The sequence below is a fragment of the Aristolochia californica genome, unplaced genomic scaffold (genome assembly GCF_029961685.1).
Source record: "Aristolochia californica isolate CCGP_79_NKW_82.1479 unplaced genomic scaffold, dmAriCali1.0.hap1 SCAF_11, whole genome shotgun sequence".
NCBI lineage: Eukaryota > Viridiplantae > Streptophyta > Magnoliopsida > Piperales > Aristolochiaceae > Aristolochia > Aristolochia californica.
The window spans coordinates 32,698,100-32,810,164 of NW_027181782.1; the positions used below are offsets into that span (position 1 = coordinate 32,698,100).

A 112,065-nucleotide genomic window follows, 5' to 3' on the forward strand; every position below is an offset into this window, starting at 1 on the left:
CGAGAAAGGTTAGAGAAAAAAAATTCCTATAAGTATGTGCGATCTCTCTTGTAAACTATTCCATCTTCATAGTAAATAACTACAATGGCAAAAGACAGGACATAGTCTCACCTTGAGATAAACTTGTACAATTTTTTTTTGTTCTCACGCTTGCTTTTCCTTTCTTTTGCGATTATTATTATTGTTCTCGTTAGTTTAGAATTAGGCGTCTAATTCCTAATAAGCGGTATGATAGTTTTTATTCGTGATTGAGAGCAATGGCTAGCGGAGAAGGATCGACACTGGGAATCAACAAGTTCGATGGTATGGATTTTGAGTTTTGGAGGATGCAGATCAAAGACTATATGTACAATAAAAAACTGCATGCACCACTTCTTGATATGAAACCAGAAAATATGAAAGATGATAGGTGGAATATCCTTAATAGACAGGTGTTGGGAGTGGTCCGGTTAACACTATCGAAGAACGTTTCTCACAACGTGGCGTCGGAGAAAACTACAACGGGGATAATGAAAATTATGTCTAACATCTATGAGAAACCTTCCACAAATAATAAGGTACATCTCATGAAAAAACTCTTGAATTTAAAGATGATAGAAAATATATCAGTGGCATCGTATTTGAATGAGTTTATCATGATTGTCAATCAATTGACCTTCGTTCAAATTAAATTTGATGATGAGGTTTGTGCTTAAATTCTTTTGGCGTCTCTACCAAATTGTTGGGAGCCTATGAGGATTGCGGTCAACAACTCTATAGGCAACAAGAAGTTGATATTTAATGATGTTTGGGATATCATTCTCGCAGATGAAGTTCGTAGAAAAGAATCTAGAGAATTGTTGGCATCTAATTCTGTCCTAAATGTCGATACTAGGGCAGGAACTTTGAGATGAATTCCAACAAGGGCAATAGTAGAGGGAAGTCAAAGAATGATAGAAGCAAGTCCAAATTTGGAAGGAATTTAGAATGCTGGAATTATGCAAGTCTGGTCACATAAAGAAGAACAACAACCCATCGAAGAAGGATGAAAAGAAAAATGATGCAACAAATACAATGATTGAAGAGGTACAAGATGTTTTACTCTTATCGGTTGATAGCCCTATTGACTCTTGGTTGTTAGATTCAGGGGCTTCTTTTCACACCACTATGCACCGTGAGATCATGGAGAATTATATTGTTGGAGATCATGAGAAGGTGTATCTTGCTAATGGAGAACCTTTAAATATTGTCGGTATTGTTAATGTCAGTTTGAGGATGTAAAACGAGACAATGTGAAAAATTCACAAGGTGAGACATGTGTCAAAATCGATGCGTAATCTGATCTCAGTAGGGCAGCTTAATGATAAAGGTCATAATGTGACTTTTAATGGTGCTGCCTGGAAAGTCACTAACGGAACCATAGTTGTTGCATGAGTTAAAACTGGAACTCTATACATCACTTCTAGTAGCAAAGACACGGTTGCAGTTACTAAGGATGTTAATGATTCTGATTTTTGGCATTATAGGCTCGGTCACATGAGTGAGAAGGGAATGAAAGTGCTTCTATCCAAAGGGAAACTACCAAGGTTGAAAACTGTAAACAAAAGTTTGTGTGAAGGCTATATTTTCGGCAAGTAGAAAATGGTTAGCTTTTCTAAGAATGGAAATGAGCAAAAGACAGCAAAGTTAGAGTTGGCTCACGCAGATGTGTGAAGTCCTTCAACTGTTACCTCCCTTGGTAGTTCTAACTATTATGTGATATTTATTGATGATGCAAGCAGAAAGGTATGAGTTTATTACCTGAAAAAAGAATGTCTTTTGATACATTCAAGAGATAGAGAGCAATGGTTTAGAATAAAACATATTTGAAAGTGAAGAGTTTGTAGTCAAATAATGGGGGATAATACATATATGATGATTTCAAGTAATACTGTAATGATAATGAAATCAAGATGAAGAAGACTATTCCTAGAAAACCTCAACAAAATGGTGTGGCTGAGAGGATGAATAGAACCTTGAACGAGCATGCTAGGAGCATGAGATTACATGCGAAATTACCAAAGATATTCTGGTTTGAGGTTATTAGCACCGTTGCCTATTTGATCAACAAAAGTCCCTCAACACCATTGGATTGCAAAATACCAGTAGAGCTCTAGAGCAACAAAGAGGTAAACCTTTCTTTTTTGAAAGTTTTTGTTGTGTTTTTTATATTCATATTGATTCTACTGTTAGAAATAAACTTGATGTTAAATCTAAGATATGTTTCTTTATTGGCTATGGTGGTACCGAGTTTGGTTATCGCTTCTTGGATGACCAAAGTCGTAAGGTTATCAGGAGCAAGGACGTGATCTTCAATGAAGGTACCCTGTATAAAGACATGTTGAGAACAAAGTCTGAGAGCACAAGTGATGAAGCCAAAAAGCATGAGGTGATTCAATTAAGAGATCTTCCTGTTATTGAAATGGAGAATATTGTTCAAGAAGAATAGGAAAATATACCCCCAGAAGTAAATCAGAACATTCATGTGAGTGAACTCAGGAGATCTACCAGAACTAGCAGACTACCACAAAGGTACTCCCCTGCACTGAATTATATTTTGTTGACTGATAAGGGTGAACCATAGAGTTATAAGAAAATAGTGCAAGTAGATGAATCAACCAAGTGGGAGTTGACCATATAGGATGAGATGGATTCATTGTTATCCAATCAGACATGATAGTTGACCGAGCTACCAAAAGGAAAAAAAGGCCTTGCAGAACCAAATAAAATACGAACATGATGGCAGGTGGTAAAGAGTTTTCAACAAAAAGAAGGCATTGACTACATTGACATTTTCTCCCTAGTAGTGATATTGACTAATATTAGAACAGTGCTTGGACTAGTGGTAAATGAAGACTTGCTTGCACTTAGAGCAGTTGGATGTACAAATATCCTTTCTTCATGGTGATTTTAGAGGAAAAAATTTACATGATGCAGCCACATGGTTTCAAAGCACAGAGAAAGGAGAAAATGGTGTGCAAACTTTAAAAGAAGATGTATGGTCTTAAACAGACTTCAAGACAATGATATAAGAAGTTTGACACCTTTATGAGTAGTAATGGTTTCTTGACGTGCTAGGCGGATCATTAATGTTATGTGAAGAACTTTGATAACTCTTAGATCATTCTACTGCTGTATGTTAGCGACATGTTGATAGCAAGTACTTGCAAATAGGAAATAGATAAGTTGAAAAATGAGTTGTCCAAAAAGTTTACAATGAAGGATTTGGATACTGCAAAACAAATCCTAGGGATGAGGATTATTAGGGACATTGATATCTTGAAATTGTGACAAGAAGAATATGTAAAGAAGGTGTTGAGCATATTTAACATGAATGATGCAAAACCAGTGAGTACTCCTTTGGCTAGTCACTTTAGGCTATCAAAGGAGCAGTCACCTTTTGCAATGCAGGAGCGAGCCTACATGGTCAATGTGCCTTATGCTTCTGCTATTGGCAGTCTCATGTATGCCATGGTGTGCACTAGATCAGACATTGCTCATGCAGTGGGAATTGTGAACAGATATATGAGTAATCTAGGTAAACAACATTGGGAAGCAGTGAAAAGGTTTCTCAAGTATTTGAGAGGCACTACAGACCCACATACCCTATCTTATGTTTAAGAAAGTCAAACTTGGGATTACTGGGTTATGTAGATGCTAATGCAGCTGGAGACAATGATGACAAGAAGAGTACCACTGGATATGTATACACATTGGGTGGTACAACAGTTAGTTGAGTCTCTAAGTTGCAAAAGATAGTTGCTCTTTCCACTACTGAAGCAGAATATGTTGTCGTGACCGAAACCAACAAAGAGATGTATGGTTGCAGTCATTCTAGGAAGAATTAGGTCTCAAGCATGGGAAGAATGTGTTGTATTGTGACAATCAAAGAGTTATTCATTTAGCAAAAAATTTTGTTTAACATGCCAAAACAAAGCACATATAGTTGTTAAGAAGAAACAATAATTGCACTCTAATGAGCTTAATTTTGTCATTGTGACATTCCTTTTCCCACCCTATTCCTATGTAGGGTGAAACATTTACATTTAAATTGTAGAAAAGAAGAAATTTTGTTCATGAGTATGAAAGATCAATTACTCTATTGAAGAATTAATTTTCCAGTGGATGATTGGCATCATCTTGACACTATATTCTAACTTCATGCTTACCCATTTTCAGCTTGGGGACCCTCTTGATATAAAATCTAAGGTCATATCTAATTGACTTGTGAACATACTTTGTCTTAATCTCCCAAAAATTGTATAATTTAATCTTGAATCTTTTTGTGTTAAGATTCAAGGGGAAAAAATAATGTCACTTTCGACTTCTAACCTATATTTACACACAAGAAAAATAATTAAAAATAATTAAAAATATTATAAAAACCTTTTTTATTTAGTACATGACCCATTTAATATTTCTATGCACTCAACTTAAAACATTGTCACGTTTTTAATATTATTTAATTTTAATAACATGCATGAACAAGAGCATAGCTATAATTTTATTTGGGGTGGAATGTGGCTATGTCATTCTCACAATTTCTAAATTTGTGTCTATATATGTGTGTATGTGTGTACGTGTTTGGTTGAAGTAGAAGGTTGGTTGGCTGGTTGGCTTGACCCTCACTTGTATTAACAAAGCTATGCCCTTAGAATAGGAATAATAAAGCACAAAACAATATTATGACAATAATAATTTTTTTAATGTCTTTTATCGATGCAAAAGAAACCAAACTCAAATCTAGGGCCACGTAAGCGCCCGCCACGCAAGCCTCACTTACGTTTTCTGTTCTAATCTGTTCCTCGATCAGTCTCTCGCCTCTCGTCTCTCGTCTCGGCCCCTCCTCTCGCCGCTCCCCTGCTGCCGCCGTAGGCCTCGGCCGCTCCCCTACTGCCGCTGCTCGGCCTCGGCGTCGCCCTCGACGTCCCCCCCTCTCAACCGCTCTCTCTTCGTCTCAACCCAGACTTCCTCTCAGCCTCATCTCCCATTCTTCTTCTCCGTTCCCCTCTGTTCATCCTGACGCCGCCCCTTTCTCAAAACCGAAAACTATCATTTCATCTCTTTGTCGCCCCCTCTCTCAAAACCGAAAACTATCATTTCATCTCTTCGTCGCCCTCCCTATAATTTCCTCTCAGTGCCCCCTCTCTTAATACCCTATTATTTCACTCTCTCGCCGCCCCTTCTCTCAAAACCGAAGCCCTACTCACCCTCCAAACCCGAATTTGAATTTCTGAAGCCGATTTAGCAAGGTGATTTTTTAGGGCGTTTGTTAATTGAATCTAATTACTGTATTTAATTATAATGCTGATTTGAATTTAGGTGTTTAATTACTGTATTTTTTGTGATTTACTATTTAATTTCTGATTTTATGTTAATGAAATTTCTGTCAATTGCAGATAAATTAAAATTATTGTAAAGTTTAATTTTAGTTTATGGATTTTCTGTATAATTTTCTGTATTTTAGTTTATGGATTCCTATGCCATTGAATGTTGTATTTTCTGAAGTCGCTAGTTTAATTTTAGTTAATTTCGTTTAATTTTCTGATTTATGAAGTTGCATTTTACTCTATTGAGTTAAGATTTGCAGGATTTTTAGTTGCTAGTTGTTGTTAAATAAATTTGAAGTGTCATGGAATGATCATTCCATGTGGTAAGGAACTTTGGGTGTTATAAATATCCACCACATGTTTTTTTTTGTTTTTTTTATGTTTTCTTATGTTTGCCCTAGTTACTAGGATGGGTACAAATTCTGATTAAGAGTAGGTTGGGTAATGCAAAGTGGGTTGAGTCCAGTTCACACTAGGCTGAGTTGCTTGCACGGACGTCCACTAGCCAACGAAATCCGACCCCCATCACTGACGAGGTACGGTTCGTAGTGACTGCGAAGTCATATGGGGCTCTATTAGGGGTGTTCGGTGAATTTGGACTTAGGTGTGTTTTTGCATTGTTAGGACTAGTCATCTGTCATAGAATTAGTTCGATTAATTTTTAAATGATGTATAATGTTGTTGAATAATTTTGAAGTGTTTTTGAATGATTGTGCTATGTGGTGAGGAGATTCGGGTGTTATACATAACCACCACATGGTATTTTTTTTGTCTAAGTTTTATTGAGTTTCCATGTGTCCCTAGGGATGGGTAGAGAATCTGATTAAGAGTAGGTTGGGTCCAGTTCAAACTAGGCTGAGTCGCCTGCATGGGAGAAGGCTCTCTTCGTCATTTTTTTTTTCGTAGTAGATTGTTATATCGTTTTTTTTTAAATCAACTTGCATTATTTATTCTTTTTCTACATTTCAGGAACTGTATGAATTAATCCTAAACAGAAACATGTCTTGTATTATTCGAAATTTTGCACCTCACATCTGTCACACATTCCTGATATATCCATTTTTTTGTGTGAAGATGAGAAAGAAGAGTAGTTTGTGAAACTTGTTTATTTGTTTCCTGTCTTCCATAAAAGGATTATAAAAGATGAGCATATAAGGATATTAGACCCAGGCGATTAATTGACTTGGCAGAAAATCCTTAGTCATTGATTCATTTCCCTTGGGTTGCAGGTTACTTGCAAGAGCTTTGATTTCTGGTGAATGGCAGCTGCTGTTTATAGACGGTTGGTGCTCACACACAACTTGGGGGTGCTTTGAGAGTGAACAAGTTGACAGACAATAACTTCTTCTGGTCTTCAATTTGTTTGTCACATTTGAATCCCCCATATAAAAGATCTGAGTTCAGAACCAAACATGATCTTGTTAAAACCAATGAAAAACGAGCCTTTCTTGTTGATACTTCAGCTCTGGTAATTTAACCAGTAGAATGTTCATAGTTATCGTTTTATTTTACTAATGTAGCTCAGGCCTCGTTTCTGAATTACTACTGAACTTTAGGTTAGGATATTGGAAGCCCAGGGTGTACCATCAAAACAAGCTGAGACAATTACTGGAGCTATAACTGAGGTCTTGAATGATAGTTTGGAAAATGTGGCTCAATCATTTGTTTCATAGGGGCAAATGCAGAAGGTATACCTATGTCAGTCATTGGATTTTTTATTTTTTATTTTCTTGTTATATACTTAAAAGTGCAAGTCATTTTTAAAATATTTTTATTTAAACAAGGTAACAATAAAAACCTTATTTAATTTATTAAGTTATGTAGTTATCTATGAATGTTGCTGTCTAAATCTTGCCATATTAGATGTGAAGTTTTGTTTTTTTCTTCTTTTTTTTAAAATTGAAATTATCTGCTGGTGCAGAGTGAAATGATTCAAGATGCCAACCTTTCCAAGTTTAAATCTGAAGCAAAAATTTTTGAGGTATATTACTCTTAATGCCAGTTCCATACTTTGCAATTTTGGCTGTTTGCAAGAATGGTATTGATATGTATCTAATTATATTTTCAATTTAGGGTGAAAGACTATAGGCTAAGTGGCATGTGTGTGATTTCTATTACTTCTATAATGCTGTAGAGCCAACTATAGTAGATTAAAAATTCACAACTAGTAATCCTCTAAATACTTGCTGAAATCTATAATAAAGTCTCATCCATATTAGGAAACGTGGAAATAACTTAAATAGCAACTTTCTTTTGCTAGTGGGATATCTTATAGGTGCTTTCTTATGCTAAGTGCTATTGCAATTTCTTTGGAATTCTTTCAAGTGGTTTAATTACTTTGAAGTCTAGTATTATATTTTCTTTTGCTTTTTAAAGTTTTTGTTTGCCTGAAAGATAAATAACCCTACATTTAACATTATAGTTTTTTATATCATTTAGAATGGAAGAAGAAGCTTATCCTTTCACACCTGACAGCTAAGATTTCTTGTGAGGCTTTTGTTTGTTAGGAGGTTTATATTAGACTTGTTATATATGTTGAGTTTTAAAGGTACTTGTATGAACTGAGTTATTACCTTTTGTCTTATAACTTGCAAATTTGTTTATAAAGATGTCGTGGTTTGGCCATCCAAATTAAGGTATCATACTTCTTTACTTTTGAACTAGGTAATATTAGGAAAACGAATATGCAGTTGCTGCTCTTTTGGTTGATATCAACATGTTATTGGCACTCTCTCAGATTAATACTTCCATAACTGTCATTTTGGCTGCCTTCTTTACAGCTTTCCAGTTTCTCAATCTAGACTAACAAGCTGTTGGCAACAGTTCATTTTTGCACCTTGTTCCCACATGTTCGTTTCAATATGCTCATATCTACTATGCTTGTTTTTCATGGATGTTGCTTTTTTCTCTTGAGTCCATGCCAAAATACATGGATGGTCCGATGTTGTTTTTGTGTGTTTTGCCCTCACTACAATTGGCCTCACTTTAACCATCCAATAACGGACCATGAGTGACATGCTCCATCCCTGATTGTGTAAAAGAGACTCTTTGAAGGAGAATAATTTGGCTTTGAATCGAATGACATTCTTCCAAATTTTATGTAAAAAACTTTCAGCTTATGCAATTTTACTAGCTTCTTTTCATATTATTGTTAGATATGTTATTATTATAATTAGTTTGTAATTGTCATTCTAAAGATGCACACACTCCTACCTTCCCCCTTGGTGGGACTTGAATCCACTACCTCATTTTAGAAACTCCCAATATGTCTCTATTGATCCCAAGGCCCAAGCCGCCCTTAAATTCAGAAGAATGGCTGAAAACTTTGGACAATTCAGAAGAATGGCTGAAAACTTCTGACAATTCCATAAGCACATCTAGAAATCCTAGAAAAGTCTCAAATGTCCTAACAAATCCAAATTTATGCCACCTAATTCTCTTGATAGCCCCAAAAAATGTCAGAGTTTCTCCAGAAGTTTCAAAATTTTAGGAAATTATTAAGTTTAAGAAAGATCCAGAAGATTCCTTGGATATTTTAGAAAGTTGTTTTGAGCGTCTTACTTATCTCCTCCATCAGGTCATTCCCTTGTTTCACTATGTGGTCTTTCCTTCATTGGAGTGAACTTGTGAAGTTCCACACTTTAAAAGAAAATGTATGATGGAAAGAGGGCACTTTGCGTTGCTTGGTATGTCACAAACTCTTGTATTTTGTTTTGGAATTCATTGATAGTTTTATATTCAAAACACTTCTACGTTCTTATGAAACATTTTATTACTTTGTTTGGTTTGGTCTTATATAGTTGCAATATAAATTTCTTTTTCGTTATGGGATTTTAATAAATTCCTTTTAGGTTGGTCTCCTCCTTGTGGGGTATATGGGTATTCTTTTTGTCCTTGATAAACTATGAGCGGGATAAAACTGTTCCCATATTGATTCCCACAATAGTTTTTGAAGTTAATATACTAGTTGAGACAAACCAATGTCAATGAAAGAACATAGATCATTTCAATCAATGATACTAATAGACCAGCAAATTTGTAACTTTTTGCTCTTGGATCCATTTGATGGTGGTGGGATAGTGCAATTGGTTGGCTACAGAGACTTGGGAGTATATCTCTTTATGTCTTCTGATACATAAGATGACTTTATTTTGAAATATTTTTGGACAGAAGCTAGCGAATAAATTTGATTGGGCCTTTACCTCGATGGCTACTAGAGGATTATGCTAATGTGAGGGTTCCGGTTTAAGTCTCACAGTGGGCGTGTGTATACCAAATATTCAAACAAAAAGGAAAACTCTTGACACATAAGTTTTAATCACTAATAAACCTTGATAGACAGTCTTTCTTTCCCCCTTTTTTAGGCTCTCTTTCTTTTCTTTTTGTTGAGTATAATCAGTTGTTTGGACGTTCTTTTACATTCAACAACAACACACACTTCCACTCGTACTCAAGAGTTTATTTTGTTGTTATTAACCAGACCTTGAATCTTTTATATGAGAAATTTATCATGGTAGGAGTTTTGGTTCAAGTCTGACTAGGGGATTTGGGTTTAGTTTGTGTGTAATTTATGTTTTGGAGAAAAAAAAAAAAAGAGGAGTTCCGACCTAATTTTGTAGGTACATTATTCCCTTATCTTTTTGAAGATTTCCATTTATCTTTTATAAGCAGTCGTCAACTTGCTGGATCAACAGTTTATGAACAACCGTCAAAAGATTTACCATTCGTGTTCTAGACATGAGATGTTTATATGGTGGGGAAAGAAAATAAACAAACATTGTACCTTCCTCATCTCTATGACTGCCAAATGATGCGTATGGTTTTATCTCTTGTGAATATAAAAGAGGAAAAAAAAACAGTTAGTTGTTCAGTTTCCTTTCGGGCTTCAATTAAATGTTGGCGATGCACAAATTTCTTCGTGGGGGCTACACTACCTTCACTAACAAGTGCATGTTACTATATTGCTTGGTTTGGATTATTACATCTTCAGTAACTACCTTGTTGAGTGAGTGGCCGGAATTACTTAATTGAATAATGTTGTTAATATTTAACATGACCGCAAACAAGTTCTTTACTTTTCGCTTTAAATATTATTTTTTTCTCTGCCATTTTGTGTCTGTATGATGATTGATCCCATCTTAGTTATATTCAAGAATAATGACTTTTTGTTGGTGTTTATTTAATTGTTCTTTTGTTATTGTCTAAAAAAACCCTCTGTTTGTTTATATTATACAATTCTTTGAAATAATAACATTTTTTAACTTCTATGTGATGTTTGCAACACTAACATTTTTGAAGGGTTTGTCTGTTGATTTTTTTTTTGTTTTTTTTGTAGGAGAACCCTTTTTCATCGGTGCATGACAATATTAAAAAGATGCGCAGTGAATGGCTTGATGCAATTGATAAGAGGCACCGTGATTTTAAGTATATCATTACATTTTTCTCAATATCTGCTTTTGGGCTTGCCTGGTTTATGGGAGATATCTAAAGCAGCCAGTAGAAATCCGAAATAACTAAGTTATAGTAGGCATGAAAGAGCTAAATGAGACACGTTCTCTGTGTTTTTTTTACATATGTTTATAAAGCACTTACCTAAGTTTCCATGTTTGTGAGAAATGATGATAAAAAAAGACAGAATCGGTTCCAATTGAACACCAAGGAAGCAATCTTTCATCTAACCTTATCTAAGGTCGAGAAGCAACAAAATCCAAGCTACGTCCAACCAACTCAAGTGGGTATAATCTTGGTAAATAAGTTTATTTTTATTATTCATAATCTGAGTCTTCTGACACTAGATTTTGTAGGAAATCAAATCAGACGCGAAAATAAAGGAACGCTTATGGTAATTATCTCTCTTACTTAACTGGGTTTCTACTGAAACTTTGAATTCGAATCCTCTCGGCCCAGAAACAGTGGACTCTATTTCTCTGGTTTTACTGTACACATGCAGCTTCCAATTAGACGACGTCCCAATAAATTTTAATTAATAGTGTTACCTTTAAAAAAATAAAATAGCTATAAATATACGGTATAAATCCTCTCACCTCCTTTCCTCGACAGAAAATTATCCAACTATTTCCCAAGTAATGACGTTTGTGTAAACCTTCCAATGGCGAGCAACCAACTTATAATCCTCTTTGCAGATGGTTTGGTGGGCAGTGCGGGCCTCTGGAAGAGCAAGATTGATTACTACGAAAGCTGAAAGCTGTCCCTGATGCTATTGTTTTCAGTTGTCGTTTGGGTGAGAATTTAGGTGGAGTTTGGTTTTCTTAAATCCGGAAGCATTTTCCGTTTAATTATTGTGATTCATATCGCCGCCCCCCTTCAGTTATTTCCTTTCAAAATTGGTTCATCAAACATTCAGATCGATTCGTCGTCCGTAGTTGGATCATTGTACCTGTACATGAAAGATTTTGATGCCACTACAAGTAACGACAGCTCAGGTAATCATATAATTCAACCAAGGGGATTGAGATCGTTGTTTTCGATTTTGCATTTCAATGAAGAATTGCAAATATTATAGCTTTTCGTCTCTGTAATAAACCGTGTCCAAATTGATTAAGTTAGCTGGGTTTTGACCTGAACTATATCTATCTGATCCATGTTTTTTTTTGTATAGGTTGGTTTTACTAGAAAATATTTTCCTTGAAGAAGTTGCCTCAGCCCTTCCCTTCACCAGCATCCACAATAAAGGGAAGTCCCACTTAATCTAATTTATGCTTACCATAAGGAGAGGAAGGGTCCTACCTGTTGTGTTTTTCTCAATGAAAAATTAAATAGAACTGTTAGTGCTTTTTTTTTTAGTGAAAAAAATAAAAATTAATAATCAATCTCGAACATTACCGTACTTATCCAATAAATTTTTAGTAAAATAAAATGTCAAATATAAAATGATCATGAAAAGTTGCGAAAAGTTGTCAAATACTTATTCAAAAATTTTCCATATGGTTTTCTGACCCATCTTGGCTGAAAAATCTTACCTGGAAAATTATATGATTTTTCTGGTAAAAATTTCTAACTAAAAAAGTGTTTCTAAGAAACATGAGGCACTAATAATCATTTAAAATGTATTTTACTAGAAATGTCTTTCCAACGTTTCATAGAAAAGGCACTAACAATGCATTAAATTTTTAAAAACTCATAGAACATACCTTCCATTTAGCTTTCTTCCAACTAACTTTTTGATTGACAATGAAAGAAGAAAATTGAGAAAGAAAAGAAATCAATATTTGCTTTTAGATGAAAAAGTCTTCAGACATATCGTTGTTAAAAAGAAACAATAAATGCACTCTAATAAGCTTAATATTGTCACTGTGACATTCCTTTTCCCACCCTATTCTGATGTAGGGTGAAACATTTACATTTAAAGTGTAGAAAAGAAGAAATTTTGTTCATGACTCTAAAAGATCAATTACTCTAAATATTGAAGAATTAATTTTCCAGTGGATGATTGGCATCACATTGACACTATATTCTAACTTCATGCTTACCCATTTTCAGCTTGGGGACCCTCTTGATATAAAATCTAAGGTCATATCTAATTGACTTGTGAAAATACTTTATAATTTAATCTTGAATCTTTTAGTAAAATATTTTTGTAGAATATTTTTGTAGAATATTCTCTTTCTGTAAAAATCTTAGCTGATTCTTTCTTACAACTGTGAAAGATTTAAGCTTCTTTATATTAGTTTTAGGAGATTCACACCGGTTGAATTTGTTATGCTTGATTCCCTTTTTTCCTAATCGGGTAGAGGTTACTGAAATTACATTGAGCAGCGAGAAACGTACTTCTAAATCCAACTTCAAGTCTGAACAGAACCAAAGCCTATACTAACGGCAGTACCCACCATGGCGACAATAACACAGGCAGTTATGGGTTGGTGGGACGAGAAAGAAGTATAAACAAGAACAGGGAAGAAGCCAAATCAGTCCCTCGAGGCCTCTCGAAGTCGCCATCAAATGCTGTCCATTTTTATATGGTGAAAAGTTGAAACCGCGAATAAGGGAGAAAATTTGTTGAAATCTGCAATTCTCTATCCTACTGTTTTGATTCCGACCCATCCAGTGCGTAAATTCTTCCGCTGAAAGATTTGATAATTATGCACATTGACTTTCATTCGAAGCATGAGCCTGACCAGTCAGATGCGTGGCCGTGGACAGATGAGGTGGAGTTTCATAGTCCTCTCTTACCTCCTGTTGTTTTGGGAGGTGGGAGTTCTTCCGGCAGCCATGAAAGGCGGATATTTGTGAAAGCTCTTTGCCGTCGTTGACGAAGTAGTGGCTTGTGTAAATTTTTCGTGTCCAGGAAGCCTGGGGAAGGAAGCAATCTTCAGTGGATCTTCCTGCTTCGAGACATTGATGGCATCTGGTCCTGTTTTCTTGTTGTTTAGAACGGTGCTGCTGATGGGTGGTTTGTCCCACTTTGCTATGTGTTCTGTGAGTTAAAAAAGCTCTTTGTGAACAGGTTTTTGACCTAGTACTAAGTGAAGTTTGAGTAACATTGTTCTTGGTTTGTTTTGTTTTTTCTTGATTTTTGTGGGTTTGGATGGCACAGCCAAACTGCTTTAAACAACACATTTGTTTAATTTTTGAAAACAAATGTAAACACACGTGTTTATTCAAACAGGGAAAAGCAATATGGCTTCTGGTTGTCTCCACCAAAAGGTAAAAGAACCGGAAAATCAGAAGAAATGGAGACACAAGGATGGGACAAACAGAAATCATAATAAAAGCCTGAAAATAGTGTTAGGAATTATACAATTTAATTCTAAACTAACGAGAGTAATAATAATCGTAGAAGAAGAAAAATCAAACATGAAGAAAAACACAAGATTTATATAGGTTCACCTCAAGGTGAGACTATGTCCTGTCTTTGCCATTGCAGTAATTCATTATAAAGATGAAATAGTTTATAAGAGAAATCGTTTTTCTAACCTCTCTCAGTCATAACTGATGATTCTTTTCAGTGATGAATAATAACCCTAATAACTACACTTCAAAATACAAAGATAAAACTAGGGGCAATCGAAATACAAGAGTGAAATCCCCAAATTGTCCTTAACAAAATAATAGTCAAAATATCGTGGACCTGACGGGGGCTCCCCGCACCCCTTCCAACTACCAAAGCAACCTTATCGTGAAGGTTGATCCGCGTATCGACTCAATGTAAGGTGTTTATTAGACTGAATAACTTAACAAGTAGAACAAAATGACTCCTTAATTTCTGCCTTCATTTTCCTCACAATAGTTCACATTTGTGCTACTTATCTACTAATAATCCATAAAACTAAGTCATTCACCTTAGTCTCTTTTCCATATCGCAAAAATGTTAGTTTTAAAACTCCCTTAGTCACTGCTGATTTAATAGGAATTCCGCATTATAATTCAAACTGGTGTTTGATCATATTTGGTTTAAAAAATATTATATATAATGTAATACGAAAGGGTCTGGAAGCAGGACTTCATTTCTCCCATTTGGAGCTATAGAGACGGCTGCTTTCCTGTTGCATGGAGACGATCTCTCAGAGACAAAACGTCAAACAGGTACGAGTTGACGAGTTTGTTCTTGGTGGAGAGTGGTTCGGTAACATATCAGTTGTTGACGATGCACTAAAGATGGTTGATAGCGAAATTACATTGTGGAAAGTGTAAAATGCGAATTCTTTCATGGGTGATCTTTCATTGCCGGCCACATTGAAATGAGACTGAGACTGAACTGTGCCTTAGCAACATTTAGACCTCTTAGTATACTTATTGGAAATGCAAAAAATAACCTCACGAGAAGATTTTTAGATTGTGATAATGAAGTTATATCCACTGATTATGGTCTTGTAAAAATCAATTATATATATTAAGGTTTTCTATAACTTAGAAATATCACTTGGAGATGGACTTAGACCTAACTTTAATATGGTATCTAAATTAATATAGTGGTTGTTACATTTAAGATGTAATAGTTTCAATCTCTCTAGCAAAATGATAAGAGAACACCCAACACTCTTTTGTTTCTTTGTTGCTTATACAATTGTAAAGGGTGAGGTGGGTCCTCGACAGAATAGCTAGGTTGTTACCTATAGGGGAGGGAGGAAGGGCCCCCTCTTCCCCAACCTTTCTCTCTATAAAGAAAAAGGGAAGGCAGGGCCTCTTCCCCTCTCCCCCGCCACCGGCGAAGAGGGAAGAGAGAGGTATGCTTTTCTCTCCACCATCAGACAAGACGGGAGAGAGATGTATGCTATTCTCCCCACCATCACACAAGAGGGAAGAGAGATGTATGCTATTCTCCCCACCATCACACAAGAGGGAAGAGAGATGTATGCTATTCTCCCCACCCCCTCTCCCATCACCCCTTATAATAACAAAAATGAGAACACTTATTGTTAGGACCACCTTTTTACTCTGGGAAGCTAAAGCCCTTCCTTTTTATCCCTTAGGGTCTATTTGGAACCCTTGGAAAAGAAATAAGAATTTGATCATTATTATTCCAAAAAATAGTTAGTGAAAATGAGAACATTTATTGTTAGGATTGTCTTTTTACCCTCGGGAAGCTAAGGTCCTTTTTTATCCCTAAGGGGTCTATTTGGGACCCTTAGAAAAGAAAACGAGAATTTGATCATTACTATTCCAAAAAATAGTTAGTGAAAATATGAACACTTAATGTTAGGACCACCTTTTTACCCGGGAAGCTAAGGTTCTTCCTTTTTATCCCTTAGTTTGTTTGGAACCCTTATAAAAGAAAATGAGAATTTGACCATTATTATTCCAAAAAATAGTTAGTGAGAATAAGAACACTTATTGTTAGGACCACCTTTTTACTCTAGGAAGCTAAGGTTCTTCCTTTTTATCCCTTAGGGGGTTAATCAACAAACTAGAAATTTGATCTTCATCTTATGCATCTACATGATCTTCATCTTTGAAATGGGTGTTAGTGTGGACACGTTCATGTTCGAAAATGGTGTTAGTGTGGACAAGTTCATCTTCATCTTCGAAATTTAAAATATTTATTTTATTAATTATAAAAATGAGTTAATTAAACCAAATGTTTGAATTAACAATATTTTAATTACCACTATTAAATCATTAATACAATAGAGTAAATAAAAATAAATATGATTAATAAATAAAAAATTATTATATTAATAACATAAGATAAATTTTTTACATGGTATTAATTACTAATATATTTTGACAATTATATTAATTAATTAATATATTTTGACAATTATATTTTATTTCCCGGATCAATAAATATGAAGTTTAATATAGTGATAAAATTGAACAAAAATAATAAATAAATACATATACAACTTTATTAATAACCTAAAAGAAAGATTAACAGTTGATTCATCATGTAAACTTTCTGAAATTTAACTAGTAATTTGTCTAGTACCTTTTGCAAATACAATGGACCATTCATCCCACAAGAACGTAGTACACGTCTGTTGTAATGGTCCAGATAGTATCTTCCCATGGCGAAAAACAAAGTTGTGAATGCAACCATAGTTGCAACCTTTTTTTCGTCTGTCATAGTATCCATGGAAATCTACAAATTCAATCGCCTAAAAGTCATAAACACAAGTAAACATCAATCTTCAATCATAACTTTTTGCAATCACACTTATACACAACCATATTCACCCACATTCAATCACATCCCTACGCAACCATATTCATTTAATTGTCCACATCTATATTCATCCATGCAATATATTAACACAACAACATATCAAATTTAAATATTAACCATACTAATAAGTCTTGCAACGTCATAATTCAAACAGCATACCTAATACATAACAATATTCCAAAAGAAGATAGTGTATTTAAAATGTATTATAAATAGTTTGTTGCACAATATGTAAGCTACTCGACCCGCTCTTCTACTGTCATCTTCGTAAAATACTTCTTCTTACTTGGCATGTCCAACCATAAAGGAGCACGCATCTTGAAGTCTACAGACAGGTCTAGGATTTCCCTGATGGCTTCGACCCAATCTACCTCTTTAGGTTTGATGACTTCCTTTAATGTCTGAGCGGTTTCCCTCATTGCATCAATGAATTGACTACTATCATCACCGGACATTTCGGTTCTCTTTCTACGATGACTTGAAGATATCTGCTTACTTCTTTCAGATTGATTACCTAGAGACTCAATCACGCTTAATAATGGCGATGGAGTATCCCTAACTATATCATCTTCCTCGGGCTCATCCATTAGGACATGTTCCGATTCACAGATCACTTCATCGCCCTGATCTACAAAGGTTGTACTTCCTGACCCTATAGCTATTGCGTTTCCCACCATCACAACTTATTTGTCGTATAGGGGGCAACCTTCACGTCTGTACTTCTCAGCATCTTTATGCTCCTACAAGAATAAAACATCCTTCAAACGTCTTGGAATAGAGTTATACTAACGCGGAAAACATAAAAATTATTTTATAGTACATCGTGATTTACTGACCTTTCTGTAGTCAAGCCATACAGAATTACATGCAGTAACTCGTTGTGTGGTTACATCCCAACCGAACCCACTAGTGTTGATACAGCTCGTTATTGTTTGGTATGTTCTCTTCCATACTTTTGTTTGATTCTTCACCTGCTCAACAGTTTTTTCATTGATTGTGTCTTCATTGAACTTATTAACACAGTCCATATATACCTCATGCTTCCACACACCGTTAGGCAACTTGTTCCCTAACCTGCTCGACCAAAAGATCGAGCATTTTGTTATCATCATCGAAGGTCCAAATGTCATATGGTCGACCAGTTGGTTGTCTTCTTGCACCCATGTATAATCTAAATTGGAGACGGTCCTCATGAAAAAAACTTTATCAGACAACCTTTACCCGTCATAGAAACACAAACCATAAAAAATAGAATACCATGAGGTGGATATGTATAACACCCGAATCTCCTCACCACATGGCAAAAACATTCCATAGCACTTTCAATAACATTCTAAAATAGAATACCATGTGGTGGGTATGTATAACACCCGAATCTCCTCACCACATGGCAAAAACATTCCATAGCACTTTAAAAATTTTCAACAACATTCACTACTGCATATGTACTAAACAATGAGAAAACACACACATCAAGTCCAAATTCACCGAATACCCCTATTAGAGCCCCATATAACTTTGCAGTCACTACGAACTGTACCTCGTCAGTGATGGGGGTCGGGTTTTGTTGGGTAATCGATGCCCGTGTAGGTGACTCAACCTTATTAGAATTGGACTAAAAAAACCCTAATAAAACATAAACCCTAAACCATCAAACCCTATCACCTACTAAACTCTAAACCCTAAACACTAATTCCATAACATAATACCCTAAACCCCATACCCCCTAATCCTTAAAATCCCTAAACCCTACACCATAATTCCAGACCCTAAACCCAAAAAACCCTAGAGCTTAAAAACACAAAACCCCCAAAACCTTAAAAACCCTAAACCCCATCACCTACTAAACTCTAAACCCTAAACACTAATTCCATAACTTAATACCTTAAAATCCCTAAACCCTAAACCCTACACCCTAATTACAGACCCTCACAAAAAATCCTAGAGCTTAAAAACACAAAACCCCCTAAACCTTAAAAACCCTAATCCCTAAAATACCCTAAATCCTTAACCATAAACCCTAAACCCTAATTCCATGTCCCTTTTACCGAGCACCAAACCCTAAAAATAATCCCTAACACGAATCAAGAATTTAGACCCTAAACCGTAACCCTAAATCCCATAATTATGCACAAATAACCACCCCCAATTAGGCACTGAAAATAAAATAAAATAAAATAAAACACTAATTTAATGAAAAAATTAGGGTTTAGTCATACCTTCTGAAATTTAGGGAAAATTGAAGTCGAAGGGTGAAATCGATGCCAAATGGAGAAATCGATGCCTAATCGAAGTAGAAATTAAGCAATCGATACCCAAATGTCAAAATCGAAGAAAATTGAAATCGAAATGGGAAATCGAACGAAATCGGAAGGTATTTTGCGGGAAAGGAGAATAGCCAGAGAGAGAAGGGAGTGGGAGGCTAAAAGGGAGAAGAGAGGGAGAAGAGAGAGAAGAAAGGGAGGTCGAGAGGGATAAGAGAGAGAGAGAGAACAATGGAGAGCGAGTCCAAGAGAAGAGAGGGAGGCATAGAAACAAGAGAGGGGGTGCGAGAGAGAGGGTGAATCCGAGAGAAGACCGAGAGACGGAGGCCAGAGATGAGAGGGAGCAGAGACGGAAGCCGGAGACGAGAATCCGAGAGAAGAGAGGTAGCAGCAACGTCGAGGTTGCAGGGAGATGAGAGAGGGAGTGCAGGAAAGAGGGAGGAAAAAAGAGAAATGAGGTCGCGCGAGAGAGGGAAAAAAAAACAAGGAAGCCCGCGTGCGTCCTTCATCTCATTGAAGACCAGTGCAGATGACATTTCATTGAGATGCAGGGGATGAAGCAGTCCTTCATTTCCACGGTTTAAAATCCTTCATCTCGTTGAAGACCATTTAATGAAATGTCATTTGCGCTCCACTAACGACTTCATCTATTGAAAGGCGACATGCGGTTGAAGGTCATCTCGGACTTCAAGTTGACTAAAGGTGAGTTATCACTTCATTAGATCAACTTTGGAGGATGGAGTTTTAGCACTTGGGAAGATTCAAGAAAGTCATATTTCAGTTGATATGTTGACAAAGAATGTCACTATTGATAAACTAAAGTTGTGGGCAACTTCAGTTAGACTTCTCTCTGAGGATTGAGAAGTCATTGCCACTGTAAAGGAGATATTGATGATGAATTAGTCTCCAAGTGGGAGATTGTTAAATTGTGGAGCCTCCCTCCCTGGGGTGTGGGAAAGAGCCCTTGCTCTGTCCATGATATATTAACTGTTATTTCATTGAGGGCAGTTTGAGAATTTACTCTTATATCACTATTGCTCTAGTTTCCTCTTTATATTTGAAGTGCCACTATTAGAGTTTGATTATCCAAAGAGCATCACTTGTGACCGAGAGAGGTTAGAAAAAAATAACACTTGTAAGTGTGTGCAATCTCTCTTGTAAACTATTTTATTTTCATAGTGGATTACTGCAGCGACAAAAGACAGAACGTAGTCTCACCTTGAGAGAAACCTGTATACATTTTGTTTGTTCTTGTGTTTGTTTTTTTTTTCTTTCGCGATTATTATCATTGATTTCGTTTATTTTAAATTAAGACGTCTAATTCCTAACAATGATAACTCTCACCCGCTTACCTCATTGGTAAAAAAATCTATGATTCTGCTCCAAGGCTAGGTAAAGGTAGGTAAATGCATTTCTCCACTACTCCTCAGGGAAGCAAAGCGGCGGGTAGAACTTCAGAAGGGTCGGTGGACTAAACTTGGTGAAATAATGCAGTAATAAGGCACTATGCATTGTGAAAAGCACAACAAAGTTTGAGAAAAAAAATATCCATACTTCTTACAAAATCTTCAAAGAGCTTTCCAGAAACCGAAGAGTGGATGAAAGATTATCCTATTATTTTCAGAAAGATAAATAACATCCACAGAAAAAGGGTTGCGATTAGCGGCGAAATTCCAAGCTCCAAACTATTCAAAGAGAAGCAGTTTGTTTTTGCTACGCAAAACGAGAAGTAGTGAATCCACCTAATAAATTACAGAGTTGAGACTGGTCTAAACGCATCCATGAAGCAGTAATATGCAGATCGCAACGAACAAATAAGTAAGCCAGGACTCAAACTACAGTGCTTGACAAAGCTGATATGCAGTTCTAATCAAAGAGAGAAAACGATAAAAAAAAAAAAAGCATCCGGGAAACAATATTATTTACTAGGGATCAAAATATCATCAGAGGAAGCCCAAAGTTTGGAAATATGTGAAGGAGCTTTAATATAAATAAATATTATACAAATACTGTACCCTTGCATTGGAATATGTTTCGAAACGGAACTGGCACTCCGTAGAACGCCCTCCGTAGAACAGGGGAGCAAGCGTCAAGTCGAGGCGACGAAGAGCTGCAAACTCGAGCAGTCCCCCAAGATGGCATTTCGTCGCGCTCAACGCGCTTTGATTGTTTTGAAAACTGTAAGGGTGGGGAAGATGGTTTAATTAAAACAATAAAAAAATAAAAAAATAAAAAAGCGAAAAATACAAAACTGATTTGAAAAAGGGAATTTCACTTAAATACTCATTTAAAATAAAATATTTTTAAAAAAACCAATATCATCAAAATATTTCTAAAACTATCTAATCTGCTACTGACACGTCATTAAATAAAAATTAAATAATCCTCACTGTATTCCACCGCATTGTATTTCAAAATAAGTTATTTTTAAATGCCTTATGTGTCCTTTCCCATCTGTCTCTCCTCTCGCCCTCTCGCCGCCCCGCTCGGCCTCCTCTCCTCTCTTCTCCTCTCGCCCTCTCGCCGCCCCGCTCGGCCTCCTCTCCTCTCTACTCCTCTCACCCCCTCTCCTCTCACCCTCTCGCCGCCGCTGCTCGGCCTCGCCCCCTCTCCTCTCGCATTCTTGTCGCCGCTCGGCCTCCTCTTCTCTCCTCTCACACCCTCTCCTCTTGCCCTCTCACCGCCGCTTTGCCTCGGCCTCCTCTGGCCTTGTCGTCTCTCCTCTCGCTGTCGTCGCGTGGCCTCGACCTCCTCTCCTCTCCTCTCGCCCTCTCTCCTCTCGCTGCCGTCGCTCAGCCTCGGCCTCCTCTCCTCTCCTCTCTTCTCCCCCCCCCCCTCCCCTCTCCTCTCCTCTCCTCTCCTCTCCCCCCTCTCCTCTCCCCTCTCGCAGTGCCTGCTACGCCGCTCGGCCTCAAACTTCGCCCTCGACGCCTCTCTCAAAAAATTAAAAAATTAAAAAATTAAAAAATATTTTAAATCGATAATAAAATATGTTAAATTAGTAAGAGTAAATTTTTTAATTAATTATATATTTATTTTATTTTTAATTATTTTAAATATAAGGTAAAAATAATTTGAAAAAATATGTATTGATAAATTTGATTTTTAAACTCAAAACTAAAATTTTCAAAAAAAATTATTAAAATAAATTTTAATCGATAATAAAATGGTAAGAGTAAGATTTTTTATAACTTATTATTTTAAATATAAGGTAATAAAAAGTATACCGGTACATTTATTTTTTAAACTCAAGTAAATTTTTTATATTTTTTCAGTTAATAAATATTTTTAATTGATAATAAAAGGTGTTGTAAGATTTTTAATTAACTAATGTATATTTTAAATAATTTATTATTTTTTAAATAATATGATAAAAATTATACAAATAAATTGTATTTTTAAACTCTAAAATAATTTTTAGGCTTCGAGACATAACATTTATTACTTTTCCCAAAGATGAATGTCCAATATTGTAGATATTAGGTAATAAAAAATGTATCTGATTTTTTTATTTTAAAAAAATATATTTAATTTTTATTTAATGACGTGTCAGCTTATATGGCAGATGACATAGTAAAATAATGACGTGGCAGACGACGTGTCGATCTATGTTTACTGCATAGATGACATGGTGACATATAAGCAATCAAAGCTTATGTGTCGCTTTTGACTGCACACATAGGCATTTGACCGGTCAAAGTTGGGTAGTTTTAGAAATATTTTAAAGACATCGGTATTTTTAAAAATATTTTATTTTAAATGGGTATTTAAGTGAAATTTTAAAAATATTTTATTTTAAATGGGTATTTAAGTGAAATTTTAAAAATATTTTATTTTAAATGGGTATTTAAGTGAAATTCCCTTTGAAAAAAGAAAAAAATTCCGTTGCCGGGACTTGAACCCGGGTCTCTCGGGTGAGAGCCGAGTATCCTAACCAACTAGACTACAACGGACTTGGTATGTTTGGCTTCACCTCTTTTATTAAGTCTAAAGAACCAGCCCGACCCTTCTCTCTATTAATTCTGGAAGGGTGAGGGAACTCAAGGCCAAAGCGAGGACTGCTCGCTCATCTTTCCCGAAAGACTGAGAAAGGCCTGTGCTTTCCACACAAATAGGAGGGCAAGCAATCCATAAGTGTATTGGGAGTAGCTTTCCCTAAACAGTTTTTTTATATTTTTTTAGGTGAAACCTGTTTGGATTCGATTAAATTTTATAAAGTTTATAAAATTTGGATTAGATTTTCTGCAAATTTCTGCCTCGTTATCCCAGTGTCGAACTTGATTTTTTTTTTTCCTCGCTTTGATTTCTCGTAAAATTCCTGCAGGTAATCTTCATCAACTTTTCCTTCTTCTTTTCAGAATTCTGATTTTGCTTTCTTTATATTTTGTCGTTTCAACGTCTCCGCATCGTCTCCTTGGAATCGGTGGAATTGACCACCTTACTCTCTAAATTTGTTTTAAGGGATGGAGTGAAGTTGAGCGTCTTATTCACTGAATTGAGCACTACTTCCTGAAATCTGGTGTGTATCTGTCAGCATCAGCTTCCATACCGATGTTACCTCTCGGAACATGTTGAGCACTACTTCCTTTCTCTCTCTCTTTCTTCTTGCCACATTCTCTCCACTCGCCGAGTGATCGAGTGATTAGCTTTCTACAAGAGATGACAAACGGTGGCTCAAATTTCGAATCAGAAATATATGTAGATGATAGCCTTTGCAATTCTATCCTTTCCGACACAAGAGACACCCTCTGCAAATCTCAGCTGCCCATCTCGTGTTCATGAAGCTTCTCGTCACCGGACAGTCCTCAACTTGCACTAGAATCTGTCCGAACAGTGCAGAACAAACAAAAGAGTTTGATTCCAGGTAAAAAAAGGTACTCATTTTTACATTCTTTAATTAAACAAGAGACTGCGAAGAGTTGTTGAAGGTTAGAGATCATACCATAGGCACTCTTTGCTTTCCTTAATGAATCCTTCCACTTACACCATCCCAGAACTAACGAACAAAAAGAAAAACAGAACTGGGTTAAGCGGATTGAGACTGTACAATGAGATACTGCTATCCTGCCAGATTCCTCTGGCTTACTGTCCTTTTTGTTGTTCTTGTGGTATACTTTTTCGTCCCAACTGTGGTGGTAGCCTTAGAGCTCTCTTTTTTAAGCGTTTTCAGATTTCACTACCTCTAACATCTTATCGCAAGATCTTCCTCTCTTTTCTTGTACTTTCGTCTTTCCTTCTACTTTCATCTTTCTTTCTACTTCCTCTTCTGTTACCAGTTCGTTGATATATTGCTTATTGCAATGTCATGGAACCTGATCTTATTGCTGTTGAATGCCTTATCTTGTTCACAGGGCTCAAATTTGTCGAGTGAATTAGTTGTAAAGGAGGCGTTCTCAAAATGGGTTAAACGGATGGATTATTTCAGTCACTCAGCATTCGAGAAAGCTGACAATGTGCACAAACCTTGTTTAAGGATAACAGTGGAGGCAGATCCTCTGGCAGGGGAATTTGTGTCTATTCAGGAAGCCGTTAACTCTGTTCCCGATTTTAGAAAATGTAGGGTGGTCATCTCTATTGGTGCAGGAATCTACACGTAAGACAACATTACTACTCATCTTTTGGTGTTATTTTTTTCCTATTACTTGATCTTACTGATAAAATGACAGAGAGAAGGTCATCATTCATTCATCGAAGCCTTACATTACCCTGGAGGGAGCAGGAGCTCACAAGACCATCCTTCAGTGGGCTGATAAAGCCAAGCAAGTGGGAAGCAATGGAAAGCCAATAAGCACTTTCAACACTTCAACTATCGCCATTGATGCTGACTACTTCATTGCCAAGAAGATATCCTTCAAAGTATGTAAATGATCCTTGGTTTCTTTTCACAAGACATCCATGATCCATACAATTGTCTTTTAAAAGCTCATAATCAAGCTTGACCAATCAATCTTTGCATTCGAAATGAGTGAGACTAGAACTAGAATTGCATATTTCCTTCTGGGGCTTTTAATGTGGTGGAAAATGAAAATGCAGAACACTGCACCACGGCGACGCTCAGGGGAAGAAGGGACGCAAGGAGTCGCTGTAAGGATTTCTGGTGATGCTGCAATGTTCACAAACTGCAAGTTTCATGGGGCTCAAGACACACTGTATGACCACATGGGCAGGCACTACTTCAAAAACTGTTACATAGAAGGCACAGTCGACTTCATCTTTGGAAATGGCCTCTCTATTTATGATAATTGTGAAATCCATGCCATTGGCAACAGATATGGAGCACTTACTGCACAGAGGAGAGACAATATGTTGGATGACACAGGATTCTCCTTCATCCATTGCAAGGTGACTGGCTCAGGTGCATTCTACCTTGGGAGGGCATGGGGAACATTTTCCAGGGTAGTTTTTGCATACACATACATGGACAAGATAATCACTTCTAGAGGCTGGGAAAATTGGGGTGACAAAAACAGAGAAATGTGAGTACTGAAGACAGATCCTTCATTTATTTTTTTGCTGTTCCTTTCTAAACTATTGACAAAAATACATGCAAAATTTTTTGTTCAAGGCTCATGATTTATGCCATTATCATTTATGCTCTTCTCTGTGGTGACAAAAGAACTTAGATATCTGGGTCTGTGCAGGACTGTATTTTATGGACAATACAGATGCACTGGTCCAGGAGCTGATTTTACTGGCAGAGTGTCATGGTCAAGAGAGCTAACATCAGAAGAGGCCAGACCATTCCTTTCCTTGAATTTTATTGATGGTTACGAGTGGCTAGAGTTACAATAAGTTCATAACCTGCTCATCTTTCACCAGGCTCAATTAACCTGGCCAAAAACCTTACCTCCCAAAATATGGTAAAGGCAATTTCTTGAATCCATGATTCATCTCACTAACTATATTTAAACTGGATATAAGTTTCTGGGAGAAGTTTTGGACGAAAAATATGATCTTTCTTTCATATTGGTCAATTATTATTGTTGGATTTTCCCATCATTCTACAAAAATTTAAAAAACAAGGCTGATTTAGTTGAAGTTACATCACATGTAGAGTTATTTACAACTGAAGAGGTAACTGATACTTAATTGTACTTCGAGTCTATATTTCTTGATCTATGCTATACAAGATTCCTTACTCCTCTGTCATTAGATTTAATTTTCATAACTGACAATGCAGATGTTGTTACAGGGCAGTTAACAATCAAAATAAAAAACAAGCACAAGACTTATCCAGATAGACCACACCTTGCTTTATCACAATATCATTGTCATTCTGAATGCAAAAACCATTTGATGGATTGATTATTATCCATTTGACATTACAGTTTCACAATCCAAACTTTCCTATGAACCAAGGGTGCTGTTGTTTTGCAACGGCTACACCACTATTGATCCATATTCAATTTACAAGTCGTCCACTCCACAATCTCCAAACACTCCTATGAACCAAGGGTGCTGTTGTCATGCAACTGCTACACCACTATAGGTCCATATTCAATTTACAAACCCTCACCTCAAAAATCATGTCTTAACAACTGCCTAACTGTATGGATTAATGAAAACTATATTCCTTCTATTTCCTTTGTATCACCTATTCTTATTGTCTATGTACATGTTTATTCTAGCTTGGGTTAGCAACAAAATAAGCCAAGGCACCCACTAATGGTGCATTGATGTAAGTGGTGGGTTCTGACTTGCGAAAATCGGCACGGTCATCCTCATAAACATCATCCTCCCCTGGACCTCCTACTACTGCACCAACTAGAATGTTGGGGTTGGGAGCAGAGGAGTTAAAATAGGCTGATCCTTCCTTGCAAGCAATAAACTGGGGATGGTCACCTACAGAGGGCAGTGAGGAAGCCCGGTGGTGGATACGTAGTGGGTACTTGCTTCCATAACCCACCATATAGGACATTTGATTAGGGTTATCCCCCAAGATGTAATCAACCTGCAATGTCAAACTAGTTAAAACTCTCTGCCTTTTCTGGTTTCTTGGACATCATCTGTTTTGAGTATCCATCCCTTTCATTTCCTACAGGTGATTGAAGTGTTGTTACCTGTCTTTTGGCTTGCTGCCGGAGCATCTCAGGGCCAACCACTATGTTCCCACAATTTACTGTCTGGGACGATTTAGCCAGAGAATTGGCATAGGCCAACAGGAGGAAAACAATGGAGGTTACATGCTGCATGTTGCTACCACCAGGTTTGTATATGAGACCACCAGGAGTGTACTCAATGTGAGAGGATGATGACTCTGGTATTAATGTACACATGAAACTGTCTGCTGATTGCTTATATGACTGGAGAGTATATAAATTTCCTTCAAGGAACTCCTGAGAATCTCAGATAAAACCAGCTTTATCTATATGAGCATTTTGACTTCAACTAGATGTTTTCAACTAGATGCAAACTGACCTTAGATACCAGAACATTGAGGCCAGCATGCTTATTATCCCACCCAAATTCATTAATATTGTCTTCTGCACCGAGTGTCTTCCCATTGTCTTGGATATAATTAAGGTATTTGTCATTCTGAGCAGCCCTCCTCAGCCAAGCAGCTCCCCACAGCAGTTCATCCTGCAAAATAAGAGAGTAAGTTCATCATAGTTGACCAACCAAAAGCTTTTGCTCCCACGAATGCAGCTTAGCTCTCTCTCCGATTCAATGAACAAAAGAAGAAAAAACCAGTAGAATCTTTACCTGATACCCATCGAAATCACAGTAAAATGGGCAAACGCCGCCTTTAACCCCAGGATTGTCACTGTATGAACCTCTGTAGTTATCAGCAAATTCAAAAACCTGAATTGCAGTCTCCAACAGTCTCTGTGCATAAGGTGGGTCGCGTGACCGGAACACCATCGAGGATGCTGCAAGCGCCGCCGCAGTCTCTCCGGCGATCTCTGATCCCGGGTTGTTCTCATCCACGGTATAAACAGTTCGAGGAGTGTCCATGTCCTCCGGTCTCTCCCAGCAATTGTGGTCACGAATTGGATCTCCAACCTGAAAACCAAAACGGCTCACATAATTTAACACGCATTGAGTTTCAGATTTGATATTAATAGTCAGACTCGTCTCACTGGATGGATACACCGTACGTGAAGGAAGTACACGGGAGTACGGGTGGAGGTACCTGTACGTAGATCCGACTAGGCTGAGCTACGGTCTTAAGGAGGTAATCGGTGGCCCAGCGAATGGCGGCCATGACGTCGGAGAGGTGGGTGGGGGGCATGAAGTCGCCGAACTCGACGACGCTCCAGGCCAGCATTGTGGTGGTGAAGCTCATGGGGAACCCAAATTTGATATTATCTCCGGCATCATAGTACCCACCTTCCAAATCCACTCCCAGAGCGGACCCGTCTGCCAATGCCGAATCTCCCCTCCACCTCAACCGCTCACTCGCTGGAAGCCGGCCAGATCTCTGCCCCTCAAAGAACAGTATACACTTGGACAGCGCCTCCGCGTAGTCATGGCGACTGGGTTCCACTCGCTGAAGCAGCAGCAGTAGCAGAGGAACACGAAACAGGAATCCACGAAGCGGAACAGTACTATTAGGGGACTTGCTCATAGTTAGCGAGAAAGCTGGTTGAACAACAGATATTAATGGCGGTATTTATAAACAACAGAGAGAGAGAGAGAGAGAAGGAAGAGTAAGATTACAGAGAGAAGTTCACGAGGAATGAATAGAAAGAAAAGAGAGGATTCGAAACTGTGGGTGAGGAGGGAGAGAAACAGTGAAAGAGACAACCGACATTACAGGGAAGTCGTCAGCTTATTCACATGCAGACTTAGCTTAGCCCACAACTGCTGGGAAATAAAGGCAGGGCTTCTCAGGCGCTTCTCAAATCCAATTCCTTTCCTTGTTAAAGAACAAAGTACCCGGTGGGCCGGGCTTCACCTTTTATTGCCGTGACGTGATCGCGACGTTTTTAGGTCACTTTTTAAATAAAAAGAATTGGGCCAGGACGAATGCAACCGCGAGAAGCGATCCCTTGGCTTTTATTTCCGGCAGTGAGCCCAACAAGACGTACAACACTTGAAATCGACGGTCCTGATCAACGGGTCACAGTTTAAATTAAAAGTAAAATAATAAACATTATTTTAGGATAAGACAAGAAAGAATGTGGGCCAACCAATGGGCAGGATAACGACAAGCCCACGAGCAAATTGACTAAACAAATCATTGTTAATCACAGGCCAGAATTTGTGTGGATTCAAGCCCGTGACCGTTTCTTGTTTTATTTCCTTGTCTTTTGCTGATTTAATTGAAGAAAAAACAACCTGTGGAGGGATACGTTAGTTCGGCGAACTCATAAATGGGTCCACAGTAATGGGACTAAGATTTGGGTCGGACCCTTTCCGGTCCAAGTGGAGAAAATGGTCCGGGTCAAATTCAAGTTGGTCATATTCTCAAATACAATCAGCCATGGCATTAAGGAAATACAAACATGGATGATATTGCGAGCACAACCATTTGAGAATATGATACATGAGAAACTAAGAAACGCATCCCATCTTATAGCTCCATCAGAAGCGTACCAAAAACACATCTACAGGAAACTTTCTTCAAAAACATTATCAAGACAGACCTAAGCGAGGGCTAACTTCTGCTGTACATGAGAAACATATCAACAGTGACGACGCCCATTATGTGTAAACAAGCACCAGCTTTTGCAAAGTCACTAAAATTCCATTTTTGGAGCTTGATATCTAGCACCACCGATGCTGCTTCCATAACCCGACTGGACCCCAGTGTTACCAGGGCAGTCTCGAGCCCAATGCCCACTTTGATTACATTTGAAACATTTACCACCACCACCACCATCTGCGACAGTGTTACTGTAAGAGGGCTTACAGCTATAGCTTCCACCCACTGGATGCAGCCCCTGCCCACTCATAAGATGGGGACAATTTTGTGAGTTGTGGTTCCCAGAGCCACAGTTGCCACATTGCACAGACATTCTGGCACCCCCAAAACCTGAACCGGCAACACCACTATATGGATTTCCTGCCTGTCCCACATGTTTTGCTGATGCCACTGCATATCTATCACAGTTAGCTACACTTCCTGAAGTATTTCCCATATGCTGCTGGCCCTGTTTCATGCCAATGCTGCTATATCCAGTATTAGTCATTCCAGAGTATGAAGCTGCCGGTGTTCCCTTCCCAACAATGTCAACTGAATCTTCCATTGGTGATTTTTCAATCAAACTCAACAAATACAAGCTCTCTTGCAAGAAGTTTACTTTCTCTGCTTTCACAACAGTTATCTTCACACGCTGCTCATCATTGAAAGCCTCCTCCTTCACTTTCAGCTTGAATAAGAACTGACTAAAAAGGACTCTCCTTACGATTTCCCCAAATTTTGCATCATCTTGTTCTTCGTATTTTAACAAATACAAGTCCTTAGCAGATATTCCCATAATCTCTTCACCACTTTCCTGAAAAGCAGTCACCCATGTTAAGCCTGTGTGATCCTGAATTTGAAGCTGAAGCAGGTACCTATAGTCACATTGGGGAAAAGATTGATCACACCTTTCACATTGCCACTTCCCATCACCATTGTTTGTAACCTTCTTGTTGCATTGTCTATCTCCAACCTGTAAGGGGCATGCCTCATAGCAAAATTTGTCCGTCTTTGCAAATGAAACAGATGCCTTCACAGATATCCAATCAGGCTTTTCAGATCTTCCAAGCCCCTCATCCTTGATTTGGGACACAGTTTTACGAATATCAACCCTTCCCATACCAGAAGAATCCCTGGAAATAGAGTGAGAAGCAGTGTGTTTTCCTTCTTTATCAAACCACTCCTTTAACATCCGTGCCTCTTGGAAATCAGGATTTATATATAATTGACTGGAAGAAATTGTGCCCACTGACTTCCCATTAAAATCATTAACTCTACCAGCCTTCACAGCCAGAACAGGAAAATTTCCAGAATCACACATAGTTTGCAGCTCCTGGCCTTCTGCATTACAGAAATTTCCCCATAGAGTTAACTCAACACTCCGACCAGACATATCCTTCAACTGCAAAGATCTTTTGAGAGTTTCAGTACCATTTTTCCTCATTATGGAACTTGATGGGTTGATGGAAGAAACTACACCGATGACATCCACCATGGAATTAGTCTCCATGCTCTCAATGTCCCCTATTGGGCGGAAATTGAAATTTTGTCTTGGTATTGTGTGGTCCTCTTCTATACAAGGCTGAATAGTGGAAGTCGACTCAAGAAAAATCTCCCACTCATTGTTGAGGTGGTTGAAATTTTTCTGCGCTGGTTTGAGGCTTCCCTTGGAGACCAAATACACTTTCCCCACCTCAATCTGATCATAGAACTGCTCAGCCACTGCATTAAAGCAGGTCACACGAATTTCTCCTTGATCAGAGTCTAGAAGATCAAATGAGAACACCTTCCCCTCTCCCCTTGGATTATTGTAGCGCCTAAGTTCTCCTTTAGCTGTCACCCGTGCCCTGATTGTCCACCTACCCTGATATGGGTTCAGAGCAGCAATAGGAATTATCCTGGCAGGGGCATCATTTTTTGCTATAGGTCCTCTATTTGAGTACATTGGAGAAGGTTGGTGATAGACTGACTGAGCAGGTTGTCCATAAGTATTAGAAGGAAGCCGTGATCCTCCTGCAGGTCCAGGATTACGAAGATTTGGATTATAGTTTCCCTTGTTTTGAGGCAGGTTACCAGAGAGTGGAGAGCCAACACCAGATTCTGCTTTGAAATAGGGAGGGGCTTCATTAGTCATGTTTCGTCTGGAGGTGGGACCAGCAAAAGAACCACCATGAGGTAGCACATTCGCAGTAGGGGGAGGTCCTCCAACCATGTGGTGTCCCGAACTCAAGCCACCAACTGGTGGACCACTGTAAGATTGTTGATTGCCAGTTGCCCGCCCAGACTGATCCATGGAAGATGGCTGTGCAGGCAAAGGGGGTCTTCCTGGTGAAGCAGCAGGCACACTACGAGGAGCACCCTCCGCATAGGGTTTAGGATCCCCAATAAAATCACACTCTTCAACCAATACCTCCAACTTCATAATAATAATAATCCTAAGCATGAGAAATAAAAAGTAAGTAAAAGTGGTTTCAATCCAGAAGGAATAATGTTTTGCTTCAATCAAATAATAATCAGATTCATTATGAATTCATCATCATGTCATCAAAGCCTCACTCCAATATGCCTTTATAGATATGCTTCATTCATTTAAGTTGCAAAATACTATGACTTCAATCGACCAAAATTCTAAACATTACAAACATTTTATATTCATAACAGCCATATGATGAAGAACAAAGTAAAAAAAGGGACAAGGTTAGAGCATGTCACTTTGCCATGATGAGATTAGGAGTCATCATGCAGGTATCTCAATGAAATTCTATGTAGTCCACAGTTCCCAGGAATGAATTGATTAAATTTATTGAGATGAGAAAGTAATCCACAATTTTCATGTAAGGCATTTCAACAAAAAAAAAGCACCACAACTTTTTAAGAACTATAGGAAGCTTTAATGAATCAATAAGAGAATGGAGCAAGAGCAAGAGGAAGGTAGGAGAAATAGAGGGAGATGGCAGTCGAGAGCAAGAGAGCTGAAGAGTGAGGAAAAGGGTGCAGGAGTGTGACAAGAGCTCTAGAAGGTGGCAAAAGTTGCGGAGGCTCTACCAATCAGGGTGAGGAAGAAGAATGGCACACTGTAATGAGTTGCAAGACGAAGAGGATGCTACAAGCAGGATGCCAGGATGCAGGCATATGTATGAACCTTTGTTCAAGGATCATCAGGCAGCTACCACAGTATATTCGATTTTGTGAACGAGAAAACGGTGGCAGACAATTTTGAAGATCAAGTAGCCAACTCTAGATGGCCAAGAGGCAGGCCAAGAAAAAATTGATCAGACAAGCAACATACTCAGAAAAATTAGGGGATTAAGCAAATGCATAAGAGACACAAAAACAGATCCTCAGCAGAAACTATTCGGTGTCAAAAAGACAAATATGATGAAACTTGCTGAAAGAAGGATGACTCATCCTCTGAAGGTTGAAACCTCCAAAGCTAGCAATAAGGAAGTAAACAATGAAAAAGCTCATAAAATATTCGCATGTCATGAAATATTTTTGTAGGAAATGCCAATAAACGAGACTCCATTCAAGAAACCCTACAATTTCAGAAAAAGTAAACCTTGTTATCCTACAGGAAACCAAGTCCCAACTCATGACTAAGTCACCTGTTAGAGACATATGGTATAAGCAGCGCACCAAGTCGACAGCTATTTACAATTTATTTAACATCGCAGAAATAACTAGCTTCTATCATCAGTTAAATGCGGAGATGTTTTTTCTAGTTTTTTTCTTTTTATAAATGTGATGTTATCTATATCTTTATGATACAATTCAGCAAGAGTATTCCATATATCCTCTCGTCATATGTTGTTGGGCATGAAACAGCAATTCACATAAACAACATAAAACACTCCAGCCTGTTTTTCCTTCATGAGTAAAGAAGTAAACATTTTCCTATATCTTTGACCACAAACAGGAAAAGTAAAAACCAAAAGGCCCCAAATAATTTTCTCAGATTTAAGTCCGAAAACGCTACATGACCTAATGTGCTACTAACTTCTCGTTTAAAGGAAAAGGAAATAGTAATTAACTCCTCCACTGCCCTCATACGAGATATATCTCCTTATATTTCCAATTTAACATCTCTTTAGAACCTTCAGCAGCTCGCCACGGAAGGGTTTGAATTTCAACTTCTTAATTCAACTTAAGAAGCTCACTAACAAATCGGCGTTCGACCCACTACAAGCAGTATCCAGAAACACAAGCGTTGCTGATAGATGAACAAAAAGAAGTAAAATTCAAAACTCACTTGCGATTCTGGATCACATTGCAAATGTACTCTATCAACTGAATAATCGACCCCTTCTTCAACCCACCGCCCTTAACGACCGCATTCATCTGAGTCGCAAGCATCGCTTGCTGGAGACTCACCCCATCGGACAGCACCATGCGGTATCGCTCGTTCGTGTTGTGAACCGTATTCACCAACCTGAGATCCACAACCTGAAGAACCGGCGTGACGTCCAACTCCCCCTCGGAGATCCTTCGAATAGAATCTTCCGTCAACCTAATAGCCATTTCCTGTTCAGAACAAACTACTTACCTATTACCCTAGAAACGCTTCAAGCCCTATTTATCTTGGCCCAAAAGAATCAGACCTCACAAAATCAATTCCCATAAAATAAAATAAAAGAAAAATCTGAAATTGCGCGATGAAATTGAAAGATCTCGAGTCGTTGAGTGATGAAAGATTTGGTGCAGGAGAAAAGGGGGGAAAAGTTCCGGAAGTGGGAGAAGCGAGATATCTATCAAATATTCGTAGCATGCGCGCGGAAGAGGGAGAAGGCACGATATCTATCAAATAATCGGAAGTTTGCGCGCGCAAATGAGCAAACTCCTAGGGGGGAAGCCCACTTCGGTGGTTCGTGGGACCCGGGACCTAACCCTAGTCTCCCGATAACTCAATCGCCTCCAAGTGAAGGCTCGAGATGAGCTCGCCGAAGTTTCCGAAATCTAAATTGTGAATCCGGAAGCCTTTCAAAGTAAAGAGATTATGTTTTTAATTTCATATTAATTTTTAGATTTACGAGTTTTTAATATTAAACCCAAAACCTCTAGACTATTTGGTCTGGACTATTATATCAACGCAATTTCACTTCAGAAGGAACAAATACAGTATTTCTTCAAGAAGAAACAGGTCTTAAAAATCAGGCACATCAGATTTTCTACAATTACAGACATTATTATTACATCGCTTAATTTGTGCTTTTCATTCGATTCAAATTTACAATTGAAATTTACAGGTCGATTATATCCCCATTGTGGAAATAATAATCCAACTAACTGTACACATTTGATTACTTCTGCACATTTATTCAACAATTCCAGCGGTTCCAAGAGAGAACAAAGCAGGCAACCCTGAACATTGTGAAGAACATAATAGAATGTACCTCGACGTCTTTTGTCATGACTGGAAGAGTGTAACAGTAGCTATATACCCATTTTTCATTACCTGTAAAGATTTTCAAATATAATACTTGACAAACAAATTTATGATGTAAGAGTACATGAATCAAGTAAATAGGCTTTAAGTTAGGAACTCAAACAAAGAACAAAAAAGTATGATCTCTTTCTCACCTCAAAGGCAACATCGTGATACCCATATACAAAAGTTGACCCAAAAGGGTTGCTTGTGGACCCATGAGTTTGGATTGCAGCTCGTCCACCATCTCCAAGGATTTCCTACAATCAAGAGATCATTCTATAATTGTTACAGTAGTTTTATTTTTATTTTTAATGTTGAATCCCTTTACCCAGGGTTTCACAATAGAAACCCACCATGTGACCATTGAAGCATAACTAGGAGTCTAGAGAAGACTGACATGAAGCATAACTAGGAGTCTAGAAGATTGACATGAAACAAACAATCATGAGAAAAACAAATGAAAATTTTACCTTCACTTGCTCCCACTTTGTGCTTGGAGTAATGGAATGCTTGGGAGCATTTCCATCCTGAACCGGTACCACAACTGTAAACAAAAATACAGGCATATGACCAAGTTTTGGTTTTCCAATATAGGAAATTATTCCAAGGATTATTCACCCCCAGCCTTTTTTAACGGTATACCTTCAGAGGTAAAGATCACAAAGTTGCATTTAGTGTATGAATTGAAATCTGCATGTCCTGGAAAGTTTGTATGCAAAACAAACTTCTTAATTTTATGAGTCTGCACATCCAATGGTATAATCTTGTATGAGATCCAATTGTCTAGCAGATAAATCCCCCCCAGAAAAAAAGTAAAATAAAAAGAACCAGAAAGAACACATAGAACTAATAAAGGAAAGTAAAATTACCTGGCCATCAAATAAGATGTCCAGCCCACAAGCAAAGTAATTGTAAAAATAATCACCGCACAGGGTTGTTCCAGGACGAGGATCTGAAGCAGAGTGAGTCATCATTTGATCCACCTACATAATTAAAACAGTAACTCTATTGAAGTAAGCAATAACTAGGAAAAAATAGGCATAATTGCTCATAAGCACAAATATAACAACCCAGATTTTCAGGAAGTACAACAACAAGAAGACATCCATCTCATTCTGCTGCATCTATTCAGAACTTTTTCTGAATTGAGAAAGGTATGTAAACACTAGTAGATATTAAACAAAAGTTTTTTCATTCCCTGATTTAGTTTAGAAAGATATGTAATGGTGTAAGTTCAGAACTATTGAAGATCTCAATCAATTCATAACTGCCAAGTAGGCCCCATAAAAAATCTAATCCAGTTATTCCAGATTCTTTAATCTAAATAATAGAACACAATAAAATTAATGTGCAGGCAAACAGTGGAACTGAGGAAGACTTGAAAAAGACCAATCTATCAATGTACAGGGCATGCAACAAGGTTAACAGGATGATGACTTTACAACCATGGGTAACAGTAACTTCTCAGTTGGCATGATTTTGAACAAGAAAACAGGCCCTAGAAGTGAAACATGCTACAATCTCGCACAGAAATGCTTTCTTACAGTGTATGTCTACTCAAATACAGATCCTCCTATCTGTATAATAACTCAAATATTAAGAACTGACAAGCCTAGTTCTAACAACTAACATTTCTATGAACTCTCTTGAATATTAGAGAGGTCAAACTTGAAAGCATGCAAACTAAAGAGATCTCAAAGGAATTACATATTTGAAAAATGAAAAATGCTCAGAGGATAAGAGAAAGAAGCTACTTGCATGCTCTCTTCTTTCTAATTTTTTTTAAAAAATAACCGAGAAAGAATCTCCAAACAGGACTTCGATTAAAAAATAATTATCAAAAAAATTGCATTTGTAAAATAAGAAAAAGTCCATTCAGCTTTATCTTTTTGTCTCTAAATATTAACCGAAACAGGTCAAAATCTCATGTTGATGACACATAAAATGACGTTAAGATGTTCTCCACCCAAACAAATTTAAACAGAAATACCAAACTTGCCCATTCAAACCTTCTTCACAAAGCCCTCAAAATCTGATAAACTACTCTCTCTATCCATAAATTATGAAACAATTTGCATTATAAGAGCAAGAGGTAATTCAAGTGCATAACAAGTTGGAATACTCTTAATGCTTTCAAGTACACTGCTCTGGAAATAAAAAAACAGATGTTTTTGTCTATTAGAGGCTTTTGTAAAGGATAATGTACTCTCATAATAAATAATACAAGCATATCTTTTGGGTAAAACTGTACATCAGTGAAAAACTGGAACCCACTATGACGCCTACCTAAACAAAATATCTCGTCACCAACTTCAGAGGACAGAAAGATCAAATAACATATCACCGACTTTAAAGACCAATATTTGTCCTAGTAAGGACATTGAGAACACATTGCTAACATTGTTAATTAAGATCACAACATATGAAACTGATCAGTCCCTCAAATTACATAAGAAAATGCAGCTCAGAAGGAAATTTTCTTAAAACCTTCTTCCTTGACTGAATTACATCAATAACTTCCATCAAAATTAAGACAATTAATTATTTCCCTTAGTGGTCAATATTCACATAGAAATATTTTTACATTCCCTAAAATCTCTCAAAGTTGACAATATGCCAATTTTGAAGTGCTGAGGAACTAACATGACAAGCCATTTACGGTGTAAATCTCATGAAGAACTGATGCAGGGTAATTATTGATGCACTATACCAGAATGTGGAAGAGTTAGCTAAAGAATATTTAAGGATAAGAGATCACCCAAAATTCTCTCATGTTTATGAAAGAAGAAGAAAGAAGGAGAGTCAATTTAAAAAGGCCTGAATTTCCTATTGTGGGCTAAGTTCCAAGAATAGAAAGTCTTAATTTCCTATTTCAAGCATGCTGGACTTAGATGTTTTAAATAGAGAAGTAACTTGCTGTTTTGGATAAAAGATTCAATTAAAAAGACCTTTCTAGTGGTAATTTCTTATTTTTAAGTTTCATTTTCAGCAAGTAGAATTTAGAAAGTCGCAATTGGAGTCTATTTCATATAATGGACAACACAGAAGTTTAGTAGTATGCTTATAAAAGGGCCCCATATGTAACCCAAAATTTACTTTTTTGCTAATGAATAAAGTTCTGGTTTTGTTATCCCTTGGTTAAAGTTATCCTTATTGTTTTTTTTTTCACAGTTTGCTATTTTCCTAATAGCCGAAGAAACCCTGCTTTCTGTCCTTCAAGTTTTACCCATCAAACTTGAATTCAAATTGTAGTTCTTTTTTGTTGTTGCTAAAATCTAAGTTACCCACACTCTAGAGGAAGCATTCAACTTGTTATCCCTTAAATCTACCACCATGTTGTGTCAGTATATGCAGTAAGACAACCTGAGCATGCAAGATAAAAGTCTTGGTCAATTTCACAGACAGAAGCAAGGAAAGTAGTTCACCTGCTTTTGATGGATACCACAAGGACGCCCTAACTCTGTCCACACATCCTGCAGCAAAAATATGGATCTAGGAATAAGGTAAACAGGAAGTAGAAGCAGAGCATACTCAATTACAGCATATAAAAAAACACGAAATTTACTTTTAAGCTTGTTAAAATAGATACACTTATCATTTCAAAAAAAAAAAAATAGATACACTTAGTTAATAAGAAATATTATTGAGATTAAAAATGAATCCCACCTGTGGTGATGCACCAAATGGAACATGTTGGCCCCCGATGGTAAAATATAGCTCTTCCCCAAGCTGGATGAAAGTGAGAGATAAATATAACAAAATAAAGTTAGTGCTTGTTAAAGATGATATTCATATTTTCTTAAACAAAAAAAAAAAAAAAAAAAAACAGAAGGATGACATCCATATTCTAAAAGAACACAATAAAACAATCTTGGATGCTACAAGCATGAACCAAGAATTAAAAAAGCTCAGCTGCAAGAAGGACTAACCTTAACATGCACTTCTTCCATGTACAAACTACCAACAGGTAGTGGAGGAGCCACAGCCTTACTCATAAGGGATCCGATACCAACTTTAGTGTCTTGGAACCATCATAAATACATACCCGGCAGGTTAATGGAGTTGTGCCATCAGGAAACTCTAGGGGCAACTCTGCTGCCACATCAATAAAACCTCGAAGAGCTTCAGCCAGAGAGATTTTAAACAAGCATAAAGAGAGGTAAGTGAAGGAAGGGAGGAGAAAAGGAGGAAGAAAAAAAGAGGTGCATACCTTCACCATCATGGCAACAATCTGTGTATTGTGAGGGTATGGGGAAAGCAAAGGACAATCCCTAAAGTCACAAAACCAATTTTCTATAAGCCCACCAAAAAGGAAAAAGCATAAACGAGTAACAAACACTAATGTCTACAAAAGAGGTGCTATTAACCAACATACTGGGTAGAAAAGAGTGTACACCCCTCTTTCTTTATCATAAATACCAGGGAAAGTGGGTCCAAAGAGTTTGTAGACTGCTACAAAGGTAGCAATGACAGAAGGACCGCTGAAAATCAGAAACAATGATAAAAAAATCATTCATAACTGCTAGACAACATAACAAATTAAAGATCAGTCAGTGACCTACCCAATCAAAGAGGTTGCATAGCGCATTTGAAGTCGTTTGACATCATAAACTTCAATAAGGCGTAATCTCTGCAGGGGAATATAAAGTAAGAGACCTAGATAATCCAAGTTGCTAATAAAATCACTATCAAATCATAACTGAGTCATTGTGTCAAAGATCTCTCAAATAGGACTCCAGGTCAACCATATGTTATGGTCTTGGGTTAAGTACCTATGTCTTCCGCTCCTAACAGGCCGGTCTTTTGGGTAGTATTGGCTAGGTGTTTAACATTTGCTATCAGAGCTAGCTCCCTCGTCGCACATTCGAATCCCGGAGGGGGCGACTGCGAAGGGGGCGACCTATGCGGAGTAGGCCACCCCACGTGCGGAGGGGGCGACCTTGGTGAAGTGGGCTGTCGCAAGTGGGCCGCCGTGGACGTCGGCCCGCAAATGAGGGGTGTGATATTATGGTCCTGGGTTAAGTACCTATGTCTTCCGCTCCTAACAGGCCGGTCTTTTGGGTAGTATTGGCTAGGTGCTTAACACCATACTTGGAAGAGAGAACCTCAAGTTGCAAAACTTACAGGGCATTTATGACTCCTGTTTTTTTTTTCTTTGAAATTTGATTAGACACTCACACATACTACACCTCATAAGTTCAGTGAGACTTGCACCCAAAATCTCCACCTATGAACCCCCATATGGCCATTGAGCCAAAGGCCCAATTCACCTTTTTTTTAATGTTTTAATCAGCTTATAAATTAATAAATATAGGCTGCCATGATAGTGGTATGTATTCTAATGAAATCATTATATAGGAGTGGCTCAATTATTATATGCAAAAAGTAAATGTTTCCTACACAAGCTTTCTAAGTACTCCTTAGCAACATACCAACACGACATTAAAAGACTCCAAACATGTAAAATGAATGGCATGACAAACTGAGGAGAGTAAACCTTATGCGCAATGATGGTCCTTGTTCTGGAAAAACAAGCACATACCTGTGACCACGAATCATAACGAAGATGGAACCCATGATCCGGAAAACTGATTACAACGTCCAATTTCAGGGGCTCCTATAAAAAATCAAACCATGACAATAAGTCACTCAGGAAACTTTCGTGAACCATGAGACTGACTTTATTTAAGAGCTCTCAAGTTTACATACTCTATGTACAAAAATGTAATTTACTTCATTATATTTACAACAATACTATTACATCTATTTTATCTAGGGGAGGGCATCTGATCGGGTTTCATGGGGAACCCAACCCACAAACCTCGGGTTCAGGTTTCAGGTTTCACCCCACGGGTCAGTGATAGGGCAGGGAGAAAAAACCCGTTTGTTTCAGGTTGGAACGGGTTTCCCCAAACCCGAGCAAGAAGGATGAGGCAAGTATATAAAACCAGGTAGGGACAGGGCAGGGATGGGGGCGAGGATGGGTCAAGTTTAATTCAGATTTAAGGGGATGGGGTGAGAATGAGTCAAGTTTAAGTCTGGTTTACGAGGGCGGGATTAGGGGATGGTGATCGGGTTGAGGTGAGGTTTCAGGCTTTTTTTGGATTCCGGTTTCAGGGTCAGGTTTGAGTTTTAGGAAGCCAGACCCAACCTGTGCCCACCCCTAATTTTATCACGAAAATTTGATAAAAATAAATTAATAAGTAAATAAAAATTAATTGTGAATATATAAGATAAGAAATGAATGTAGAATAAGAAGTAATCAATTTTTAAGTCATTCAATTCAAATCTGATGGTAAATTAAAAGTTGGATGCACCTAACTTAGATGGTCTGAAGTCCATATTCCTTTTTTTCCCATACATAAACATAACTTGAAATGCCAAAAAGAGGCTTTACCTTTCTCACAAAGCATTGAAACACATAATGAAAGGACCACTAATACAAGTTTCACAAAATGTTTAATACAAACCTCATCATGGTACTTGACATGGACCACATCATAAATGTTGGGTTGCTGTTCTACTTGAGCAAATGCTTCACATATTGGCATACCTGCAAGACAAATCATCCATCAGTGAGAATGGTGAAAAGGACAAAAGACCACTTCTTGACCGTAGAAAAGAAGATGCAGCAACTTATAAGAGTCTTAATTTTTATGGAAGGTTGTTACATGCACACCCAAGTATGTGTAATTATAAATCTCTGAGGTGAAGTTTTTGTATATCTCTACTTAGGTGAAGTCTAACCTTTGGCATGTTTTTCATGCAAAAGAACAGAACCAAATCAAAAGTAAAATTTTAGCAAACTTTGATCCTCAAAAATAATCCTTTTTCAGAATATCCCAACAAGTCCAACTACTTGAAAGCCAATTTCCATTTTTCATTAAAGTTCGATTAAAGTAGAGCACATGAGATTAAAATAAATAAATATAAGCTTCAATTGTCTCAAAAAGAACTTTTCAAAGCCCCAGAGTAACTTGTCTTCCACATTCCAAGTTAAATGTTTTATGCTAGATTGAATGGAAAGTACCAGGTTCAAGAATGTTATGAGATAAGTTCCTTGCAATGACTTATCTATACATCCCTTAAATTAATCCACTGATATTGTTATATATGATAGGATCAGGCCAAAGGAGTTAGCAGCCGATCTAGGATAAAGCAGGCAAATTAGTTCGTCTATAATAACTCAAGCTCGGATGTGCATAGAAGCGAACTTCAATTTCTTGAGCACCTGATCAAGCACATAGTTATGTACACAAAGTTGCAAAAGCTCATTAGAGATATCCATGATGTGCATGAGAAGCAAAATCATTAAACAGCAGTGGAAAATCAATAATCGAAAAAAATATAGGACGAGTGACGATGGCATAGAAACAGTTTCATGTTTAATTTTCTTCTTATAGCTTGCTAATTGTCATCTCAATGTGTATAAACCTCGATAGCCTCCAGTATCCAGGTAAACTAAAAAAAGTTTAGCATTTAATAATCACACTGAATCTCCTCTATTCCCAAAACATGATACTCTATTTTTCTATACAAGTCACACTTTTTGTTTGCAAATCACTCTCTTACTATGATTCATATCAATGGTACTTTCACTAGAAGAAATCGTTTCTCTCAAAGCTCTTACAAGAGATCCCTGATAGAGCATCTCTGAATTGCATAAAAGCGCAAAAGTTACAAGTTATAATCATGAATTTCCAACCCATCGAATTAACCTAGATTTTGAAAGGGGCAAGGGGTCAGACTCGCTCCTTTCTGTTTTGAGTGAGTTCCCCAGGACTCAATCCAGCTCTGGACTCCAGGTGAGCAGACCTGACCTGGGTTTTGAAGAACCAAGATCGGGTCTTGATTCCAGGTCAACAGAAGCCCTAGTTAAAACTAGGGGTGGCATCGAGCCGAGCCTGATTTAAATATTTTGAACTCGAGCTCGAGCCAAGCCTAGCCTCGAACCTAAAATTGTTATCGAGTTCGAGCCTAATAATTTTAATCGAGTTTGAGCCGAGCTCGAGCTTCAACATTCATTTAAAACTTTTCAAAAATTACATGTCTCGAGTTCGAGCTCCAACATACATTTAAAACTTTTTAAAAAATACATGTCAAATAAATAGTATATAAAATTATACATACATTTTACATAAAATTGGGCATGACCTCTACTTAAAATTGAGCATGAGGGTGGCATCGAATCCAGCTGAGTCTGAACCTTCCTATGTTCGAGCCAAGCTTGATTTAATGATGGGCATGACCTCTACTTAAAATTGAGCATGAGGGTGGCATCGAATCCAGCTAAGTCTGAACCTTCCTATGTTCAAGCCAAGCTTGATTTAATGATTTCGAGCTCGAGCTCGAGCTCGAGCTAACCTAGCCTCGAGCCTAAAATTGTAATCGAGTTTGAGCCTAATAAATTTAACTGAGTTCGAGCTAAAGCTCTAGCCGAGTTCGAAGTTAACCTATATTTAATACTCTATATAAAATATATGTCAAATAAACTATCTATAAAATTATGCATACATTAAAAAAAAATGATAGGGGAGGTTCGGGATTGAATCTCGTTAATGGATTAGAACCCACCAATATTAATCTTTTTTACCCCAAATATTGTCTAGCTTATTTTGTAATTTTTGAATCTGGCCATAAATTTACTATGGCCTCCTTAGTATCCCTAATTGAAAATTTATATTCTAGGAAAAACTAGAAATGTTTTTCCTAGGATACACATTTCCAAAAAAACCTTTAAATAGAATTCTATTATTATTTGAGACTTACTAGAAAATTACAATAAATATTTTAAAATTTTATTAGGAAAGTTAAATGGACCTCTTATTGCCTCTTATAGGGAAATAAATAAAAATTAATAATCAATTTAATATATTACTATACTTATCGATAAATTTTTAATCAAATAAAATGTCAAACACAAAATTGCTATGACAATTGCCTCATGCTAAAAGTATTATATTATAAACTGTCAAAAACTTATTCAAAATTTTTCTATACGGTTTTCTAGCTCATCTTGGCAAGAAAATCTTACTTAGAAAATTATATGATTTTTTAATAAGAATTTCTAATTAGAAAAATATTTTCAAAAAACATGAGACACTAATGGTCCCTATATTTCTACCAAAAATGTCTTTTCAACATTTATTGAAAAAACCAGTAATAGTCTCTAGAAACGTATCTTCTACTAAAATGTATTTTCAATTTCTTCAAGAGCCATGAGGAAGGGCAAAGAGTTTTTTTTTTTTTTTACTTGTTTATGATCTCGCACGTGTGACTTTCACACGTGCGAAATCGACTTCATGGGACGAGGGGGGGGGGGGGGGGGGGGGGGTGGGTGGGGGCAAGAAATTATTTCTCCCAACTTAGGTAACTCTAACTCTTCTCTGGTTTTCCGTCGAGACGACGGGGAGCGAAGGCGAGGCGCGGCGTCGGCGATGAAAGCAGCGACAACGGAAACAAAGGAGGCGAAGAAATAGGAGGAAGAGGAAGAAATCAGAGGGAAGGGGATGTAGCGGCCGGCGAGGAGCTGTCAACGGCAACAGAGCGGCGGACGAGAGGGGCACAGTGTCCCCCCGCCCCTCCCCCCGATCCCGCGACTCGCCCGTTAACAAGCCGGCTCGCGAGCTTTCGAGCTGAACCTTGATTTGATCGAGCTCGGCTCATTAACTCAAACGAGCCGTATCTGGATCGCGAACTCGGTTCGAGATCCAGGTATACCGAATCGAACCGAGCCAAAACAAAGCTGAGCTCGAGCCGGCTCGGTTCGAAGACACCCCTAGTTATAACTGAATCTTCTACCAAACACTTATATAACTCCTCTCTATGTTTGATGACCAAATCTCTATGTTCACTACAAGAGAGGAAAAACACCTACAACAGCAATTGGTCACCCACACCAACCTTCATTCATCTCCACCAACACAAAATCCCTCTCCACTTTGAGATCTTGCTAGTGTGGGTATAATAGTGCAGTATCTAAATGAAGGTGATGAATAATATGGAGATATTACTAAGAACGCTATGGACAACCCAGAACAATTTGGACCATTGAATTTTTGCTCACTAGTCATTGGCTATGCAATCCTTGTGGTTTGTAAGGAAGCATTTCTCTCTCGGGCACGACATTTGCTAACTTGGCAACGGGGCCTACATGGCCACATCCCTTTCATATTACATTACCAGATCTTCTTTACCCATCTTAACAGAACTTTCAGAAGGGAGATGACAGTAGGTTGCCTTCTCAGAATGTTGACGTATTGGAATTCATGTTGTTCTCTCTCATGGCAGACCGTTCCCATAATGGATGCCCTTGCAATAGACTTGCCTCGTTGATGTTTGATATGAATTCAAGTAAGAGGGTGTTTGAGAACAAAAAGCTTGGTTCACACAAAACAAAAAAAAAGAGCATCATGTTTAAGGATTTGGGGAGGGTCAGGTTGTTTAAGGAACACTCAACTCATTTCAGCTAACCGAGAAACAAGTGACTATCTAGGTTTAAAATCGATTCAAGTGAAGAAACTACAAACTAAGATGGCGATACCAAACAACAGGTCAAAATATTTATTTTTCTCAGCCTTCATAGCTCTTATCACCTCTTTTTATAACCATTTTCCCACTGTCTTCTAATGGTTCTGCATCTTTTTCTTTTCTCGATATCTACAAGAGACGTTGCAATTTTATCTGCCTAATCAGCTACTTGATCAAGTATGCAAGAAAATCGACCTTCCCTTCTGTCAGTTTGACATTAACCATCCAACCAGAGTTATCCAAGACAGATTGATCCAAGTGGTGCCGTGGAATCAGCTGCCCGTTCGTATGTTCTGATCCTATCGTCTGCAACTCTATCATCCACCATGAGGAGGAGATATTATCCCTCCGTTCCAATATACACATTATTATTGACTGCTAGACCATGGTCAATAAATTAAACCATCTAGCGCCACATTCTGTTACTGAGGTAGAGAACGTTTCGTTTTATCTCACAGAGACGAATTATACCACGCCTAATTCATACCTAATCGACAATGGCAATATTTGTCCAACAAAACATCTATCCACCGATCTCAGAAACATGACAATTTCCTCCGTGAAATGACCACATAAATATGCAAAGCCATTAACTTATACCATCATAAAAATAAAAACAAAAATGAAAAAGGAAACTTCAAATTAGTAATACATGAACACAGCTACCAACCGAGGGTAAAAGGTCCGATTCCCAGCCCAGGTCGAAGATCGAGAACGATCGCCCCCATTGCCGTGCTTTCGCACCTTCCTCGAGGTCTCTGCATCGTCTTTGGCCTTCAATCCTCCTCTCTTCCGTCGGAGTTTTTCGAATTTCGTCTGCGCTCATTACAGGAGCCGTGAGACGAACAGTTGCTAGTTGCGTGTTAGATTACGCGCAACTCTGCGACGGAAACAGAATTGCCGAATGCTGCGGCACCGCGTCAGCGTCACTCGCAGGAGAAATTACAACAGCTCTAAACACAGGGCCTGATTGAGGTTAGTGGCTAAGACATGGTGGACCATCTAACTAAACTAGGGTTCACGGGTGTAGTCACGATTAATACGTGGTCGCGGAGCCTAGATGGTACTGTGAACCGGGTCCACATAAAATACATAATCCTTTTCCAGTTTGGAAATGGGAGCCGACTCAGGGTCTTAAATTTCAAAATTGGATTAAAAGGCTTATAAATGGCTTATCTAATATGAAAAGTCATTTGGTACAAAATATTATTTCAGCTATCGATTATGATCAACGACTATCTTAGTCATTCAATCAACAGTTATCTAAGTCATCTGATCATGATCGGACTTTATTCCATTTGCAGCTATGAATCAATGGCTCATGTTCATCATTCACTGATAATAAGCAATGGAGTTTGTCCAATCCATGCGATGAGATTATATATGATATTTAGAAAAATAATTGTTTCACTAAATCTAAGTTATTAAACATAAGTAAATATTAACTTAATTGAATATTTTTTTAAATGATTGACTTTAATTTAAGAAAATAGATACAAAAATTACTCATAGAGCATGCAATCATACAGAATGAACAAATATGAATATGTAATAATTGTAACAAAATATTACATATATAAACACAACAAAGGAGTGTAAACCTAAGTCTTAATATAGGCATTAATTTTTAATTTAACTAAAGCATTTCAACTATAGTTAACTTAAATCTTAATTTCATCTCATTTTGTATTTATTTTAAATCTTAAAAGGTTTTGTCCACCAAGTGGTTCCGTCCACTACTAATGAGTTAAGTACTTTGCTTTTCGCACTTAAAATACCAGTCTTTTAGGTTATTAAGCGTTTGATATGGTATCAAAGTTGGGTACCACGTTTTGCGTTCAAATCCCGAGTAAAATGGTAGGGAACGGGAACGGTGGGTGTTAGAGTTTACTTCTCATAAAAAAAATAAACAACCTGAAGTAACATTGAAAGTCTTTAAACAAATATTACTGATGTATAATAATTAATTAACTTATGCTTAAGTATCTTACCAAATTAGTCATCAATAGTTAATTTGAAACTAAACAAATAAATTATAACTAGATCATCATTTATAAAAAAATTTAATAAAAGGGTCCCTTTTAAGTTGATTATTAACTAAAAAGTAAAACGAATAAAGAGGCATCTTATCTTAAAATTATTTTTGTGATGGATTAAATTGTAAGGTTCTCTGGCCCAGACCCAAAATTGTTGGTTCGTAAATGGGTTCAAATAAAATTAAAACCGGTACATGGCATTTTCGTAAATGTTTGTGCTCGCAGAGGGTCTTCCTTTCGATCGGTTTTCTATGAGATTACCTCCGTCGCCACCTGCTGCCGAGCGATGGCTCGTGTACGTTTCCATCTCGCGCGTGGCTTCCCTTCGTGCCACTGCGCCCTCAGCCCTCTGCCTGGCTCTTGCGAACGAGCAGTCTGCGATTTCAACAAACCGCCACCTCCGTTCTCCCTCGACCTTTTCTTAAACGTCCAAGCCCACCTGTAATTAGGTTTTCCCTTAGGGTTTTGAAGTATTATAGTCTCTGTTTAACATGGAGCAGGAAGAAGAAGACGTTTTTGAGGTTTCCGGTCTTCAGCGGTCAGAGACGCGGGCAGCTGGGGTTATAGTTCAGGAGCCGAGTGGTTTAGACCAGTGGGAAGGTGCAGGTGAGATGCAGAATACCCAGCCCGTTGGTTCTTCGACGGACTCTTATCAGATGGGAGGAGAAGCTGGGGAAAGGGGGAATTTTGAACCTGTCGCTGATTCTATTTCAATAGGTTCCGGCGGGGAAGTTCGTGAAACTGACGGTTCGGAACTTGACGGTGCTGCTCCGCCTGACGGGTTGCATCTGGATGAGAGAGCAGCGCATGGAATGGCGTATTCGCAATTTGAAAGTGTTTCGGAGCCTGCTAATTCTTCTTTACATGGAGGAGAAGTGGGGCAAGTCGGTGAATTGGATGCGTCGATGCCAATTAGTGCTCCGGCTGTCGGTTCGTCTCCCCGAGGGGAGAAAGTCCAAGAAATGGAGGCTCCGCTATCAATCGGCACTTCTCACGCCGTGGATTCTTCTTTCGCAGGAGATGAGGTTCCTTTATCTGCGTCTCCGCCAGGTGGTTTGCTTACTGATGTTGGGGCAGTGCATGAAACGGATAATTCACAAGGGGGTGCTCCGGATCCCAGTAGTGCTTCTACGCCTGGAGGAGCAGGGAAGGAGTTCGAGTCGGATGCTTTGCAATCTATAAGCGCTCCTTCGGCCGTTGGTTCCTCTCCCACAGGAGGGCAAATGCATGAAACGGAGGATTTGCTATCAATCAGTGTTTCTCCAGCTGTTGCTTCTTGTCATACCGAGGCCGAAGTCCGTGTAATGTTAGATTCACAAGCTGTTGGTGCTTCCGACCCGATTGGTTCTGATAGTCTCGTAGATGAGCTCGATGTAACGGAGAAACCACAGTGTGCTGGTTCTTCTCAAGTCGTCGATTCTTCAGTGGCTGGAGATGAAGTTCGTGAAGCGGAGGAGTCTCAAATGGAGGATTCTCAAATTATTGGCGCTCCTAAGAACGTTGGTTCTCCCCTAGCTGGAGATGAAGCATACGAATTGGAAGTTTATCCATATGGGACTTCGGGGACCATTGCTTCTCCTACGGCCGGAACTGAAGTTTGTGAATCTGAGGGTTCTCAGTTCGGTTCTCAATTCAACGTTGCTTCTGAGAGTGCTGGTTCTCCTAACGCTGGGGGCGAAGTTCATGAAATGGGCGATTCAAATTTCACTGGTGCTTCGCAGCCGATGAGTTCTCCCGTAGCTGGAGATGAAGTTCCTGAAGGTCATGAAGATAATGAAGATGCTCTGCGGACCCATGCTTCTCCTATGAACGAAGACGAAGTTGATGAAACGAGGGGTTCTCCATTTGTGGGCGCTTCTCAATCATTTACTTCTCCTAGAGGTGATTTTCACGAAACGGAGGATACACGACTTACTGGTTCTGCTCCGCCCATCTGCTCTCTCGTAGCTACAGATGAAGCCCATGAAATGGAAGATGCACAGCTTATGGGTTTGTCTCAGTCTGTTTGCTCTCCTCCTCCCGGAATGGAAATTCATGAAAAGGAGGATTCACATCTAATTGATGTCCCTCGTCTCACCAGTTCTCCTCCAGATGGAAATGAAATTTATAAGATGGAAGAAGCAGAGTTTTTAATCTCTCCTCCCGCTGCTGGTTCTCCTTTGGGTGTTCTGATGGATGAGAAGGAAGCGCAGGAGGAGGCAGAGGATGGGGAAGAAGGCCCTGCTGAGTCAAAAGGAGGGAAACGAAAGCGCGGCCGACCTGCAAGGTCGGTTCAAATGAAGGCCTCAACGAAAAGGAAGGAAGAAGAGGATGTATGCTTTATTTGTTTTGATGGAGGAAACCTTGTTCTCTGTGATCGCAGGTCAGTATTTACTGTGAATACCTTCTTGCTTCAAGCTATATCTACTTACTAATTTGCTAATGTCTTGGCTGCCACTGGTATTTAGGGGCTGTCCAAAGGCTTATCACCCTTCATGTGTCAATCGCGATGAGGCATTCTTCCGATCCAAGGGAAAATGGAACTGCGGTATGCTCTCTTATTGTCTTATCTAGCTTTTTCCTGCTTTTTGTTTTATGTACTCAGCTTCTGTGCTGTTATATTATTTTTCATTCTTGCGTGAGTGCTGTATCTGAAGGAATATGGTTTATTGACAAATTTGGTTGCCATTGTGGCTTATGTAGGTAATCCTTTCGGTGGTTTAGTCTGCATTGTTCAAGTCATGTTATGTACACTTTGAGGCCAGACTCCATGTCCTTTTCATAAAAAGGCTTTAGTTTTGATATTGGATGATCTCTGGCTCCTTTAGTTAGCTGTGGTGTTCATTGACCCTTGCATCTCTTTCTTTTTCATTTTCCCTGTTGATTCTTTTCTAGCAGTGTAACTTCTGGTTCTTAGTACCTATTTACTCTGACCTCTTGTGTGATTGTTCTGAGCTTGTTTGTCTGTTCTTTGATGGTCTATTGCTTAAATGTGAAAGGTTCGAAGAACATTATTGAATCAGGAGAAAATAGTCAAGCTGGTTGCTGGTGTCATTTGCTATCATATGAGTGTCAATGCGCCCATTTTTTCCCGATATCCACATCTTTGAGTGCTCTGAAGTGGCAGCACAGCTTTAGATGCTGTTTTAGTTGGTGACACATTCATCATTCTTGAGCAAGACATGCAGGAATGACAAAAAGATGAAAATTAATATGGGAATTTTTTTGTGCAAGTTTGTATACCTTAAGAAGTATTTGATTGCTCCATGATCTCCATATTTGCTGATTATTCCAATCATAGTAACATCAGCAGTATATAGGCGATCCTGCAACATGCATGTTTTAGACTGAATGTAAAGACGTGCTGGTGACCTCACCTGAGACCTTGAAACCATAACAGTCATTAGTTGTTCTATGATTAAAAAAAAAAGTTGTTCTAATTTTTGCTAGGCCTATTTATCATGTGTTTATTATGCATTAGCCTGTAGTTATGTTTAAGAACAATCATCATCAGAAGGGTATCACGGGTATTGCTGTTGGTGGGACTTGAGTGACTAGAATCTTTGAAGACGTTTGATGATGTAGTAATCTCAATTTAGTCATCAGAAGGATTTTGTACTCCTTATTGTAGGCTTTACCTGAATTCATCAATAAATGGGAAGAAAAATCACGTCCAGGATATTGTATAGGTTGAAAATGAAATCAATCAAGTATTTTTGAGATATCTGATCACACAGAAATATCAGGATTAAGAAGAAGGTTGAAATACAGGATTAGACATCATGATATCTTTGAGAAAGGCGAATTTACTTATTTCATAGGTTGCCACTTATCAACATGATAAACTTAGAGGTAAATTTTTATCCAAAAAGGAAGAGGTGAGAAGTATAAAAAAGCTGGAAGCATATGATAGGAGCAGGGAGAACATAATCAATAAAAGTTGAATAGGAATGCTGTCTCCTTTTCAGTGGAGATTATTGCAACTTTTTATCTGTCATATAATAAAATATTGGATGTGGGACCTTTGCTTGTGCTGTTTGATTTTGTTGTTGTATGATTCTATAATTTCTGACACTTATGCAAATATTCAAAGAAGATAATTTTAAAGGTTTTGGGTTTTTCCTCCCTAAACAAGAATGCTAAGTTTCAAAGAGGACATATCCTAATGAAATGCCACTTTCAGTTTAAATTAGTTGCCAAGAATTGGGTGAAATTTCTCAATTATGTAAAAAAGTGTTTTTTTTGAAAATTTCTATAAAAAAGTGTTTTCGAAAATAAAAAATATATATTTATGTATTAGTGAAATTTTTTATTGAAATTTGAAAGATTTTAAAATACTGTAACTATGCTCTTGTTACCTTTTGATTCAGACCCTAAGATTTTTTTTTTTTTTTTTTTTTGAGAAAGCAGACCCTTAGATCTTAGATTTTATTTTTAATTTAAACTTTGTTAGGTCAACTCTAGGAGGGAGTGCTTATCCGAAAATAAGTGTGAAATTTGAAATTTGCATTTGGGAAAAAAAAAACCGAAGTTAAAAATAAACTGTCACTCTTCAAAGGGTAGCCTGTAGTACTGGTTGTTGATGCTTATGAAAAGTTTTCATGGAACATTAATTATAGGTTTCTTTGACAAAATGTGTTGGTGACAAAGTGTTTAGGTTTTTGTTGTTTGTCTTAAGCGATGTAGATACAGTTGGCTTCCTTGGGGGAGGTAAAACATTGAAACTTTTGATTGATGGATGTAAAGAAGGCGAAAGATGCAGTTGCTCTGAACTTTATGTTATTTTATAAGTAAAGTGAAGATTTTATTCTTTTCCAGAGTTGATAGCACTGTCCTTATGACTGCTCCAAATGCTTACATTTGGGTTATCTGGATCAGTAGATTTTCTGAAGGTTGGAGAATTTCATTTTCAGAAACCATTGTGAGGTGACTAATTGATATTCTTAGTACTGGATGATGAAAGCTCTTGATTAGAGTGGGTGGTACGTAGGTAGTGTGTGATTCTAATACAAAATTTCATGTTTGACTAGGGGGTTTTATTTTATTTTTTTGATGAATAACTAGGGGGTTTTATTAGGTCCTTATTTTGTTAAGGAGATCAAGCATAGAAGGTTAGTTACTTCTGGATGGACTTTTGCATGGATGAGATCCTGCAATTTTTGGTGCTTGCTATGGATGCATTGTGCTGTGTTCATTTTGTTATCTGCTATCTTTCTTTCCTGCATCTCAATTTCGGTTGGGGTTTTCTTATGAGCTTCTGACTGCACGGTGAATGTCCTTCCCTAGCAGCTTGTTTTTGTTTTCTTGTGGCTTATGTTTTTCTCCATTTATTTATTTGTTTCTTTCTTGGCCCCTAAACTTTATATGTGAAATTTGTCTAATTCAGAAATTTTGTGTTTATTCCTGTGATATTTTTCAGGTTGGCATATATGTAGTAACTGCGCAAAGGCTTCCCAATACATGTGCTATACTTGTACATTTTCATTGTGCAAGGGGTGTATCAAAGAGGCTGGCTTTTTCTGCATAAGAGGAAATAAAGGATTTTGTGAAACTTGTATGAGAACAGTAATGCTGATTGAAAAAAATGAGCAGGAAAATAAGGAGATGGTATTTGATTCAACTTGCCCTCTTCTTGATCCATTATGTTTTATGAGGATATTGTTTAGGATGTCAATATCATTCCTATATGCTCTGTGGTTGGTGAATCTGGCTATTTCTGCTGTTTATTTATATTTCTCCAGGACCATTCAGTGGTCTGTGAAATTTTGTGTTGGTAGTACATCAGAAGGTTACTTGTTGCTAATCTTGTCTTCTTTCAATGTTTGAGTGTGTAGTCTATCTAGAGTTTGAACTTTTGTTGGTTTATGTGCATGCAGGATGCTGTTAATTTTGATGACAAAAGCAGCTGGGAGTATTTGTTCAAGGAATATTGGTTAGATCTGAAACGAAAACTATCATTGACATTTGAAGAGCTTTCTAGACCAAAAAATCCTTCAAAATCATCTGGTGCTTCAGCTCGTAATAATGATTCCTCTGATGAGCTTTATGATGCTAAGAATGACCCTGGTTCCAGCTCTGATAGCTTATCTGGACAAGTTGAGGGCAATAGGACTTCAAAAAAGAAGACAAAGAAACGATCTCGATCAATCCCAACTGACAAGAGTCTTCCTAGTGCACCAAAAGTTGTTGAAGTGGAACGATTTCCTCTGCCTGAGGACAGTCAGTGGGCTTCACCAGGTCTTTTGGAGTTTGTCTCACACATGAAAAATGGAGATACTTCAGTCCTGTCTCAGTATGATGTCCAAGCTCTTTTGCTGGAGTACATCAAACAAAACAAACTTCGTGATCCACGTCGGAAAAGTCAAATAATATGTGACTTGAGGCTTATGAATCTCTTTGGGAAAGCTCGTGTTGGACATTTTGAAATGCTGAAACTTCTTGAATCCCACTTTCTTATGAAGGAGGATACTTCTGAGGCAGATGTAGGCCAGGATGGTATCACTGATACTGAGGCTATTCCGATGGAGACTGATGGTAATATTGATGGCACAAGGATTGACAAAAGAAGGAGAAAGGGGAAAAAGGTGGAAGAGAGGATGCCACAAAGTAATCTTGATGATTATGCCGCTATTGATGTTCACAATATTACCCTGATTTACTTGAGACGCAATCTGATGGAAGATTTACTTGAAGATATGGAGACATTCCAAGAGAAGGTTGTTGGTGCTTTTGTGAGAATAAGAATATCTGGCGCTGGCCAAAAGCAAGATATGTATAGGCTTGTTCAAGTTGTAGGTAAAAACATGTTATCCCATAAGTGGTTAAGAATTTTTGTTATTGATGTATTGGGCTGTGTCCTATTTATAGAGACTTGGATTTTGCTTTCAGGCATTGGAAAGGCTGCAGAAGCATATAAAACTGGCAAAAGGACCACGGGTGTCACCCTTGAGATACTGAATTTGAATAAGACAGAGATAATATCTATTGATACAATTTCAAATCAGGAGTTCTCCGAGGTGATTGAACATCACTGTTCTTAACACAGTTGTTTCCTTTTTATAATGTTTGATCTGTTGCACTTTCCACGAAACAATATGTGGGGCATGTTGGAGGTTTTTCTTCAAAACGTTTTTCCATTATCTGAATATAATTTTTTTCTAGTGATTAAAAAAAAGAATCTAATTTCTTCTGTCATGTCTGGCTCCAATTTCTAAAACATTCTAGAAGAGAAGGGTAAATAAAAAAAAAAACAATCCAGAAGAGGACTGCAGTGGCCTTGAATAAGGACAACTTTGGGTTTTTTGCAATAGTTACCCTAACATAAATTGTGGTTCCATTACTCTGACAATTAAGAGAAGGGTAAAATAATTATTTATGTAATGAGATACTGATTCTGTGTGGATGATGGGTATGTCTTTTAACTGAAAACAGAAAAAAAAAAGAACAAAATTAGTGTGACCCAAAATTAAAAAAAGAATAAAAAATTTAATGTGACCTGTTGAAAGATTTTGATCTTCTTACTCATTCCTCATGTGACGAATCCTGAAGGAAGAGGCATAGGCAGGTGCAAAGGTGTTGTTTTTGTTATCTTTGACATTTCTCTCTCTCTCTCTCTCTCTCTCTCTCTCTCTCTTCCTTAGGCTAGCTTCAAAAAGGACAGCATGCTTTTTCTTCTTCTCTTTCAAGGCCTTGTCTCATTTAGTATGGGTTAGCAACATGAATCTTTCTTTCGTTTTTTTTTTTATCATTATGTTCTATTATTTACTAATAATCATATGGCAAAATGTGACAAAGTTATTATTCATGCTTCAACCTACCTGAGGTTATTTTCTTCATTCACGGAGGCCTGAGACCATAGTTAATGTTAATAGGTGGAATTAATTATGGTTGAAAAATGAGCTCGTTATTTTATCAAGAAAATTGAAACCTAGTCCTCTTTTTAGGAAAAATTACAACTTATATCCTCCTCTAAAATACTTTAGAACTAGAAATTTGTGAAAAAAACTTAATTTTAGAAATCGTCATGTGTTTTAAGATATTGTTGCAGTTCTGACAGGTATTGTCTTGTTAGCACTTGCATGTCTTTCTGTTGTGACTTGTAATTTTGTTTCAGGAAGAGTGCAAGAGGTTACGACAAAGCATCAAATGTGGATTTATCAATCGACTTTCAGTGGTAATCTTTGTTCCTCACCTTATTTCATTTGATTTCTTCCTTTCTATTCCTTCCACCTATTACTATTGACTACTTCAATAGGGAGAGGTTCAAGTGAAAGCCAGGGCGCTTCAGACTGTCAGAGTCAATGATGTGAGTAACATTCATGGTCCTGTTTTTTCAATTATTTACTTTCAAGATTTTTAATTTTTAATTTTAATGTGTTTAATTTATTTCTTTTCTATTGGTAACAAAACCTACAAACATGTGTGCACATGCGTGTGCACACAAACACACACCCACACACACAAACATACAAAGACAAAAGGTACCCCTGCCACTGGGAGACTTGAGCCAAGACTATTTTCAGAAGTACCCATGTTGATGTTTTTCTTTCTTTTATTTATCACACTTTTTGCTTTCCACTTCTCTATCAATTGGTTCTACACCTCCCAGCCAGTCAATTAACTTCTGAAATGCTCCCTTGGAAATTGTTAATCCACCAGTTTCTGTGTTGGATGTCTTTTCTCTTCCTAGTTCAATGGAATCTAGTGTTTGCTATAGCTCTGTTTTTTTTTTTAATTATTTATCCACCACTATTTGTAAGAACAGAAGACTTCCGCTGTTACCAAAATAAAAAACGAAACAACAGAATACATTTGGTATAAAAATTTCCTTTTATTTAAATTCTCACGAATTTTCAAAAAGACTACCATTTAGAATGACTAAGGTGTATTTTCTCACATGCTTCTTGAATATCTGTAGTTCTGACTCTAATTCTTTGCTGCAGTGGTTGGAGACAGAGATCCTGCGGCTCAGTCATCTTCGTGATCGGGCGAGTGAAAAGGGGCGAAGAAAAGAATATCCTTGGAGTAATTTTAGCAGAATAAAGATTTTCAAAAAAAAATTATAGCTAATTTAAAGAAGAACAAGCAGTTGCTATCTTACTACTAATATTTAATGATAAGATATAGCATAAAGATTGTGATCTCGTATACAAGATAGTGATTTCGTATAACTTAGCTGCCACCTTTATATTGTGTGTTTAGTAGATGCTTATTACATATACCTTTGGTGCACATTTATGTGCTTTTGAAATCTATTTTATGTGGGCTCAAAAGGAAAAGATACTCCTGATACATACTATGCCCAGAAGGGTTACTTGGAATGTCAAAATAGCACCTTAGTTGTCCTTGACCTTCCCCAACGCTCAGGGAATGTGTAGAAAAGTTGCAACTTCTGAATAGCCCAGAGGAGCGAGCTCGTAGACTACAGGAGCTTCCTGAAGTACATTCTGATCCAAACATGGATCCAAGCCATGAATCTGATGAAGAAGAGGCAGATGCAGAAGATAAAAGACATGGTACTTGTGCCTTTGATCATCCTATGGTTCAGATGTTTGAGCTTTTCTGTCATTTTATTGCATAATAATGTGACTATTTCACTTCTTTCAGACAACTTCAGGCTGAGAGATTCTGGATATGGGCGCAGGGGTAAAGAGACTGTATCTCACAGTACATGTAAAACTTCAAGTAGTTGGGAACAAACCAGAAGTACAATGATCAAAGGAGCTACCTGGGATAGGGCAGATCCTTCTGCTGTTGCGGGTGAGAGAATTAAGGAAGCCTCTTGGAATGATGGAGGAGATGCATCTAATGCTAGCAATTGGGACACCCAGATAAAAGATGCTGCAGTGACTGCGCAGCCTGTTGTAAATTCTACACTTGGATCTTCGAACTCTCCCACAACTTCAAACATAAATGAAGCAGAAAAAATGTGGAACTATCGAGATCCATCTGGGAAAGTTCAAGGACCATTCTCAATGACCCAGTTGCGCAAGTGGAATACAACTGGATACTTTCCTGCTGAATTGAAAATCTGGAGAACATCTGAGAGCCAAGATGACTCAATATTGTTGACTGATGCATTGGCTGGGAAGTTCCAAAAAGACCTGCCTGAGTGGGAACCGCCGAAGGCTTTCTATAGTGGTAGTTCTATTCCTGATAGTAGGGATTATAACCGGCAAGGTGGTTGGGCTGGGAAGCAGTCATACAATGTTGCTGCACCTAAGGTGGAAGTGAAGGTTGGATTTGCTGGAAGTCCTTCTCAAGGCTGGGATATGTCGAAAGTACCCTCCAACAATGGCTGGTCTGGCCAGTCCCAAGGTCATACAAATTCCACACCCTCATATAGAGGGAGGGAGGATAGGATGGGACTTGATGCAGGTAGATGGAGTTCGGGGCAGAATCATGGAAATTCATGGAATACAGATCAATCTGCTGGGTTTCAGTCCAATAATTCGGTTCCTTCAGGTCAATCACAAACTATGTCCATCAGAACTGAAGTTTGGAGCCCGAATCAGACTACCCGAAATGATTTTTTGAATCCACCAACCCCTACCCCAAACCTGAGTAGTGGAGGGTGGACAACTATTCAAACAACAAACCCAGTATGGGGTACCTCAGGTGTCAATGTACCTGTACCCCAACAGATATCTTCAACATCTGTTTCTAACAGAGTTGGTGGTGGATGGGGTAACCCAGCTCCATTAATGATGCCAGAAGGTGCGAATGAGTCATTTAATCCTCCTACTCCAACTCCTAAGCCTAGTGGTGGGGATTGGGGTAATTCTCCAAATCCAGGAAGCAGTGGATCCCAGCAACCTCTGGTCATGTTGAAAGAACCTACAAAAGCAACTAATAATTGGGGCCAACGGCCCTTCAATTCAGATGTCTCTGATTGTGCTCAAGTGTCTAAGCTTGAACATTTAACTACTTCATCTGTTTCTCCAACTCATGATAGGAGCCAGAGTATTGGTGTTTTTCTTCCTGGCCAACCTCGTAACGACTTGGCTCCAAAAGACCTGGAACAAGTTCCATCCGAGAGAAGTGATGGTCATGCTCTTATAGCTTCTGGAAGTGCGATACCCATACCTCAAATGGTTCACACATCAAGCGAGGGTCCAGGTGGGAAAGGACCAATTTCATTACCAACAGAAGATACCCTTCAGTTTAGCTCACAAAACCAGGTTAGTTTATCTCATGGGAGTCAAGCAGTAAATCTTATAATGGGGCCAACTACAGGACAAAAACTTGGTTTGGGCCAGCAATCTGCAACTGCTGGGTGGGGAACGAGCCAATCACAGAAACCAGATATGGTTATGGAATCAGCAGGTATTTCCAATGACTGGACAGCCCCACCTAATGCAAATGGTGATAAATGGTCAGCACCACCAACTGAGTCAAAAATGAAGCCCTCAAGATGGGGCCCTGCTTTAAACGATGCTGGAGCTCACAGCCAAAACACTTCCTTGCCACCGGCTGCTAATTGGCAGTCATTGTCTTCCCATCCAGCCACTGGAATGGGAGCTACACCAGAAAATACAAACAAGGGTTGGGTACCACCAGGACCTGAAGGCAGCAATTCAAATGCAGGCCCCGGAGCAGTGACACCAGGAAATGCAAATGCAGGGTGGGGAGGAGCAGCACAAGGAAATTCTAATGGTGGCTGGGGTCCATCAGAGAGTAAAAATGTAAACTCGAGCTGGGGAGCACAAGGACATACAAACACTGCATGGGTTCCACCAGCTGGACAAGGAAACCCTAGCACTGGCAGGGGAGCTACACCTCAGGGGAATATGAATGCAGGCTGGAGTACACCAGGAGGAAACCCTGGTTCATGGGGTGGTAAACATAACCATAATGAAGAAAGGTTTTCTGGCCATGGAGATCGAGGTTTTCAAGGCGGTAGTGATTCAGGGCAGGGTGGTGGGAGGCAACCTTGGAACAGGCCATCCTTAGGTGGAGGCCGTGGTCCGCCGGGGCCACCGAATAGAGGGCAGAGAGTGTGCAAGTTCCATGAGAATGGACACTGCAAAAAGGGTGCTGCCTGTGACTATCTCCATACTTGAAAGTAAGTTGGAAGAAGAGGAAGGGAAATAGGTGATAACGGATTTTAGATTCTGTACAGGCATTTTTCAGTGGAATTTTTGGCTTCTTAGGGATGCTTAGGCTTTGTCTTTATATTAATGTAAAACTTGTGCAGTTCAGTTATAATGCCCACTCACCAAATGTTTACTCTCTGCGGTGTTCAAATCTTTTTCTTCTGGTTTCATATTCCATCCTTCTTAGCATGTTTTGATGATGGATGCCGACGTGTTTTCCCTGTTCCAGTTGGCTTACATTGTTCATTGTTCATTGTTCATTGCCAGAGAAAATGAATTCTGTGTTCTGCTATCTTGTTTTGTTGCTATAATGTGTTTGTTTATTGAGATGGATTTTAAAAATGATTTGAAAAAAGATACTGAGGATGTGTTTATGGCTTTCTGCTCGATTGGAAAAAATATAAATAATTTTTTTTTTTATTTGATCAATTTTTTAAGTTTTTTTTTAATGATAGGATAAGATTTACTCCAATTCTTGAGATTAGGAATTTTTTTTTAATGTTTCACCAGGAACTGATGAATAAAGAAGGAAAGAAAATCCAAACGGAAGAAATCATTTAAACGACATTGATTTTACATAGTTTTTTAATTATTTTCCAATTTTACCCCCATTTGAACGATAAATTATAATTTTATACCAAGCTTTAAATTCTCTATTTTTTTTATAAGTTGCCCAAATTGTTTTTAAAAATAATTTGCCAACATATTATTTTCATGGTTTAACCATTGAATAGACAAGACCAATGGGGTCATCTTCTTATTTATATATATATATATATATATATATATATATATATATATATATATATATATATATATATAATATATATTATTTTATTAAAATTATATATAAATCAATCTTCAGTTCACTACTATTTTTTTCTAAGTACTTCGGCATAGTTTTTAAGTTTGGCTTGACCTTAAAGACTTCAAACTCGAGTTTACCATCAAACATTCAATTGAACTCAAACTCAAGTTCGAGTCAGGTTCTAGTTCACATATATTTTAAATTATAAAAAAAAATCATAAATAAATAGAAAGAATTTGGTGATGAACTTGGTATCATTGATATAACAATGAAGTATACTAAAGTATAATAATTAATTTAATAGATTTAATAGAAAAAATAAACTTCTCCATCGATAAAGTCTATTCTATTAGCATACAACAACATTGGATATTAAGGGACCCGAAAGAGCTAAATAATTGATCGTCTTTAAGGTTTTGAGTTAAATAAGAGTAATCATTAATAAAAAAAATTGAGCTCTATATATCAAAACCTTATTCTAAGTTTGATCTTAAGCTCAATTAAAGTTTTTTTGAACCAAGAACCTCTCTATTTCATCTTTCTAGGTAAATCTAATCTCCATCTAAGGTCTATTTGAAACCCCTAGAAAAAAAAAGAATTTTGATCATTATTATTCTAAAAAATAATTAGAGAAAATAAGATAATAATTAAAATTTTATTTTCACTAAATATTTTTAATAATAATATTTATCAAATTCTTTCTTTACACAGATCACTTTTGCTCTTCTAAAAAAATATTTATCAAAATTTTATTTTATTTTATTTTATTTTCCACGTGTTCCAAACAGACCTGGCCCAAAAACCTTCAAATCCCCGTGTGCTAGTGAGAGTAAAAAAGCGCACCGCAGTATTGCCACTTGTACTAGAAGCGAACAGCGAAGCGTCTAGTCAAGCGCGCACCATCTCGAGTCTCGTTCCCTACTCCTCTGACGTTCAAAGGGCGAAAACTTCAAACAAACGAAACGTTGATCGGAAAGCGTGATGGTTCTTCAAAGAGTTGAGCGCTTGGCAAAGTTGACGAACTGCTAAACTTCTTAATTCCTAATTCTACTCCCTGTCAGCGTGCAGAATTTATTTCAACAAAAAATTCGATCGAGAGATCGGAGAAGAGCCCTAGATGTCATTCTCTCTCCTATCGGATTCGGAGATGATCTGAGTAAATCTGGAAATTTGAGTGTATTTTGGTCAGTCCGACCCACTGGACTATGACGTCCATGTCTTTGCTTACGCCCACACAGAAGTATGCAGCGGGAGGGCTGCTGGCTCTCGCCCTCCGTCAGGCTCAGATCCACCAGACTCGGCCTTTCCCTATCAATGAAGTGCTAGATGACGATGATTATGAGGATGCAGTCGACTTGTCTCATCTTTGGATTCACGTAAGCCAGGGTCTTCTTCGGCCTGTTTTAAGGTTTGAATTTCTCTATTTATATTTCGGGAATGAGAATTTGCATGCAATATCTTATTGCTCACTCGGAGAATTATACTGATATTGTGGTCGGATTTTTTCATTTCACTTTCTTTGTTTTTAAGTCAAGAGTGGATCTAGTTAGTAGTGGAATTTGGTGACTGAAGTCGTGTCCTACGGAAACTGAAAATATATTCGTCGGCTTTCTAAGACGTTTTTTTTTTTTTTCCCCCAAAATTTCCCGAATTGTTTTTTCATATTGGGAGGTGCAGCATATCCACAGTTAGACAGGATTTGGCTTCCGAAAACAGAGCGAAATATTATTTTTTTGGTAAATAGACTTAGCTCGGAAGAATGGGAGGCCCCTCTACTGATATAGTGTAAAGACTTGGCACGTTCGTCGTGAATATTAGCACCTCTTGCAACTTAGCACCATCGAATTTCTAGATAGTTTTAATTAAAAATATATTTATTTATTTAAAAAAAGAAGAAGGATAAGGGAACTGTTACGGCTTAAAATGACGGATAAATAGTTACTTGCAGGTACCTGGGAGTGGAACCTAAGGCCTGGCATGGTATTGAAGAAACTGTGGTTGTGTCTCCAGAAAAACATCATATTCAGGCTGTATGTCCTCTTTGTCTTCTGTTTTTCATTGGTAATTTTACCCAAAATTACATATTTGTGTTGTTTTCACTCTTACCATGTCAAACTGTGTAGATAAATTACACTTTTATACGAACTTTGAATTGAAATTTCCTATTTTATGCATTCTGATCAATTCAGGCAGTGTCTTGAGCTGTTCATTGCATTGCCATACTAATGAGCTTGATTATAGTTGATGCTTGGATCCTGGGCATTGAATTCTACGGTCTGAGAGCGACAATTTTTGTAGTCTTCTTTTTTAGGTTAAATGGTGATAATTTGTTACCCCCTATGGGTTTTCATAGGAACACTTCTTATGTTTCTGTAGAATAACAATTCTATTCATTTGTTATCATTATTTTCTTGTATGAACAGTAAAAAGGATGGGAAAACTTGTGCAAAGTGGTGTGGATTTTTTACTTAAACCAGCCATTATAGAATAATGGATGGTGAATACAGTGGGACATTAGATATCGGATGTTTAAATTTTATTCTGTGTTATCTTTTACTGGTTTCAATTTTTTAGTTTTAGCATTCCTAATTCTTCCCATTTGGAGATTTACCAAATAACATGGATGTATTTTATGGTTTCATTGTAAAAGGAGTCTGAGCTAAGAAGGGGGAGAAGCAAATAGGGGGTGGGAAAATATGAAAAGAAAGGATGAGAGAGAAAATAGATCTATCACATGCTGACATTCCATCCATATAATAGCAAGAAAATTCGAAAGAAGTGGAGTTGCTTTTCTTTAGAATGGCTGTATTATATTACTGTGGTGAAGATAAATGTCTGAAGCAAACAAACATATAATGAAAGTGAAGCGACACATGGTTTTATGTTTACATGAGATAGAGAATCAATGAACTGGTTTCTAGATGGAGTTTTGTTGTTTGCACTTTATCTAGGAGTTAGCTTCAAGGGCATTTACATATTAAATAAATCATAGGAGAAGGCATGCAGTAATTTTCGTTTATGAAGAGGAAAGACTAGATAGTAGTCAGCATCATCCAGGAGGGAAAATGAAAAAAACATACAACCTCAAATTCTTTAATGTCTTGTGTAATTCTATCTACTTCATTGTGCTGTATATCTTTCCATATAACTTGGTCAAACATACAGCCTCAAATTCTTTTAATGTCTTATGTACTCTTATCTACTTCATTGTGTTGTATATCTTTCCATATAACTTGGTCTTCCATCTGACTAAAGCGAACCATATGCCAAATTCCTGTCTTCAAATTTACATCTTCTGTTTTGGATCGGAGATAAATTGTGTTGTGTATCTCCAGTTTTTTTATAATTTTGTCACATGAAAGCAAGTCCCATTCTTTACATCTTCTGTTGGTCCTTCTTCACAGTTTCTGAAATTTTTGTCCGAGGAAACCCCAGAATTCTCACCTGAAAAAATGGACAAAGAATTGGCTTTAATGAAATCTGTTGATGCCATGGCAAAAAGCATGGAAGCTACTCCTATTTCTGGCGAGGAAAATGAGGAGAAAAAATTTGAGTATGAGCGCGAATGCCGTGACAAAATTTCTGCTGGTAAGGACCAATCTGCTTCCGAATCTTTGGAGACTTCGAGACTCACAAATTCAAAGGTGTCGCATGATGCATTAGAGGCACTGAATGGACCCGCAATGAGATTTTCAAGAAAGTCAATGTTAGAAGGAATTGAGTTCAGCAATCAGAGAAAAGTTTCTGTGCTCTTTGAGCTTCTGTCAGCCTGTTTAGCTGGTGATGCGACAGGAGTGGAGAAGAAACATTCACAAGTGAGGAATGGATATGATGCCCGGCACCGTGTGGCTTTAAGGTTCTTAGCCACGTGGCTTGGTGTTGATTGGATAAAAGTGGTAAGTCCTGAACAAGTTACGATATAAGCTATATTGGGGTGTGTAATGATTATGGTACCAGTTAGCAGCTCAGTTTTGTACTTTTCTTTACCTGGATATCATTTAATTATGTGTCTTTTTTTTTGTTTTTTTGATAGGCATTATGTATCTCGCATCATTTCTTGATATTACATTGAAAAAGGTCTTAATATGCAGTCTTATCCATGAATTTTTTTTTTTTGTTTGTGGTAAATTAACCCCTAGACTCAATGAGGCTTGAACACAAGATCTTAAACTAAAACAATTTGTATGTGGCTATTGAGCCAAAGGCCCAACCCACTTTTGACATGTCTGTATAACAAAGAAAGCATGTTGAGGAGCATTATAGGTTCGTGTTTACTTGCTGATTGTTTCTTGTGGACCTCAAGCACACTATAAAATGGACCAGTAGATAGGCTATCATTTTTGAACGCTGGCCCAATACTTTCTGGATTTCAACCTTAAGACTGATTACCGAAACCTGTTTGGCAAGAGTTATGGCCACAGTTTTCAAGCAAACCTTGCAAAATCTGCATCAAAGGTTATTGAGGGACCTCAAATCTCATGTGGCATCTTCTCATCCTTCAAAAACTAATAATATGTTTTTCAATTGTTAAAGTTTAGGGGTATTTTGGTAATTTTATTAGATGGTATTGTGTTCTGAAGTTCTAGTTAAGAAGAGAAGAACTAGATATGTTCATTGATGTACTTTTTATCTCTTTTCATTTCTGTTTGATGGCTGTAAGTGAGATAAGAAGAACAGGGGTACTTCGGTCATTTTATTTATTTGTTTTTGAAAAAAGTGCTTTTTATAGAACCCGAGGGCAAACAGAGAACAACATTAAAGAGGGAGATCTCTTGCAATGAGAGATTGAAGGGAGATTCCCTCTTTAGCAAGACAATCAGCTAAACTATTAGCTGATCTAGGAATATGATTCCAAATACTAACAAAAGAACTAGCAAGGTTGTGAATTTCAGAAAAAAACATTCCAATGCCGCCAAGAGGATCCTTGGAGTCACTTTCCACACGCGGCCTTCCTTGGAACTTTTTGCAGAAAATAAGGAGACCTTGTCTAAGAGCAAACTGTTTGGCAAAAGTGGAGTCAGATATACTGATATGCCTGAATAAGAGGCAAAAATAGAACCCGAGGCATCTCTAAAAACACCACCAATACCCGAAGGCCTTTGGGTGCCCAAAAACGAATTGTCAAAATAGAGCTTTATGGTAGTCGGATTAGGAGGCAACTATTCCACCAATTTAGGATTCTTCGCAACATTGAGAGAAGCAACTTGAGAGCCAATTACTCCTCAGCAAGTCATCAGAAATATTGGAGAAGAGATCCAAGGTTTTCAACTAGAACACAATTTGAGATGTAATCTTTTCTGTCAAGGTACCCCACGAGGAAGAAGTTTGCTGGAAATGTCTTGAAAATGAAAATGAGTTTAGAGACACATCTGTACATGTTGAATGAGGTAATGTAAACTATAGATACTACAACAGATCTAAAAAGACGGGATTACCCTTCACTATTTTTAACAGGTTTCATCTTATTAATACACAGATTTCTTTCTCATTATGTAACTGGTACCAGTTTAGAGTTTGAAAATGAGAACTTCTCTTGTGGGGGTATTTTAATTTTTTTAGTTGAGCTACCCAAACACTAGATGACTAAATTTGTCTTTTTTTCTTTTTTCTGTCATCATTTTTCTTGGTTTGTCTTCCCTAATTTCTTTCCTCTTTTCCAGGCTTTCTCCTTTGAGTTAGATAAGGAAAATTTCCATAAACTCTACTATCAATCATGATATCTGTTGGTTGTGCCTAATTCTATCCCAAAATGACTAGCCATTTAGGATATCTATTGCTCAACCTTATAAACCATTAACTTTTCTTAACACTTTTCGATGTGAGATTTCCCCCTCTCAACACTCCCCCTCACATCCATACTTACACATAATGAGTATGAGATGTGGGCGCAAACTCCTAATTGAGCACATAACACATAAATAACCCGATTCTCACTTCATGGACCCACAACATACAAATGACCTAGGGGGTAAAAATTGGGCTTCATCCTACACATACATCCTGCTCCGATACCACTACTAGGTTGAGCATGTTCCATCCTGAAAAGACTTGTTACTTAGGAGGCCTTTTGCGCACTCTTACAATCTATTAACTTTCTTAACACTTTTCAATGTGGGACTTTTTACCACTCAACAATATCATATATATATATATATGCACCAGACTCAGAGACTCACAGTTTAGTTCTCCATTCTTATCTGAAAATACTATGTTTTGTACTATATTTCTTATAGTCTTGTTTATCTTATATACAGCTTTATTTGGGTCATATCATCTTATAGGAAGCAATGGAAGTAATAGTTGCTCTGACAGCAGTTGCGGTGAAGGAGGGGACAACGGAAGGAAAAGATACTGAACACACTGAAAGCACTTGGTCCTCATGGAAACGTGGGGGTCTCATTGGAGCTGCTGCACTAACTGGAGGAACCTTGCTTGCCATCACTGGCGGTATACTTAACACCATGTCATTCTATTAATTTTTGGTTTCTGTGAGGTTATTTCCGTAATTTATCATCCGTAGATTACCATAAGTTTGTTATAGTTAATTGTTTTAATGACAGATAATTTTATTTCTGAGAATGAAATAATACATAATAACATTAAAAAGGGCCTAAACCAAAAGTTCAAAGCTGGAGAGGAGCTACTAGGGACGGGAGACCCTCTTTAGCCAGCTGGTCAGCATAGGAACTGACGTATCTCAAAGTGTACTGCCGTCTGACATTCCTATGATAATATAAGGAGGAACTTTCATCATAGTAATGCTTAAATTTCCACGAGTAAGGCCTGCAATTTGCAAACCATGTGATGTCCATTGCAGAGTCACCTTCTGTGATTACCGGAGCTGATAATTTCTGAGTATAGAGATGAATAATTTCTAGAAGGGCTAGAAATTCTGCTTCTAGGGAGTTACAAAAGCCTGGTGGAAGTGAGAAGATTAAGAGAAGTGACCCTGATTTGTCCCTGATTGTACCTCCTAAACCAGAGGGGCCAGGGTTCTCAACACTGCTGCATCAAAGTTTAATTTCAGATAATCTAGAGGAGGTTGCCAAGGAGAGGCATCTTGAAGTCTGACTTCTACAATGGACACAATAGATATCCAATTTTTGTGGTCGGTTTCTTGCCCGAGAGGAAGGGCTGCACTAGAACTGAAAGATAAAGCGTGAGAAGTGACTTGAGACACTTGATTCAATACCAAATTTAGCAAATGTAACCCTAATCCCACATGATGAAACTAATTGAACAATGCGGCAACATGCGAGAAGCTGTCTCCTCCATGGAGCCACATAGTTTGCATACGTTACTTACCAGTGGGCAACCATTTTTCTCTAGTTCACCACATGTTAGCATCTTACCATGGGAAGCAGTCCGAAGGAAGTGTAGGACCTTAGGAAATCTTTGATTAGGAAGAAAATCTGGCTATCTTCACCTTGATTAGAAAGAAAATTTGATTCAAGAGAGAAGGCTTGACAACTCATTCTTGTCTGCATGTGAGAGGTGTCTTCTAAATTTGAAATTCGTTTCCCCTGAGCTTCTAGATTGAATCATTGAGATGTTTTTGCCTTGGGCCAATAGTAAATTATCGGGTAAAAGCAGCTTGTAGAGTAGAGTCACCAGTCTGTCCAGAAAGTTACATTTGCCCTTTGTTGCATGTGAAATCTTAGGTTTCTGATTTGGAGTTCTTTCTGTTTGCAATGACTCTCCATAGACTAGATGATCTGCTGATAGGAATGTCCTAGGGGTTCCAATTTCAGAGTAAAATTGTAGATAAATTAGTAATCTCCGTTGTGCTGATTCCAGTAGAGAATCTCCATAACCATTTAGTCAGAAAGGCTAAATTTATGGCTTTCAAATATCTAACTCTAAAACCTCCTATTTTTTGCTCTGAGAAACTTTTTCCCACCTCTCCAATGGATACCGGAATTTGTCTTGAGAGCCTCACCATAGAATTCCATTGCTTCAAATCTTGGCAAAAACACTAGCTCGGCAAAGTAATGAGAGGTAGTTGTTGGGTAAGCTGCTAAGGTGGATTTGATGACCGTAACTCTTTCGCTAAGGGGAGCAACCTGCCTTTTCATGAAGCTAATCTGTTTTCAAATCCTTCTACTGTAGGAGAGTGAGGCTGCTGGACAGATGGCCTAAAAAAATATTGGTAGACTTGAATGTATACAATCATATTAAATGCTAGCCTCTAGGACCATTTTAACTTGCTGATTTATTTATTTTTGACGACTTGGGTCTGTGCTTAATGGTTACTTGAGGTGGTTTCTTGTATGAGGTGTAAGAACTAAGTCTCACCAGGTGTTTTTTTTCAAATACTCACCAGGTGTTAAAAGGCGAGTGTACACAAAATGCAAAATGCAAAAAAAAAAAAAATGATTTTTTTTTGTGCTAAACCTGACTTACCCCACTTTACTTTGTCCTGACACATCATTGATTTAGTGTAAAGTCTTGACATTAATCTCTTGATCTTCTAAGCTCTTGCTAAAGATGATAGTTCCTTGCCTTCAGAAACAATGATAGTGTCGCAAATTGTAGCCAGGGAATGTACATAACCTATTCTGAGGGCTGAAACTAGCCAGTCATCCATTCTGTTTCCCAGTGACAAATAGAGAAGTCATAACTTACATTCACCTAATTGAAGAGGAGGGGGAATAGAGGGTCCCCCTGTCTGATCCCTCAAGAGCTTTCCAAGATAAGTAGTTTAATGATAGGATGATTCTTTTTATTCATAGAAAATAAAGATTCTGTAGTACTTCAGTAAATGTTTTGTGTGCAAGTTTTTCTAGCTGTTTTCTATGGTTTTGTATGTGCTTGCGAGCCAATGCGGCCTCTTTCAAAAGAAAAAAGTAGTGTTTTTATGATCTTTTTGCTTATTTTGTTTTTTCTTAACAGGTCTAGCAGCTCCTGCAATTGCTGCAGGATTTGGTGCTTTGGCTCCAACATTAGGCACCCTAGTCCCTGTTATTGGAGCAAGTGGCTTTGCAGCAGCAGCAAGTGCTGCAGGATCTATAGCTGGTTCTGTGGCTGTTGCTGCGTCATTTGGAGGTAAAGAGGTGGCATGGTTGTTTCATTTCCAGGTGCATTAATCAAGAAGGAAAATAGAAAGAAAATGATCTGAACATCATGTTACCTGCACTTTATAATTCATAGTTTTTTATTAAAAAAATTCATTGTTTTCTGAATTGGAAGTTAAAAAGTTAATCCTTTTTGACTGGTCCATCGCTTGGTTATATACCTTGTGCTTCGCAAATTGTTTGCAGTTAAGCTTGCCGAGGAGGTTGTGGACCTCCACTCTTTCCTTTCCTAGTATTCTTCTTTGTTAGTGATTGCTTTCTGCATAGTTTTTATTGGTGAAGATGAGAAAGTTTACTGAGCAACGAAGCACCTAACGGCAAGAGGAGATACACATGTTTACAAGTACAATAAAGGAAGAAACAAATTAGAAACCAAAAGTACATCGACATAATAAATCCATAAGGCATGATGAAAGCTAGGAAAGTCAGTCCACCAGAGGAATGAGTCTCCTACAGCAATGCTTTGATGGAGGACCGCATCCTTTGCAAGGGAGTTGGCCAAATTTGTTCTCAGCATATTTGGTTGATTGGTTATGTTGCTTTTGTTTGTTCGTCAATCATTCCATTACTTTATGTTTTAAAAAAATAAAAGCTATTCCTGTTTGTTGTCATGTATAAAATCCTAACCTAATGAGGAATCATGGAAATTCCTTGATAATGAGCAGGCCTAAAAAAATATTTTTTCTGCTTATTTGATTATTTATATCCTTTGCAATAGTGGTTTTTTAAATTTTTTTTAAAATAGTGAAGACAATATTCAGAGGAGGTGCCTAATTGTTGTTTCAAACTTCCTTTGCAATATTTTGAAGCTGAAACTTGCTTGTTGAAACTTACATCAGGTAATTTACTTTTTTCTTCTTTTTTTTTATCAACCATTTTAGGTTTGGAGGAAACTTCATTCAATAGGCAAATCTCTCTTTGACCATGTATTTCTGGTTATCAAATCTTGACTTGATGTTGAAATAATAAATAGTCACTCACTAAATAAGAGGGCATTCAGTGACCTCTCTGAAACTCGTATCACTTAGGAAAACCCATTAACCAATTATCAGTGATGATTGAGTCAGATGCATTTTTGCAAGGTCGAAATGTCGAGACTTTCCAATTGATACGGGCTGATTGTTTTCAATCAGTTTTCTGGGCTTCGTTTTTGCTTTTCTTGTAATTCTGTTTGTTCTTTTCATCTTTTAATGAATTCCCGTCATTTTTAGAAAAATATTTTTTGATGAAAATATGGTATTCACTGGGAGAGCTAGAGGAAAAAAGATACTGAATCCAGCTGGATCTTTGTTTAAGAAATTCAGACATAGATTCAGCAGGATCTCGTTCTTTTTGGAACAAAGAGAACATGTTTTCTAATTTTTTTTCTGGAGTATCAATTATGGTTAATTGTTTTACCAATAAAACATGGCCTTGGCTGGTTGACCTGTCATTTTCCACAAGACTACTCCCCTATCCCATTTGAACAACTTAATTTGCACTTGAGTATGTTTTGCAACTAACATCTTGCTATCTTGGAGGTCAGCTGCTGGAGCAGGACTTACTGGGGCTAAAATGGCCAGAAGAATAGGAAACATAGAGGAGTTTGAATTTATTTCCATAGGAGAAAATCATAATCAAGGGGTGAGTTTGTCGTCTTGTTGAAAAATTATTAACCAATGTTAGAACACCATTGATTATGTCTTACTATCCGAAACTATTCTATGTATTGATAGATTCATGCATCCTTATTGTCTTTTCCTGTTTCCTCCCTCAGCGCCTAGCAGTTGGTATCTTCATCTCTGGTTTGGTTTTTGAGCAAGAAGATTTCAGAAAGCCTTGGGAGGGGCGGGAGGACAATTTGGAAAAGTACATCTCCCTTTACTATTCAAATTTCAAATGAAGCCTTTAAGTATAAGAGCATTAAGGATAATACATAATGTTTGATCTAGTTCGTTTACACCTCAATAGTATTCTTGTTGCTTCACCATATTTCTATTTAGGTTCTGGTCTTTATTTCATAGACGCTGACATTTTTAAAGGCGTATATGGTATTAATTTAAACAATGTTGTATCCTATTCCTTTGACATCCAAATTCTTGATGATGACCTGCCTGAATTGTTAGGTACGTGTTACAGTGGGAGTCAGAAAATTTAATTGCAGTTAGTACTGCAATTCAAGACTGGATCACATCAAGTAATTGACCTAAACCTTTGATTTTTCTGGTATTAGTTTTCTTGTACAATCTCATTATTTGCCAATAATATTCCCTGCCTTTCCCTCTTCAGAGATTACAATCGAATTGATGAAGCAGGGTGCTATGGTGACCGTCTTGAGTTCACTATTAACAGCATTGGCGTGGCCTGCAACAATACTTGCTGCAACTGATTTTATTGACAGCAAGTGGTCAATTGCCATTGACAGGTTCCCCAACTGGCTTATTCTGGAGGACATTCTAGATTTTTGAAGTTGTAGATTTATGAATGATTTCCATATTTAGTCTTGAAAAAGATGAGAAATGAGATTTCAATAAAATAAGAGAGACAAATAATATACATCAACTCCTTAAAGGAGGGAACATCGAATAATTTAAAAAAGAAAATACAATAACAAGGAACCACGTTTCTGATATTAATACGACATTTGGTAGAATCTGATTTTTTTGTGACTAATTCATTTGGGTATACAGGTCAGACAAGGCAGGAAAGCTCTTGGCAGAAGTTTTGATTAAGGGATTGCAGGGAAATAGGCAAGTCGGTTGAAAAGCTATATTTTTGTTTTAAGGAGAACATATTAAATGAATTTAGTTATTTTTTCTTGGGTTTGGTGGACCTTTTCAGGCCTGTTACTCTTTGTGGGTTTTCATTGGGAGCACGAGTAATATTCAAGTGTCTGCAGCATTTGGCTGAAGTAGGAAATAATGGTAACATATGTACCTCTTCTCTATCTCTGCTTCTGTGCCTTTTAAATTTTTTTCATATCTTGCTGCATTGTACTGGCAACATTCAACGAAGTAATGACCTCTGAAAAATTGACATGTTTTGAAGATCGTATAGTCTATAATTCTTAGCTTCTGAAAAATTGACATGTTTTGAAGATCGTATAGTCTATAATTCTTAGCTTCTAACATTTATAAAACTTGTATCATTCACATAATAGACTATATTTGATTGTTTTAATGGTATACATGCCTAAATATGAATGTTAATCATATCCATAAAAAAAGTTTACAATGCGACATGATTCATGAAAGCTTCAAAGAATGAATCTTTCTCACTCAAATTCTCTCTTTCTCTCTCTCCCACCCCCAAGCCCAATCTGAGGCTCTAACCTCACTTAATGTACCTCTAAACAGAAGCACAAAAAAAAAAAAAAAAAAAAAAAAAGCACTACAGAGGAGTTTCATTTATCTCATGGGGGGTACAAACAGGTTTATTGTGAAAAGCATTCCTTTAAGAGGACTGTCGAAGTCTTTCCAAGGGAAAATTTTATGTGAATTAAAAAGAAAGGAAATATAATATTTAATTAGGTAAACTAAAAATATTTTCTCAACTGTATAGCGAGGGGGTTAAGGGTATTTGCTAAGCGAGATTAATCATTTGTCTGTTTTTCTGCTTGCTATTGAATCTTTACAGAAGGCATTGTGGAACGTGTTGTCCTCCTTGGAGCACCAATTTCACTGAAAGATGAGGATTGGGAGAGTGCCAGAAAGGTATTTCATATTTAAGGCATATTATACTCTGGAAGATATAGTTAGGACAGTGAAAAACTGTTGTCGTCATGAAACTGAAGGCTCTTTCAAATCTCATCTTGGAACTTGACTGCAGAAGCACGAAAGTTTGTTTTTAATGTAGTTGATGTCTTGCCAAGAGGTGGTTGTTACTGGAAGGGTGAGCATGGTACCTTAACTTGCGAAGGCTAAATGTTTTATTTCTGTATGTAGTCCATCTGGAATTACTGGTGCCATGAATTTTGACCCTCTCTTGTCCAAACGAGAAAGTCCAAAGGTTGCAATGTATTCCATTTTTTATGTCATAACATAACTAAACCTTTAAATATCTTAGAGACACAAGATGATTTATATCTACAAGCCACATAATTCATTCTAGATGGTACATACTTGGTCTGTTAGACTTGTTTACTAGCTTAAACATTTAATTATATATGACAGCCTGTTCTTCTACCTTTTATCCGTGCACAATTTAGTCTTTGTGACTTGATTGAGCTTGAATTTCTCGGCCTCCTACATGGTTTCTACCTTTATCCTGGCAGATTTTAGAGCCTCTGCTTATGGAAGGGTATTTGGTAATTGCAGTTGCTGGGTGTTTAGGAAGGTGGTCTGCTCTTGGTGTTTTTATTGAGAACTGGTGACCATCCCTTAAATCCACACTCGTAGAAGTTTATCACCTGGATCACCTGGTTGATTCTTGGCTATAAATAGTTATCTTCCAATTACACCTTGGTGTGGAGATTCTATCCTCTTTAACAGTTTTTCGGTTTGACTTTGCACCTCCCTCTGTTTGCCAGCTTTTCTTCTTCCTTCTACTTGTACTTTTTAGAATGTGTTGTGCCTTTCTCCTTGTAATGAAATTTTATCCCTGGTGATTGGAAAAAGATGCACTTGTTCAACCCACATTTGAAGCTGGCCAAATTGGTGGTTTGGATCTAAGACAGTTGGGTGTACAGTTTGAGTAGTTTTTGAGACTTGCACGTTGGATTTAGTACCAAAATACCTGTGCAAGTTTATCCATCTTCATCTCTACCTAATTGTGGTTCTTATCAATGTTATAAAATCTGTCCCGATGGGTGATCGATTCATCTGGGTTTAACCGGGTTTGACCTCCAGTCGACCTGGTATGATATCACTTAGAAAAAAAATTCAGAAGGAAGAAAGCTTCATTTTTGAAAAACCCCTCCCCTTGGAGCCTCCTACCCCTAGGCTTTTTTTATGTTTTTTTAATTTTTTTATGTGGGAGGGATTCCCCCGCCTTTTAGAAAAACAAAATGAGGGGTAGAGGGGGAGGGGGGCCAACCACTCATCTGCTTCTTTGGTGCAGGTGAGGAGCAGCACCCACACTCCTGGCCATCATGGCTGGGAGGGCCATGGCTCCACCCCGCCGTTGCAGAAATAGAGGGAGGGGTGTTCTGGTGTGCAGGGGGGAGAGCAACCCGGCTTACCGAGTTGCCCTTCCCCAGGGTTTCCTCTTAAGCAACTCGGATAGGGGGTCGGGTCTGGTTGTGGTCCAGTCCGGGTTTCATGACAGTGGTTCTTATCCTGTTTGCGATAAATGGTTTATGTTCTGAAGTCTCTCCCCCTGTTCCCGTACACAGTTACTGGTGGTTCTTATTGTATTTATGAACACTATTATTTTTATCCATCTCATTCTCTCTATATCTCTCACACACGTACTTTCACTCCCTCACACACGCACAGACACTCCCAGCATGTTGAATCTTCCATGTGATTGCAGATGGTGGCTGGGAGATTTTTAAACGTCTATTCTGGAAATGATTGGATGCTTGGAGTGTCCTTTCGTGCTAGGTATGATTAATCGATAATTAGAAGTTAGAATTTTTAGCTCCTGATGTGTTATTACTATTGTTTTATTATCTTACATTATTTTATCCTGCAGTCTCCTAAGTAAAGGATTAGCTGGGATACAACCGATTGAAATTTCTGGTATTGAAAATGTAAGCTCTCTCTCTCTCTCTCTCTCTCTCTCTCCATCCCTCCAACTCTCTCATTTTTGCGTTAAAAACTGAGAGAACTTTCTCATTTCTGTGAGCTAGGTTGACGTAACAGATCTCATTGATGGACACTCTTCCTACCTATGGGCCACGGAAAAACTCCTAGAGTTGCTTCAACTGGATGCTGCTCATCCCATTTTCCCTAGCCCTCCCTCGAAGACCCCATAGGAAGCCAGCCACTTTTGAGCCTGTTGATTCCAGCGGGGAGTGAAGTTTTTTTTCCACCAACCACAGTTTTCTTAGACATTGCATGCTACTCTCTTTTTGTACTTACATATTTTAGTACATGAATGCGTTTGATAGAAGCAGTTTTGCAGAATTACAACGCTATAAGGTGGCGTTCAACCGAGACGAGATAAGCTTTCTATTGTTATAATAATTACAATAATTGGAAATTGGAATGATAGATTAATGGTAATATTCTCTTTTTAAGTAGCCCCTTTCTATGCTTTTACTCTCAAAACGATTAAATTTGATGCAATTGTCTCAAAAAATGTCAAGTATGTCTATTGCAATTTGAATATAAAGTGTTCTAATTAACTATTTTGAACTTTAGCAAGGAGAAGTTTCTCAGGAACTGGAGCAGTTTCAAGTAGCCAATAAACTGACTGGGCAGAGCTGGTTTATTGGTTTCCTTCAACCCAGAGGTCTCTTTCCCGAATATCCTAAAGCCATTTCACATACATTACGAAGTATAGAAATTTGGAATAATATCCAATGGAACTAAATGAGAATATAGCCTTATTTTCTTAAATGAATTTATTAGATCAATGCATATTCTTAAAAGTATTCTGACAGAAAAACCCTCAAGAACGGAAAAAATAAGGGAAGAGGTTGAAGAAGGGCGACGCGGCAAAATCCGGCAAAAGGGTGGTCAGGGACGGCCAGAGCAGGAAGAGCAGCGGCGAAAAAAATCTGTGAGCCTGTAGCAATTACATATAAAGAAATCATCTCCATACAATATATTTCCAGACTTTGCTTAATCTTGGGTGAAATCCCCACCTATTTCATGCCATAAAAGCTGATATTATAGCAGGATAGTGATCCTTTGTCCCCATAAATTTGATAGCTTTGCCACATAATTGAAGAAGTTAGGAATGAGCAGGGTTGGTTCATGGTTTTCCTTCCTTTTGCCTGGACTTAGTTCAAGCTTTAAATAACAAAAAAGAAAGAAAGAAAAGAGAAGCATCAAGCATGTGTTCTTGTTAAGCCCCAAAACCCAACTTTTCTGCAAAATATGCAAGGAGGAAGACGACAATCGAAGTAAACTCGACCTCATTCTGCAGCTAGCCATCCTCCCCCGAGTGCACCGATATACCTGTTTCGCACTTGTTTTCATCTGTTCTTTCATCTAAGACATCCGGAACCTCTCTCTACTGTATCATTCATAGCCGATTCTACAAGAAATTCAAAGTTCTATTGCCATCTACGAATGACTCGAGTTCTTTTCCCTAGTTCCAAAATATGATGGGAAAGGTAACTTCATAAAAAGTTTGATATGAAACACTTGGATCAAAGTTTACAAGGGTGTGGAAAAGGTCCAAGAGCTCCATCTTCAGAATTTGATCCAATAGTTCAAGCTCTTGTAGCAACAGTTTGGAAGCCATATTCGATTTCTTTACCAACTTTGGATTCATTGTGACTGCCATTATCGAACTCTGAAACTCTAAACTCTAAGCTTTAAAGTCAAGAACAATTCAGAATTAATGATGGTTTCAAGAAAATCAGTTTTGTTAAGAACAAGATAGAAGAAACTGCAGTGGTTGCACTACTTAGTATGTTGTTATTTTGAGATTATTGTCACTTTATAATATCTATTATTAGTATTCTTATCTCCATATTATCATTCAAAATTGAAAAAAAAAGTTGCATGAAACCATAGGAGAAGAAAAAGTTGTTTGTGTACTCTCTTCAATTCATGTCTAAACTATTAGTCTCTTAATCTCTTGTATTGGATCGAGAATTTGATCATTATTATTTCAAAAAGTAGTTAATGTAAATTTCTATTTTATTTTCTAAGGGATCCAAACAGACTCTAAGGGATAAAAAGGAAAGAACCTTAGTTTCCCAAAGTAAAAAGGTGGTCCTATCATTTTTACTAATTATTTTTTGAAATAATAATAATTAAATTTTTATTTTCTTTTCTAAAGTTCTAAACAGACCTGCGGGGATAAAAAGGACGTAATGTTCGGGGGAACTTGTCGACAGGACGTGATGTTCGGGGGAACAGAGACGGTGGCGTCGGCGATCGAGTGGGCGATGGCTGAGCTGATGAAGACCCCGGAGGAACTCCGGAAGGTGCAAGCGGAACTGGCAGACGTGGTCAGATTGGAGCGGAAGATGGACGAGAGCGACCTCGAGAAGCTTCCCTACCTGAAATGTGCAGTGAAGGAGACCCTTCGCCTTCACCCGCCCATCCCTCTCCTCCTCCATGAGACCGCGGAGGACTCCGAGATCAACGGCTACTTCATCCCGCCTGCAGTCGCGTCTCCGTCAACGCATGGGCCATCGGTCGCGAACCCTCCGCCTGGGAAGAACCCGATACGTTCAAGCCCTCACGGTTCGTCAAAGAGGGCGCCGTCGACTTCAAAGGCAACTACTTCGAGCTCATTCCCTTCGGCTCCGGCCGGCGTTCCGGCCCAGGCATTCGGCTCGGCCTCTACGGCCTGGAGCTAGCCGTGGCCCAACTCTGCCACTGCTTCAAGTGGGACCTACCCGACGGGATGAAGGCCGTCGATCTCGACATGAGCGACGTATTCGGCCTGACCGCGCCACGAGCCCACCGCCTAATCGCCGTCCCCAGCCCGCGGTTCCACTGTCCCGTCTCCTGAATCGGCTGAAGTCACCTGCACGAGTGGCATGGCGAGAGAGTGGGCCCCACTTGATTTGATAAATGAAAAAAGTTTTTTTTTTTGGTTTGAATTTGAGTTTTTTTAATGGAAAGTGTATATTAAACTAGATTTACTGCAAAATATTGATTAGGACAGCCATTTTCATTACATGGCCACACCGAGTTCACATTTACAACCACCCAAAATATTGAACTCACTCGAATTCAGGATTTGACTTCACCATGATTAGACCCTGAGTTTGAGGATAAAACTCAATACAAACCTTATTGGGTAAATTAATTTATGTCTCTATTAGAAGAAGATTAGATATACCCTTTGCAATGGTTATGATAAACCAATTTATGGAGTAACCTCACAAAGTACACTTGAGGTTATGTATAGAATCCTAAGATATCTTAAAAATGTTTTAGGAAAAGGTTTGTCCTCAACAAAAAAAATGGATACATTTGATTGCAATGTTTTCCAATTTTTCAATACGGATTTGTAAAAAAAGAATTTGTTACATTAAAATGTGAATTATGGCAAGCCCAACAACAGATATTGAGACAAGTGTACCGATACAGTATTTTATGACATCATATTTTGTAGCTTCGAGTTGAACCCTTAATGAATGAAATTCTTGCAAGAAAATTCAGAAATCCAAAACTTGATTTAAATACTATTTATTTAACAAATCTATCATACCTAAAACATTTTATACAATATTATCAAATTTATTGGCAGTCAACACAAAATTTTCTATTTTCTATTTTCTAATTTCTATGTTTAAACTAATTTTTTCTATTTTCTATTTTCTATTCTAATTTTCTAATAATTCTAAATTTCTAGGTTGTTGTAGGAATTTTTTATTTAAATGAAAAATGACATTGATGGAAATTTCAAATATAAATTATTAACACATATTTTGTTAACACATACGAATTCCCAAGCAAAAGTACAACAAATATTGCTAAGTTTAGTCACTTTGTGCCTTGTATGCTATCTAATTTGTCTTTTGAGTGTGAATCCTGTCAATCAGTTACAATATTGAACTAAAAATAAAGCATGAGTACAAGGGATGAATACATTTTTGACATCGGATATCCTCAACAAAAAATGGATACATTTCACTGCAATGTTTACAATTTTTCAATATGGATTTGTAAAAAAAGAATTTGTTACATTAAAATACGAATTATGGCAAGCCCAATAGTAGATATTGAGACAAGTGTACCGATACAGTATTTTATGACATCATATTTTGCAGCTTCGAGTTGAGCCCTTAATCGATTTCCTGCAAGAAAATTCAGAAATCCAAAACTTGATTTAAATACCATTTATTTAGCAATGGACAGTTTCTATCGTACCTAAAATATTTTCTAAAATATTATAAACTTCACCCTATCAAGTTTGTTAGTAAGATTAGAAGTTTATGCACTTTGATTGGCAAACGCCTCTCGAGATCATACCTCGATTCACCCCTTAATGAATAGATTTCCTGCAAGAAAATTTAGAAATCCAAAACTTGATTTAAATACCATTTATTTAGCAATGGACAATTTCTATTATACCTAAAACATTTTCTACAATATTATAAACCTCACCCTGTCTAGTTTGTTAGTAAGATTAGAAGTTTCTGCACTTTGATTGCCAAACGCCCGCTCGAGATCATACCTCAATTCACTGCGCATCTTGTCAATATCGCCACGTAGTTTCTTTGTCTCACATTGTAGCAATAAAAAAAAGTGCTCCCCCCCCAAAAAAAAAAAAAAAACAATCAAACGCTTAAAAAATGTTAGTATTGTAAACATCGCATAGAAGTTAAAAAATATTATTTCATAGAATTGTATAATATAAACAAACATAGGGTTTTTTTAGACAATAACGGAAGAACAAATAAATAAACAACAACAAAAAGTCATTAATCTTGAATATAACTAAGATGGGATCAATCATCATACATAGACAAAATGACAAAGAAAAAAATAATATTTAAAGAGAAAAGTAGAGAACTTGTTTACGGTCATGTTAAATATTAATAACATTATTCAATTAAATAATTCCGGCAACTCACTCAACAAGGTAGTTACTAAAGATGTAATGATCCAAACCAAGCAATATAGTAATATGCACTTGTTAGTGAAGGTAGTAAAGCCCCCATGAAGAAATTTGTGCATCTCCAACATTTAATTGAAGCCTGGAAAAAAGTTGAACAACAAATTTTTTTTTTCCTCTTTTATATTCACAAGAGATAAAACCATAGTGTTGAGGAAGGTACACTGTTTGTTTATTTTCTTTGCCCACCATATAAACATCTCATGTCTAGAACATGAAGGGTAAATCTTTTGACGGTTGTTCATAAACTGTTGATACAGCAAGTTGACGACTGCTTATAAAAGATAAATGGAAATCTTCAAAAAGTCTCCTTACCTTTTTTTTTCTTCCTCCAAAACATGAATTACACACAAACTAAACCCAAATCCCCTAGTCAGACTTGAACCAAAACTCCTACCATGATAAATTTCTCATATAAAAGATTCAAGGTCTGGTCAATAACAGCAAAATAAACTCTTGAGTATGAGTGGAAGTGTATGTTGTTGTTGAATGTCAAAGAACGTTCAAACAACTGATTATACTCAACAAAAAGAAAAGAAAGAGAGCCTAAAAAAGGGGGAAAGAAAGACTATCTATAGAGGTTTATTAGTGATTAAAACTTATGTGTTAAGAGTTTTTCCTTTTTGTTTGAATATTTGGTATACACACGCCCACTGTGAGACTTAAACCGGAACCTCACATTAGCATAATCCTCTAGAAGCCATTGAGGTAAAGGCCCAATCAAATTTATTCGCAAGCTTATGTACAAAAATATTTCAAAACAAAGCCATCTTATGTATCAAAAGACATAAACAGATATAATCCAAATCTCTGTAGCCAACCAATTGCACTATCCCACCACCATCAAATGGATCCAAGAACAAAAAGTTACAAATTTGCTGGTATATTAGCATCATTGATTGAAATGATCTATGTTCTTCCATTGACATTGATTTGTCTCAACTAGTATATTAACTTAAAAAACTATTGTGGGAATCAATATGGGAACATTTTTATCCCGCTCATAGCTTATCAAGGACAAAGAGAATACCCATATACCCCACAAGGAGGAGACCAACCTAAAAGGAATTTGTTAAAATCTCAGAACGAAAAAGAAATTTATATTGTACCTATATAAGACCAAACCAAACAACGTAATAAAATGTTTCATAAGAACGTAGAAGTGGTTTTGAATACAGAACTATCAATGAATTCCAAAAAAAAATACAAGAGTTTGTGTCATACCAAGCAACACAAAGTGCCCTCTTACCATCATACATTTTCTTTTAAAGTATGGAACTTCACAAGTTCACTCCAATGAAGGAAAGACCAGATAGTGAAACAAGGGAATGACCTGATAGAGGAGATAAGAAAGAAGCTCAAAACAACTTTCTAAAATATCCAAGGAATTTTCTGGATCTTTCTTAAACTTAATAATTTCCTAAAAGTTTGAAAGTTCTGGAGAAGTTTTGACATTTTTTTGGGCCTATCAAGAGAATTAGGTGGCATAAATTTGGATTTGTTAGGACATTTGAGACTTTTCTAGGATTACTAGATGTGTTTCTGGAATTGTCTGAAGTTTTCAGCCATTCTTCTGAATTTTCCAGATAATTGTATAAGAAAAAACTATTGAAATTTAAGATGAGTTTTTGGAAAAAGTAAATTTCTGGAAAACTCTGTCTAGAAAATGATTTTCTGTAAACGGGATTAATGGAAAACAAATACAGGAAAAAATCAAGAAAAGACAATGTTGAGAAAACAAACTTTTTAAACAGGAAAAGAAAATATTCCCTAATATAGTCATATTTAGGAAACAAGCCATCTCAACAAAAAATGGATACATTTCACTGCAATGTTTACATTTTTTCAATATAGATTTGTAAAAAAAGAATTTGTTACATTAAAATATGAATCATGGCAAGCCCAACAACAGATATTGAGACAAGTGTATCGATACAGTATTTTATGACATCATATTTTGCAGCTTCGAGTTGACCCCTTAATGAATGGATTTCCTGCAAGAAAATACAAAAATCCAAAATTTGATTTAAATACCTTTTATTTAGCAATGAACAGTTTCTATCATACCTAAAACATTTTTCTACAATATTATCAAATTCTTATTGGTGGCGAACAAAAAGTTTTCTATTTTCTATTTTCTAATTTCTATTCTAATTTTCTTATAATTTTCAATTTCTAGGTTTTTGAAGGAAATTTTTATTTAAACAAAAAATGACATGGATGGAAGTTTCAAATATAAATTATTAACACATATTTTGTTAACACATGTGAATTCCCAAGCAAAAGTGCGATTAATATTGCTAAGTTTCGTCACTTCATGCCTTCTATGCTATCTAATCTGTCTTTTGAGTGTGAATCCTATCAATTAGTTACAATATTGAACTAAAAAGAAAGCATGAGTACAAGGGATGAATACATTTTTGATATCGGATATCCTCAACAAAAAATGGATACATTTCACCGCATTGTTTACAATTTTTCAATATGGATTTGTAAAAAAGAATTTGTTACATTAAAATACGAAGTATGGCAAGCCCATCAGTAGATATTGTGACAAGTGAACCGATATAGTATTTTATGACATCATATTTTGCAGCTTCAAGTTGAGCCCTTAATGTATGGATTTCTTGAGAAAAAATTCAGAAATCCAAAACTAGATTTAAATACAATTTATTTAACAATGGACAATTTCTATCATACTTAAAACATTTACTACAATATTAAAAACCTCACCCTGTCAAGTTTGTTAGTAAGATTAGAAGTTTTTGCACTTTGATTGGCAAACGCCCTCTCGAGATCATACCTCATTTCACTCCTTAATGAATGGATTTCCAGCATGAAAATTCAGAAATCCAAAACTTGATTTAAATACCAATTATTTAGCAATGGACATTTTCTATCATACCTAAAATATTTTCTACAATATTATAAACCTCACCTTGTTAAGTTTGTTAGTAAGATTAAAAGTTTCTGCACTTTGAGTGGCAAATGCCCTCTCGAGATCATACCTCAATTCACCCTTTAATGAATGAAATTCCTGCAAGAATATTCAGAAATCCAAAACTTGATTTAAATACCATTTATTTAACAATGGACAGTTTCTATCATAACTAAAATATTTTCTACAATATTATGAACCTCATCCTGTCAAGTTTGTTAGTAAGATTAGAAGTATCTGTACTTTGATTGGCAAACACCCTCTCGAGTTCATACCTCAATTCCTTGCGCATCTTGTCAATATCGCCACGTAGTTTCTCTGTCTCACATTGCAGAAATGAAAAATGGTGGTCCTACAAAAAAAAAAAAACAGACAAACCCTTGAAAAATGTTAGTGTTGCAGACATCACATAGAAGTTAAAAAATGTTATTATTTCAAAGAATTGTATAATATAAACAAACAGAGTTTTTTTTTAGACAATAAAAAAGAACAAATAAATAAACACCAACAAAAAATCATTATTCTTGAATATAACTAAGATGAGATCAATCATCCTACATAGATAAAATGGCAAAGAAAACAATAATATTTAAAGAGAAAAGTAGAGAACTTGTTTACGGTCATGTTAAATATTAACAACATTATTCAATTAAGTAATTCTAGTCACTCACTCAACAAGGTAGTTACTGAAGATGTAATGATCCAATCCAAACAATATAGCAATATGCACTTGTTAGTGAAGGTAGTGAAGCCCCCATGAAGAAATTTGTGCATCGCCAACATTTAATAGAAGCCTGGAAGGAAGCTAAACAACAAACTTTTTTTTTCCTCTTTTATATTCACAAGAGATAAAACCATATGCATCATTTGGCAATCATAGAGATGAGGAAGATACAGTGTTTGTTTATTTTCTTTCCCCACCATATAAACATCTCATGTCTAGAACACGAAGGGTAAATCTTTTGACTGTTGTTCATAAACTGTTGATCCAACAAGTTGGCGACTGCTTATAAAAGATAAATGGAAATCTTCAAAATGAGAAGGGACTAATGTAACTACAGAATTTGGTTAGCACCTCATCTTTTTTTTTTTTTCTCCAAAACATAAATTACACACAAACTAAACCCAAATCCCCTAGTCAGACTTGAACCAAAACTCCTACCATGATAAATTTCTGATATAAAAGATTCAAGGTCTGATCAATAACAACAAAATAAACTCTTGAGTATGATTGGAAATGTGTGTTGTTGTTGAATGTCAAAGAGCGTCCAAACAACTGATTATACTCAACGAAAAGAAAAGAAAGAGAGCCTAAAAAGGGGGAAAGACAGACTGTTTGTCAAGGTTTATTAGTGATTAAAACTTATGTGTCAAGAGTTTTTCCTTTTTGTTTGAATATTTGGTATACACACGCCCACTGTGAGACTTAAACCGAAACCTCACATTAGCATAATCCTCTAGTAGCCATTGAGGTAAAGGCTCAATCAAATTTATTCGCTAGCTTCTATACAAAAATATTTCAAAACAAAGCCATCTTATGTATCAAAAGACGTAAATAGATATAATCCAAGTCTCTGTAGCCAACCAATTGCACTATCCCACCACCATCAAATGGATCCAAGAGCAAAAAGTTACAAATTTGCTTGTCTATTAGTATCATTGATTGAAATGATTTATGTTCTTTCATTGACATTGATTTGTCTAAACTAGTATATTAACTTCAAAAACTATTGTGGGATGATATATGGGAACAGTTTTATCCCGCTCATAGCTTATCGAGGACAAAAAGTATACCCAAATACTCCACAATGAGGAGACCAACCTAAAAGGAATTTATTAAAATCTCAGAACGAAAAAGAAATTTATATTGCAACTATATAATACCAAACCAAACAACGTAATAAAATGTTTCATAAGAACGAAGAAGTGGTTTTGAATACAGAACTATCAATGAATTCATAAACAAAATAGAAGAGTTTGTGTCATACCATGCAACGCAAAGTGCCCTCTTTCCATCATACATTTTCTTTTAAAATGTGGAACTTCACAAGTTCACTCTAATGAAGGAAATACCACATAGTGAAACAAGGGAATGACCTGATGGAGGAGATAAGAAAGAAGCTCAAAACAACTTTGTAAAATATCCATGGAATCTTCTGGATCTTTCTTAAACATAATAATTTCCTAAAATTTTGAAAGTTTTTGAGAACTTTTGACATTTTTTGGGGCTTTCAAGAGAATTAGGTGGCATAAATTTGGATTTGTTAGGACATTTGAGACTTTTTTAGGATTTCTAGATGTGTTTCTGGAATTGTTTGAAGTTTTCAGTCATTCTTCTGAATTTTTCAGATAATTGTATAAGAAAAAACTATTGAAATTCAAGATGAACTTTTCGAAAAAGTAAATTTCTGGAGAACACTGTCTAGAAAATGATATTCTGTAACCAGGATTTCATGGAAAAAAATTCTAGGAAAAATAAAGAAAAAACTATGTTGAGAAAACAGACTCTGTAAAATAGGAAAAGAAAATATTCCCTAATATAGTCATATTTAGGAAACAAGACATCTCAACAGAAAATAGATACATTTCACTGCAATGTTTACAATTTTTCAATATGGATTTGTTAAAAAAGAATTTTTACACTAAAATACGAATTATGCAAGCCCAACAACAGATATTGAGACAAGTGTACCGATATAGTATTTTATGACATCATATTTTGCCGCTTCGAGTTGAGCCTTTTAATGAATGGATTTCTTGCAAGAAAATTCAGAAATCTAAAACTTGATTTAAATACCATTTATTTATCAACGGACAATTTCTATCATACATAAAATATTTTCTACAATATTATCAAATGCTTATTGGCAGCGAACACTAGGTTTTCTATTTTCTAATTTCTACGTTTAAACTATTTTTTTTCTATTTTCTTATTTCTATTCTAGACTTATAATAACTCTAAATTTCTAGGTTTTTGTGAGAAATTTTTTTTTTAACGAAAAATGACATGGATGGAAATTTCAAATATAAATTATTAACACATATTTTGTTAACACGTACAAATTCCCAAGCAAAAGTGCGGCAAATATTGCTATTTTTCGTCACTTCGTGCCTTCTATGCTATCTAATTTGTCTTTTGAGTGTGAATCCTATCAATTAGTTACAGTATTAAACTAAAAAGAAAGCATGAGTACAAGGGATGAATACATTTTTGACATCGGATATGCTCAACAAAAAATGGATACATTTCACTGCAATGTTTACAATTTTTTAATATGGATTTGTAAAAAAAGAATTTGTTACATTAAATTAAGAATTATGGCAAGCCCAACAGCAGATGTTGAGACAAGTGTACCGATATATTATTTTATGACATCATATTTTACAGCTTCGAGTTGAGCCCTTAATGAATGGATTTCCTACAAGAAAATTCAGAAATCCAATACTTGATATAAATACCATTTATTTAGCAGTGGACATTTTCTATCATACCTAAAACATTTTCTACAATATTATAAACCTCACCCTGTCACATTTGTTAGTAAGATTAGAAGTTTCCGCACTTTGATTGGCAAACGCCCTCTCGAGATCATACCTCAATTCACCCATTAATGAATGTATTTCTTGCAAGAAAATTCAGAAATCCAAAACTTGATTTAAATATTATTTATTTAGCAATGGATAGTTTCTATCATACCTAAAACATTTTCTACAATATTATAAAGCTCACCCTATCAAGTTTGTTAGTAAGATTAGAAGTTTCTGCACAGTGATTGGCAAACGCCCTCTCGAGATCATACCTCAATTGACCCATTAATGAATGGAATTCCAGGAAGAAAATTCAGAAATCCAAAACTTGATTTAAATACCATTTATTTAGCAATGGACAATTTCTATCCTACCTAAAATATTTTCTACATTATTTTAAATCTCACCCTGTCAAGTTTGTTAGTAAAATTAGAAGTTTCTGCACTTTGATTGGCAAACGCCCTCTCGAGATCATACCTCAATTCACCCCTTAATGAATGGATTTCCAGTAAGAAAATTCAGAAAGCAAAAACTTGATTTAAATACCATTTATTTAGCAATAGACTGTTTTTATCATTCCTAAAACATTTTCTCCAATATTATAAACCTCACCCTGTCAAGTTTGTTAGTAAGATTAGAAGTTTCTGCACTTTGATGGGCAAACACCCTCTCGAGATCATACCTCAATGCACCCCTTAATGAATGGAATTTCAGCAAGAAAATTCAGAAATCCAAAACTTAATTTAAATACCATTTATTTAGCAATGCACAATTTCTATCATACCTAAAACATTTTCTACAATATTATAAACTTCACCTTGTCAAGTTTGTTAGTAAGTTTAGAAGTTTATGCACTTTGATTGGCAAACACCCTCTCGAGATCATACCTCAATTCACTGCACATCTTGTCAATATCGCCACGAAGTTTCTTTGACTCACATTGTAGCAATGAAAAATAGAGTTCCTACAAAAAAAAAAAAATGGACAAACCCTTGAAAAATGTTAGTGTTGCAAACATCACATAGTAGTTAAAAAATATTATTATTTCAAAGAATTGTATAATATAAAAAAACATAGGGTTTTTTTAGACAATAACAAAAGAACAAATAAATAAACACCAACAAAAAGTCATTGTTCTTGAATATAACTAAGATGGGATCAATCATCCCACATAGACAAAATGGCAAAGAAAAAAATTATATTTAAAGAGAAAAGTAGAGAACTTTTTTACGGTCATGTTAAATATTAACAACATTATTCAATTAAGTAATTCCGGCCACTCACTCAACAAGGTAGTTACTGAAGATGTAATGATCCAAACCAAGCAATATAGTATTATGCACTTATTAGTGAAGGTAGTGAAGCCCCCATGAAGAAATTTGTGCATCGCCAACATTTAATTGAAGCTTGGAAGGAAGCTGAACAACAAACTTTTTTTTTCCTCTTTTATATTCACAAGAGATAAAACCATATGCATCATTTGGCAGTCATAGAGATGTGGAAAGTACAATGTTTGTTTATTTTATTTCCCACCATATAAACATCTCATGTCTAGAACACGAAGCGTAAATCTTTTGACGGTTGTTCATAAACTGTTGATCCAGCAAGTTGACGACTGCTTATGAAAGATAAATGGAAATCTTCAAAATGAGAAAGGAATAATGTACCTACAGAATTACGTTTGCACCTCATCTTTTTTTTTCTCCAAAACATAAATTACACACAAACTAAACCCAAATCCCCTAGTCAGACTTGAACCAAAACTCCTACCATGATAAATTTCTGATATAAATGATTCAAGGTTTAGTCAATAACAACAAAATAAAGTCTTGAGTATGATTGGAAGTGTGTGTTGTTGTTGAATGTCCAAGAACGTCCAAACAATTGATTATACTCAATAAAAAGAAATGAAAGAGAGCCTAAAAAGGGGGAAAGACATACTGTATGTCAACGTTTATTAGTGATTAAAACTTATGTGTCAAAAATTTTTCCTTTTTGTTTGAATATTTGGTATACACACGCCCACAGTGAGACTTAAACCGAAACCTCGCATTAGCATAATCCTCTAGTAGCCATTGAGGTAAAGGGCCAATCAAATTTATTCGCTAGCTTCTGTACAAAAATATTTTAAAACAAAGCCATCTTATGTATCAAAAGACATAAACAGATATAATCCAAGTGTCTGTAGCCAACCAATTGCACTATCCCACCACCATCAAATGGATTCAGAGCAAAAAGTTACAAATTTGCTGGTCTATTAGTATCATCGATTGAAATGATCTATGTTCTTTCATTGACATTGATTTGTCTCAATTAGTATATTAACTTCAAAAACTATTGTGGGAATCAATATGGGAACAATTTAATCCTGCTCATAGCTTATCGAGGACAAAAAGTAAACCCAAATACTCCACAATGAGGAGACCAACCTAAAAGGAATTTATTAAAATCTAAGAACGAAAAATAAATTTATATTGCAACTATATAAGACAAAACCAAATAATGTAATAAAATGTTTCATAAGAACAAAGAAGTGGTTTTGAATACAGAACTATCAATGAATTCCAAAAATACAAGAGTTTGTGTCATACCATGCAACGTAAAGTGCCCTCTTTCCATCATACATTTTCTTTTAAAGTGTGGAACTTCACAAGTTCACTCTAATGAAGGAAATACCACATAGTGAAACAAGGGAATGACCTGATGGAGGAGATAAGAAAGAAGCTCAAAACAACTTTGAAAAATATCCATGGAGTCTTCTGGATCTTTCTTAAACATAATAATTTCCTAAAATTATGAACGTTTTTGAGAACTTCTGATATTTTTTCGGGCTTTAAAGAGAATTAGATGCCATAAATTTGGATTTGTTAGGACATTTGACTTTTCTAGGATTTCTAGATGTGTTTCTTGAATTGTCTGAAGTTTTCAGTCATTCTTCTGAATTTTTTGGATAATTGTATAAGAAAAAACTATTAAAATTCAAGATGAAATTTTGGAAAAAGTAAATTTCTGGAAAACAATGTCTAGAAAATTATATTCTGTAACCAGGATTTCATGGAAAAAAAATTCTAGGAAACATCAAGAAAAAACAATTTTGAGAAAACAGACTCAGTAAAACAGGAAAAGAAAATATTCCCTTATATAGTCATATTTAGGAAACAAGACATCTCTGCAAAATATGGATACATTTCACTGCAATGTTTACAATTTTTCAATATGTATTTGTATAAAAATAATTTTTTACACTAAAATACGAATTATTGCAAGCCCAACAACAGATATTGAGATACGTGTACCGATATAGTATTTTATGACATCATATTTTTTCGCTTCGAGTTGAGCCCTTAATGAATGGTTTTTCTGCAAGAAAATTCTGAAATCCAAAACTTGATTTAAATACCATTTATTTAGCAACGGATAATTTCTATCATACCTAAAACATTTTCTACATTATTATCAAATGCTTATTGGCGGCGAATACAAAGTTTTCTATTTTCTAATTTCTACGTTTAAACTAATTTTTTCTATTTTCTAATTTCTATTTTAATTTTATAATAACTCTAAATTTCAAGGTTTTTGTAGGAAATTTTTATTTTAACGAAAAATAACTTGGATGGAAATTTCAAATATAAATTATTAACACATATTTTGTTAACACATACAAATTCCCAAGAAAAAGTGCGGCAAATATTGCTAAGTTTCGTCACTTCGTGCCTTCTATGCTATCTAATTTGTCTTTTGAGTGTGAATCTTGTCAATTAGTTACAATATTAAACTAAAAAGAAAGCATGGGCACAGGGGATGAATACATTTTTGACATCGGATATCCTCAACAAAAAATGGATACATTTCACTGCAATGTTTAAAATTTTTCAATATGGATTTGTAAAAAAGAATTTGTTACATTAAAATACGAATTATGGCAAGCACAACAGCAAATATTGAGACAAGTGTACCGATAAAGTATTTTATTATATCATATTTTACAGCTTCGAGTTGAGCCCTTAAAGAATGGATTTCCTGCAAGAAAATTCTGAAATCCACAACTTGATTTAAATACCATTTATTTAGCAATGGAAATTTTGTACAATATTATAAACCTCGCCATATCACGTTTGTTAGTAAGATTAGAAGTTTCTGCACTTTGATTGGCAAACGACCTCTCGAGATCATACCTCAATTCACCCCTTAATGAATGGATTTCCAACAAGAAAATTCAGAAAACAAAAACTTGATTTAAATACCATTTATTTAGCAATGGACTATTTCTATTATTCCTAAAGCATTTTCTCCAATATTATAAACCTCACCCTGTCAAGTTTGTTAGTAAGATTAAAAGTTTCTGCACTTTGATGGGCAAACACCCTCTCGAGATCATACCTCAATTCATTGCGCATCTTGTCAAGATCATACCTCAATTCAATATGGATTTGTAAAAAAATAATTTGTTATATTAAAATAAGAATTATGGAAAACCCAACAATAGATATTGAGACAAATGTACCGATACAATATTTTATGACATCATATTTTGGATCTTCGAGTTGAGCTATGACATCATATTTTGCGGCTTCGACTTGAGCCCCTTAATGAATGGATTTCCTGCAAGAAAATTAAGAAATCCAAAACTTGATTTATATACCATTTATTTAGCAATGGACAATTGCTATCATACCTAAAACATTTTCTACATTATTATAAACCTCACCTTGCCATGTTTGTTAGTAAGATTAGAAGTTTTTACACTTTGATTGGCAAACGCCCTCTCGAAATCATACCTCAATTCACCCCTTAATGAATGGATTTCCAACAAGAAAATTAAGAAAGCAAAAACTTGATTTAAATACCATTTATTTAGCAATGGACGGTTTCTATCATACCTAAAGCATTTTCTACATTATTATAAACATCACCCTGTCAAGTTTGTTACTAAGATTAGAAGTTTCTGCACTTTGATTGGCAAATGCAATCTCGAGATCATACCTCAATTCACCCCTTAATGATTGGAATTCCAGCAAGAAAATTCAGAAATCGAATACTTAATTTAAATACCATTTATTTAGCAATGGACAATTTCTATCATACCTAAAAAATTTTCTATAATATTATAAACCTCACCTTGTCAAGTTTGTTAGTAAGATTAGAAGTTTGTGTACTTTGATTGGCAAACGCCCTCTCAAGATCATATGACAATTCACCCCTTAATGATTGGATTTCCAGCAAGAAAATTCAGAAAGCAAAAACTTGATTTAAATATCATTTATTTAGCAATGGACTGTTTCTATCATACCTAAAGGATTTTCTACAATATTGTAAACCTCACCCTGTCAAGTTAGTTAGTAAGATTAGAAGTTTCTGCACTTTGATTGGCAAACGCCCTCTCGAGTTCATACCTCAATTCACCCCTTAATGAGTGGAATTCCAACAAGAAAATTCAGAAATCCAAAACTTGATTTAAATACCATTTATTTAGCGATTGATAATTTCTATCATACCTAAAACATTTTCTAAATTATTATAAACCTCAACCTGTCAAGTTTGTTAGTAAGATTAGAAGTTTCTGCACTTTGATTGGCAAACGCCTTCTCGAGATCATACTTCAATTCACCCCTTAATGAATGGAATTCCTGCAAGAAAATTCAGAAATCCAAAACTTGATTTAAATACCATTTATTTAGCACGGATAATTATTATCTTACCTAAAAAATTTTCTACATTATTATAAACCTCACCCTGTCAAGTTTGTTAGTAGCACTTTGATTGGCAAACGCCCTCCCGAGATCTTACCTTAATTCACCCCTTAATGAATGGATTTCCAACAAGAAAATTCAAAAAGCAAAAACTTGATTTAAATACCATTTATTTAGCAATTGATAGTTTCTATCATACCTAAAACATTTTATACAATATTATAAAGCTCACCCTGTCAAGTTTGTTAGTAAGATTAGAAGTTTCTGCACTTTGATTGGCAAACACCCTCTCGATATCATACCTCAATTCACCCCTTAATGAGTCGAATTTCAGCAAGAAAATTCAGAAATCCTATACTTGATTTGTTCCATTTATTTAGGAATGGACAATTTCTATCATACCTACAACATTTTCTACATTATTATATACCTCGCCTTGTCAAGTTTGTTAGTAAGATTAGAAGTTTATGCACTTTGATTGGCAAACACCCTCTTGAGATCATACCTCAATTCACCCCTTAGTGAATGGATTTCCAGCAAGAAAATTCAGAAACTTGATTTAAATACCATTTATTTAGCAATGGACTATTTCTATCATACCTAAAACATTTTCTACAATATTATAAACCTCACCCTGTCAAATTTGTTAGTAAGATTAGAAGTTTCTGCACTTTGATTTGTAAACGCCCTCTCGAGATCATACCCCAATTCACCCCTTAATGAATGGAATTCCAGCAAGAAAATTCAAAAATCCAATACTTGATTTAAATACCAATTATTTAGCAATGTACAATTGCTATCATACCTAAAACATTTTCTACAATATTATAACCCTCACCTTGTCAAGTCTGTTAGTAAGATTAGAAGTTTGTGCACTTTGTTTTGCAAACACCTTCTTGAGATCATTCCTCAATTCACCCCTTAATGAATGTATTTCCAGCAAGAAAATTCAGAAAACAAAAACTTGATTTAAATACCATTTATTTAGCAATGGACAATTTCTATCATACCTAAAGGATTTTCTACAATCTTATAAACCTCACCCTGTCAAGTTTGTTAGTAAGATTAGAAGTTTCTGCACTTTGATTGGCAAACGCCCTCTCGAGATCATTCCTCAATTCACCCCTTAACGAATAGAATTCCTGCAAGAAAATTCAGAAATCCAAAACTTGATTTAAATACCATTTATTTAGCAATGGACAATTTCTAACATACCTAAAATATTTTCTACATTATTAAAAACCTCACCCTGTCAAGATTGTTAGTTTTTAATTAGAAGTTTCTGCACTTTGATTGGCAAATGCCCTTTCGAGATCATACCCCAATTCACCCCTTATTGAACTAAATTCCAGCAAGAAAATTCAGAAATCCAAAACTTGATTTAAATACCATTTATTTAGCATGGGCGATTCCTATCATACCTAAACATTTTCTACATTTTTATAAACCTCACCCTGTCAAGTTTGTTAGTAAGATTAGAAGTTTCTGCACTTTCATTGGCAAACGCCCTCTCGAGATCATACCCTCAATTCACCCCTTAATAAATGGTTTTCAAGCAAAAAAATTTAGAAAGCAAAAACTTGATTTAAATACCATTTATTTAGCAATGAACTGTTTCTATTATACCTAAAGCATTTTTACAATATTATAAACCTCACCCTGTCAAGTTTGTTAGTTAGATTAGAAGTTTCTGCACTTTGATTGGCAAACACCCTCTTGAGATCATACCTCAATTCACCCCTTAATGAATTGAATTCCAGCAAGAAAATTCAGAAATCCAATACTTGTTTTAAATACCATTTATTTAGTAATGGACAATTTCTATCATACCTAAAACATTTTCTCCAATATTATAAACCTCACCTTATCTAGTTTGTTAGTAAGATTAAAAGTTTATGCACTTTGATTGGCAAACGCCTTCTCGAGATTATACCTCAATTCACTGCGCATCTTGTCTATATCGCCACGCAGTTTCTTTGACTCACATTGTAGCAATGAAAAATGGAGCTCCTACAAAAAAAAAAAAAAAAAAAACAGACGAACCCTTGAAAAATGTTAGTGTTGCAAACATCACATAGAAATTAAAAAAATGTTATTATTTCAAAGAATTGTATAATATAAACAAACAGAGGGTTTTTTTAGACAATAACAAAAGAACAAATAAATAAACAACAACAAAAAGTCATTATTCTTGAATATAACTAAGATGGGATCAATCGTCCTACTGAGACAAAATGGTAAAGAAAAAAATAATATTTAAAGAGAAAAGTAGAGAACTTCTTTACGGTCATATTAAATATTAACAACATTATTCAATTAACTAATTTCAGCCACTCACTGAACAAGGTAGTTACTGACGATGTAATGATCCAAACTAAGCACTATAGTAATATGCACTTGTTAGTGAAGTTGGTGAAGCCCCCATGAAGAAATTTGTGCATCGCTAACATTTAATTGAAGCTTGGAAGGAAGCTAAACAACAAACTTTTTTTTCCTCTTTTATATTCACAAGAGATAAAACCATATGCATCATTTGGCAGTCATAGAGATGAGGAAGGTACAATGTTTGTTTATTTTCTTTCCCCACCATATAAAATCTCATGTCTAGAACACGAAGGGTAAATCTTTTTACAGTTGTTCATAAACTGTTGATCCAGCAAGCTGACAACTGCTTATAAAAGATAAATGGAAATCTTCAAAAGAGAAGGGGATAATGTACCTACAGAATTAGGTTAGCTCCTCATCTCTTTTTTTTTTTCTCCAAAACATAAATTACACACAAACTAAACCCAAATCCCCTAGTCGGACTTGAACCAAAACTCCTACCATGATAAATTTCTCATATAAAAGATTCAAGGTCTGGTCAATAACAACAAAATAATATCTTTAGTATGATTGGAAGTGTGTGTTGTTGTTGAATGTCAAAGAACGTCCAAACAACTGATTGTACTCAACAAAAAGAAATGAAAGAGAGCCTATAAAAGGGGGAAAGAAAGACTGTATGTCAACGTTTATTAGTGATTAAAACTTATGTGTCAAGAGTTTTTCCTTTTTGTTTGAATATTTGGTATACACACGCCCACTGTGAGACTTAAACCGGAACCTCACATTAGCATAATCCTCTTGTAGCCATTGAGGTAAAGGCCCAATCAAATTTATTCGCCTAGCTTCTATACAAAAATATTTTAAAACAAAGTCATCTTATTTATCAAAAGACATAAACATATATAATTTAAGAGTCTGTAACCAACCAATTGCACTATCTCACCACCATCAAATGGATCCAAGAGCAAAAAGTTACAAATTTGCTGGTCTATTAGTATCATTGATTGAAATGACCTATGTTCTTTCATTGACATTGATTTGTCTCAACTAGTATATTAACTTCAAAAACTATTGTGGGATGATATATGGGAATAGTTTTATCCCGCTCATAGCTTATCGAGGACAAAAAGTATACCCAAATACTCCACAATGAGGAGACCAACCTAAAAGGAATTTATTAAAATCTCAGAACGAAAAAGAAATTTATATTGCAAATATATAAGACCAAACCAAATAATGTAATAAAATGTTTCATAAGAACAAAGAAGTGGTTTTGAATACAGAACTATCAATGAATTCCAAAACAAAATACATAAGTTTTTGTCATACCATGCAACGCAAAGTGCCCTCTTTCCATCATACATTTTCTTTTAAAGTGTGGAACTTCACATGTTCACTCTAATGAAGGAAATACCACATAGTGAAACAAGAGAATGATCTGATGGAGGAGATAAGAAAGAAGCTCAAACAACTTTGTAAAATATCCATGGAATCTTCTGGATCTTTCTTAAACATAATAATTTCCTAAAATTTTGGAAGTTTTTGAGAACTTCTGACATTTTTTGGGGTTTTAAAGAGAATTTGGTGCGTAAATTTGGATTTGTTAGGACATTTGAGACTTTTCTAGGATTTCTAGATGTGTTTCTTGAATTGTCTGAAGTTTTTAGTCATTCTTCTCAATTTTTCAGATAACTGTATAAGAAAAAACTATTGAAATTCAAGATGAACTTTTGGAAAAAGTAAATTTCTGGAAAACACTGTCTAGAAAATGAATTTTGTAACCAGAATTTCATGGAAAACAAATTCTAGGAAAAATCAAGAAAAAACAATGTTGAGAAAATAGACTCGGTAAAACATGAAAAGAAAATATTCTGTAATATAATCATATTTAGGAAACAAGACATCTCAGCAAAATATGGATACATTTCACAGCAATGTTTACAATTTTTCAATATAGATTTGTAAAAAAAGATTTTTTTACACTAAAATTCGAATTATGGCAAGCCCAACAACAGATATTGAGACAAGTGTACCGATATAGTATTTTATGACTTCATATTTTTCCGCTTCGTTTTAAGCCCTTAATGAATGGATTTCCTGCAAGAAAATTCCGATATCCAAAACTTGATTTAAATACCATTTATTTATCAACGGATAATTTCTATCATACCTAAAACATTTTCTACAATATTATCAAATTCTTATTGGCGGCGAACACAAAGTTTTCTATTTTCTAATTTCTACGTTTAAACTATTTTTTTCTATTTTCTAATTTCTATTCTAATTTTATAATAACTCTAAATTTTAAGGTTTTTGTAGGAAATTTTTATTTTAAGGAAGAATGACTTGGATGGAAATCTCAAATATAAATTATTAACACATATTTTGTTAAAACGTAGAATTTCCCAAGCAAAAGTGCGACAAATATTGCTAAGTTTCGTCACTTCGTGCCTTCTATGCTATCTAATCTGTAGTTCGAGTGTGAATCCTGTCAATTAGTTACAATATTGAACTAAAAAGAAAGCATGAGTACAAGGGTTGAATACATTTTTGACATCGGATATCCTCAACAAAAAATGGATACAATTCACTGCAATGTTTAAAATTTTTCAAAAAGGATTTGTAAAAAAAGAATTTGTTACAATAAAATACAAATTATGGCAAGCACAACAGCAGATATTGAGACAATTGTACCGATACAGTATTTTATGATATCATATTTTACAGCTTCGTGTTGTGCCCTTAAAGAATGGATTTCCTGCAAGAAAATTCAGAAATTCACAACTTTATTTAAATGCCATTTATTTAGCAATGGACATTTTCTACAATATTATAAACCTCACCCTATCTCATTTGTTAGTAAGATTAGAAGTTTCTGCACTTTGATTGGTAAACTCCCTCTCGAGATCATACCTCAATTCACTCCTTAATGAATGGATTTCTTGCAAGAAAATTCAGAAATCCAAAACTTGGTTTAAATACTATTTATTTAGCAATTGATAGTTTCTATCATACCTAAAATATTTTCTACAATATTATAAACCTCACCCTGACAAGTTTGTTAGTAAGATTAGAAGTTTCTGCACTTTGATAGGCAAACGCCCTCTCGAGATCATACCTCAATTCACTATGCATCTTGTCAAGATCATACCTCAATTCAATATGGATTTGTGAAAAAAGAATTTGTTACATTGAAATACGAATTATGGCAAGCCCAACAGTAGATATTGAGACAAGTGTACCGATATAGTATTTTATGACATCATATTTTGCAGCTTCGATTTGAGCTATGACATCATATTTTGTAGTGTCAACTTGAGCCCTTAATGAATGGATTTTTTGCAAGAAAATAATAAATCCAAAAATTATTTTATTTACCATTTATTTAGCAATGGACAATTTCTATCATATCTAACACATTTTCTACATTATTATAAACCTCACCCTGTCATGTTTGTTAGTAAGATTAGAAGTTTCTGCACTTTGATTGGAAAATGCCCTGTCGAGATCATACCTAAATTCACCCCTTAATGAATGGATTTCCAGCAAAAAAATTCAGAAAGCAAAAACTTGATTTAAATACCATTTATTTAGCAATGGACTATTTCTATCATACTAAAGCATTTTCTACAATATTATAAACCTCACCCTGTCAAGTTTGTTAGTAAGATTAGAAAGTTTCTGCACTTTGATTGGCAAACGCCCTCTCGGGATCATACCTCAATTCACCCCTTAATGTATGAAATTCCAGCAAGAAAATTCAGAAATCCAATACTTTATTTAAATACCATTTATTTAGCAAAAGACAATTTCTATCATACCTAAAACAATTTCTACAGTATTATAAACCTCATCTTGTCAAGTTTATTAGTAAGATTAGAAGTTTGTGCACTTTGATTGGCAAACACCCTTTCAAGATCATACCATAATTCACCCCTTAATGATTGGATTTCCGGTAAGAAAATTTAGAAAGCAAAAACTTGATTTAAATACCATTTGTTTAGCAATGGACTGTTTTTATCATACCTAAAGCATTTTCTACAATATTATAAACCTCACCCTGTCAAGTTAGTTAGTAAGATTAGAAGTTTCTGCACATTGATTGGCAAACGCCCTCTCGAGATCATACCTCAATTCACCCCTTAATGAATGGAATTCCACCAAGAAAATTTAGAAATCCAAAACTTGATTTAAATACCATTTATTTAGCAATGGACAATTTCTATCTTACCTAAAACATTTTCTACATTATTATAAACCTCACCCTGTCAAGTTTGTTAGTAAGATTAGAAGTTTCCGCACTTTGATTGGCAAACGCCCTCTCGAGATCAAACCTCCATTCACCCCTTAATAAATGGATTTCCAGCAAGAAAATTCAGAAAGCAAAAACTTGATTTAAATACCATTTATTTAGCAATGGACTGTTTCTATCATACCTAAAGCATTTTCTACAATATTATAAACCTCACCTTGTCAAGTTTATTAGTAAGATTAGAAGTTTCTGCACTTTGATTGGCAAACGCCCTCTCGAGATCATACCTCAATTCACCCCTTAATGAAAGGAATTCCAACACGAAAATTCAGAAATCAAATACTTGATTTAAATACCATTTATTTAGCAATGGACAATTACTAACATACCTAAAACATTTTCTACAATATTATAAACGTCACTTTGTCAAGTTTGTTAGTAAGATTAGAAGTTTGTGCAGTTTGATTGGCAAACGCCCTCTCGAGATCATACCTCAATTCACCTCATAATGGATGGATTCCCAGTAAGAAAATTCAGAAAGCAAAAACTTGATTTAAATACCATTTATTTAGTAATGGATTGCTTCTATCATACCTAAAGGATTTTCTACAATATTATAAAACTCACCCTGTTAAGTTTGTTAGTAAGATTAGAAGTTTCTGCACTTTGATTGGCAAACGCCCTCTGAGATCATACCTCAATTCACCCCTTAATGGATGGAATTCCAGTAAGAAAATTCCGAAATCCAAAACTTGATTTAAATACCATTTATTTAGCAATGGACAATTCCTATCATACCTAATAAATTTTCTACATTATCATAAACCTCACCCTATCAAGTTTGTTAGTAAGATTAGAAGTTTTTGCACTTTAATTGGCAATCGCCCTCTCGAGATCATACCTCAATTCACCCCTTAATGAATAGATTTCCAACAAGAAAATTTAGAAAGCAAAAACTTGATTTAAATATCATTTATTTAGCAATGGACTATTTCTATCATACCTAAAACATTTTCTACAATATTATAAACCACGCCCTGTCAAGTTTGTTAGTAAGTTTAGGATTTTCTGCACTTTGATTGGCAAATGCCCTCTCGAGATCATACCTCAATTCACCCCTTAATGAAAGGAATTCCAGCAAGAAAATTCAGAAATCAAATACTTAATTTAAACACCATTTATTTAGCAATGGACAATTTCTAACATACCTAAAACATTTTCTACAATATTATAAACCTCACCCTGTCAAGTTTCTTAGTAAGATTAGAAGTTTGTGCAGTTTGATTGGCAAACGTCCTCTCGAGATCATACCTCAATTCACCTTTTAATAAATAGATTTCCAGCAAGAAAATTCAGAAAGCATAAACTTGATTTAAATACCATTTATTTAGCAATGGACTGTTTCTATCATACCTAAAGGATTTTCTACAATATTATAAACCTCACCCTGTCAAGTTAGTTAGTAAGATTAGAAGTTTCTACACTTTGATTGGCAAACATCCTCTCGAGATCATACCTCAATTCACCCCTTAAGGAATGGAATTCCAGCAAGAAAATTCAGAAATCCAAAACTTGATTTAAATAATATTTATTTAGCAATGGACAATTCCTATCATACCTAAAAAAATTTCTACATTATCATAAACCTCACCCTGTGAAGTTTGTTAGTAAGATTAGAAGTTTTTGCACTTTGATTGGCAATGCCCTCTCGAGATCATACCTCAATTCACCCCTTAATGAATGGATTTCCAACAAGAAAATTCAGAAAGCAAAAACTTGATTTAAATTCCATTTATTTAGCAATGGCCTATTTCTATCATACCTATAGCATTTTCTACAATATAATAAACCACACCCTGTCAAGTTTGTTAGTAAGATTAGGAGTTTCTGCACTTTGATTGGCAAATGCCCTTTCGAGATCATACCTCAATTCCTCCCTTAATGAATGGAATTCCTGCAAGAAAATTCAGAAATCCAATACTTGATTTAAATACCATTTATTTAGCAATGGACAATTGCTATCATACCTAAAACATTTTCTACAATATTATAAACCTCACCTTTTCAAGTTTGTTACTAAGATTAGAAGTTTATGCACTTTGATTGGCAAACGCCCTCTCGAGATCATACCTCAATTCACTGCGCATTTTGTCAATATCGCCACGAAGTTTCTTTGTCTCACATTGTAGCAATGAAAAATAGAGCTCCTACAAAAAAAAAAAAAAAAGACAAACCCTTGAAAAATGTTAGTGTTGCAAACATCACATAGAAGTTAAAAAATGTTATTATTTCAAAGAATTGTATAATATAAACAAACAGAGGGGTTTTTTAGACAATAACAAAAGAACAAATAAATAAACATCAACAAAAAGTCAATATTCTTGAATACAACTAAGATGGGATCAATCATCCTACTGAGACAAAATGGCAAAGAAAAAAATAATATTTAAAGAGAAAAGAAGAGAACTTCTTTACGGTCATGTTAAATAGACTCTGTAAAACTGTTGATCCAGCAAGCTGACAACTGCTTATAAAAGATAAATGGAAATCTTCAAAAAGAGTAGGGAATAATGTACCTACAGAATTAGGTTAACTCCTCATCTCTTTTATTTTTCCAAAACATAAATTACACACAAACTAAACCCAAATCCCCTAGTTAGACTTGAACCAAAACTCCTACAATGATAAATTTCTCATATAAAAGATTCAAGGTTTGGTTAATAACAGCAAAATAAACTCTTGAGTGTGATTGGAAGCGTGTGTTTTTGTTGAATGTCAAAGAACGTCCAAACAACTTATTATACTCAACAAGAAGAAATGAAAGAGAGCCTAAAAAAGGGGCAAAGAAAGATTGTACGTTAAGGTTCATTAGTGATTAAAACTTATGTGTCAAGAGTTTTTCCTTTTTGTTCGAATATTTGGTATACACACGCCCACTGTGAGACTTAAACCGGAACCTCACATTAGCATAATCTTCTAGTAGCCATTGAGGTAAAGGCCCAATCAAATTTATTCGCCAGCTTCTGTACAAAAATATTTCAAAACAAAGCCATCTTATGTATCAAAAGACATAAACAGATATAATCCAAGAGTCTGTAGCCAACCAATTTCACTATCCCACCACCATCAAATGGATCCAAGAGCAAAAAGTTATAAATTTGCTGGTCTATTAGTATCATTGATTGAAATGATCTATGTTTTTTCATTGACATTGATTTGTCTCAACTAGTATATTAACTTCAAAAACTATTGTGGGAATCAATATGGGAACAGTTTTATCCTGCTCATAGCTTACCGAGGACAAAAAGTATACCCAAATACTCCACAATGAGAAGACCAACCTAAAAGGAGTTTATTAAAATCTCAGAACGAAAAAAAAAAATTATATTGCAACTATATAAGACAAAACCAAGCAACATAATAAAATATTTCGTAAGAACGAATAAGTGGTTTTGAATACAGAATTATCAATGAATTCCAAAACAAAATACAAGAGTTTGTGTCATACCATACAACGCAAAGTGCCCTCTTTTCATCATACATTTTCTTTTAAAGTGTGGAATATCACAAGTTCATTCCAATGAAGGAAATACCACATAGTGAAACAGGGGAATGACCTGATGGAGGAGATAAGAAAGAAGCTCAAAACAACTTTGTAAAATATCCAAGGAATGTTTTGGATCTTTCTTAAACATAATAATTTCCTAAAATTTTGAAAGTTTTTGAGAACTTCTGACATTTTTTGGGGTTTTCAAGAGAATTAGGTGGCATAAATTTTGATTTGTTAGGACATTTGAGACTTTTCTAGGATTTCTAGATATGTTTCTGGAATTGTCTGAAGTTTTCAGTCATTCTTCTGAATTTTTCAGATAATTTTACAAGAAAAAACTACTGAAATTCAAGATGAACTTTTGGAAAAAGTAAATTTCTGGAAAACATTGTCTAGAAAATGATATTCTGTAACCAGGATTTCATGGAAAAAAAATTCTAGGAAAAATCAAGAAAAAACAATGTTGAGAAAACAGACTCTGTAAAACAGGAAAAGAAAATATTTCCTAATATAGTCATATTTAGGAAATAAGACGTCTCAACAAAAAATGGATACATTTCACTGCAATGTTCACAATTTTTCAATATGGATTTGTAAAACAAGAATTTTTTACACTAAAATACAAATTATGGCAAGCCCAACAACAGATATCGGGACAAGTGTACCAATATAGTATTTTATGACATCATATTTTGCCGCTTCGAGTTGAGCCCTTAATGAATGGATTTCCTGCAAGAAAATTTAGAAATCCAAAACTTGATTTAAATACCATTTATTTAGCAACGGACAATTTCTATCATACCTAAAACATTTTCTACAATATTATCAAATGCTTATTGGCGGCGAACACAAAGTTTTCTATTTTCTAATTTCTACGTTTAAACTAATTTTCTCTATTTTCTAATTTCTATTCTAATTTTATAATAACTCTATGAGGTTTTTATAGGATTTTTTTATTTTAATGAAAAAGGACTTCTATGGAAATTTCAAATATATATTATTTACACATATTTGGTTAACACGTTCAAATTCCCAAGCAAAAGTGCGGCAAAATATTGCGAAGTTTCGTCACTTCGTGCCTTCTATGCTATCTAATCTATCTTTTGAGTGTGAATCCAGTCAATTAGTTACAATAATGAACTATAAAGAAAACATGAGTACAAGGGATGAATACATTTTTGACTTTGGATATCCTCAACAAAAATATGATACATTTCACTGCAATGTTTACAATTTTTCAATATAGATTTGTAAAAAAAGAATTTGGCACATTAAAATACGAATTATGGCAAGCACAACAGCAGATATTGAGACAAGTGTACCGATACAGTAATTTAAGATATCATATTTTCCAGCTTCGAGTTGAGCCCTTAAAGAATGGATTTCCTGCAAGAAAATTCAGAAATCCACCACTTGATTTAAATACCATTTATTTAGCAATGGACATTTTCTATCATACCTAAAATATTTTCTACAATATTATAAACCTCACCCTGTCACGTTTGTTAGTAAGATTAGAAGTTTCTGCACTTTGATTGGCAACACCCTCTCGAGATCATACCTCAATTCACCCCTTAATGAATGAATTTCTTGCAAAAAAATTCAGAAATCCAAAACTTGATTTAAATACCATTTATTTAGCAATGCATAGTTTCTATCATACCTAAAATATTTTCTACAATATTATAAACCTCACCCTGTCAAGTTTGTTAGTAAGATTAGAAGTTTCGGCACTTTGATTGGCAAACGCCCTCTCGAGATCATACCTCAATACACTGCGCATCTTGTCAAGATCATACCTCAATTCAATAAGGATTTGTAAAAAAAGAATTTGTTACATTAAAATACAAATTATGGTAAACCCAACAGTAGATATTGAGACAAGTGTACCGATACAGTATTTTATGACATCATATTTTGTAGCTTCGAGTTGAGCTATGACATAATATTTTGCAGCTTTGACTTGAGACCTTAATGAATGGATTTCCTACAAGAAAATTAAGAAAACCAAAACTTGATTTATATACCATTTATTTAGCAATGGACAATTTCTATCATACCTAAAACTTTTTCTACATTGTTATAAACCTCACCCTGTCAAGTTTGTTAGTAAGATTAGAAGTTTTTTCACTTTGATTGGCAAACGCCCTCTCGAGATCTTACCTCAATTCCCCCCTTAATGAATGGATTTCCAGCAAGAAAATTTAGAAAGCTAAAACTTGAATTAAGTACCATTTATTTAGCAATGGACTGTTTCTATCATACCTAAAGCATTTTCTACAATATTATAAACCTCACTCTATCAAGTTTGTTAGTAAGATTAGAAGTTTATGTACTTTGATGGGCAAACGCCCTCTCGAGATCATACCTCAATTCACCCCGTTATGAATGGAATTTCAGTAAGAAAATTTAGAAATCCAATACTTGATTTAAATACCATTTATTTAGCAATGGACAATTTCTATCATACCTAAAACATTTTCTACAATATTATAAACCTCACCAAGTCAAGTTTGTTAGTAAGATTAGAAGTTTCTGCACTTTCATTGGCAAACGCTCTCTCGAGATCATACCTCAATTCACCACTTAATGAATGAATTTCCAGCAAGAAAATTTAGAAAACAAAAACTTGATTTAAATACCATTTATTTAGCAATGGACTGTTTCTATCATACCTAAAGTATTTTCTACAATATTATAAACCTCACCCTGTGAAGTTTATTAGTAAGATTAGAAGTTTTTGCACTTTGATTGGCAAATGCCCTCTCGAGATCATACCTCAATTCACCCCTTAATGAATAGAATTCCAGGAAGAAAATTCAGAAATCCAAAACTTGATTTAAATAGCATTTATTTAGCAATGGACAATTTCTATCATACCTAAAACATTTTCTATATTATTATAAACCTCACCTTGTCAAGTGTTTTAGTAAGATAAGAAGTTTCTGCAGTTTTATTGGCAAACGCCATCTCGAGATCATACCTCAATTCACCCCTTAATGAATGTATTTCCAACAAGAAAATTCAGAAAGCAAAAACTTGATTTAAATACCATTTATTTAACAATGGACTGTTTCTATCATTCCTAAAGCATTTTCTACAATATTATAAACCTCACCCTGTCAAGTTTGTTAGTAAGATTAGAAGTTTCTGCACTTTGATTGGCAAACGCCCTCTTGAGATCATACCTCAATTCATCCCTTAATGAATGGAATTCCAACAAGAAAATTCAAAAATCCAATAATTGATTTAAATACAATTTATTTAGCAATGGACAATTTCTATCATACCTAAAACATTTTCTACAATATTATAAACCTCACCTTGCCAAGTTTGATAGTAAGATTAGAAATTTATGCACTTTGATTGGCAAACGCCCTCTCAAGATCATACCTCAATTGACCCATTAATAAATGGAATTCCAGGAAGAAAATTCAGAAATTCAAAACTTGATTTAAATACCATTTATTTAGCAATGGACAACTTTTATCATACCTAAACATTTTCTACATTATTATAAACCTCACCCTGTCAAATTTTTTAGTAAGATTAGAAGTTTCGACACGTTGATTGGCAAACGCCCTCTCGAGATCATACCTCAATTCACCCCTTAATGAATGAATTACCAGCAAAAAAATTCAGAAAGCAAAAACTTAATTTAAATACCATTTATTTAGCAATGGACTGTTTCTATCATACATAAAGCATTTTCTACAATATTATAAACCTCACCCTGTCAAGTTTGTTACTAAGATTAGAATTTTTGCACTTTGATTGGCAAATGCCCTCTCGAGATCATACCTCAATTTACCCCTTAATGAATGGATTTCCAGTAAGAAAATTCAAGAATCCCAAACTTAATTTAAATACCATTTATTTAGCAATGGACAATTTCTATCATACCTAAAACGTTTTCTACAATATTATAAACCTCACCCTGTCACGTTTGTTAGTAAGATTAGAAGTTTGTGCAGTTTGATTGGCAAACGCCCTCTCGAGATCATACCTCAATTCACCCCTTAATGAATGGATTTCTTGCAAGAAAATTCAGAAATTCAAAACTTGATTTAAATACCATTTATTTAGCAATGGATAGTTTCTATCATACCTAAAACATTTTCTACAATATTATAAACCTCACCTTGTCAAGTTTGTTAGTAAGATTAGAAGTTTCTACTCTTTGATTGGCAAACGCCCTCTCGAGATCATACCTCAATTCACTGCGCATCTTGTCAAGATCATATTTCAATTCAATAAGGATTTGTACAAAAAAAAATTGTTACATTAAAATAGGAATTATGGCAAGCCCAACAGTAGATATTGAGACAAATGTACCGATACAATATTTTAAGACATCATATTTTGCAGCTTCGAGTTGAGCTATGACATCATATTTTGCAGCTTCGACTTGAGCCCTTAATGAATGGATTTCTTGCATGAAAATTCAGAAATCCAAAACTTGATTTAAATACCATTTATTTAACAATGGACAATTTCTATCATACCTAAAACATTTTCTACATTATTATAAACCTCACCCTGTCAAGTTTGTTAGTAAGATTAGAAGTTTCTGCACTTTGATTGGCAAACGCCCTCTCGAGATCATACCTCAATTCACCCCTTAATGAATGGATTTCTAGCAAGAAAATTCAGAAAACAAAAACTTGATTTAAATACAATTTATTTAGCAATGGACTGTTTCTATCATACCTAAAACATTTTCTACAATATTATAAACCTTAATCTGTCAAATTTGTTAGTAAGATTAGAAGTTTCTGCACTTTGATTGGCAAACGCCCTCTCGAGATCATACCTCAATTCACCCCTTAATGAAAGGAATTCCCGCAAGAAATTTCAGAAATCCAATACTTGATTTAAATACCATTTATTTAGCAATGGACAATTTCTATCATACCTAAAACATTTTCTACAATATTATAAACCTCACCCTGTCAAGTTTGTTAGTAAGATTAGAAGTTTATGCATTTTGATTGGCAAACGCCCTCTCAAGATCATACCTGAATTCACTGCACATCTTGTCAATATCCCACGAATTTTCTCTGTCTCACATTGTAGCAATGAAAAATGGAGCTCCTACAAAAAAAAATAAAAAAATAGACACACCATTGAAAAATTTTAGTGTTGCAAACATCACATATAAGTTAAAAAATGTTATTATTTCAAAGAATTGTATAATATAAACAAACAGAGGGTTTTTTAAGACAATAACAAAAGAACAAATAATTAAACACCAACAAAAAGTCTTTATTCTTGAATATAACTAAGATGGGATCAATCATCCTAATGTGACAAAATGGCAAAGAAAAAAATAATATTTAAAGAGAAAAGTAGAGAACTTCTTTACAGTCATGTTAAATATTAACAACATTATTCAATTAAGTAATTTCGGCTACTCACTCAACAAGGTAGTTACTGAAGATGTAATGATCCAAACCAAGCAATATAGTAATATGCACTTGTTAGTGAAGGTAGTGAAGCCCCCATGAAGAAATTTGTGCATGGCCGACATTTAATTGAAGCTTGGAAGGAAGCTGAACAACAAACTTTTTTTTTCCTCATTTATATTTACAAGAGATAAAACCATATGCATCATTTGGCAGTCATAGAGATGTGGAAGGTACAATGTTTGTTTATTTTCTTTCCCAACCATATAAACATCTCATGTCTAGAACACGAAGGGTAAATCTTTTGACGGTTGTTCATAAACTGTTGATCCAGCAAGCTGACGACTGCTTATAAAAGATAAATGAAAATCTTCAAAAAGAGAAGGGAATAATGTACCTACAAAATTAGGTTAGCTCCTCATCTTTTTTTTCTTTCTCCAAAACATAAATTACACACAAACTAAACCCAAATCCCCTAGTCAGACTTGAACCAAAACTCCTACCATGATAAAATTTTCATATAAAAGATTCAAGGTCTGGTCAATAACAAAAAAATAAACTCTTGAGTACGAGTGGAAGTGTGTGTTGTTGTTGAATGTCAAAAAACGTCCAAACAAATGATTATACTCAACAAAAAAAAAAAAATAAGCATGCCTAAAAAAAGGGGAAAGAAAGACTCTCTATCAAGGTTTATTAGTGATTAAAACTGATGTGTCAAGAGTTTTTCTTTTTTGTTCTAATATTTGGTATACACACGCCCACTGTGAGACATAAACCGGAACCTCACATTAGCGTAATCCTCTAGTAACCATTGAGGAAAAGGCCCAATCAAATTTATTCGCTAGATTCTATACAAAAATATTTCAAAACAAAGCCATCTTATGTATCAGAAGACATAAACAAATATAATCCAAGTCTTTGTAGCCAACCAATTGCACCATCCCACCACCATCAAATGGATCCAAGAGCAAAAAGTTACATATTTGTTGGTCTATTAGTATCATTGATTGAAATGATCTATGTTTTTTCATTGACGTAGATTTGTCTCAACTAATATATTAACTTCAAAAACTATTGAGGGAATCAATATGGGAACAGTTTTATCCCGGTCATAGCTTATCCAGGACAAAAAGAATACCCATACACCGCACAAGGAGGAGACCAACCTTAAAGAAATTTATTTAAATCTCAGAACGAAAAAGAAATTTATATTGAACCTATATAAGACCAACCAAACAATGTAATAAAATGTTTCGTAAGAACGTAGAAGTGGTTTTGAATATAGAACTACCAATGAATTCCAAAACAAAATACAAGAGTTTGAGTCATACCAAGCAACGCAAAGTGCCCTTTTTTCCATCATAGATTTTCTTTTAAAGTGTGGAACTTCACAAGTTCACTCCAATGAAGGAAAGACCACATAGTGAAACAAGGGAATGACATGATGGAGGAAATAAGAAAGAAGTTAAAAATAACTTTCTAAAATATCCAAGGAATCTTCTGGATCTTTCTTAAACATATTAATTTCCTAAAATTTTGAGACTTCTGGAGAACTTCTGACAGTTTCTTGGGGCTATCAAGAGAATTAGGTGGCATAAATTTGAATTTGTTAGCAATTTTAGACTTTTCTAGGATTTCTAGATGTCTTTCTGGAATTGTCTGAAGTATTCTACCATTCTTCTTAATTTTACAGATAATTGTATAAGAAAAAACTATTGAAATTCAAGATGAACTTTTGGAAAAAGTAAATTTCTAGAAAACACTGTCTAGAAAATGATATTCTGTAAAAAAGATTTAATGGAATACAAATTCTAGGTAAAATCAAGAAAAGGCAATGTTGAGTAAACATACTCTGTAAAACAGGAAAATAAAATATTCCCTAATATAGTCATATTTAGGAAACAAGCCATCTCAACAAAAAATGGATACATTTCACTACAATGTTAACAATTTTTCAATATGGATTTGATAAAAAAGAATTTGTTACATTAAAATACGAATTATGGCAAGCCCAACAACAGATATTGAGACAAGTGTACCGAGACAGTATTTTATGACATCATATTTTGAAACTTCGAGTTGAGCCCTAAATGAATGAATTTCTTGCAAGAAAATTCAGAAATCCAAAACTTGATTTAAATACCATTTATTTAGCAATGGACAATTTCTATCATACCAAAAACATTTTCTACAATATTATCAAATTCTTAGTGGTGGAGAACACAAAGTTTTCTAATTTCTAATTTCTACGTTTAAACTAATTTTTTCTATTTTCTAATTTCTATTCTAATTTTCTTATAATTCTAAATTTCTAAGTTTTTGTGGGAAATTTTTATTTAACCAAAATATGACATGGATGGAAATTTCAAATATAAAATATTAACACATATTTTGTTAACACATAGAATTCCCAAGCAAAAGTGCCACAAATATAGCTCTGTTTCGTCCCTTCATGCCTTCTATGCTATCTAATCTGTCTTTTGAGTATGAATCATGTCAATTAGTTACAATATTGAACAAAAAAGAAAGCATGAGTACAAGGGATGGATACATTTTTGACATCGGATATCCTCAACAAAAATTGGATACATTTCACTGCAATGTTTACAATATTTCATTATGGATTTGTAAAAAAAGAATTTGTTACATTAAAATACGAATTATGGCATGTCGAACTGCAGATATTGAGACAAGTGTACTGATACAGTATTTTATGACATCATATTTTACAGCTTCGAGTTGAGCTCTTAATGAATGGATTTCCTGCAAGAAAATTCAGAAATCCAAAACTTGATTTAAATACCATTTATTTAGCAATGGACGGTTTCTATCATACCTAAAACATTTTTTACAATATTATAAACCTCACCCTGTCAAGTTTGTTAGTAAGATTAGAAGTTTCTACACTTTGATTGGCAAACGCCCTCTCGAGATCATACCTCAATTCACCCCTTAATGAATGGATTTCCAATAAGAAAATTCAGAAATAAAAAACTTGATTTAAATACCATTTATTTAGCAATGGACAGTTTTTATCATACCTAAAATATTTTCTAAAATATTATAAACCTCACCCTGTCAAGTTTGTTAGTAAGATTAGAAGTTTCTATACTTTGATTGGCAAACGCCCTCTCGAGATCATACATCAATTCACCCCTTAATGAATGGAATTCCTACAAGAAAATTCAGAAATCCAAAGCTTGATTTAAATACCATTTATTTAGCAATGGACAATTTCTACCATACCTAAAATATTTTATACAATATTATAAACCTCACCTTGTCAAATTTGTTAGCAAGAGTAGAAGTTTCTGCACTTTGATTGGAAACCGCCCTCTTGAGATCATACCTCAATTCATTAAGCATCTTGTCAAGATCATACCTCAATTCACTGCGCATCTTGTGAATATCTCCACGTAGTTTCTCTGTCTCACATTGCAGCAAATAAAAATGGTGCTCCTAAAAAAAAACAAGACAAACAGTTTGAAAATGTTAATGTTGCAAACATCAAATAGAAGTTAAAAAATGTTATTATTTAAAAAATTGTATAATATAAACAAACAAAGGGTTTTTTCAGACAATAACAAAAGAACAAATAAATAAACACCAACAAAAAGTCATTATTGTTGAATATAACTAAGATGGGATCGACCATCCTACAGAGACAAAATGGCAAAGAAAAAAGTAATATTTAAAGAGAAAAGTAGAGAACTTGTTTACGGTCATGTTAAATATTAACAACATTATTCAATTAAGTAATTTGGCCACTCCCTTAACAAGGTAGTTACTAAAGATGTAATGATCCAAACCAAGGAATAGAGTAATATGCACTTGTTAGTGAAGGTAGTGAAGCCCCCATGAAGAAATTTGTGCATCGCCAACATTTAATTGAAG

At 35.8% G+C, this 112,065-nt stretch overlaps 6 protein-coding genes, 1 non-coding gene and 1 pseudogene across 11 annotated transcripts; 3 read left to right on the plus strand and 5 right to left on the minus strand.

The window, feature by feature from the left end:
- Positions 1–23,115: 23,115 nt before the first annotated feature.
- TRNAE-CUC (transfer RNA glutamic acid (anticodon CUC)) lies at positions 23,116–23,188 on the minus strand. The gene has a single exon. It is a non-coding gene; the product is annotated as a tRNA-Glu (tRNA).
- Positions 23,189–23,672: 484 nt separating this feature from the next.
- On the plus strand, positions 23,673–27,363 carry LOC137944855 (probable pectinesterase 53). 4 transcript variants are annotated; one of them, XR_011110860.1, is made up of 6 exons: positions 23,673–24,109; positions 24,587–24,828; positions 24,902–25,091; positions 25,269–25,711; positions 25,877–26,095; positions 27,277–27,363. XR_011110860.1 is itself a non-coding variant. In XM_068790628.1 (5 exons), the coding sequence occupies exons 2-5, from the start codon at positions 24,647–24,649 to the stop codon at positions 27,278–27,280; spliced, it is 819 nt and encodes a 272-aa protein (XP_068646729.1). In that variant the 5' UTR covers positions 23,673–24,099; positions 24,587–24,646; the 3' UTR covers positions 27,281–27,332. The 4 variants fall into 4 exon arrangements, 1 of the variants encoding a protein (XP_068646729.1); XR_011110859.1 differs by having other exon boundaries at positions 23,673–24,099; XM_068790628.1 differs by lacking the exon at positions 25,877–26,095 and having other exon boundaries at positions 23,673–24,099; positions 27,277–27,332.
- Positions 26,500–28,885, minus strand: LOC137944854 (endoglucanase 23-like). The gene is made up of 5 exons (XM_068790627.1): positions 28,369–28,885; positions 27,939–28,238; positions 27,654–27,815; positions 27,296–27,571; positions 26,500–27,186 (listed from the first exon to the last, which is right to left on the minus strand). Exons 1-5 carry the CDS (start codon positions 28,801–28,803, stop codon positions 26,860–26,862), a joined length of 1,500 nt encoding a protein of 499 aa, XP_068646728.1. The 5' UTR covers positions 28,804–28,885; the 3' UTR covers positions 26,500–26,859.
- Positions 28,886–29,725: 840 nt separating this feature from the next.
- LOC137944856 (replication protein A 70 kDa DNA-binding subunit A-like) lies at positions 29,726–34,618 on the minus strand. Its single transcript, XM_068790629.1, has 2 exons — positions 34,112–34,618; positions 29,726–32,297 (listed from the first exon to the last, which is right to left on the minus strand). Exons 1-2 carry the CDS (start codon positions 34,378–34,380, stop codon positions 29,918–29,920), a joined length of 2,649 nt encoding a protein of 882 aa, XP_068646730.1. The 5' UTR covers positions 34,381–34,618; the 3' UTR covers positions 29,726–29,917.
- Positions 34,619–35,002: 384 nt separating this feature from the next.
- LOC137944552 (PHAF1 protein At3g51130-like) lies at positions 35,003–46,673 on the minus strand (annotated as a pseudogene).
- Positions 46,674–48,162: 1,489 nt separating this feature from the next.
- LOC137944857 (zinc finger CCCH domain-containing protein 19-like) lies at positions 48,163–60,063 on the plus strand. Its single transcript, XM_068790630.1, has 10 exons — positions 48,163–50,215; positions 50,301–50,380; positions 53,252–53,439; positions 53,709–54,627; positions 54,721–54,848; positions 55,946–56,005; positions 56,087–56,137; positions 56,775–56,845; positions 57,193–57,347; positions 57,439–60,063. Exons 1-10 carry the CDS (start codon positions 48,345–48,347, stop codon positions 59,892–59,894), a joined length of 5,979 nt encoding a protein of 1,992 aa, XP_068646731.1. The 5' UTR covers positions 48,163–48,344; the 3' UTR covers positions 59,895–60,063.
- Positions 60,064–61,593: 1,530 nt separating this feature from the next.
- On the plus strand, positions 61,594–75,972 carry LOC137944858 (uncharacterized). 2 transcript variants are annotated; one of them, XM_068790632.1, is made up of 15 exons: positions 61,594–62,143; positions 62,684–62,765; positions 64,140–64,631; positions 67,017–67,182; positions 69,628–69,780; positions 71,335–71,432; positions 71,566–71,657; positions 71,915–71,985; positions 72,078–72,213; positions 72,479–72,538; positions 72,630–72,712; positions 73,425–73,501; positions 75,261–75,331; positions 75,423–75,480; positions 75,580–75,972. In XM_068790632.1, exons 1-15 carry the CDS (start codon positions 61,941–61,943, stop codon positions 75,703–75,705), a joined length of 1,968 nt encoding a protein of 655 aa, XP_068646733.1. In that variant the 5' UTR covers positions 61,594–61,940; the 3' UTR covers positions 75,706–75,972. The 2 variants fall into 2 exon arrangements, with proteins under 2 accessions (XP_068646733.1, XP_068646734.1); XM_068790633.1 differs by lacking the exons at positions 75,261–75,331; positions 75,423–75,480; positions 75,580–75,972 and adding an exon at positions 73,617–75,248.
- Positions 75,973–97,404: 21,432 nt separating this feature from the next.
- Positions 97,405–108,287, minus strand: LOC137943798 (uncharacterized). Its single transcript, XM_068789231.1, has 42 exons — positions 108,222–108,287; positions 107,715–107,860; positions 107,505–107,591; positions 107,300–107,386; positions 107,050–107,181; positions 106,903–106,986; positions 106,698–106,784; positions 106,499–106,579; positions 106,294–106,375; positions 106,085–106,089; positions 105,880–105,966; positions 105,675–105,761; positions 105,470–105,556; positions 105,270–105,351; positions 104,855–104,860; positions 104,629–104,753; positions 104,463–104,541; positions 104,259–104,312; positions 104,063–104,152; positions 103,390–103,495; positions 102,810–102,833; positions 102,512–102,557; positions 102,146–102,239; positions 101,347–101,423; positions 101,277–101,292; positions 101,072–101,170; positions 100,863–100,868; positions 100,630–100,663; positions 100,453–100,537; positions 100,248–100,334; positions 99,844–99,924; positions 99,634–99,708; positions 99,429–99,515; positions 99,224–99,310; positions 99,019–99,024; positions 98,814–98,900; positions 98,608–98,613; positions 98,404–98,490; positions 98,155–98,286; positions 98,013–98,091; positions 97,607–97,722; positions 97,405–97,432 (listed from the first exon to the last, which is right to left on the minus strand). The coding sequence occupies exons 1-42, from the start codon at positions 108,285–108,287 to the stop codon at positions 97,405–97,407; spliced, it is 3,099 nt and encodes a 1,032-aa protein (XP_068645332.1).
- Between the last annotated feature and the right edge of the window lie 3,778 nt (positions 108,288–112,065).

Excerpts from the sequence above, each read along its gene's own strand:
- LOC137944855 (XM_068790628.1), top strand. The coding sequence starts at position 24,647 with ATGGATTATTTCAGTCACTCAGCATTCGAGAAAGCTGACAATGTGCAC. Across the intron at positions 24,829-24,901 it reads ATTGGTGCAGGAATCTACAC|AGAGAAGGTCATCATTCATT; the intron begins GTAAGACAACAT and ends ATAAAATGACAG. Across the intron at positions 25,092-25,268 it reads CCAAGAAGATATCCTTCAAA|AACACTGCACCACGGCGACG; the intron begins GTATGTAAATGA and ends ATGAAAATGCAG.
- LOC137944854 (XM_068790627.1), bottom strand. The coding sequence starts at position 28,803 with ATGAGCAAGTCCCCTAATAGTACTGTTCCGCTTCGTGGATTCCTGTTT. Across the intron at positions 28,239-28,368 it reads CTAGTCGGATCTACGTACAG|GTTGGAGATCCAATTCGTGA; the intron begins GTACCTCCACCC and ends TTTGGTTTTCAG. Across the intron at positions 27,187-27,295 it reads GGCAGCAAGCCAAAAGACAG|GTTGATTACATCTTGGGGGA; the intron begins GTAACAACACTT and ends TTGACATTGCAG.
- LOC137944856 (XM_068790629.1), bottom strand. The coding sequence starts at position 34,380 with ATGGCTATTAGGTTGACGGAAGATTCTATTCGAAGGATCTCCGAGGGG. Across the intron at positions 32,298-34,111 it reads AATGTGATCCAGAATCGCAA|GATTATTATTATTATGAAGT; the intron begins GTGAGTTTTGAA and ends TCTCATGCTTAG.
- LOC137944857 (XM_068790630.1), top strand. The coding sequence starts at position 48,345 with ATGGAGCAGGAAGAAGAAGACGTTTTTGAGGTTTCCGGTCTTCAGCGG. Across the intron at positions 54,628-54,720 it reads TAGGCTTGTTCAAGTTGTAG|GCATTGGAAAGGCTGCAGAA; the intron begins GTAAAAACATGT and ends TTTTGCTTTCAG. Across the intron at positions 56,846-57,192 it reads GAAAAGGGGCGAAGAAAAGA|GCTCAGGGAATGTGTAGAAA; the intron begins ATATCCTTGGAG and ends ACCTTCCCCAAC.
- LOC137944858 (XM_068790632.1), top strand. The coding sequence starts at position 61,941 with ATGACGTCCATGTCTTTGCTTACGCCCACACAGAAGTATGCAGCGGGA. Across the intron at positions 67,183-69,627 it reads CTTGCTTGCCATCACTGGCG|GTCTAGCAGCTCCTGCAATT; the intron begins GTATACTTAACA and ends TTTTCTTAACAG. Across the intron at positions 75,332-75,422 it reads GGAGTGTCCTTTCGTGCTAG|TCTCCTAAGTAAAGGATTAG; the intron begins GTATGATTAATC and ends TTTATCCTGCAG.
- LOC137943798 (XM_068789231.1), bottom strand. The coding sequence starts at position 108,287 with ATGCACAAATTTCTTCATGGGGGCTTCACTACCTTCACTAACAAGTGC. Across the intron at positions 106,580-106,697 it reads AACAAACGTGACAGGGTGAG|GGGTAAATTGAGGTATGATC; the intron begins GTTTATAATATT and ends CCATTCATTAAG. Across the intron at positions 100,335-100,452 it reads AAGAAACTTGACAGGGTGAG|GGGTGAATTGAGGTATGATC; the intron begins GTTTATAATATT and ends CCTTTCATTAAG.